The following is a 125,331-nucleotide window of genomic DNA, read 5'->3' as shown; positions in this document are numbered from 1 at the left end:
GGCCATGGAACTCTCAAAATCTTCCCTAAGGGGCAGCATTTGATAAAGGTAAGGCCAGGCAAAACTGAACGAAAGGGGAAGGAACAGAAGCTGGCAAGCTTCTATGTGGTTCTCTCTCAGCAGCAGAGGGAGGTAGAGAGTAAAAAATAACGTGTTGAGATCTACGCCAACAAATAGGCGTAAAAAGTCAAACAAACTTCAGGTGTTGATTGTATGAAATCATTTGCAACGCTTCTTGGTGACACAGGTGGTTCTACAGAATCGTTGGTATTTAGGAGGCAGGACTTCTACCTGTAGTCTAGAGGATGATGAGATAATACGAGAGATTTGTATTTTTAAAGAAGACTATGCGTGATGAAAATGACATCTTTTCTGATCCCTTTTTGGCATACACATATACACTCCTCTGTAAACATGGGGCTTGAATTCAAGGTCTAACTTTGCACCTTTGGATGAACTGCTTCGCTCCAGACCGAGAGAAAAGAGGGACAGAGTCCATGAGCTGGGATTTCAGAGAATCCAGGGAAGAAGTGGGCAGAAACTGAGCAACAGCTGGTGCCCCAGAGAACCAAACTGTGCCCACCACAAAGCCACCGTCTCCCACTGGCAGCCCTTTCACCGCGTTTGCGATGAGCCATTACTGCTGTGCTTGCAGGAGCGTCACTGCCCTGTCCACTATTAGCACGGGGTCCTGGCGCCCCCCAAACATGTAGCGGTCCCAGAATGGCTGCTAATGTCTTGAGTCTGGCACAGGCTCTATTTCCTCAATGTATTTCCCATTCCAAGGCACTAAGAGGTGGAGGATACATTCTCGATGTACTGCATTTCCAGGGAAAAGTATGACCATCTGGTTTCAGCAGTTAACTTCCTTCATTGTCTGGATCAGTATATATAAAGCTCTGTCCTCTAGCAGAGAAAAGATCTGAGTATTAGCTTTCTAATGTGTTCCTGAAACTGTGGGTGTGTGTGCGTGCATGAGATGAGGTGGATCTATGCAAAACGTCAAATTGTAATGCGGTGTAGGCTGGGAAGCCCCAGGTTCCCCCAAAGGAGGGATCTGTAATGGGGTCCAGAACTTAGGGTGTCCAGATTACAGGGTATCCGCCTCACAAGTCTGTCTGGGGGATGGGATGCAGGGCCACTGAGAGTTATTTTGTATATTAATAATAGCAGCCTAGTTTCATACCCAGATGAAAAGTGGTTATTTTGCAATATCAACAGCAGGCTACCTAGGGAGATGGGAATGACTTTGACCCACACTGCAGCTGGGAGGCAGCCCCCTGGTTACAGCACCTGCGTGTGAGCTTGGAGATGGCTCCCTCCAAGCCATGGGGCCATGCCTGCCTGGACTAACTATGGCATCCAAGAAATGCTGCAACTGGGGAGTGCTGGCAGGTGTAGTCGATTGTGGGAGGAGTCAGAAATGGGGTTACAGAGGTTACAGGCTGGGATTTAAACTAAAGGTGGGTGCCACAATGAAGGGGAGACAATGAAGGACTAGATGGGAAGGACAACTCGAAACCATGTGGGAAGGAAAGGGGTGAAAGGACTCTTGCTGGTGGGCCATAAGGAGGTGCCACGTGATGTTGAACTAAGGACTGGAGATTGCTGGGTTGACATAGCTGATGGTGCTGGGGACCTCGGGAGACCTGCCCAGCTGAGCACAGATTACTGGGAGGAACCTGGAGTCTAGCAGAGCTACGGACTCCTCTTTCTTTTCTTGAGATACAGTACCCCTGACCAGCCTAGTTTAGCAAGGGAAGGCAGGACAGTGTTTGTGTTTGTGACTGTTTTAAAGGGACTTTAAGATTTCACAGTGACATTCTGCCATTACTCTAAACCTGTATAACTTTTGAATAAATAGTTCCTTTCCTTTTTACCAACCTCTGGCATTGAGAGCCACAGTTCCTACCTGGCAGTGGGCTGGACGAACCTAGTACAGAGAAACCCAGGGGGAGGGGGCTTGTTTTGGTAACAGTATCATGGCTCTCCCCCCACAGGTTCCATTTGGTAACAAATTATTTACTTTACCCAGTAAGTCAACTTTTTATCTTGCAGTACAGTACTTTCTATTTACCTGTAGGTGAGAAGAGAGGCAGAGAGAGGAGTTGGTTTGTGATCATCAGACTCCAAAGATGAACTGATTAGGAGTTATAGCTTTCACCTGTCCTTGCCCCTCAGCCTATGCTAGGATCAGTGCAGCTCTTTTTAGGGGCTTTCTACTTTGTGACTATTGTAGCTTATTTTGAAAACTGTTACTGTTATATGAGATTCACGCGTAAACCCGAAATCTATCATTTGGTGAACAAGGTAACTAGCTAGCCACACAGGCAAGTGTGGGAGGAGGGGCATCACTGCTGGTGCACACAGGTGAAAAACAGTACAGTCAGCTTCTTCCAACATTTAATGTTTTTTATTTGCCATTTATTATAAAAATTGAATCTTTATTTTACACAAAACATACTTTAAAAACAGTAAAGTTTACCAAAACTAATGAATCTCAGGCAAAGGGATTTACCACCAAAATGCAGATTTACATGGTAAACCTGAGGGCCAAAAACATTCAACTCATCACAAAATATTACATTTTCTAATAATTTGTTACCAAAAGCAAAAGCTGATTATGTAGATTTCAAAATATGTGACATAGATAAAATAAGCTAATAAGAAAGTCTTTCTACTTAAGATTGGCCCATTATTTCACTGAGTGAAACATTTGAAGATTAAAAAATATTTAAACATAAATATTTAGTATTATACACAACACATATATGCACAGACACATCCATTCTAATTCTATGCCCCTTTGTATTTTTTAAATTGCACCATCTCTGTTAGAGATAATATATAACATGCAGGAGGCATTCATAATTGTTTTTTTCAGCAGTACTGTATTATTATACAAGTCAAATGCAAAACTTAAATATGAATTAAATTCAACTGGAAGCCATCTCAACTCAGTACTTCGGCTTATATTTTCCATGTTAATGCTTTAGTGTTGATGAAATTGTGTAAAAATATGTTTGAGAGAATGTAGTCCATTACCTAAAGTACTTAGTAGGTAGCTCCCAGAGGATATGGAAGTGATGGACCAGAAACAGAAAGAAAAAGAAAGCAGTTAAATAGGACTACAGTTTTTCCATTGCTTCAGCTTTCACATCCGGCTGAAATGGGAAATAATTATATTCAGGGTATTTTGCAACAGTTTCATGTATACAATGTTTTCATAATTCAAACCAGGATACAAAATAACTCCTGCCCTCTCCCACCAGCCTTCTTCTTGTTTCCAGGAAAAAAAAAACACAACAAAAAACCCCAACCAGGTTCTTATGCAATATGCAGTTCCTGAAAATGGACTTACAGTTATATTCTCATGCTTCTGGGGGATGTTGGATCAGCTCTAAATACTCAGGGATGGGTAAAGTAGAACTACTCAATTAGGCATAATTATAGGCTCTGGCTTTCCCCCAAGTAAACACATGCTCAAGTATCACTGCAAGTTCTCTAGCACAAGTATATTCTGTTACTGCAGGAGCGCTGATCAAATTTAAGGAGGTGGGTGAGTGGAGAGATAACAAAATGCCCTATGTGGATAGGACAATGGTAAGAAAACAAAGATGGAAAGAGTATTTTGTTAAAAATACAAGGAAATAAGCTATAAATCCACAGAATTGTTTAATAGTTTCTGAACCCATGGATATTATGCAGTGTTTTAAACATACAAAATTTGAATCATGAAACACTTGAAAAACAAATACAAATATTTTCACTGTCTAACAATGTTGTGCAGATAACTTGCTGCAGCTCCACGCAGCACATGCCTGAACCATGTGTGCCACGGAGCTGAGATTCTGAGGGTCTCTGTTCACCCTGTTTCACACAAAGGTTTGTTACGTGACTGTGAAATATGCTGAAGTCTGAAGGGAAAAAAAACAAGACAGGATGAAGAATGAAAACACAGTGTCTACGTACTACAGAGAATGTACTCTGATGTAGGTTAGGGAAAGAACACTACCTTACCAGAAATGTTCCAAACTGCTTAGGTTCTCAGACTAAGGCTGAACGTTCCGTTTTCTTTTAAATATAACCAAGGGAATAGAACATTCCATAATTACAAGTAATGAATAAAAAGGAATATCTTATCATTAACCTCTTACAACCTTGGGGAAAACACTAAACCCATCCAAAACTAATAAGCTACATTTTGCATACATAGGGGTGTGTGTGCGTGTGCACTCATGGTCGTCTGTGTGTGCATCTATGTGTGCATGTAAATGAATCAATCCCACTGCTAGCGTAAGCCATCGACTTTGTTCTGAGTAACATCCACATCTATCTAGTTTTGGAAAATGCACTGACATTGTTGGAAATCAAATACCAGCTAAATTTCACAAGTGAACAAACTTCATTTTTCTTCATTTAAAATCCTCTTAAAAGAACATGAACTTTTATAATATGATGTGATCTGCTCCTGCTCCAACAGTGCAGTAAAGGTGGCATCAAACTCATACTCAGTGTCAAGTGGTGGTCTCAGAGTTCATTGCATCAGTGCCCTGTCATTTCAAAAGCTACCTAAAGACTGGTGTGTTAGACTGATATAAAAAATAAATCTAAAAACTATGGCATCAAGAACAGAACTTCCAGTAGTTACTATATACACCCTTGTGTTTGGAGTGACACTTATAATACTCATTATTGATCCTGATTAGTAACCTGTGTCCAGAAATTCAGAGAGGTGATAAGGGAGATTTTGCCAATGACTTTTGCACATGAACAAAACCAGTGACTAGCCATGGTGAAGTTCTAGTTTGTCAGGGAAATGGTAACAATCTAAAATTTGTTTTGAAAACTCATTCAGAAAAAATGAGGTGAACTTTTTCATTTGAATTACAGCTAATTATTTGTCCAAAAACATTTAAGTTCCAAGAACACTTAAATACCCCTCCATGTATCACAGTCACATCCAAAACTTAAGATAATCCTATCTAACAATGGAATGAACACACATCTATTGTGGAACATTCAAATGACCATCAACTCACATAACAACCCCCTCCACACCCCCGCCCTCAGATACAGTTTTCTGAAGTCCTAAAAGAAAGTTTCATCAGTTATGCCTGGGTCCCTGAGAACATGAATGTTCTGACTAAAGGCAAGTTTTGGTAAAAATTACATTTTTACACCATTTCTTCTCATTTAGAATAAACAATAAGGTTTAGGCAGCCTTTGGTGTTTTATGTTTTTTTATAGCTCATATTATTCAAATTTCATCTGATGCAAACAATTCTTTTCTCTGAGATTCAGTCCTGGGATGTGTGGCAGGTGAGTAAAGGTACATTTTGTTTAAACACTCACTTTCATCTTTTTGGAATGGGCAAAACCAAGAAAAACAGCACACATCACAATTCCTTTACCCACAGTGTTTTCCAGTTTTGTCTCAGGCGCTTAACAGATTGCTTCATAGTTACACCCAGAATCAAATGGCATCATTATGCCCAGACCCATTAGAGAAAAACACATTAAAAATGTACATTTCCCCAAAATGAGTCAGTTCATTTTCATTTTACAACATGCATGATAAAAGGCCAAACACAAAAGCTCTTTTATTAGAAAAGGAGCAAAATGTATTCCAGAAAAGTTAAACAAAGACATGAGATAAATTCCAGTTAAATAGATCTATTTCATTGTGAGCTTTAAGAACTCATCTTAAACTCTGAAGAGAGGCTGTTTTTCATTATAATTGTATCTATAGATCACACAGATAGAGAAGAAAGTGAAGTTTTTGCTGTAACTCTTACTTAATTTCTACAAGGTATTTTGAAGTCAGTTTTGAAGACCGAAATCTCTACCTCTCCCCTCCATCACAGTTTCTGAAGTAGTGAAGAATTGTACCCGTACGACAGCACAGCAACAGGGAAGAGAGAGGTAGACGATGTGGCTATCCTCTTATAAGGAAACCCCTCCATATTGTAGGGCCTGAAACACAGGCTTTTCTGATCCAAAAGTAGCTAATCACAGATTGCAAAAAACATTATGAAGAATGTACACAAGTATGAGAATCATAAGCAGCCAAACCAAGAATATTCATAGTAAATTCTTAGAGAGATGCATGTGTTCTCTGTACCGTACAAAAACTATTCCTGCAGGTTTGGGATCCATGAGTGAACAATAAAGATATTTGTTTTACATTTAATATAAAAACATATCAGCAAATAAAAAAGGCTTTGATGCTCCACAAGAAGAAATTTTAGAGGACACATTGACCTTCAGGGTGTCCCAAGGGTGACAAGTCCTGTGCACCCTGCTCTTGTCCTATGCAAAACCGGAGGGAGGAAGACTCACACAAGCTGGGACAGGAAATAAGAAGCCAAGACGGAACTCAGCCAAGCACAAGGCACCCTGCCTAAAAATAACTAAGAACATAAATCGAAGACAGTGCTGAGTGTACATCAAGGAAATTTGTATGAGTTTATGGTCTAGGTGATAAATATCCAAACGAAGTCAGTTACAAGAAGTGTGCAAGTAAGTAATGGGGACTGGGGAGGGAGAAGAAAGAATATCTAATCTTCAAGGTAATAACTGCAAAGTAGAGATTCAATAACTTCACGTCCCCCATTCCACACTCAAAGCATACTTCTTACAAGTCAGCAAGTAAAAGATCCATTGTTCACAAAACTCAGTTCTGTGTTAACATTTTTTACCTGCTTAATTCAGGGCCAGACACTGAGTTGCTTTAATAACACATTTGGTTATAGTTAGTCGTAATTATTACCCATTTTTTTATCTTTATAAGTTAGGACATTTTAGGTCAGCATTTATCCAAGCACGACTGCAGCCGCTCAGCTACAGGGAGAGGAAGAGTGTTGAGCAAGTTCTCCTCGACAATCAGGCAGCTCCGCTTTAGGGACTGACATGCTTCCAGTTCAGGGGGAAGTGTTTCCAGGTAGTTACCAACGAGCTCCAGATGAGTGAGGTTCGACAGCTCGCCCACGTGAGGGGACAAACTCACCAGGCTATTTTTCCCCAAAAGTAAACACTGCAGCTTTTTGCACTGAAACAGCCCATCTGGCAGCATCTCAATCTGGAAAGGGGGGAAAAAAGAAGCCAGTAAAACTAGTTTTGATGGCCTATTATATAATACATTTACTTATTATGCATGCCTCTACCTTTCCCCCAAAACAGTTCTTGAAGTTGACATGTAACAGTGATGACAAATTTGAAGTAGATGCAAGTACAAAGGAAAAGTAAGCACATCCATGGTGAAGTCAGAATTGAAACTATCATTAACTTCTAAATCCTTGGTATATAGAGGTGGGGTACAATTTAGCTCTAAACATTCTCATAAACAATGCTCAAAGAAAATCTAATCAGTTATATACTCATTTTCCCTAAGATAAAAAACAAACCAGTAACTCAGGAGAATCATAATTATTCTTGAGCCCTGGATCAGAAATAAATTGCTCCCAAGAGTCCTCATAAAGAATTTACTGTCTTATGTAATGAACAGCATCCTGAGATCAGATATGAGGCTATTTTCTTAGGGTTTCACAGTAGAGACCAAAAATGTCATTCTGCTAAAAAAAAGTTGGCAGAAGCAGAGACAAGAAGATATGATAAACACATGTACATCTCATTGCCTTCTACATACACACTCATGAGTACTTATTTACCCTTCTTCCTCCTGCTTTCTGGATGGTTCAATTAAATCATATAACAGAGAAATAATTTTTTATTTTATTTTATTTATTTATTTTTTTAGAGAGAGAAGGGAGGGAGATAGAGAAACATCAATGTGTGGTTGCTGGGGGTCATGGCCTGCAACCCAGGCATGTATCCTGACTGGGAATCGAACCTGCGACACTTTGGTTCACAGCCCGTGCTCAATCCACTGAGCTACGCCAGCCAGGGCTGAGAAATAATTTTAAATTTGATAAATGGGTGCAATTCAGTCAACTCCTGGAGCCACTCAGCAGAACTCCTCCCCTATCTGATGGGCAGGTTGCCTGTGAATTTCTACAGGAGCCACTGAGTGTTTATGAAATAGGGTTTATTATGGAAAGATGTCCAGAGGAGAGTTGAATATGCTCAATGCCCTCAACTCACCATGCCACTGAGAGGTGAGTTTGGGCTGAGCAGAGCTGGACAGCACATACCTCACCCTATAATATTCCACGTATTTATACAGGTGGGGACAGGGCATCTTTGTTACTAGGAAACAGTGTGGCTCTTGGTTCAGAAAGTGGCTGTGGTAGAAACAGGGATGAAAGAGCACTTTAGAGGAGCTCAGTCTGGTCTTCTGATGGGCTAACGCAGCCCCTCTGCTGGAACTTCCAGGGCTGTCAGAATGGTCTCCAAAAGGATACACATTCTCTGTAAAAACTAAAGAATGGCCCTATTGCATTAAAAAAATGCTCATTACGTTGGAATGCTCCATCACCCACACGTACACTCAGTACTGGATAGCTTTTATAATAATCTAATGATCACCATTGCTAAGGTCAGCATTCAATATAGCACATCACTGCACATCAAAACACTAGGTAGAAGCAACAAGAAAACATCTACTCTTATTTCATTCCCTTCTCAAGAATGCAAATGCAACAGCATACATATGTAGGTTTCATAGCAGAGAGAGGAGATCAAAGAAATGTAACCCCTCTGGTCAGAGACACTGGCAACTGGGGAGCAGGGCCAGTGACATATACGGAGAGGAAACAGTCAGTCCTGTGCAATGTGCTCAGGGTTGATAGTGCCTGCTGGTGCCTAAGCAATGACTTAGGCAAACTGGCTGAAAAGGGAGAAGGACTGGCTTATCTGCATTTGTAAATGTGTGCTGAGAGCCTCGTTTTCTGCTTAGGCATTGGGGATAAAGTGCTGAGCAAGGCAGATGGGTCTTTAAGAATCTTAGTCTAATGCAGGGTTTCTCAGCCTAGGCTCTGGTGATATTTGGACTGATAATTCTTTGTGTGGTGGGTGCCCTATGCACCATAGGATGTTTAGCAGCATCCCTGGCCTCCACCTACTAGATGCTGGTGCCAACCAAAAACGTCTGCAGGCAATTGTCTCCTGGGGGGCAACGCTGCCCCCATTTGAGAAGCACTGGTCTAATGGGAGAGAAAAATATTAAACAATTACACAAATAATTAATCTGTAATTAGTGTTACGAAGAAGAGAGCCCTAACCAGAGGTGCATCAGGGTACCCCACATCTCCCTTCCTCCATCTGCGTCCAGACCCCAGCAAGAACCTCGCTAAATCGCACTGATTGCCTAGTGGGTGACTAACACCCTGAAACCACTGCTCTCACTCTCGTTCTGTCCAGCTACCAGCACCACCACGTTCTCACTGATCTTTCAAATCTCTGACTTCGTGATTTCAGTGACTTAGCCCCCAACACAGGAAGGTAATGGGACTGGGCCTCTGGGGCCAGGCTGTCAACATGTCTCTGCTGCTGTGGTCAGAGTGAGTGAAGGGCTGTGGTTAGCAGAACCACTGAGTGTCAGGTGACCATCTCAGGGGCTTTTTCTCAGCATCAGCACACCTGCTAAAGCACAAGACCTTAACTCACCTACTTGAATTCAGTTAACTAAGGAAGCCCGGGAAGCTGTGTTAGAGACTCAAGACCACCTTGCAACTCAGCAATTTTCTCCTGAAAAATCTACTTACACCTTTAAAAAACGGTTTGCCCCAAAGCTTACAAGAACACCAAACACTTTTTGTCTGGGCCAATAAATTTTATTTTAAAATGTTTGTATAGTATTTATTAATGCTGAACTCATTTAGCATGTTCTTTCTTAGACTTTATAATACATGAGCCAGAAAGAAAAGAACTACCTGGTGGACCACTGATTTCTTTTCAAAAACCAAAAGAAATATTTATAAACTTAAGCAGGTAGATGATAAAGTTCATAAACAGAATGGTTCTACAGATTGAACATATTATAAACTATAAAATAAACAACAAAAAAACTAATGGTTACAACACCACTCACTCCAAATTCTAGAGTTGTCTGGCAATCAAATGTATTCGACAAAATTTACTGATGCTCCCACAACATCCAAAGAAGGGTGACTCTCTTCCTATATCTGCGGCCAACACTGATAATGAAATGCTGCACTGTCTCCCAGAGGCTGGGACCTTACTTCACAGTCCTTCTCAATGTGAGATTTCCTTTGTTTTCTGGCCACTGACACATGCTGTCTCACTCAGGACATGCCAACCAAATACATAAAATCCAGTCATTTCAAGAAACAAAGCGGAATATTTCCATTTCTGAGCAGTGATGTCAGAAACAATAGCCCTGCCACAGAAATAATCTTCTGCATTATCCCACATTAATGTGTGAGGTAATGAGGAATTTCCACATTATCCACATTCTGGCTAGATTTCTTTAAGTTAATAAAAGAATGCATTCAAGTCAAAAGACCTAGCTGTAAATTGGACTGGTTTTTAAGATTTGAGCAAAGCGTTAAATCCCCTACTCTCCCCTTCCTTGTGCTTCACCACATCCACATGATCAGAACCTAATTACACTTTGGCACTGGGATAGAGATGGATGCCGCCCCTCCCTCTCCTGTCTTCCGCACACCACTCTCACGCTGTAACACCATGTGGACTGATGCATCTAACACATATTGGAAAGAGCTCTAAAGCAGGAGTTGAAACACTTGGGTTCCATCCCAGATTCATCACTAGGAATCTTCAGATCCCAGCTCAAATTACTCTACTATGAGTCTCACCTTCAGTATTAGTAAAAGGAGGGCAGCGGACTAGAACAGAGGCCGGACAGTAAATATTTTAGGTTTCATGGGCCTACTCACCAGAACTGAAAATTATGTAGGTGCTTACATAAAAAGAGAAAAAAAATTTCATACATTTTTAAGTGATGAAATTCAAAACATAACAACAATTGAACACCATTTTTTTTAATATAGGCCCACTAATGAGAACAATAGAATTTATTCACGGACAATGAAATTTGAATTTCATATTATTTTTATGTGTGACAAAATATTGAAATTATTCTTTTGACTTTTTATCCCCAACCATTTAAAAATTTAAAAGCCATTCTTTGCCCTGGCCAGTGTGGCTCAGTGGATTGAGAGCTGGCCTGTGAACCAAAGGGTCACTGGTTCGATTCCCAGTCAGGGCACATGCCTGGATTGCGGGTCAGGTCCCCAGTTGGGGGCGTGTGAGAGGCAACCACATATTGATGTTTCTCTCCCTCTCTTTCTCTAAAATTAAATAAAGAAAATATTTTTTAAAACCCCAAACATTCTTAGCTCAGGCTGTGGGGAGATTTTGCTCCCAGGCTGTATTTTGTGGACCTCTGGCCCACAGTGCTCCTTTCAGACCCGAGTCTTTGTCTCTATTTTAGATCTGTATTCCTAACTACAAATCACAACTGATTAAACCTTTTCATGGGGTTTTGTTTCTTGATGGTTCTCTCTCAACTCGTGTGTATGCACAATCAGAGCCTCATTTGAAGCTACCAGTTCAAGCTAACTAGAATTTTCAAGATCAAGTCTTACCACAGCCACTATTCAATGAATCAAACATGCACTCTCCATTCTGACCACTTGCTAAGTGCTCTCACATCTTATTGCACCTGGGCGTGCCTGTTGCAGGCCTCTGTGCATGATGTCTGTCTTTTTATATTTCCCGCATCCAGTGTTCGCAGGGTGTGTTCCATACTCCTCCCAGGAGTTACTATGAAAAACAATGTCTTGCTCACATAAGTTTGGCAAATGTTGCACACCCTCCCTCCCTATTGGAGAAGCATAATGCATACTCATATTTTAAGGCTCTGAAGTATCCTGCTACAAAAATAGAAAAAGAAGTGATAAAATGATAAAAAGAAATGCTTAATGCTTTTGTGATAACACCTATTCCTACCTTGTGGAAGAAACTCTGCAGTGTCCGTCACTGAATGTGTATAATTTGGGGAACTGCTCACAGCTTTGATATCTAGAGAATGCCCTAACTCATCCCAGTGGGACTCCTGAAAGGAAGCAGAGTCCACTTCCCACTAGAGGAACCGACACCAGATTCTTGTGTCCCCAGCTGCCTTACAGCTTGAGTGTGACCATTCATAACTCTGCCAATCCGGGGCTCAGACTTGGACTTTGAACTGGCACTAGAGTCACAAAGCAGCAGGAACCACAAAGAACCTATCCTATGGAAGGGCAAGGGCCGCAGTAGCAGCAGAATCAAGTTTTCGGGGCAGCAATGGTGCCCAGTATGGGTCAGTGGCTGGTATCTCCACCATTTGGCTTTAATGCCCTGATTCTGCCTATGTTCCTTTTTGCTATCTACCTCTGTGCTTGTTTTCCAAGCATAATTCTTCAGCCTTTTCAGCGATAATAACTACACAACCTCTTTTCAAAAAATTGTCTTTTCTGCTTAACTTCAGAGTATTTATTGCCTCCATCTAGGAATCTGATATATTGCTCAAGGCTTTAGAAGAGGCTTTAAAACATCTTTTGTCTAAAATCTTTACCAACTTCCATTCCAAATGGATCAATCAACTCACATTTTTGAGTATATGCATATCTAAGTATCTATGCATCTAATTTGATGTTTTATTTTCTAAATATTTGGTCTACCTCAAAGAATCACGAGAGTCTCAAGGTTAGAAGGAATCTTGAAATTAGCTAAGTCCCTACATGAAACGTGAAGTCTCGGATTTCCTTTAAAAACACTCCTATGAAGTGGTTGACAATCTGTATCTGCACAGTTTTATTAATAAGAAATTCGCTTTCCCTTCTCAAATGTTCACTCAATCTTTAGACCACTTTTTGGGGACGATGAGAAATTGGCTTGTCCTAGTCCCAATACTCATGGGTACTCCCAATAAGCTTTCTTTTCTATTTGTTTTCCAAATTTTTGAAGACCAGTTTGTGGACTATTCTCTGTCCTTTTTCTACCCAGTTCTTCCCATCATTAGGCTAACCTGTTCCATCAGAGAGGTACATCACTCTGGTTGCTGTCTTCAGAGTGAGTTCCAGTTTCTCTGTCTTTATTAAGTAAGTCTCTTCACAGTTCTGAGAAGAGTGTTCCTCACCCATTCATTGTCATGGTCATCATTTATGGTTCTCAGCAATAGTCTATCAGACTTTTGAGACAACCCAGGCAAACATATCATTCTACTTTGGCCATAAACTGCCTTCAGCATAACATTTTTCATGTGCTATCAAACATCCTCTCTTATCCAAGACAGGATTGTGTCTGATACCCCTAATCTCTCGTTCAGACACAGTCGAGAAGTCAGTACACTTGGTGTCAAAAGTACCAATAGTCTTAAGGTTTCATTACATTAAACTCGAAAAAATGTTAATAAGTTTGTACATTTAAATAATTCATGACCAGCTAACAATGTAATCAGCTGAGACTTTCAAAACTTCATGTCGTGATTTAACTGTATGACTTGATGAAACCAATGCCTCTCAAAATATTTATACTTTTTATTATAGATTTAACAATAAAAACATAACCAAAATACTAATATTAACAATTGCATAATTAAGGGACACTAATGACAAATCTCTAGACCCATAGTCTTCCAAGTCTGGTCACAAAACTAGCAGCATCCGCCTCATCTGGGACTATTTAAAACTGCAAACTGTTAGAATCCTACACCAGACCTACTGAATCAGAAGCCCTGGGAGTGGGGCCTATACTTGGGGTTTGAACAAGCCCTTCAGGTAATTCTGATGTGCATTGCTAACTCTAGATTAATCCTAAAAGAGTTTAAAGACCTCATAGTCCTTTATAACCTGGAGATTTCTCATTTATCTCAGAATGAGCTGCAGCCTTTTACATATGTGTAGCCTTCAAGTTCTAAAACCCAGCATGAATTTTACTCTCATTCCAATACTTTCTGGTATTTTTCTAACAATCCATTGTTTTCCAAATTAATATCTGGTAATTAATATATTTATTAGCCAATGCTACACTCATAGCTATACTTAGCATGAGGTGTGAATGATAAAAGGTCTAGGAGATAACACGTTTGTGGGTAGGGTAGAAGGAAACAGCTCTTGTTTTCAACTAGAAGAAGATCACGCTCATCTTTTGGCAGACTTGAGTTCTGACAGGTCTTTTCTCCTTTCCATACGGACATTGTCATCACTCTCTTGCCCTTTCGGCTAGCATGAATTTTTTTTCCTCTTCCTTCATTTTAAGCTAGTCGGCTAGCATGAATTTTTTTTTCCTCTTCCTTCATTTTAAGCTAGGAAACTACTCATTTATTCTTTTTTTCTTGTTTCAAAGATGTTAAGTTTTCCTTAACTTGGCTTTACTGTTGCAAATTATGGTTCATTTTTAAAGCTTGGATGCTGGAAAAAGCTTCTAAGAAGCCCTAGTGTTGCATTATAGAACCAGGCCTTTCATTTTGAATCGCCTTTTCAGATATGCATGGAGACTTCAACTCTCTCTTACCGCATCACAAAAAAGATTTATGAATAACTCATGATCGCAGTATTTTTCACAAAAATTTCTGCTCCTATGACAGATTTGGAAAGCTGAAAAGTTTTATGAAACTTTCTAAGCATAATAGTTAAAGCCTTTCCAAAATGAAAAGTAAGTTCTGTCATAACTAACTGGTTTTAAATACTTCAACTGTAATGTTTATGTAAAATATGGGGAAAGAGAATAAAGAGAACATATGTTGAGCAATTACCACGTGTCAGGAATTGGGCCAAGTGCTTACTTACGTAGTTTTTCATAAAATCTCTACAACGACTTGTAAGTTAGATAAAAAACTTATGCTCAGTGTTTTGGTAATTTGTCCATGGTTGCCTGTCTACTAAGTGGCAGTGAGGCCATTCTCAGAGGATGCTTAGCATGATTGGAAGTCCATCTTCTTTATCTACATCTTCTAGGTGTCTTCTAGTAGACACCTAGAAGAGTGGCTGGCTGAACAAAGGGAAGATGGATTTACTTACATTGTTGTTGGTCACAGCAAAGTACTGCAAATTACTCAAATATTGAATTTCTTCTGGAATGAAGGTCAGGTGGTTATAGCTTAGATCCAAATAATGTAATTTGGTGCATAGAAAAAGCTGCAGGGGCAGATTCTCAATATTATTATGGTCCAAAAACAGCTGCTCCAGATTAGATAATGCCCCAATTTGGGCAGGAATATAAGCAATGTTATTGTGCCACAGTTTTAAGCAGGAAAGATTTTGGAGATGCTGAAAGCTAATGACCTCTTCCACAGTTTTAAGGTTATTTTCTTTTAGGTCTAACTCATGCAAATTGTTCAGACTGAAAATGGAGTGTGGAATGCGTTCAAGGTCACAGCTGATCAGCTCTAAACTTTTCAGATTGACCATCTTTTTCAGGTTGTTCAACACAACCAGTTTGCTTCCCTCATTATTGAGGGAGAGCTTCTGCAGGGAAGGCAGGAGGTCTGTAATGACTTGTGGGATCCGGGACAGGCTGCTCTTCAAGTAGAGGGTCCTGAGGTTTTTTAAGTCCTGAAAGCCCTCCATCTGCATGGTGCTCAGCTGCTCAGGCAGGACACAACCCGACAGATAAAGTTCCTTGAGATTCTTCAGGTGAAATACCCAGCGTGGAATTTTCCCCATTTCAGTAAATTTCAGGCGGAGAATTTTTAAATTCTCCTCCAGGAAGGCCAGGGCAGGATGGTCCACCACCAGAGACGAATGGTACACATGAAGCTCCCTGAGGTTGACCAGCTGTGAGACTGTGGAGGGCAGCTTGACCTCAGGAATCAGCTCCAGGCTGAGCACTTCGATTTCAGTTAGCTCAAAAACATTGTCTGGAAGCCCGTTTAGCATGAAGAGATGCAGCTCTATCTTGTCCTGGGAATTTTTCACCAGCTTGCTTTTCAGTTTCTCAACTGTCCATTCATTATTGAGGTTGATCTGTTTCAGTTTGTTCTCGCTGACCTCTGACAGGAATATGGAGAAGCGTTTGGAATAAAGAGGATCGTACTGATCAGCCAGATGGAGGATGAAGGCGAAGTCGTTCTTGACATCAGGTATGTCACTGTATTTGCTTTTTTCTCTCAGTGCCTCAAAGGAGTATTGCTTCAGGGAGCTTCTCAGCATCCACCACAAGCTGTAGGAGGAGGTGAGGCCATAAAGTATAACCAAAATGACATAAAACGAAGCCAGGACCTTAAATATTTCTGCCAAGGAGTAGACACACTGGTAACGCTTATATCCTGTAAAAGCCTGCACATCAATTGAACAGTCAATTTCAAGGGTGATATAGCTTAAAAAATATGGAACATAAGTTATGATGAGGACAAACAAAATGACTTTGACTATTATCTGCTTCAGATAAATTCTGTAAATGATATCTTTCTGCTCCACGTGCATACGGAACCTTTTCACTTTTTCAAAGATAGCTTTGGCCTGTTCACCTTCCTTCTTGTCCAGGACACTGGAAGTTGGGCTTTCTATGCCAGCTGACTCCAAGCCAGGCTGCGGGTAGGACAATGACTGCTTATTGGCATCAACATCAGCAGAACACCCTGAGGATGAAAGCAAAACCTTGGACTTGGAGAGTGTCAGGGGCCTCACCGACTGCTCAGCCACGGTCTCTGACAGGGCACGGGTGGTCCATGGGGAATCGAAGCATTTGTGAAGGATGGCCACAAAATGCTCAAGCCTGGAACTGGTGCTGGGGTAGTGAAGCCAGAAGTTGCTGCAGGCTGCAAAGATTAGCGTGTGCAAGAGCACCAGGTAGGGAAAAAACTTTGCGAACCAGTGGAGCTGCTTTTCATAGCAGACAGCGTCAATGTAGGAGTACTGCTGTCGGTGGAGGTCATTCTGGATCCTGAGGGGGAGCGGAAGTGGTGTCCCAGGATCAGAGGATGTGTTCACGCTGGCTTTCAGGATGTGCCAAGGCACAGTGCAGTGATTGTCGAATTCCACCTTACATGGAAGACAGCACAGAACCCTGCTTTGTGTAAGCTGGAGCGCTCCGGCCAGCACGGCCACCAGCAGCATGACCAGGGTGATGTAATACCAGAAGACGTCCCACCACGGTTTTAGGATATGATAAGATGACTGGGCGTCTGCTAAACATTTTAGCTCTGTTAGTGTAATCATGACTTTCCCCTGTAAAGAGTACAGAAACTGGAAGAGAAAAATAAAAGAAAAATCACTGAAATAACAGTATCCAAAATAAGCATTTAACTCTAATTCTTATTCATACATAATCTACCTAAGTAGGATTTAGCTCAAGGGCAAAACCTTGAAGGCAGGACTGATCAAGGAGTACAGAAGTCTTCTGGTTTCCTGTGAAAATGTGCACTGTAAAGTAGCTTAGATTCGATATCATTTGGCAATAACCTGACTGGGGCAGGGCGTGAAGCAACTCTCTAGTTTCCTCCTGGATTTTGACTCCAGGTTAAGCTATTAAAAAGTAGAACCCAAATTTTCTTCAACTAACACTGGGAAAACTTGTTCTTAGGCTACTTGTTCCTAGCTACATTTGATAACAAGCTCTTCCCACATCCTACCCCGACATCTGCAGCATTGGTTGTAGCCTAAGACTTGTGTTGCAGTCACTACAAGGAACCTCTTCCAAGCAAGCACTGCTCTAAAAAATGACCCCTTTGGATAATCCTAGAGGGATGTGCCAATGCTAATTTCAAAACAAAATGTAATATAATGCATTATCTCCTTTCCTCCAGAGTCTTGCTCTATAACTTAAATTTATATCCAATTTAGAGGATTTAAAAGGTGATAAACAACAGTAATGGCTTAAAAAGGGATTGGGAATAAAAATTCAGAACAATATTTTACTATGGAGACTCTCATGTTTGATGTTGTCATGGCAAAATACTAATAGAAAAAATGATTAAGGGCAGAGTCTATTATTAAATTATTTTGCCTTCAGAGAAGCAAAATGAATTTTGCATATTCATATTTAAAAGTACTCAATGTTCCTTACATAAATGATTTATGTAACATTCAGAAAGAAACATTACATAAAACATTAAAAAAATAATTAAATTAAAAAAAATCAATTGTTTAAAAATTCCAGACCACCTTTAGATGGCATAGAGTAAGCAGATAAAGGGAAGCATTTCAATCTAATAACATATTTGGTAAGAAAAAATAAGAAAATGCAGACAACTGTAACTGAACAACAATAAAATTATTTTTAAAAAAAGAAGAAGAAAAAAGCCACTTGCCATGGTTACCTTTTGCAGGTGGTCCAGTTCTAACTTATGTTCAAGGGCTTCTCTTGTGCTTTCTTGACTGTGAAGTCTCAATTATCTTTCCTGGGTCTGCGTTTCTCTTTCTAGATATCCTAGTCCTAGCAGCACTCCCAAGGAAGCCTTTTTTGAGCTTATTCATCCCTCTTCTAGGGACTGGCATCCTGCCTTAGACCCCAGAATTCCATTACAGATGGCTCTTCTACCTGTTCATAAGTGTGTTCTCTTTTGCTTGTCAGCTCCAATATATTTATCATCTGACCCTGCTTGTCAGCTCCAACATATTTCTTATCATCTGACCCTGAACTTTATACCTTCATGCTCTCCCGTTTGTTAGGGCACCTCAGGATTCTTCATTTTAATTGCTGGACTGGAGCACCACTTTCTACCTGTATCCTCTGTGGACATCCTATCATATTATAGGGATTCAACTTCCTCTTAGGACCTGTTGCTTAATTATACAACTCTCCAGGCTTTCCCTCCTTTAGTGTGTCTATTTCTAACTCTCAGCTCCTCCATACTGTCTCATCCAACTGCAGTTAACCATAATTGTGTGTCAAGACAAGACAAAAACCAAAATCAAGAGGATTGTATGGGACAAAGAGAAAGTACTGGACTTAGATCCCTAAATACCATAAACATGATGGCAGGCAGGATGGTAGAAAATATTGCTGGATGAACATGTGAAAAATACCTAGAGATTTTAGTTGCCACGAATATATACTTTGAGCTAATAGTGCTAACTATAGTTATAATGTTACTATTGTGTAACCTGGGGCCACATTAATAGGTGAACCCAGATAAAGGGATAATAGCCATTCTGTCTCTGCTGGTGAGATCACACCCCACAGATTAACTATAAAGTGGGTAACAAAAAATCAGGAGCTACTTGCCTATAAACCATTGTCCACAGAGAAACACAGGTAACTGATGATATTCAGCTGAGATTAAAAATGATTAGGGAAGGTGAATCCAAGATGGTGGTGGAGTAGGTGGGAACTACACTCACCTCCTCCCAGGACCAAATGGAATTACAACTAAATTATATAGAATAATCAACCTGAATAGCCAACTGAAAACTAGCTGAACAGAAGTCTTATAACCAGGGATTTACAGAAAAAGCCACATTGAGACTGGTAGGAAGGGAGGAGACGCAGAAAGGGCTATCTTTGCATCCACATCCAGCAGTTGAGAATTGGGAGGGATATGTCAGCTGCGAAGATCCCTCCTTAGGAGCAAGGGTTCTCAACCCCATGCTGGGATCCCCAGCCTGGAAACCAGAGTCAGGCAGAGAAACACAAATAACATTTGGCTATGAAAAGCAGTGGGGATTCTGACCACCAGGGAGAGATGGGAGTCTGCTGGAAACCTAGGCATGGTTTCAAAGGGCCAGAGAAAAAAACATCTCATTTGTGCCACTCACCATGGGCTCTGGAGGAAGGTGGATCAGAGCGCACTGGAGTCATTCAGGGAGAGACTGGGTTGTGTACCTTAGGGGAGAGAGCTGAAGGGACTGCTGCCAAAGTTCCTGTACTGAGTCCCTCTCCAACATCATCTTTCCTGGGCCGAGCACTGCCCTCCATGCCACATCAGCCTGGAGGAATGCACCAGCCTCACCGCCTGACTCCCTGTGGCTCCGATCTACAGAGCTCCCAGCCTGCATCTGAGTTGGCTGGCTGTGGCCAGCCTGGGCCAGCAGTGCAGAGTTTGTTGGGTGGCTCTCAAGGTGATCCAAGCACATTCTCGGGGGGCTGGTGGTGGTGTAAGAGAGGACACGGAGGGACTCTAGGGCAAGGGCCATTTTTCCCTCATACACATGAGAGCCACCATTCTTCCTGTGCAGAGACTTCCTTCCACATACCCACATCTTGGCATGTTTTCACCTGATGAACTGCACCGCTTCACCTTGATGACTCCCTAGGACCCTGCCCCACCATATGGGTCCCCTGACCTTAGGCAGAAGGCAGGTGACAGCTGGCCTTGGTGTACACTGACACTTGCTAAGTGGACTCAGGCCCAGCACCTGGAGTTTAAATCTGTATCAACTTGGTAAGACTACCCACCCCTAGCAGCTGACTCACTAAAAACCTACCTGATACAACTCACATACAACTCACATTTTCAGTGACTGAGCCCAACAGGCAGCTGGCAGGCAGAGGTGTGTCTTGGGTGGCTTAGGCCTTTTGCTGATCTTCCCCCAGGCCTGGTGCTGGTAGAAGCTAGGCTTGCTACACAGCTTAGTCCCTCCCATGGGTACCCAGGCCAAGCAGAAGCAGCCACAAAATGTACATCACTTTACAGTTCCAATCAGGTAACCCAGGGCTGGTCACAGGCATGCCTGACATTGACCTGCACTAGAGTTTCTCCCAAGAAGCCCCAGAACTGACACACCTGGTAACAGGCTTTAGGCCACATCAGAGAAAGACCAAATTATCCCATAAGTGGCACAACCAAAGGGGAATGTCAGCAGGTACCAGCACCTGCTGATGTGAATTCCATTTTGTTGGGTTAAGCCCCAGTAGGCCAACTTATACACTATGGTCAAAGTCAATCCTCATAGTCAGCCAGTCTGAGAGTCAACACCATCAAGAGAAGCCAATAGTACTCCAGACTCAACTACAGCAGAAAGGCTCTCATAAGCCACACAAGAGACATTCCTGAAGCATGTAGGTCAGGTAATAAGGGAGACTGCTCCACAAAGCCCCACTGGATGCCTACTACATGAGATCACCATACCAAGACTGGGAGGCACAGCAGATCTACCTGGTACACAGAAACAAATACAGAGAGGCAGCCAAAATGGGGAGGCAAAGAAACATGTCCCAAATGAAATAACAGAGAAAATCCCCAGAAGAAGAACTAAATGAAATGGAGGTAAGCAATCTACCACATACATAGTTTAAAACAATGGTTATAAGGATGCTCAAGAAACTTAGGCGAAAAATAGATAAACTCAGTGAGAACCTCAACAAAGATATGGTAAACATAAAAAACATAAAAAAGAACCAATTAGGCTTATTTCACTTAGCGTAATGCTCTCCAGGTCAGAGGGAGACAAGTACCATATGATTTCACTTAGATATGGAATCTAATGAAGAACATGAACAAACAAGAAAAATACAGAGACAGGGGGAGCAGACTAACAGCTTTTGGGGAAGGTGGGATGGGAGGCTGGGTGGGGAGGTGGAGGGATTGAGTGAAAAAGAAAAAAAGAAAAATCTCATGGACACAGACGACACTGTGGTGATTGCTCTGGGGAAGGTAGAGGAGGGTACAGGGGATAAATGGTGATGGAAGGAGACTTGACTTGGGGTGGTGAACACATAATACAGTATACAGATGATGTGTGTGGAATTGTGCACCTGAAACCTGTATAATTTTGTTAACTAGTGTCAACCCAATAAATTCAATAAAAAGAAAAAAAAAGAAACAGGAGTGACATATGCTCTAATAAACAAATAAAAAAACTAGGAAATACCTAAAATTCCACACATTTCTCCAAAATATTTCAGATCCACAAAGCTCTTGGACTGGCATTTGATTTTGTATTTCATTGATATATTATTGTAAAAATGCTTTGGCTTTTTCCTCAGTAAAACCAAACAAAACTTATAAGGTATGTTCTTTCAAATAAAAGCAGTCATGGCTCCAACAAAACCGTTGTATACACAGCTGTGGCAATATTTAGATATGTAAGCATCTTAGTTGAATGAGAAATATACATGCATCCAACATGTAGTTGACTTTACAGTTAATTTTAATGAGTATGATGGACAATTTAAGAGGGTGTGACTCCCAGGTTCATATTCCAAATCTCAGTAGTAAGTTATTTCAGCAGGTGTCTAACTTATGATATGTTACCCAATTAACAGTTAAGGTCAGATTATTTTAGATGAAAAGAAATGTAAAGGCCATTTTCTGAATCTGGTATTCAAATACAAAAGTGGCTTCATTATCACTATTAAACTGGTCTCAAAGACTGCTAATTAGACCACTGTCTAATAGACAACCAATAATAGAGAACCAATAGTTTATGCTGGTTGTTTTTCTATGGCTTTGCCCCAAGTAAAGCTGATTTTTAGAGGTATGCTATGATACAATCCTAGAGGAATGATCATTTGTTTGCTGGATCTTTGGACACTGGAAAGAGGAATGCAGGGAAGTCAGCACAGAAAGAATGATAGAGAGGAAAACAAGAACGTATTGAACACCTACTGTATTCCATTCATTGTGTTCAATCAGCTTGTTTAGTTTTACAGCTGCCTTAAGAAACAGAGGTCTCCATTTTATTGGTGAGGACACCAAGGCAAATAGTGGTTACTTGCCAAAAGCATCCAGTTGATAGTCAGCTTTCTGTTGCCTGAGACCCCTAATGCCATCTGCACACTTTCTGTTGTACTATGCAGAAATAGACAAGTATAGCTGGAATAGAAGAGGAGGAGAGGAAAGGGAGGAAGGAAAAAAACTGAGAAAAAATGAGAGAGTGCGATGAAATGCTGCTGATAGTTACTCAAGGTTAATTCTGCCTCCAGTGAGGGTAATTGTAAGCAAGCCTGCAAATTGGGAATACCTCGACCTGTCTTATTCCAGTTTCTGGGTCACGTGGCTCCATCTTTGCCATTTCGGGAGGAACTTAGTTTTAGGAATCTATACGGTAAATTCTCAACTTAATGATCATCCCTTCCAGAGACATTGCTATATAACAGGAAAATTTTGCCAACAGTATAATGACAATTTTCTGCAAAATGCACTTGAGAAGAGGACATGTATTTGTTTAGTAGGAAGATCCAGCTTCCAGGTTAGCTTGTAAGCGGGTGGTCTGGGTTTTATTTTTTTTTTTTCAGAGACAACTTTCTTGGGTCTTGTTTTCAGTTGCTACAATATTACATTTTTAGATTCCTCACACTCTTTCACCTTTCACTCTGGTTTGGAAATCAGGAGGAATTCCTTCCCTGGAGGAAGCCCTTTCCTATCTCTGTAGCAATCTGACTTGAAGGCTTATAAAGATGTTTTGTTTTTATTTCAATGGAAAAAAATCAAAGAACCAGAAATGAAGAGTACGATAGGTGAAATGAAAAAATACACTAGGACAAATCAACAGCAGATCAGGTGAAGCAGAGGACAGAGATAGTGATTTGGAGGACAAGGTATCAGAAAATATCCAACTGGAGAGGCAAAAGGAAAAGAATTTTTAAAAAATGAGAATAGTTTAGACCTGGCCATGTGGCTCAGTTTCTTGGAGTGTCATCCTGTGCACCAAAAGACTGCTGGTTTCATTCCCAGTTGGGGCACAGGTCTCGGCTGTAGGTTTGATCCCTGTTTGGGAGTTGATGTTGCTCTCTCTCCCCTTGTTCCCCTTCCCCTCTCTCTTTAAAATGAATGAAAACACATCTTCAGGTGAGGATTAAAAGAAAGGATAGTTTAAAGGAAATATGGGACATGAAGAATAACCATGTTCGAATCATAGGGGTACCAGAAGGAGAAGACAGTGAGTTAGGGATGAGAACTTATTTGAGAAAATAATCACCGAAAACTTCCCTAACCTGGTGAAGGAAGAAGACATACAAGTATAGAAGATGTGGAGTGTTAAAAACAAGATTAACCCAAAGTGGCCCACAATGAGATATCATAATTAAAATGGTAAAAGTAAAAGACAAAGATAGAATGTAGAAAGTAAAGACTTAAATGTAAGACTCAAAACCATAAAACTCCTAGAAGAAAACATAGTAAAATTTCTGACATTTTGCCCTGGCAGAGTAGCTCTGTCGTTTGGAGCATCATTCTGATGCGCCAGGGTTGTATGTCCAATCCCCAGTCAGGGCACATACAAGAGTCAACCAATGAATGCATGAATGGGTGGAAAAACAAGTCAATGCTTCTCTCTCTCACTCTAAAAAGATTATAAATAAATATTTTAAAATATCTTTCACATTTCTCCATACAATATGGGGCTAGATCAAATTAAAAAGTTTTACACAGCAAAGAAAATAATCAATGAAACAAAAAGACAACATGCTGAATGGATGAAGATATGTACCACAGATACATCTGGTAAGGGGTTAATATCCAAAATTTGTATAGAATTCATACAACTCAATGCTAGAAAAACAAACAATCCAATGAAAAAAATAGGCAGAGGACCTGAATAGACACTTCTCCAAAGAGGACACACAGATGGCTAATTAACATATGAAAAGATACTCAACTGCCCATCTGTAGACGTTTAGATAAAAAACTCAGTGGTATACATATACAGTGAACTGTTAGTCATAAAAAAAGAATAAAATCTTACCATTTGCAACAGCATGAATGGATCTAGAAGGTATTATTCTAAGTGAAATAAATGAGTCAGAGAAAGACAAACACCATATGATTTCACTTAAATATGGAATCTACAGACCAAAACAAACAAATAAAACTGAAGGAGGCTTATAGATACAGAGACAGACGGATGGTTGTCAGATGGGAAGAGGTTTGAGGGAATGGATAAAAATGTCGAAGGGACTGAGAAGTACAAAGTGGTAGTTACAAAACAGTCAAGGGGATGTAAAGTTCAGCCAAGGGAATATCGTCAATAATATTGTAATAACTAAGTATGAAAGGTGGGAACTGGAAATATCAGAAGGAACACTTTGTAAAGTATGTGACTGTCTAACTACTATGCTGTACACCAAAATAATATTGCATGTAAACTGCAACTGAAAAAATAAAATAAACAACAAAAATGAGTAGGGAAACAATATGGCAAAATGCTCTAGAGGAAGCCCTAGGTGGGGGACATTTCAGAAAGTCATATTTTGATTCAATTTGCAGTCGAACATCCATAGAAATGGCAAGTCTGTGAAAGAGTTCAACCCCTTCTCCCCAACAAGGTCCAGGTGAATAATATGATCATTTGTCAGGGACATTGTAAACGAATTTCTTCTAATGGATAAAGGGCATGAACCAGAGCATCTCTAAGGGCTCTTCCAGCTCTAAAATCTTGGGTTTATTTGTTCTCTCAAGGTCCAGAGTTAAATTAATTCAAGATACGCAACTGAAGTTGCAGAAAAATATAAACTCGAACAGCGCTAACAGTGATAAAGGTATTTGACAGAGAATGAATATTTATTCAACAAAGAACACAAGTCAACATTGACCAAAATAATGTGCTTTAAATATTTATACTTACGTCAATAAAAATGATTCCAGTAATTCAACAATGCTTCAATCAGGAGGCCTACACCTTTTAAAATTTCTTAGACACACCATCTCTGTATTTGTCTTCATTCTACGAGAAAGCATAGATATCTTGAAATAGCTGCAGTTACAAAAAAAAAAAAAACTGGAGATACTGTATTCAGAGAACTTCTCCATCATAAGACATAATATGAGAAATAAATTTCATAAGTCAGTTTACTGTTCACTTTGAGGCATATCCTAGTAAAGCTATATACACAGGATCCCAATCACATATCAAATCACACTCACTCTCTGAACTCCCTTAGTTACAGAAAAATTTCTACAGAAATTTAGACATAACAGATTTTAAAATCCTATATCCACACACTTAGATGAGCACCTAGCTTTTCCCAAGCAGTCTACAAATCTTAATTTCTCTCACTCAGTCTTTATACATAGTTGGTTTTACTTATTTATCAGATGTCCTGTCAAACCCTGTAATTTCTGCACCAAATTTAAAACCACACATCTATCCAAATAAGGAGACTCAGGGCTCTTAAAACTTAACCTGCTGATTTAATTAGAAATAGTCACAAGTAAATAACTTAAGACACAGCTTAGAAATATGGCTTAAACTGTCTAAAATTATGATATTATTACATGCAGCTACCCTTTTAAATTACTTTTACCTTTGAGGTAAATAAAAGTCAATTTTAGCATCTTCAAACAATCATTTGCAATAGTTTATATTTCATATAAGAGATCTGTCCAGAAAAAGTCCAGCCATTGTTAATATAAAGAGAAAGGTTTGCGCCACATCAATGTAATCCGGCAGCCAAGGAGAGTGGACTGGAATGTGCATGTGTGAACAATGATGACTTCACTGTATTAGTGGGGGTGGTAGACACCACTGAGTGAGTATGTGTACTGTGTGATCATCGCATTCAACATGACTGAGTAAAGCAATGAATCTGCATCAAATTTTGCATTAGGTATGGACATTCTTTGGCAGAAACTATTCTGATGATTCAGAAGGCTGTAGCTATGGGTAACTGGTGATTGGCAACTTTATCACGACAACGTGCCCACTCATGCATCGTGTCTTGTGCACAGACTTTTTGCGAAACATCAAATCACCCAGGTAACTCAGTCCTGCTACAGCTCAGATTTGGTGTCCTGTGACTTCTAGCTTTTCCCAAAACTAAAATCACCTTTGAAAAGGAAGTGATTTCAGGCCATCAGTGAGATTCAGGAATACAATGGGGCAGCTGATGGCACTTGGGAGAACTATGTGAGGTTCCAATGTGCCTACTTTGAGGGGACTGAGGAGTCATTGTACTATGTACAGTTTCTTGTGTCTTCTTCAATAAATATCTGTATGTTTTTATATTACATGGGTGGATATCTCCTGGACAGGCCTCGTATATCAGTTTGAAATGCAACAACATTTTAAAACAAAAAATTGTTAAGTTTGGTGTGAAAAATTTTTGGTGCCCATATAACTGCTGAAAGTTTGCTGGGAAGGTTATTGTATATTTTACATTTGCCCTGATCCTATATATGATCCTGTGTTGGTTTATTAGGTACTTAAATCCAGTTCATAGTATTGAACCCAAATTGTATTTCAGATATCTTTAGCAATAATCTTACAATCTTGTTATTTTTCAAAGATTGAAAAATTGGACCTGTCTGAAATTTACTTTGGGTTTATCAATTTATGTGTAGAGCTTGCTTAATAATTACTTACCACTATTAAATTATTTTGTAGGCCAGAGAGCACAGTGTGCATGACAACCTAACTTTATACCAACTCATATTTAACACCACTGGAGCATGAGTTTCTTATTCACAATTTATTTTTCAAAGGCTTATAACATACAAAAACAACTGCATTTATGTGCAGCAAGCATGATAAAGACATTTGATGTATGAAACATTTTAACATACATATTCTTCCATTGCATCTCTAATGTGCCAGAAAAGAAATTACTGCATAATTCCAGAATGTGATTCAACGATGATGATACTTCTGGTATACAATATAATTTTTATACTTTGCAAATATACTTTCTATTTTAAACACAGTATTTCTATAAAAGCAGAGATACAAATCTCAAATTATATTATTTTTATTTATTTTATCCTCACCTGAGAACATGTTTTTCATTGCATTTTACAGAGAGATGAAGAGAAGGAGGGAAGGAGAGATGTGGGTGGGGGGGGGAGAGAGAGAGGGGGAGAGAGACTGGTTGCCCTCTTGTATGTGCCTCTACTGGGGATAGAACCTGCAACCTAGGTATGTATGTGCCTTGACTTGGAATTGAACCTGAGACCTGTTGGTTTATGGCACAGCGTTCCAACTGAGCCACACCAGCTAGAGCTATAGTAAGATCTTTAAGTAATCACAGTGAGAAACTACTATAACTAATCTGTTAGAGAACTATAACTTACCTCAGGTTCACCATATTTATGCTAAATGAAAATTATTTGTAAAGAACTTTTATATTTTTAAGAATTATAAACTTTTCCTCTAATCACCTAATGTAGATTTCCTTTGATGAGTTCCTTGTCAATAAAAGAAAAATCTAGTATTATTAATAATGTAATATCTAGTTTCCCAGTTTCAAGTCAGTTTCATTTATATTTATTTTATACTTACAACAAGCCACTGAGTTAAATATTATTTTTCACATTTTATAATGAAAATAAGGTAGGCCCAAAGAAGTTACCACGTCCAAGGTGACAAAACCAAGAAGAAATAGATATAAAAAAAACCTAAGTCCTCAGACTCAAATTTCAAGCCTTGTCCACCAGAGCACACTGTCTCATTCAGTCCAATTAACTATGCCAGTCTTGGGTCTCTCAGAAGCTAAAGAGAAAGCTGAGTATTTAAATCTCTTCTTCAACTGCAATGGCTTAACGTGTGTGTCCTTCTCAAAAACACATGGAAAACCTACTCCCCAATGTGATAATATTAGGAAGTAACACCTCTGGGAGGTAATGAGGTCATGAGGGGAGCCCTGATAACAGAAGTAGTGTGCCTATAAGAGGAACCCCAGAGAGCTCTCTTGCCCCCTCTGCCAAGTGAGGACACAGCAAGGTGGCTGTCAATGAACTAGGAAGTGAGCTCTCTCTCATCAGACATAATGCACTTTGAACTCAGACTTTCTATCCTCCAGAACTGTGAGAAATAAATGTTTGTTAAGTCAGCCAGTCTACAGTAGCTTGTCATAGCAGTCCCAACTGATTAAGATATCAATTTATTCCAACATCTGCATTATAACTGGGTTCTATTAAAATCTTTTGAAAAACAAAGGTGAAAACATAGTTTTCTGCAATGTCTCCAGTTACATATTATGTAATCTACTTTCTCGGCCAACATTTTGTCCTACTTTTTCACTGATCTAAGAGTAAATATATAAACATATAACATCTGAATTTAATGATATATGAAAAGTCCCAAGCATTCCTATATATTAACTGGTGTTAATTTTTCTCATTGAAGCATTTAACTGGAAAGCTACAGCACAGCGGTCTTTTGTCATTACAAAATTTAATACTGTTTGTGTGTCTGGGAAATTTTTTCCAGACCATATTATTGCAGACAAGAAGACTCGATCCAAATCAGATTTCTATTTCTAATACACAAATGCACTAAATCAGTGCAAAGAAACAATGTTAAGAGTGAAGGGTTTTATGATCTTAATCTCATTTTTAGCTTTTGAACCTCATTTAAAAATCATAAAAGCTTTTCAAAGCACATGAATTCATTTGACAATCTCACCCCCAAGTCTCTAAGACTGGAACAACAAGACTCAAGTTAGACATCTTTACTTTCCACTAATCCTTATTTTACTTTGAAAGCATTTCCAAAATAACCAGGGAAAAAATAAACAAATGATGATCCAATGGTATTTAGAGTCATTATATACCAAGAACTGGAAAGTACTTCAGAGATCCCTGTCTCTGACCTCAGGCAGGGAGATAGCCTAACAGTTCAAAATGGAGTTTGTCTACTTACTCTCACTGAAAATTGATGTGAAAGTCATTTTATATCCCCTCAAAATGTTCAGTACTACTTTGAGATGTTGGTTGGTTCTAACATATATCTAACTGAAATTTAAATTCACCTCTTTGAGTTCTCTCTCTGGGAAACAAAGCATCAATGTCCCTGATTAATTTGCTCCTTTATTTTAAACAATTTTTGAGAGAGGTGTCACTAACAAGACACTTGGTATGCCAGTTTATGTCCCTTACCAGTTGTTTCAGATCTTGTCAGTATAGTAACTTTAAATAACACCCATCCCAAATCTAGCTGTAATTTTGAGACCTAGAAGAGAACTAAGATTTATCCAGGAAAGTGTTTCTTTTACATCCATCAAAATCACTGGAGAGCTTGTTAAAACACAAAGTAAGAAGTCCTACCCTCAGAGTTTCTGATTCATCAGGTCTGAAGTAGGCACCAAGGATGCACACTGCAAACAAATTCCTAGTTAATGTGGCTGCTGCTGGTGCAGAGACCACTGAGAAGACTCACAAATTCTTCTCAATTTTGGCTTCACATTAGAACCACCTGGGGCACTATTTTAAAAAACCTAAATCCAGGTTCCACTCCCACAGCACAATTCAATTTGGCCCAGGGAAGGCCAAAATAATAATAATAATAATAATAATAATAATAATAATAATAATAATAATATTATTATATCCCAAGAAGTAATAATATTATTATTATTATTACTACTACTATTATTATTTTCTAAATCTTCCCAGGAGGCGAAAGCCCACAAGACAGATTGGTGATAAAATATCTGGGGAAAATGCCTACCTTTAACGTCTTTTGGAAGTTTCACTAGATGTTAAGGATACACACCCCTCCACAGACTGCAAATGAACAGCTACCATCTCCCACATGAATCCCTCAGAGGCTCAGCTACATGACAGAACAAAATAGTGAGTCACTGAGCAGTAGAGATTTGTGTGAATGGACTTAAGGAGAAGGGATTAGAAACAAGGAGGTAGCTGTAAGGCTATTTCAATCATGTGGCTCAGAAATAGTAAGGAAAAAATTTTAATGTATTTGAAAAGAAAGCAAAGAAACAGTCATTATAATTGAAAATTCACATCACTTGCTGGTACTGAATAGGTCCATGGAAAAGTAGGAGTCAAATTGATTCACATTTTGATCCTATGACATTGTAGTATTGTCCAGTTTCTAGCATTCAGCGCACAATAAATATTTGTACAATAAAGAACTGAAATACAGAAACTTCCAGCCAAGGCTGAGGCATAGGTAGACGCACTGCGCCTCTGTGCACAATCAAAAGGAGGACAACAACAAATTTAAAAACAAAAACAATCAGAACTGACAGAAAATCGAGCTGTATGGAAATCTGACAACCAAGGAGTTAAAGAAGAAACATTCGTTCAGGCTGGTAGGGGGGCAGAGAGGACTCACAGCAAGGCGGCAATTGGCAGACCCAGCGAGGCGGTGGCTTGTGGACTGGGCTATCCCACATTCACGTGCAGATAAACCAGGAGGAACAACTGGGGAGCCAGACAGATCGCACAACCTAGGGTTCCAGCACAGGGAAATAAAGCCTCAAAGCCTCTGATTGAAAACTCCTGTGGGGGTTGAGGCAGCAGTGGGAGAAACTCCCAGCCTCACAGGTGAGTTTGTTGGAGAGACCCACAGGGTCCTAGGACATACACAAGCCCACCCACCCGGGAATCAGCACCAGAAGGGCCCAATTTGATTGTGGGTAGCTGAGGAAGCAACTGAAAACTGGCAGAGAGCAGAGCAAGCGCCATTGTTCCCTCTCTGACCCCTCCCCCACATACAGCGTCACAACAAAGCCACGTGGGTTACCCTGCCCGAGTGACACTTAAGACCCCACCCCTTATACGTAACAGGTGTGCCGAGACAAAAAAAAAGAGGCCCAAATGAAAGATCAGATCAAAGCTCCAGAAAAAATACAACTAAGCGATGAAGAGACAGCTAACCTATCAGATGCACACAGTTCAAAACACTGGTAATCAGGATGCTTACACAATTGGTTGAATATGGTTGTGAATTAGATGAAAAAATGAAGGCTATGCTAAGTGAAATGAAGGAAAATGTACAGGGAACCAACAGTGATGGGAAGGAAACTGGACTCAAATCAACGGTGTGGACCAGAAGGAAGAAATAAGCATTCAACCAGAACAGAATGAAGAAATAAGAATTCATAAAAATGAAGAGAGGCTTAGGAACCTCCAGGACATCTTTAAATGTTCCAGCATCTGAATCTACCAGAAGGAGAAGAGGAAGAGCAAGAAATTGAAAACTTATTTGAACAAATAATGAAGGAAAACTTCCCCAATCTGGCAAAGGAAATAGACTTCCAGGAAGTCCAGCAAGCTCAGAGAATCCCAAAGAAGTTGGACCCAAGGAGGAACACACTAAAGTACATCATAATTACACTAGCCAAGATGAAAGATAAGAAGAGAATCTTAAAAGCAGCAAGAGAAAAGCAGACAGTTACCTACAAAGGAGTGCCCATCAGACTGTCAGCTGATTTCACAAAAGAAACCTTGCAGGTAAGAAGAGGCTGGAAAGAAGTATTTGAAATCATGAAAGGCAAGGACCTACATCCAAGATTGCTCTATCCAGCAAAGCTACCGTTTAGAATGGAAGGGTAGATAAGGTGCTTCCCAGATAAGGTCAAGTTAAAGGAGTTCATCATCAACAAGCCCTTATTATATGAAATGTTAAAAGGACTTATCCAAGAAAAAGAAGATAAAAAATATGTACAGTAAAATGACAACAAACTCACAGTTATTAACAACCACACCTAAAACAAAAATAAAAACAAAAGGAAATTAAGGAAACAACTAGAACAGGAACAGAATCATAGAAACAGAGATCACACGGAGGGTTATCAGCAGGGGAGTGGGTGAGGTGAGAGAGGGAAAAGGTGCAGAGAATAAGTAGCCTAAATGGAAGGTAGAAGACAGACAGGAGGAGGTTAAGAATAGTATGGGAAATGTAGAAGCCCACGAATTTATACATATGACCCATGGACATGAACTAAAGGGGGGAAAATGGGACTACTGTAATAGCATAAACAATGAAATATATTTTAAATACATAAATAAATAAATGCTAAAAAAGAACTGAAATACAAAAATGCAGAAAGCTGAAAAAAGTACATTCAGCTGTTTGGAAGGGTGTATCTAAAGCCTTTCCCAGAGGAAGTCTAGAACTCATAGTTTATGGATGGGAAGGATGTTGGCTTTTGTGCATATTCCAAACCTTAAAGGCTTTAAAATAAATGCGGTTTTATTTCTCATGATTCTGTGGGTGGTTCTTTGCTTCATGGTGTTGGCTAGCATAAAGATAGCCGGAAGATCCAAAATGTCTTCATTCATCGGGGGGAGTTGGGTCTGACCATTGACTGGTACCTCCCTCTCTGAGACTCCATATGGCTGTTGGGAGGGCCCTCACACAGCATAGTGGCTGGGTTCCAAGAGGATGCATTCCAAGTTCAAAGGTGAAAGCTGCTGATCTTATATGGCAGAGCCCTAGAAGCTACAGAGGCACATTCAACACATTCTGTTGGTCATAGGAGTTACATGGCCAGCCCAGATTTGAGGGGAGAGGAAGCAAACATGACCTTTCAGTGGGAGGAGTGTCAAGGAATGTGCAGCCAGGTTTAATCCACCACTGTCTATTCTCTGTCCACAGATTCCCATTCCCATCCATACAAAGCATACTCATCCTCTCCCAAGTCCCCGACCCCGTCCCAGCAAAGTCTTATCCCACTATGGCATCAAGTGCAGTCTTGAAGTCCAGGATCTTGTCATGTAAATCAGGTACAGGATGCTATGAGACAATACCATTAAGATTCTTCCTACAGCCTTTCTGTCTAGCTGAGATCTAAAAGGCTCTGCCTTAAATCTCTTGAAATCTTAATACAAGGTCTTAGAACTGTGCCTGGTTTTTATTTTTACCTGGAGACCAAGTTTTACTGGCAGTAGTGCTCTGGATCTGATCTTTTGACCTGAGGTCATTTCTCAGAGTATTTGCTGGGTAGGGAAGCTGGTCATGAGAAACAATTTTATTATGACTCTACGAAGAAAATACTTCCTTGAAGTCTACTTAAACCCTGAACAGTCTCTTCTTTAATTCATCTCTGCAATACTTTGATTATAGGTGGTTAAAAAAAGAAGTTAATTGGCACTTCCAATATTCTGCTGGGAAAATCTCCTACGCTAGATCCAAAAATTCATTAGGTTCATTTCCTATCTTCCAAGTCACTGTAGGGGACAGTCTTGCTGATTTTTCTGTCACCATGAAAAAGCAAGGGTACCATATTATATTCTCCAGTAGTAGTTTCCTCACTGTTTTCCCAGCAAACATTTAATAGCCGTCTTACCGCCCTTCAGGTCTTCATAGCCATCTGGTCTCAAAGCTGATGCCAGATGTTTTGTTATGGTAGCACCTCACATCTAGGTACCAGTTTTTGTTTTGGCTCTTTATTGCTATGTAACAAACCATCACAAAACTTTGCAGCCAAAATAATCATTTATCCTTTCTCATGATTCTATGGGATGAGGAAGCAGTTCTGTTTCACATGGTGTTGGCTTCCATGCTGCATGGATGGAAGATCCCCAATCAATCCCAGAGCTGGCCCTTGGAAGCAGTGGTTGCTGGCCTGGAGCTCAGCTTGGGCTGATGACTGGAGCCCAGCTGCTCCTCCACATGGCTATGCAGGCAGGCTTCCTCACGGCAAGGCGGCTCAGCTCTAGGAAGGAACCTTTCAAGCACACCAAAGCAGAAGCTAAAGATGTCTTTAAGGCCAGCCTTAGAAATTACTCCACATTATTTCTGCCACATTGGACTGGTTAAAAAAAACAGGGCCAGCCCAGCTACACAGGGAGGGGAAAATTCTTCCCTGTGGGGAAGATCCAAAAATTCATTAGGCTCATTTCCTATCTTCCCCTGTGGGGAAGAATCACAAAGTATTTGCAGCCATCTTCAATCCCCCATAGGAAGTCATGAGTATTTAAGCAGTAAACAGTACCATAGAAAGGAATTAATTCTTCGAGAGAATGAATTTAGCGAATGAATTAACAGAACTCTTCACCTCTAGATAATATATTAAATGAAGAAGGACTATCAGACACAGAATAAAGGGGGATAGTGAAGCAGGGTCAGTGAAATAAAGGAGAAGCACAGTATTTCTGGAGCACCAAAGTCAAAAGAGTTTCAAGGAAGGAATCTGACACAGTCCAATAGTACAGAGAAACCAAAGGAGAATGGAGATGTGTGGTGACCATTCTGCTGCCTCTTAACACAAAGCAGTGGAGTAGTAATGGGTCTACGAAATGACCATAAATAATATTCTAAGTTTTAGGAAAATAACCTAATCATTTAAAGCCCAAGGAGAAAGTCACCGAGTATGACAACACTATGGGAACAACCCTAGTGTTGTTGATATTCTAATAAAAGCTGAGTTGTTGTGGATTTTAAGGAACATTGCTTTACTTTTTCTTGTTTCTGATAATCATGGAATATATCATACATTTAATTTAGATGGTAATTCTCTTTTAAGGAAAAGATCTCTCAGTTCTTGGATGCTTTTAGTGAACTACCAAATTAATCCAGAACACATTTAAAATGAAAGTTGAAACCACATTATTATAATGTTAGTCTCTGAGCATAAGCTGCCAGTGACTGCCTAATTCTTAGAGAGAATGTGTAACCTCATACCCTTCTCCACCACATTGTTTATAAAAACGTTTCCCCGACCCTTACCTCCAGCCTACCATAAGCAAGCCATAAAACAGAACCAAACTCATTGCCTATGCAGTCTCTCGAGAATCACACACGCTCTCCTTTCAAATGACTGGTTGAAAGCAGAGAACATCATTCCGTTTGCTTCTCCTAATTCTTCCATAGGTGACCTGCCTTTCAGAAGAGCAGAATCAAATGGACTATTTACTCTAGGGAGAAACCACAGAGATCAGAGTACAACTCTTTATAAATAAGGAAACTAAAGGTCAGAGGTGCTCAAGTGACTTCTCTAGGGTCGTAGGGTAGAACATGGGCTTATGCCCAAGTTTCCTAATTTGAAAAGAACTAGAAGGTTGGTAGCACTGATTCTGGCCATGTAGCCTAATTAATAATAGACCTTCCTAATAACAAAACAAAAACAAAGCCAAACCCAGGGTTTTGGAACATGAAGTTACAAATATATCCAGAGTGATTCTATGTTATAATTTTTCAACCATAATTCAAAATGAGATTTTTTAAGCTCTGAAGCAGACAAATCAGTGTGCTCTTGAAATATTTAAAAATATGATTAAACAACTAGTCTTAACCCCTTATCTAAAGTAAAATTTATGTGTCCTCGATTATGGAGGCTAGAATTACAAAGGTATACCGCGGAGATATAAGGCCTTGTTTCTGCCTTCATAGGATTTATATTCCTGTTGTAGAGAGAAAACATGCACACTGAGCACACCCCATCTTACACGGTCACTTCAGTACCAAAATGAGATGAAGTCTAAACCTAAAAAGTACCACACAAGCAAAATAACCCAAGAAAATGAGGGGAACATTACTGAAAACAGCACTTGTCAGAGAGAGGTCAGAACTTTAATCTGTTCATGCAACAAATATTTAGAGTGCTTGCTGTGTGCCAGGGTGAGTTCTAAATGTTCGGGGAAGTACAGGTATGTAAGACAGACAAGACCCCTGCTCCCAGGAAGACAATAACCAAATATGCAGAGCACAATAAAATCAGAAGCACTATGCAGACTATAAAGCTACTTTAGGTAAGATGGCCAGGAAAGGCCTCTTTAGGGGGACTGCCATTAAAACATAGATCCAAATGGAGTCAGACAGGCGATGATACTATGGAAGATCATTCAGGGAGGAGGAGCAAGAAGCTTAGGATGTGTGAGGATCAGAAATGAGGCCACTTGACTGGCATGTTAGCAGCTCTGGAAAGTAGGAGAGTGACAGAAGGCTTACAGCCAAGGTAAAGAGTTTGGATAATAAACAGTCCAAGAGTGATGGAAAAGCCACTGAGGAGTCATAAGTGGAGGAACAGCTGATGATATTAGCTCTTAAAAATTTATAGTCAAGTGAATGAATCAGCAGGTTAATGTGGATATACTCAGGAAGTCAAAGGATCTATAATAAGAAAAGTGTTCAGAATACAAGGGAACAGACCCATTGCCCTCACTGCGGCTTCACCTGAACTATATGTTCAGAACTGGGTGACGTACTTTTGAGACATATGTTGTATTTCAACACTAGAGGGCCATGCTATTTAATACAGTATAATAATTAACCATTCATTATGTCAAGTCAAAAGCTCTGCCACGGAGCTAATTTAAGATCAGTCTTCCACAGCTGTAAAAGAAGAAAGATATTTGCAGGAAGCAACAGAGCACAGGACTTGCTTGTTTCTGACTTACCTACTCTAGATGGCCTACTAGTTCCACACATTAGAAAATTCTACAAAAATACTACCTTAAACAAAAATCAGAAAAATACAGACATGAAGTCATGCAGTCTAAATCTCTCACAGACATTTATTATATTCTTTAGATCTTTAATGTTAAAAAATGACAAATATCAAACACAAACACACACACTTCACTATATACAAAACTGACAAAGCATAGTAGGGTGATATTTTACCAAAGTGTATACAGGGTTTAATTTTCTGTTTGACTGGATTAAAAACATTAAAAGGACTTTACTCAAACCATCTACAAAAATAGTACTGTTTTTTACATAGTAAGTATTCAGCGTTTGTTTGCCCCAGGCTACCAATGTAACAGTAATTATCTTGACCAGATGTTCATTAACAATTCAGAATGTTAATCTTACCCTGTGAATGCTGGTCAACCGGAACCTCTGCAATTAGTTTCTGTCTGAAATATTCCTAAAGAGAAATCATAAACATATTGTTATATTTTAAGCATCACAGTACTGTAACGCAATTCATCAATTTATGTGGTTCTAAAATTTCCAATGTCTACAACAACTTTATTAAACATACAAAAGGTGACCTCAAAAAAAAAAAAGTGAGTTAAGAGTTCAGCCAAGATGGAGGCGTAGGTAGAAACCCTTTGCTTCCTTGAACAACCAAAAGGAGGATAACAACCAATCTAAAATCAATAAACAACCAGAAGTGCCAGAAAATCAAACTGCATGGAACTCTGACAACCAAGGAATTAAAGAAACAATCAAACAGAACAACCAGACCAGTAAGAACCCACAGTGAGGCCATGTGGGCGGGCCGGATGAGAAAAAAATGAGGGTGGGGGGAGATGGCAGACCAGGGGGTGGGGCTGGCTGCAGCAAGGTGGAGGACTATGGGGTGGGCAGTGGGGCTGGCTGAGGGCAAAACACACTCAGAGCAGGCTGTGGACTACAGTGGCTGCTGTGGTGGGAGAAACTCCCAATCTCACAAGAGTTCATTGGAAAGTGAGCTAGAGACGAGCAGGCGAGCTGCCTTGTTCCCTCTCCTGCCCCTTCCCCACAGGCAGAGCCGCAGGAAGGCAAGGAGGGTTTCCCTGCCTAGGTGAATACCTAAGGCCCTGTCCCCCTTCAACTTATCAGTGTGCCAAACAAAGAAATAGGGCCCAAATGAAAGAACAGAGCAAAACTTCAGACAGAGAACTAAATGCTGAGGAGACAGCCAACCTCTGTGATGGAGAATTTAAAGCCTGGTAGAACTTTGATTAAAGTTCTATAATCAAAATGCTCACAGAACAGATTGAGCTTGGTAGAAAAATGAAAAAAACAATGAAAGACACACAAAATGAAATAAAGCAAAATATTCAGGGAGCCAACAGTGACAGGAAGGAAACCAGGACTCAAAGCAACAATTTGGAACAAAAGGAAGAAATAAACATCCAACTGGAACAGGATGAAGAAACAAATTCAAAAAAGTGAAGAGAGACTTACAAACCTCTGGGACAACCTGAAATGTTCCAATATCCAAATTATAGGGGTGCCAAAAGGAGAAGGGGAAGACCAAGAAATTGAAAACTTACTTGAACAAATGTTGAAGGAAAACTTCCCCAATCTAGTGAAGGAATAGACTTCCAGGAAGTCCAGGAAGCCCAGAGAGTCCCAAAGAAGTTGGACCCAAGAAGGAACACACCAAAGCACATCATCATTAAGTTACCCAAGATTAAAGATCAGGAGAGAATCTTAAAAGCAGCAAGAGAAAAGCAGATAGTTACCTACAAAAAAGTGCCCATAAGACTATGAGCTGATTTCTCAAAAGCTTGCAGGCAAGAAGGGGCTGGAAAGAAGTATTCCAAGTCATTAAAGGCAAGGACCTACATTCAAGATTACTCTATCGGCAAAGCTATCATTTAGAATGGAAGGGCAGATAAAGTGCTTCCCAGGTAAGGCCAAGTTAAAGGAGTTCATCATCAAGCCATCATTATATGAAATGGTAAAGAGACTTACCTAAGAAAAGGATAAAAAATATGAACAATAAAATGACAACAAACTCACAATGATCAACAAACGAACCTAAAAGAAAAGAAAAACAATGAAAACAAAAACTAAGCAAACAACTACACAGGAACAGAATCAGAGAAATGGATATCAATCACATGGAGTTCAGTGGGGAGGGGGAAGGGAGGAATAGGGGGAAAAGGCTCAGGGAAGAAGCAGCATGATTAGTGGGCATAAAATAGATGGGGAGAGATGAAAATGGTAAAGGAAACGGAGGACTCAAAGAACTTACACGTACAACCCATGGACATGAACTAACGCAGGGGGAATGCTGAAAGGTTGGGGGGTCAGGGCAAAGGGGGAATAAAGGGGGAAAATTGGGAAAACTGTAATAGCATAATCAATAAAAAATACTTTAAAAAAGTGAGTTGAAGAGATCACCTTCAGACCTCTCATAAAAGGTGCTAATACCCAGGGAAATAAACAATTACTGTCACATTACAGATTTAATCTCAGTACCACATAATTTATAAAGCATAAAATATGAACATTAGTCTTGGCTGGTGTAGCTCAGTGGATTGAGTGCCTGCCTGCAAACCAAAGGGTCACTGGTTCAGATTCTCGGTCTAGGGCTCATGCCTGGGTTGTGGGCCAGGTCCCCAGTATGGGGCATGTGAGAGACAACTACACATTGATGTTTCTCTTCCTCTCTCTTGCCCTTCCCCTCTCTAAAATTAAATAAAATCTTAAAAAATAAACATATGAACACTAAATTTGTAGTGAAAAATGAGATAAGCATTGTGTCTGAGGCACCACTCATTTCATAAGTAAAAGAAAACCCCACTGAAAACATATAGCTTCTTACAGAAAATAGGGAAACATGGGGCAGGGGAAAGGTTTAACATTTGAGATTACTTTCTCCCAGTTTTTTTTGTTTTGTTTTGTCTTTTGCTGGACTGCCACTTTCACACAATTGTGCCACTGTAAAGTACAACAGCACAGGATTGAGGCCCCCTTCACCTCATCATTTATCATAGGCTTTCAATGTTGTTAGTTTCTCTAAACACGGTTCATACAGGGCTGTCATAGTTTACAAAACCACTTTGCTACAGAATGTTAGATTTTTCTTTTTATTACTAATAATGCTGTAAATACCTCTGTACTCTGTTCATATGATTTCCTTTGCACTGACTTCCAAAATTGAGAGTAATGGGTCAAAGAGCATGAACATTGTAAGGCTTTGATATATAATATCAAATTATTTCCCCAGAAGGTTATACTAATTTTCTTTCCAATATATGAGTAGAACCCTCAGTAGATATAGGAATCATCATTAAAAAAAAAACTAATTCCGTATGAAAAATTATCTTACTATTGCTTTATTTTTCATTTCTTTGATTAATTGGGTTGCATGCTTTCCAATATGTTTAATTAATAACAAGTTTCATTCCTTTTTTCTACTTAACATTTACCTAAACCAGAGGAATATTTTGCTAAGATATACAAGGAGGGACCCCCCCCCCCCAAACCTGGATTATCTTCTGGAGGGCGGGCCCCTTGTAGTACAGGCTTCCTCTACTAGGTGAGTGTTCCAGGGACTCACTGTAGTAGCATACCAGCTGGTGTTGTTGTGAGAGGCTGCATTTGGCTTCAGTGAATTGTTTTTGAACACTTCCAATGTGTTTGCCCATTTCATGATGGGTGATTTACAAGTGCACCTGCCTACATCATGCTGAGTGTTCAGCTGCTTTTGACCGAAAACAACATGACCCCCATGCCCCACCCTCCCTATTCACCTGATCTCAGCCTGAGTGACTTTTTCTGTTTCTTTGAACGAAAAAAGTCCTCAAAAGGAAAGGTTTTGTGATGTGGAAGAGGTGAAACAAAAAACAGCAGAAACACTAAAAGGCATCAAAATCAATGAGTTCAAAAACTGTTTTGAGCAGTGGAAAAAACGTCTCAATAGGTGTACTGCACGAAATGGAGAGTACTTTGAAAGTGACTGAAGTTTAAACATGTAAGAATACACAATTTTTTATAAATAAATTCCAGGTTTTTTGGGCCCCCCTTCGTAAATGTAGAACTTAATGAAAGCCCTCTCATAATGATAACTTGTTAGCTCAGAATGTGGCCATTGCTGTCAAGTCAAAAAACACACACACACACAAATGTAGTCCAGTTTCTTCACCAGGGTTAAAAAGCCAAATCACTCTAATTTTAGAAATTAAAGCAAAAGTTACTGCCTTTCTTCCTGCCTAGCAGCAAACAAAAGTACAAGTTGGAAGGATGAGAATGTGAAAATACTAAATGGCAAAGCCTCTTAGAACAGAATAACTAGTCCATGTCAGGCAGGATAAAAATAGGACTGGGACGCACAGTAGTTCTGACAGCCCCAGCTGCCCAGCCAGCCAGCACCAGCGGCTTCTCCAGTTTGCAAGGCTAATGAGTGTTAGAAAGCTGGCATCACCCACTCCCTCAGAAACATTTTCTTTCCCCATAAGCAGGACACAAGGCATGTATTTTCACTTAAAAAGTCAATTCCAGAAAGTCATCTCCAAATCTGGAAGCCAAGCAAAACACGGAGAATTCCCTTTCTCAAATGAGAGCTCCTTTCTGAAGGTTCCCCTGAACGAGATTAAGGAGGAGTAGCGGCAGTCAGCCTTCTGAGAGGAAAACGAAGGCCCCAGGCTCTCGCTGTGGAAACGGAGAAGTCGGAATGCTTTTATTCCTTGCTTGTCAGTAGAAATAATGGAGACTGACAAAACAACTCTTTTGTAGTAAAGCAAAGAACTACTGTAAACTTTTGGAATTCGAGAATGACTTTCCATTTGGGTGATAAATATAATTTTAAAAATTCTTTTTTTTTTAAAGATTTATTTATTTATTTATTTATTTATTTATTTATTTTTTTAGGGAGGGAAGGCAGGGAGAGGGAGAGAGAGAGGGAGAGAGAGAGAGAGAGAAACATCAATGTGCGGTTGCTGGGGGTTATGGCCTGCAACCCAGGAATGTACCCTGGCTGGGAATCGAACCTGGGACACTTTGGTTCCCAGCCCGCGCTCAATCCACTGAGCTACGCCAGCCAGGGCTGATAAATATAATTTTAAAATTTAAGATTCAGCAAGAAGTTCAGAGTCTCCTCGTAGTCACTGGATGTCATGTTGTTGCAGGTCAGCAGATACGGCCAGAATCACTGCAGTGTCACAATTATTCACCGCGCTTTGTGCAATTCCGTAAGTTTAAGGCTTTAGGTGATGTGAAATTAGAATATCCTATTTCACCAGTTTGAAAGGAACATTTCATTTTACCATCTGCCCCACCTGGGATCACCTCCAAGAATCGCCTCCCTGAGCCACCATGGCCTCCGCAGGCTGAATCCACTGTTCTTCCATCTCTGCTCCTAGGGCATTTGACTAATAGTTCTCTTACACTGTTTTGTAGAATATCATAGCTATTGCCTCGAGTTCCTTGAGGACTGGGACATTATCCCTACACCTACCCCAATGTCTCTTCCCAGTGCTAGACTGAGAGGCCTGAGAGGCCAGAGATTACAGTGGCTCCCAGACAGCGATTCATCAACAGGATGTTGAAAACATCTCTGGATACTGAACTAGATTAAACAAAAATAGTATCTACCAGAACTTTTCTCAGGGACAGTCCAGAATGTGGTTGGAAGGAAAGATAAGGAATCTGCTATTCTTTGTCTGGTCAAAGATCCTGGGAACTGGCGAGGAGGGAACAGAGAGCCTCTTTGGCTACTCTCTTCCCCCTCATAGAGAACTTGTCTTCCTTTCTTAAAATACATCGAACAAGTATTTAAACAGTAAGTTTGAAGTGGCATCAAATCATTAGCCTCCCAGGGTAACAAGTAATTAGCTCACCAAGAAACCTCATGTCTCAGCCCTGTCCTTGTCCCCAGTATAAAAAAGATTACGAAATAACTACTGAGTGAACGAATACCAGATCCACCTAATACCCAGTCAGGAATCAAGGATACCGAGGAGGAGGAGGCCTGTGAACACCATTGGTGCACTCACATGATGGGTGCCGCCCATCGCCTGGAAGGGCGGCAGAACACTGTGGTGGGGACAGAGCCTCACTCCTTCCCATCGCCCCATGACAGACACAGAGATTCAGAAGTAAAGGCTAAGGGCTAAGCCTTCGCCCTTCAGGAAGAAAGGAGAAAAATTCATAGTTGCCACCTTCCCCGCAAATATGACATCTAACAAATCTGAACAGAGTACTGCTGTCAAATTCAGCATGACTGGCTGGTTTATAATGACGGTGAGTCATTCCGAATCGGTGATGGATTACTGGATAGATGCCACTGCATTCCTGAATGACATTATCAAATTATAATTTGATAATTATTCCTGCATTCCTGAATGTTATCAAATTATAATATTACAATTCTTATTTTGCACAAGTTAACAGCATAGTAAAACAGGAAAAATGCTGGAACCAGTAGAATTATCAAGTTTTCACCCACACAAGGACAGTATGTATCATGCCCTTTCACCCTCCCCCACAACCAGGGGCTCTAGGACAGCAAGGACATTTCTGGTTTCCCCAGGGCCTGCCACACAGTAGGGGCTCTATATGCACTATAATTCCAAATTCCCGTGAACTATAATCAAACTGACAACACTGCATGTTCTCGGATGGTTTCAGTCGAATAAAATCAACAACTGCTGACAATGATTACTGTAAAGATTGCTATATCTGGTATAACACATTCTTAACCCAATGACAAAAAAAACTGCCACATAGTGCGTGCAAATCAGCCTAGTGTTTAGGTTGAGCTAATTTAGTACCACAAAGTACAAAGGTTTAATGTTTGCCAAGTAGTAAGTGACCATTAAGCACAAAAGGTGTTTAAAATGAACATCTTTTTCATTTTAAACTGCCTGCTGACCCCTAAAAACGTAGTTGCTCCATACCTCATGCTTCTTAAGCATTAATGAAGTGCTGATCCTTCTACTATACTTCTATTAAACTGCGTCACAGAGAGCTTGTTAGATGCCTTCCTGCCTCTTATTCTGACCTCTTAGAAGAGTTCAGTGCATAGGACAGGATCTAATACACAGAGATTCTCAATAATTATTTGTTGAATGGGAAAAGACGGCAGGAGATGGAAAGCAGAAGGCTATGATGAACTGTGCACTTGCTGAGGTATTACGACCTCAGCTCTCATGGTGAGAAAGCTGAGGCCTGGAGAAACCCAGAAACTTGCTCAAGCTCACAAAGCAAACTAAGAATTCACACCACCTCTAAGAGCCATCTGCTACACCGCCTCTCCAATGAGCTATATAAGATGGAGTTTTAAATACAATATGACATCTCCGTTTTTAAAAAATCAGCAATCTGTCTTTTAGAGAGACTACAAGGCACAATCTAAAAAAAATCAGATCTATAATAGTTTTTCTAGCTCATTACTCAGTATTCCATTTAGTGAAACAACAAGTGCTCCCTCCATCCTGCCTGCCTGTATTAAGTAATTAAGATGGATGGTCAGGTAGCCGGAGCAAGGGTACGTCCTGCATGCATCTCTTACAGAGAAACATTTACCCACTCATTTAATGACAAGAGGAATCACTGAAGTTTAATCTGTGCTTAAATCATGTTTTACATGGCTTTTCTTCCTGCCTTCCTATTAAAATGTGGTTTAAATAAATTAATACCAGATCACTGAAATATGACCTTCTTTCTAAGCAACTTAATAAATGAGTATCACGTGATCTCATTTTGTTGTTACTTCCAATATGTCACTTTGTTAGGCCTAGTTCTTATCCTCAAATTCTTATGAATATTTGAGAGACCTGAAAGGGAGTATGGCAGAATGGTTAAGATCAAGTTATGACTTTGTCATTTACCACCTGTTTGACCTTAGATAAGCTAAGTATCAATTTCCTCATCTGTAAAATAGATATTAATGAAGTTGTTTCAGGAAATAAATGAGGTAACTATAAATCAAATGCTTACTAGCATAGCTGCAGGTACTAAATGTTCAAAAATGGTAATTTATTAACAGAGTAGTAGCTATATCTAAAATTAATCCTTTAAAGGTCGGTTTTAAAGTATTATCCTGTAGAGGGAAACGACAGTGGATGTGAGGGGGTTCGGTTCTCCAACTAAATTAGTAATTTCCATGCTAGATTTTGCAATATATCACATGACTGCAGTTACTATTCCAGTGTTATGAAATATAAATGTACATTACCTCAAGTATTTAACATATGGCCCATGGGGAAGACAAAGTATTGTGAAGCCAAAATAATACACAGTGATGCAATTTAAAAAAAAATCATGAACGTGTGCAAGTAACCTCTACTTCTTCATGCAGCGCCTGTCTCCCCAGCCGAGACCCATGCTGTGGACAAGACAGGTGCAGCCGATGTCACCCAAGCAAAGGCCATGTTTTAAATGTATAAACCTGTGTTTAAATATATAAATCTATATATATATAATTGAGCTGCACAATAATGAAAATGTACATAATGCCACAGAATTGTACACTTAGAAATGATTAAAATGATAAATTTTATGTTTCATACATTTTAACAAACAAAAGTCTATAATCATGAAAAACTGTTCTGACTGGTTTTAAAGGAACATAAATGGATTACACAAATTAAGTGTACACTGAACCTTAATGTACTAAAAACAGGCCAACAACCCAAACATAATTTCCCTGTGTCAAATTTGCTTTGTCTACAATTCATAGGTTATTATAACAAATACTAAATATTTAATTATCAATTTTGCTACCTTGAATTAGAAGGATCTCGGTGGGAGAGATCCTACTAATGATCCTACTAATCTGTCCAAAACACACGTAGATTTTTTATACTACATAAATAGCCACATACGAAGTTAACACATTCAAAACTCTTCCAGTGACTGTCTAGGGAAGCACACATAAGATCCTTTTATTTCCCCAAAATAACCATGAAAGCACCCACATGTTTACAAGAATCACAAATAAATTTCGATGAATTTGAAAAGTATTTGATCCTCCTGTTAATCTTTTATTAAGAAGTCAATCTATTAAGCCAGTCAACCCACACAAAGTGTCAGGAGACCCAGTTTCTACTCCCTACTTTACATCTAACTGGGAGTATAATGTAGGGCAAATTATCTTACCTCACATGACCTGACTTTCCTCACCTGTAATATCAGAGAGCCAGATGATGGAGAGACCCCCCCACTTCCTACATTCCAATAGCCTGTGAGCTATTGGGCTCACAGGGAGCCTGTGAGCTACGGGATACCTACCCTGGAAAGACTCCTCTGGAGTGGTGAGAATTGGACAGGACTTTAAAGAAAGTGACAGCACAGGAAAAGCACTAACTCTAAGAAGAATGGTATATGTTTTCCTAGAAAGAGAGCACCGAATAGTCTTCACTGGCAACTAATAAATCAGTCTTGCTAAAAAGAAAGTAAAAGTGGGTTGTAGCAAGAAAAGAAGGTCATCAGATCAAGCACATAATTAACGAAAGCAATGGTTTTAACTGAAGGTAAGAAGGTAACTGGGAACTATTTGTATAAGTACAAACCCATCCCTGAAGGAATTGGGTTCAACAGATTAAGTCCTCAGCCAGTAGACGCTTTTGTCTCCTGGGGTGACACCCTCTGCTCTTAAAGATCATCTGTGTAGGTGATTCCCAAACTATCAGGACATGGCAAGCTCATCTCCCTAGTCCTAAACCTCTGACTCATCTCCCAACATCTTTCTGGCTATCCATTAAGATGTGTGCAAGCAGCTCAAACTTAGCATGTTTCCAATTGAATCTGCCATTTCTGCTCACATCCACACAAAACCTGTTCTTTTTAGTTCCCTGGATATTGATAGCAACATCAAGACTGATAGCTGAATGATGCTGAATGGTGTTAGCAATATCAAGAGCTCAGGCAACCAACCCAAAAGCCTTCCTGTTTTCCATTCTCTCAAATTATTCAAGTCACGGGCTAGCTAGCCCCTTCTTCTGCATTTCTGATACTCCTACTGTAGGTAGTTAGTTAGTTATTAATAAAGAAGGGAAACAAAGAAAATCAGATATTTTTTAGCATAATCAACCAGGGAGCATAAGCCTGCTTGTTTAGGCAGGGTGCTACAGCTTCACACACTCCAGAGGATCTCAGCACTGCCCCCAAAAGGTATTAACAACACTCCCTCTCCCACACAGTGAGGAAGGACAACTTTTCAATCTCTCTAGTCCACTCGCCCAGACTATGCAGGAAGGTGAGAGGAAAGCACATGTGCAGTATGGGTCAAAATAGAACAGGGAGAGGTGCTTCTAGGAGGTATGTGCAATAGGAGCCAAAAGGGTGACTACAGAGGCCTGTCATCTAATCTGGAAAAGGGATCAACCGGTCCAGAGCCCAGCCCAGCACAAGCTTGTGAAGGTTTGGGAAATTGACTGGTTATTTTGGAAAAGTGCCTGGTCCATTCCAAGCCTACAGAAGTTCCCTCCCCTCCCCACCATCTCCTTTTTCTCCAGGGAACATGCGTTCACCTCCTTTGTTCGTGTGTTCTCTCCATAGTAACCACGTGGGCCTAGCAGCCTTGCAGCCAGCAGCCGTGGACTTCAAATGCAGGCTGCAGGTGGGAGCCTGGGTAGAGCAGCACGGCGAGGAATAGTGCTAAGCTACGTGGATGGGGACTGGGACTGCTAAAGCCTTGACAATGGAACAGAAACTCTGGGCACCGGCCTCTGTTTTGGCCTTGCTAAAGACTCAGCTGGACTTTTTCCACGGCAAGGCAGATAGAGACGGGACATAGGCACAGCCTTCTATTTCCACCGGAATACATCTTGCCACGCCACAATCTCCTGTGCGAGGGTCTTTGAAATGCTTTTCTCATGATCCCATGGAAGAGCTCCACCAGCAACAAAAGTACTGCCTAGGGTGGAGCCTGCTCCATCTTTGAGGAGAATAACTGAAATATCCTCCTCTCTTGCCTTTCTTAGTCCCGCTTCCATATTGCAGCCAGACAGCTCCCTGATTTGCTCTTTGTTATTATAAAGACAAAATAATGTCTTAGGAAGGGGTGGGGGAGGCCTGGCAACAAAACTTGTTCAAAAGATATCCAGCTTCTCCTGTTGTTTTATTCAATCTTGCTATTTCCTGCTCAGGAATGCTAGAGTTTGATCCCAAAGGGCAGGGCAGACTGAACTACATATTCTGTGACCACCGTGGCCACCATTCACTCACTTGAGAGGAGCTGGAATAGGAAGAAAGGATGCTTCACCACGTGGCTCACTGGGGGCACACATCCTCCCAAGTTAGTATGGCCACCTCCAACCTCAGCTCAGGCTGCCTGCGTCATGGATTCTGATAGTTTCGACTACAGGGGAAGGGATTTTTAAAGCCTCCAGCTCTGTCTCTACATGTTACTGGTATCTGTGTTCCCAGATACTGGGCATTTTTACAGAGATTTCCTTCTACTTCCTGGTCAGCAGCAGTCATTATCGTGGCAGCCAGTTCTGGGAACACAGAGCAATTGTCCTCCTGCTGACGTGCTGCCCAGGAAATGTTCTGAGCTGCTTCAGGCCAAGTGCGCAAGTATGAACTGCCCAACTTTGTTTCTCCCAACCCTAGAGGCCTTGTTGCTGATTGCGTGAAGCCTCAGCTTCTCTGTCCACTCAAGTATGACTGAGAGGTAGGGCCTGGTTTTCCATGGCTGCAGGTGGAAAATGCGCCCTGCCAGGGGTCCCAGGCCTGCCTCCACTGCCACCTGCAAGGGCTTGGAGCACTCATGAGCCCAGGCCTTCCTGTCCTCGGCTTTAAAATATGGACCATCATACGGGCCCTAAGAGTTGATTTAGTGGTAAAATAAACATTGTGGAAATATTTTGGAATCATTAAAATGGCACATAAATGTAAAGGAGAACTCATAAAGAAAGACAATTCTTTTGCTGATTCAGTAATTTTTAAAGGGGATGGCCTTGAAACATTATCTTAAATTAAAACAAAACAACCCATGAGGTGAGCTTTATTTACCCCTACTTGGGTTTCAAGGAAACAAAACAGCAAGTGTTACAAGGTCATTGACACCTCCTAACTTTCAAGTCCTGCTGCTAAGTCAAAAGGAACTTTGCAAAATGACCGGGGGTCCAGGTAGAACTACGTGGGCCAAACACAGAACTGCACTGTGAGAGGGTAACCTGAGTGGGAAAATTTCTCCGAAACAACTTTGCAATAGTGGACTGATAACAGACCATCTATATTTGATCAATTGGGGATTTAAAACAAAAGAAACAAACAACAAAATGACCCACACCCTTTTTAGCTCACAGTTCCCATGAAGTGCAACCTATTTGCCCAAACCACAGAAGACCTTCTGAGACATTCCAGTCAGCCAACACTGCTTATCTCTTCATGCTCCTATTTCTCCCCAAAAGAACATGTGGTAAGTGAATCACTGGGCAAGAATGCTGTAAGAGAAACAGGTCAGTTTTGAAAGGATGGGCTCTATGTCACCTATTGTTTCAGGTAAAAAGTCCATTTTACCTTGGTGTTAAATCAGTGCTTCGTATTTGCAACTTGGTTAATGGCTGCTGGCCAAACTCACTGGTTTCCATTTGCTCCTCTGCTAGAGCAGAACGAAGTCTGGTTTACATTTAGGATAAACATAGAGAAATGTCTTTTTCTCTGGCATGATTTTCTCTCACATGAACTGGGTGTCTTTCAGTGCGATCCTATTCTGACATGAGTGTCAGACTCCACAGGTTCAAGGGTTCGTCCCACAACACTGTCCCCACTTCAGACGCCAGTCACAAGTCCCGGTATCCAGACTACCTTCCCTTCTGTATGACTTGATGACAAATGCAGGGGTTCCCACAACCTCTTCCAATAATTCAATAATCCAATAATCCAATAGAACATAGAGTAACTCACAAAACTCAGGACAACACTTTACTTAGCATTACTGTTTTACTGAAAAGGGTACAACTCAGGAAGGGTCAAATGGAAGAGATGCACTGGGCAGGATATTATGTGGAGGGGCAGGGGTGCAGCTTCCAGGCCCTCTCCAAGTACTCCACCCTCCTGGCACTCCAATCTGTTCTCCAACCTAGAAGCTCCTCAACCCTGTTTTTAGGGGTGTTTATGGAAGTTTCATTATACAGGCATGACTTTAAATTGCTGGCCATTGGTTATTGAAAATTTACAGCCCCTCTCCCTTTTTCAGAGGTCAGGGGTAGTCTGAAAGTTCCAATCCTCAAATCACATGACTGGCTCCTCTGGAGACCAGCTGCCATCCTGAAGTTATCTAGAGGCCAACCAAGAGTCACCTCATTAGCACAAACTCAGGTATGGTTGGAAGGGGCTCATTATGAGTACAAAAGGTGCTCCTACCAAGGAGTTTAGGAGCTCTGTGTTGGGAACCAGGGGCAAAGATCAAATACATATTTCTTATTATACCACTCATAGTATGTCACTGCATAAGAACAGTTTTCCACAACGGCTAATTCTTATGCAAAGCAGTTGCAATTTGAAACAGTGCCAAGCAGTCCACTTAGAAGGTCAGGCTCACCTTCAAGGCCAAACAGGGCAGACATTTAAGCCATTGCCATCCAGAGTCAATGACTTATAGAAAGTTGCTTCCCAAGGGATGTCTTCCCTGACCACTCCAACCAGGCCCTTCTCAACATGCTCTTTTAGTTCCCCATCCCTTGCTTTCATAGCTCTTATCACACACCTTCATGTAATAGTTTGATTAAAAGTTTATTTCTTTCCCACTAAACTATAAGCTCTGTGAGGTCTGTTCTACACGTATCATGCTCATTACTGTATGCCCAGAGCTTAGCAAGTAGAAGCTGCTATGAAATATTAAATGAACATGTGTTGGAGAGGTTGTAGAGAAAACGGAACTCTTCTTCTCTGCTGGTGGGAAGGTAAACTGGTACAGCCACTCTGAAAACCAGTATGGAAGTTCCTCAAAAAACTAAGAATCGGGCTACCATATGACCTAGCAACTCCTCTTCTGGGTATCTACCTGAAAAGGTTTAAAACATTTATGTGTAAAGAATATGTACCCCTATGGTCATTGCAGCAGTGTTCACGGTGGCCAAAATATGAAAACAACTAAAATGGCCTTTGACAGATGATTGGATAAAGAAGATGTGGCATATATACAATGGAATATTACTAAAGTGTAAGGAAAGATGCAATACTGCCACTTGTGACAACGTGGATGGACTTGAGAATATTATGCTAAGTGAAATAAGTCAGAAAAAGTTAAGAACCATATGATTTCACTCATATGTGGGATAGAAAACTGAAAGCAACAAATGAACAAACAAAAACTCATAGACACAGACAACAGTATGATGGTTACCAGATGGAAGGGGGCAGGCGGTTAGTAAAGGGTAAATCGGACCAAATACATGGTGATGGAAGGTGACTTGACTTTGGGTGGTAGGCACACAATGCAATATACAGATCATGTGTCATAGAGATCTACACTTGAAATCTATATAATCTTATTAACCAATGGCATCACAATAAATGTAATAAAATACAGTAAATGAACAGACAAAATAAAAATTAGACTCCCTTGCTTTTAGCAAACACCATAACACTTTCCTATTATAGCTGCATCCCTTTTACTTCAATTCACCAAATTCTATGTGATGTGCAAAGGCCCCTGAATCCTTAGCAAGTAAAGACTCTCTGTGAGCCCTATCAGCAGAGAAGAGGGTTTTAGCTCAGCCACAGCATTAAGAATAATTGGAGGTAGCTCAAGGCATACTGAAGGGGAAGAGTAAGGTCAGGCTTCTAAAAGAACGCACAAACAACTAATAGAAATCAAGTAGAAATCCCACATTCCAAAGAAGGTGACAGGTAGGTCTTTCTTCACATTGGGCTTCAGAGCTCAGCAGGATCCTTCAGCTTCACTTGGTAGTTAGCAAAGGAGAGAAACCATGTTCTCCCTGGGAATTTTGGAGTTTTCATGGCTTCCCAGGAGACAGAAGCCACATTCCCCATCTAGAAGCTTAACACATGACTTCTAAATCAGGGTTGCGCTTTGTCTGGCTTAGCAACAAATTCAGCTGCACAACATGCATAATCTCTAGTCAAATTTAAGTTTCCCCTTTGTGCATAGCAAATGGATCTATAGATATTTCTTAGCACTCAAACTGGAAAGGCAGAAAGATTGTGCCAAGACAGCTAATGGTGTGGTTTTTTTTTTTCTGTATCTTTTTTCCTTACCCACTGCAAGAAATAATATTTCTCTATTTATATTTGACAACACCATCTGTTTTTACTGTGGAAAAATCTTATCTATTCAAGGAAGGCAACAACTTAGCCACTGTTAGTTGAATTGAGTTAGAAATGAAGAGGACCCTAGGTACCATCAATGTTCAGACCACCATGGTCAGAGATGTGGTTCCCAAGAGAAAGTATGAGAGGAATGTCTTATCTTGCACCCACTCTGACACTAGGTGTACTCAACAATCATGGACTAGCTTCTGCTAGATGCAAAAAATTGTCCAAGGTGCTGTAGGGGATACAAAGGTGTCAAACTCAGGACCCTCAAGAGGAGCTCATGCCTTGGTGAAATAAAGCATGAATATTAGAAAGGTCAAACAAACAAATCACATAGTTGTGTCTTAAGGCAATATATGCTAAAGGAATAACAGTTATGGCATAGGAGTTACCAGTTGGGCCAAGAAAATTGCACAGAATTTATGTAGGGGGAGGCGAAAGGAAAACAGGTTAATAACAGGGCAAACAATATTTTAATGTGGAGGAATGAAGAAACAAATGAAGAAGGCAGAAGGAAGCCAAGATGAATTTAAGGAGTTAGTTATGAGACATACAGATGGAGTGGTGTTTTTGAGACAGAAATAATGAAAATAAGAAAGTAGATTAGGGTCAAATATCAAAGAAGGTCTGGAATGTTAGGCTAAGAACTTTTTAAGACATAGCTCAGACCTTAGCATATATTAGACACCTGAGAAATGATTGTCTTGGAAGAGAAATATCACTTTTAGAATTAATAGTTGAATATTCTTATGAGGGCAGAAAGGAAATTAGATTTGATCATACCAGCAGTAGGGCATCACTGACAGTATATGAGGAGGGGTATCATGAGAGAATGCACTTAAGGCATATGATTGTATATTAGGGAAATTAGTCTGAAAGCATCAGGAAAGGGGTTAGAGAATGAGACCAGGAAACCTAATTCTACATTAGGGTACATGCCACATCCCCCTGTAAAATAAAACATAAATTCAAAATTCAAGTAGAAAAACAGTTATGCTTAAAAAATTAAACTACCAGATTAGCTAGTAAAATGATGTAACTGGAAGAAGCAATTAGATTTTGAGGGAGCAGGTTTTTTCTGAAGAGTCTTAATTGATGTTTTCGAAAAAGAAATGGACTTCATTAGGTGTGTTTTCTTTTGTTTTGTTTTGTTTTATACTAGGTGGTACCTAAATACTTTGGTAAAATTAGATACTTTGTGGTAAAAATATGACTTTTGGGATTAATAGCCAAATACCCCAGGCACTGCCACATCGCACCAGAACAGTCACTTCAAACGCACACACACAAGTGTGCTAGATACGCTCAGGCCGTGTCGGATACACCATTGTTAGCCAGGTCCCCTCTCAGGGCTGTACGGGCCCTTCTTCTGGAACAATCGTTAGGCGCTGTCACTCACCGTGCAATCGAACCCCCATTTAAAATCAAGTTAAAATTACTCTAATTATGGGCCAACATTTCATCTGTGTAACCACTGGTGCCTACTCAAACAGTTCCATGGGTGACTTTACCACGAGATAATTAAATTCAGTGCCAAAGAGTTTTTTTTTTTTTCTTTAAAGAGTTTTCTCTAAGCAACTGATTTACAAGTTTAGGCATCAGAAATCTTATTTCTATAAAAGTTACTACATGAACTATATCTAAATCAAACCAAAATGCTTTTACTTATTATAAAATAATATTCTTCTCTCATAAACATTTTATTTAAATATTTCCCAGCAACAGGCTTGTATGGGCAAACCAGGAAGTGAAACCAAATATGATCCCACTGTGAAAGCCAAGTATAATGAAAGAACACATTTGGAATTAGCTGAGGCGCTATTAAAATTTCATTTAAAAACACATTCCCTTAGAAACATCAATTTCATAAAAGCAGTCATAGGAGGAATTTCAAAAGCATAGCCTTCATTTTGTTGTTTGGCAATTTCCCCAATCTTCTATGCAAATACCTTCTCACAGCCAGGCTGGCTCATGTGAAATGGAGCACTCACCCGGCTTGCTTGCTGGGCGGAAAACAGGGGTAAGCTATCATTATCATGTTAGTGAACCTGCTCTTCATCAAAACAGTCGAATCTTTAGTGATTTGCTTTAGAGAAATGTACCTTTTGCTTCGAACGTAATAAGCAAATCTCATTTTTCTAAGTTGTTTTGCTGGGGTCACTATCACTCCCTTTATTCTACTGTACATTATAACTCCCTGAAAACAGGAGCAAATTTTGCTGTTTGATTAGTTTATTATTTTAACTGAGTAGAAAGACTCAGTGGCTCGAGGATAGTAAGAGTTATAAGAAGCATCTAATGATTATTCCTTTTGTTTAAATCCTCATCCGAGGACATGCCCGTTGATTTTAGAGAGAGCAGAAGGGAGGAAGAGAGAGGGAGAGAAACACTGATGTGAGAAAAAAAACATCAACCTAACTGCCTCTTGTAGGCACCCTGACCAGTGACTGAACCTGCACCTAGGCATGTGCCCTGACTGGGAATCAAACCTGCGACCTTTAGGTTTACAGGACAATGCTTCAACCAGCTGAGCCACACTGACCAGGACCTAATGATTACTCTAATTGTCCAAGGATAGTTTATCAACCAAGACTTGTCACAATTTATATTACTCTTCTAAGATGGATACTAGGCATTAGATTGTTAGCATAGGTAGCTAGACATTAATAAAGGAAGGAAGCAAAGGGAATCAGATATTGTTGAACCTACATAAGAGGGCTGGGGAACTGCATCAAACACTGAGCTAGTTTGCTTCACTAGGAAGTTACAGCTTCACATACTCCCCAGGGCATTCTCCACCCTTGGGACCTAATCCCCTGAAGGTGGCAGGGAAGGAATAAAAACAGCAAAGAAAGTCCTCTGCTGGGCACATGCCCAGTAGAAGCCAAGATGGAGCCAGAGAAGGTGCTTCTATTACGAGGCATGTGCAGTAAGAACTAAGATGACAACCATAATGGGGAGGTACCTAGCCTGGGAACAGGTTTGGATTGGATAAGGGACACGGTAGAATCCCAGAAGATCTAGGATACAGATTGGTTAGGGGGTGGACCCATCAGAAGTCCATGAAAGATTGGAAAGCTGATTGGTTAGCCTGAAAGGGTGCCTGGTCCTTCCCAAGCCCGAGGTAATATAACCCAAGCTTAACAAAGTGCTCTTCCTCCTGTCCCCTGTCCCCCTGCCCCCCTGCCCCTTAACAAGTGCTCACCCTTTTTGTTCATGCATTCTTTCTCCATAGCAGCCCTGTAGCCCTAACAACACCTGGGGGCCAGGCCTGGTGTCTGGCAGCCTTGCACACTCCAAGCTTGGGCCTGCACACACAGCCAGCCAGAGCGCAGCTGGGAACAGACGACACTAGCCAGATGGGAACAGACATGGGCTGAATCACTGGCACAGGATTTCTGGACCTTGGCCTTTGTATGGGCCAGATGAAGACAGTGTTGGGCTTCGTTCACAGTGGGACAAATGGAGATGAGACATTGGAAAACTGGGGGCAGCCTTATATTTCCACTCAAATACATCTCACCACCAGACCTCACCCTTCCATGCGGGTCCCTGAAAATACTTTTCTTGAACAACCACAAGGACCCTGTTTCCACTGGCAACAGAATCATAAGTTCCTTCACTCCACTACCATATCCTTTATTCCTAGGGACTGCCTGTGAGGAGTCTAGAAGACACCTGTGCAAAACTAAAATAAATTCTCATTTAATGATTATTCTTTATTTTTACTCTTTATCTTTAATGGTAAGCAGTACTTAAGTCAGTTTAATATTATATACAATGCAATATTTTTACAGGCAATTTTTCAGCAATCTAGATAAATAAGGTAGTCCCTGAACTGCCTATGACTTCAGCACATGATCAGGTACCCCCATCAAACACTGCGCAAACACACTGCAAATGTGAATGTCAGTGCTACTCTGCAAATCAGACACACTGCTGCTACACATGATAATAAAATTTAAAAGGAAGAAAGAAACTAAGAATATCAGCATTGACAGATAATTCATTGACACGCATATGTGTGTATAAACATTTTGTGTGTGTGCATACATAATGGTGTGAAAATTATCTGAATAGTGAATTCAACAAACATGTGAGAACCTGCCCCTGTGTAAGAACCATGTTAATCCTAAGAAATGAGGCAATTCTACCACCACTGTCTAAAACGGCTGAAGAATGAGCCTCGGAGGTCTAAATCCTGAGCTTGTCTTTGGACATAAAAATGAAGTCGGTGTTGGGGCAGACGAGTCCCCAAGTCAGTCTACCCTTCTCTGGCCACCTCACTTTCTTCCTGTTACTGTCTCCTTGTACGCACTGGATTCTCTCGACAAAAGGGTGTCTATTGAACATTTGCTATGGTGTGGGTTGAATAGGGCAAGAATGATTAGTAATGAGTAAATAAGAATTGTTTTGGTATTTTACCTTATATCTCCCCTTAATGCACTTGTAAAAGATGGGAAATGCACAGAAAGTGAATAGGGAACAGGAAAATATATAACTAAGGATTAAACTGTACAGTTGAAACAATGAGATACAGCTGCATAATGCTTTCATGTTTATGGAGTATTTCTTCCCCCTAAGTCATTTAAACTTGACTTTATGACAAGAATACCAGCTCTGAGAGGAAAAAAAAAAAAAGCAGCCTAAGTCACATGTCTAGAGATCAAGAGCTCAGCCCCATAACTGACACTGAACATTGTGTTCTTCCCACCACCCAAAACTGCCTCTCACAAATGCCAACAGTTACAGTCAGGGAATGGGGAAAGCAGCATGGGTGATGTGCATATGGAGCTTCTTGGGCATGCGGAGGCTGGGTCAGAAAGAACTGCAACCGGAGAAGAGCAGGAGCAGAGAGGTGTTGAGTGAGTGAGAGCAATGAGGCAGCAGGTCCCCTTGAGGAGAGAATCTTTATAGCCAGAGGGAGATGACTTCACAAATAAGTGAGGCAGTGAGGACAGTTAGGGCTTAAGATTTCAGAATGAAGTGTATGACTTGACTCACAAAAGAAAACAATGATTGATTCTAAAACAGAATGCAAGCAGTGCTTTAGGAAAATGAACCTGGTAGGGCCTGTGAGACTCACTGGGGCAGTAGATGGGTAGGGCCAGAACGAAGGCAAGGGAACCAGGTAGCCCCAACTGTAGTAATTCAGTAAGACAGCAGTGAGGACCAGCAATGAGGGGGGTATCAGTAAAATTTTTCTCCTGTTAATATTTCTTTTGAGTGATTAGCCCAGCTACAAAAGCTTTGATTCTGCTCTTAGCCATCCTACTCTGACTTCTGGTTTCCTGATCTCAATTACTGTTTCAGTCTCTGTTTCAGTCTAGACTTCCTTTTAGTATTCTGATCCTGGGTTACCTGAATGTGACATCTGTTGTTTTCATTGTTTGACACCTTAATATTGTGTGTGTGTGTGTGTGTGTGTGTGTGGTTAAACCTACAGAATAATCTCAGCCTGAATTTCTAAACAGATCAGAGATTCGCAAAACTTAAAAGTACAGGACAGATATTATGGACTACTTTCCCCCTCAAGGTTCTTAATGTCCTTTGCTCTCTCCATTACAAAATGTAATAATTTTCTCACCACACTGTTGGAGGGGATAATCACAGTGACAACTTGCATTCCTTACTCAACATAAATTTTTCTCTGCTCAGCTGGACCTAGTATTAATTATTAAATAATCAAAGATAAGAAGAAACTATTATACTACAAATTCATGTTAAGAATGAAATAAAAAAAAACTTCAAAATTAGAAAAAATGTTTTCTAAATAATTTATGCTACAATTTTTCTATTTGATGTCTAGATATACATTAGCAAAAAATACTATGCTTGAGCACTCTTTATGAAATGTAGCCAGTGTAAACATAGGCTGTGGGGCGCACTTGCTCGCTCTCTTTCTCTCTCTCAGTGTCTTTAGCATTTTATTGAATTTATTGGAGTAACATCATTAGTTAATAAAATTATACAGGGTTCAGGTATACAATTCTAAAATACATCATCTGTATGTTGTGTTGTGTGTTTACCACCCAGGTCAAGTCTCCTTCCATCACCATTTATCCCCCTTTACCCTTTCCTACCTCCCCTCCACCCTCTTTCCCTCTGGCAATTACCATACTGTTATGTGTCCATGAGTCTTCGTCTTTTTTTTTTTTTTTGCTTTGTTTAATCCCTTTACCCTTCTTATCCAGCCCTCAACTTCCTCCCCTCTGACAGTTGTCAATCTGTTCTCTGTACCCATGAGTCTGTCTCCACTTTGTTAGTTCAGTTTGTTCATTAGATTCCATGTATAAGTGAAATCATATGGTACTTGTGTTTCTCTGGCTGGCTTATTTCACTTAGCATAATACTCTCCAGGTCCATGGCTATGGCTTCCTAAGTCATTGGATTGACCTAATTTAATTAATAGGCCAACAGTTCCAAGCATACCAACTGCCCCGTATCAGCGGGGCAATGTTTAGAAAGGTTCTCATCATCTGCACAAAAGACAGTTCACTTGACAGCACTTGTTTCTTGGGCAATGACTCAAATCAGTTAGACTGAAAATAAATCTGAAGGGCACACAGCTGTCATATAGCCCGAAGTAGCCCTCTGAGCAATAACTTGATTCATTTTTCCCTGTCTGTACAACTGGTTCTGCAAACAGGATTACAACCCAAGAAATGTATTTTCCCCCCACTGTGAAGAAAGAGCTTCTTAGTGTCCTAGTGAGGACTTTATTGGGTTTCTTTACCCTTATGGGTACAGTAAACTGCATATAGTAATTTCTTGCTTTTATTTAATAAGAAACAGACATTTAACTCAATGAGCTATGTGACCCAGTTACAACTAAGGGCACTAAAATTAGAAAATAACATTTATCAAAGTAATGTTAGCATCAAAGTTTGAGGAACAGACACGTACCAGACTGAATTTTTATGTCTACTGAGTATAATCAACTTATTAATTTTTTTGTAACATTCCTTATTTGTTTAACTTTACATTATGGGAAATTTACAGCACACCATTTTACAGGACTTCCACTATGCAGATACATTACACATAAGTAAGCTTAACGTAAATAAAAGCAAATTATAGTAAAATAATTAAAAAGTGATATATTTTGAGCATTAATTTTAATACTTTAATTTCGGGTATGTATAATTTAATTTTTAATGGCTGTGTTTAACAACTAGCTGGCAAAATCCCTGAAATCAGCTCTCATTACTCTAGCATACCACTGAATCACATCCAAATATTTAACAATTCCTTACTATAACCAACTATTCAAATTTCTGTCATGTCTCTTCTCTTTTTTGGCAGCAGTAGAGAAACATTTAAGCAGGAATGAAGAGGGAAGTTTGCTTTAGGAAGCCACATCAAAGTGTTAGGCTTTCTAAATGGTTCAGTGCTGCCGTGTATAACTCAGTCTGCTGTTAATGTCTGTTTCTGGGCAGGCAGTTAAATTAGATGCAGCATGCACACATACCTTTATGTTACTGGGGAATCACAGTATGTTTTTTCTTCACTTTAAATGCCCAGCCTCAAGTCCCCAAGAGAAAGAGTTGGAAAAGGGATAGGGCAGAGAATCTTCAGAAAGAAAAGTAAGTCTGTTTCAGGTAGACAACCTTGAGTTGATGGCAGGTTCCACATAGAAGATTCCTAAGGAGATGTGAGATACCCTTCTGTGCCTGATATGCCCAACCATTGAAACTTGATTTGTGCAAAACCCTCTTTAAATGTGTCTTCCAAAACTTAATACGGCACATCAGACGTGGTAGGGCCTAAGTGGACCATCAAGTGGGGTGGCTGCCATCCTTGATGAGGATGCCAGGCTGCATTGCAACTCCTCCTTGAGGCCAAGTAACACTTGAGTCCAGTCAACGAACCAGTGTCTACCACTACTCACCCAGACTCCAGAGCGTGCACTCACGAACCCCTTCCCACCACCAAGTCTGCTCCTTAACTGCCTTTCCAATGTCATTTCCCACAATGCCTTTGAATGAACCCTTTTATTCTAGACAGGCCAGACTACCCACTGTGCAAAAAAATACATACTATTTTTATACTTCAACTTTTTTATTATAAAAAAGTCCTAACACATACAAAAGTATAAATAATAGATAAGGGTGATTATGTAGAATTATTAATTCATATCATACCCATGGCCCTGAATTGTTTTGAAGCAAACCTTGGACACATCATTTCACCCACAATTATTTCAGTACCATATACTTTCTTTCCTGCATATCTCTGCTCAGACATTTCCCTTCATCTTTCCAAATTCTATCACATCCTGCAAGGCTCAGCTTGCTTGGGTCTCATTTCCTACATTATTTCCACTGAACTTGTCACTTAGTCACATATCTCCTCGGACATCTCTCTCATTGTTATCCTGTTGCTCCTTACCTCTTACACTGTATACTCACAATGTCAGTGGAAAGCAGGAAACCGCTCTCACTACACATATAGTACAATAATAAATGCTTAGCAGGGAAAGAACTAAGAATAACAACTTGGCCTTATAAAGTTTATTAAAATTTGGTAAAACAATTTTACACAGCATGTTCACCCAATTCCTCATATGGGAAATGTCTCATGACATAGAACATAGCACGCAGACACAGTATGATGAGACAGAAATAACACAGACTTCAAAGGCCTGGGTTCTTGACCTGGCCCTTCTGTTTTGTGCTATTTTGGGTATACTGACTGACTTCTTGGAGTTCACCAATAAAATAAAAATTAAGTGCATCCACCCCTTCTCTTTCCTTCACTAGATTATCAAAAGCAAATGTGATTGTATATGAAAAGATGGCTTTGTAACTGATAGAGCATGTTGTTGGTACACATCACTACCTATACATACAGAAGGAGTGGCCATATGACTTGACAACAAGGAAAACTATTGCTTTGGATCCTGAGAATATGAGAATAAGCATAAGCTCTCAACAGGGAAAATGGGAATGTAATAGATAATATGGAGATCAGGTGGGAATCAGAATCAAGAAAATTAACACCAGGAGGAATGTAACAGCTTGCCTAAATGCTTTCTGAGACCTCAAACACCAATGCCTTATAATTAAAACAAACTGAAGGACCCCTAAAAAGAGACTGCAAAGAAAGCAAGATATACTGTCAACTATTTAAGAAAAAATCCTGTTATATTAAATAATTTAATGAAAAGACAAAATTCAATATCTGATTCCATCCTTCAAATAAAACTGTAGAATTACTCAATAAAATCACTACATTCTGCCCTGGCTGGTATGGCTCAGTGGATTGAGTGCTGGCCTGCAGACCAGTCCTGCTGGTTCGATTCCCAGTCAGGGCACATGCCTGGGTTTCGGGCCAGGTCCCCGGGGTAGTGGGGTGCGTGCGAGAAGCAACCACACACTGATGTTTCACTCCTTCTCTTTCTCCTTCCCTTCCCCTCTAAAAATAAAATAAATAAGTAAATAAATAAATCCTTGAAAAAAGAAAATGGCTATAATTTTGAGTTTATGCTCTCCAGGACATTTTCAAAGCCTGTGCCTTCTCAATTTTGCATCCTGTTTTGCCAAAGAACAACTATCAATATCAAACTGAAAACATTTACCACATTATACTAAACACTACTTAAATTACAATGGAATTGAGATCTCTTCTTTCTCCAGTAGAAAAGGGAATAATAGATGGCTTTGTCAAGAAAATACTGTTTTACACACCATACCAAAGCTGCATTAGTGTCCTATGAGAAGCAGGTTCAGCCTACCTAACCCATCCAGTGGAATTAATATTATCATTATATTTTTCTTGCAAGTAAATGAAAATTACAAGCATTGGGAAAAGGCTTAAATTTTGTAAAACTCTGAATAATCCAGGCCAACATAGAAAAAAGGGTTTTTCAACTTGGGACATTAATACAAGTTAGCAAAAATGGCAAAAATAGACAGCTGCTATGCCTGGTAAATCCAAATAAGATTATTAGGTCAGAATCACAGAATTACACAGAGAACATTTCAAAATTCCCAGCACACTGACAACAAAGCACCAAAGTGGAATTTCATTAGGAAAGAAAACATTTTGTTTAGAAAGAATGTTTTTGTAAATTTCGCCATATGTGGTATCTCTGAAGACTTCATTAGAGAGGAAAAATACAAGAATCAAAAGGGTAAACTTCAGAACAATAGTTTCCTTCCTGTATTTCCCTTCCCCTCTCATTAACCCCCACTCTACACACCAGGCAACTCGATGTATCCCTACATCTTGTTCTTCACACACACACGTGTGTACAGAGATTTTTTTTTAAAAATCACGGTTTTTAAAAAATGATATATTAGAATATACTTTCTTTTGTATAGATCACTTCAAGATTAGGAAAGTACCCGTCACTGATTCTGTTACTTTCATGACAAGAAAAGAAACAAAGAAATTTCAAGACTTCTAACAAAAATGAGGATTTTATACCATTTAGACATATTACTTTGAGTATTGTTACCAATGACGATCAATTATTATGAAAGACTTTTCAAGGGCAAAGTCTACATATCTATTGCAAATAAGCATTAAAAATGTGAGGGACCATTAATGGAGCTCTTCCCAATTGTTTCTTCTCAGCAGATATGACAAGAAGTCCAGTGTGAGGACACAAAGATAGATCCTAGTAAGTGGCTGATATGAGGCTGGAGTAGTTGAATAGGCTCAGTGTATTTCAATAGTCACAGAGGTGGATGCTCATTATGAGATAACCATGTTAAATATTCTAACCCCTTAATGTCAGTTAACTTATTTAATGTTCCACAACTCTGTGAAGTTATTGCCACTTTATAAATGAGGAGACTGAGAGAGTTATGTGATTTACCTAGGCCTGTACAATTTGTAAGAGTAAAGCTAGCACGAATGTGAATAATCATCAAAATAATTTTTGAGGAGAATAAAAAGTAGCTTAGCTCGATGGAAAGAGCACATTAAACATACATTCATTCATTCACTCATTCTTCAGTAATGAGTGGAGTGGAAGGCAGCAAAATGACGAAGTGGGGAGAACTCCCATCCTGCCTACTATCTGCCTGAACTTTAGCCAAGCTCCAGCCTCTCACAATGCCAGCTTAATTGTAAAAAAAGGAATCATTCTACCTGGCCTACTTTCTACCTTCACATTGATGATAACATCAAATGCAATGGAAACTCCCTCCACCCTGGATGTATCCCAGAACAATCACCCACGAAGGAATGAACTCATCACAAATACAAGCTCTGTTCTCCCCACAAAACCTGCCCAACATGCCCACAGTTTTCAAGCCTTCTGGAAGACAAGGAGCTGCCCTGCACTGTTTCAGCAGACCTCTCCTGTACAAAGCAAGTTATTCTTCTTCCCATAAACAAACATGACTACCCCCGCATCTTTTCTCATTTCCAGTCAGAAGACGTTCATGTTTAGATGCTGTCTTAATGCATTCCGGCTACTACAACAACAAAGGACCATAGTCAGGGGGAGTTAACAAACATTTCTCATAGTTCTAGAGGCTGAGAAGTTCAGTATCAAAGTGGCAGAAGATTCTGTGTCTGGTGAGAACTTGTTTCCTGATTCATAGAGCTGTTTTCCCTATTTCCTCACATGGTTGGAGGGGTGAGAAAGCTCTCTGGATTCTATTTTACAAGGGTGCTAATCCCACCGATGAGGGCTTTATCCTCATGACCTCCTAAAAACCCAACCTCATAACCTTATAGCCTTGGGGACTAGGTTTCAACATATGAATCTGGGGGGCAGGGGAGACACAAGCATTCAGTCTACAGCAGAAGCTATAGTTTTAAAAATTGTGCTAAATATAATTTATATTCACTGGTCATCTAAAATTTGAGGATTTGAGGGACCCAATAATAACAGGAGGAATTTAATCCATTCCCTCTATAAAAAGCAACTGAAGTTATAAAGTAAGCATAGTTTGACTTAAGTAATTACCATGGGATCCTTGTGATGAAAGTTAATGGGAATATTTAATTTTATGACCTCTTTTTCAAATTTCTTTCATATTAGTCTTCTCTGCCCTACTTGGTCTTTCAATACAATCTCTTCCATCTCAAGCACATCCTCCAAACAGATGCCAGCATTACTTCTCAAAACAAATCTCATGTCACAGTTCTGCTTCAAAACCTTCCTCCTGATGAAGCCATGTGCTATTTATAGGGTTAAAAATGCATCTCCCAGCCCACCCCAGGCAGCAGCTGAGCCAGAGTCAGCACTGGGCCGTCCAACTCCCACTTCAGTGCTCTTTCATTCATGCCACGAAGGGAAGGGCTGACCTTGGTTAGGAGGGTTACACTGGGTTGGTATTTTAAAAACTCAAAGTATGAGTTTGATTCCAAGCACATGTTTACATCAGTGTAAAAGCCTGTATAGCAGAAAGCAAAGCTGGCAGAATATGGGTCACCAGGCAAAAAGAAAGGAGCTACAGGGCCAATGAAGAATGTAGAGCCAGAAGGAACTTCAGGCCCTCATGCTACGATGCAATGGGCAGAAGGAACATTCGGCTTCTTTAGCTCCAAAAATGTTATTCATGTCCCATGACTTTATTTTTTTGTTATGTGAACAATAAAATGGCAATAAATACATACTTATCAACAACTGAATCTAAAAAACAAACTAGGCAAACAAGAACAGAGACAGAATCATGGATATGGAGAGCATTTTGATAGCTGCCAGATGGAAGTGTGTGTCAGGGAATGGCTGAAGAGGTGAGGGGATTAAGAAGTGCAAATAGATAGTTACAGAACAGCCATGGGGATGCAAAGTACAGTATGGGAAATGGAGTGGCCAAAGTACTTATATGCATGACCCAGTGACATGTGGGGATAGCCTAAGGGAGTGGGGGGGTGTTGGGCAGAGGACGGCAAAGGGGGAAAAATTGGGACAACTGTAATAGCAATAAAATATAATTCTAGAAAAATGTCTCATGACTTTATATCCTAAAACATTGTGCTAAATTATTTTACTCTGTATCTGTCCCTTAATCATAAAAATATAAGCAACACAACTTAAAATATAATAAATTTTAAAATAATTGTCCAAGAGATGGAACTGATTAACTGGAATATTTTATTTAATCTTTGGGTATTTCATTAGGGGTGTCTAAGAAAGAAGATGTAAACTAGGAAGGAATGAACATGCACACAAGGTTAAAAACTACTGGCGGCACCTTCTCCCAGATCTTATGGAAAACACAAATTTCCACCAATATCTAGAAAATATTTCATTGTAATTCTAAAACAACTACAAAATAAGCATGCAGTAATAGTTTAATCAGTTACTTAAAACAATTCACAGGAGCAAATGCTGTAAGCTATTAGCAATCAATATAGATTTAATTTTAATTTAATACAGGCTAAGTACCATTGAAGGAAGAAAAATCTAAGTTGGCAAATCTCCTCTATTGAAAGCTTAAGGTAAACAACATGAAATCAAGCAATGGGATTCATGATGGATAAACCTAAAACCCAGTCCAAGATTCCCTCCCATCAATATGCTTCAGTACATTTGTCTTCTGTCATCGGTTGACTCCCTCCGTGACACTAATATTTGTACTCCAGGCTCTCATTGCTCTTCCTCCAGCTTCATGACTCTAGGTAGAGGAGGTCTGGTGAGGTGCAGAAAAATGGGAATAGTAGGGCCTGAATCAGCCTGTAACCCCAGTGCCCCCTCCCAGCTGGGCTAGTCCAATTCTGACACCAATAAGGAACAAGCCATGCCTGGAAAACCTAGATCCCTTTTTAGCCTTGTAAACCACGTAGGAGATGCTTATTACATCCTCTTTGTTCTCCATTTCTCTGGTGCCCATCACCATAGTAACAACGCACACAGATGGAAAAGTAGGCTAGAAATACCCCAAAGTGGGGGTGGAGATGGGAAACATGGAGGAAAGGGCCTTTCACTGATTGAGAGAGAAAAGCCTACAATTTCTTCTACTGGAGATATCACAGTATTAAAGGGGCATTCTAATAGAAAAAGTAGGTTTTCTTTGTCTTTAAGAGCAACAATAAAAAGCAGCTTAAAAATTCAATAAATATTAATGATTATAGGAGGCTGATTTGCTGGGCTCTGGAAGTTTTAAAGCCAGATGTGTTTTATTAGAAAATCTTGGTTGCAAATAGAAAAACGTTTACATAGCATTCAATTTTGAAAATCAAGTACTCATTCCACAGTGTGAATTATTACCACTTAAAATTTTAGTTAGTTAAAAAGTCCAGCATCAGGAAATATGTCAGTAGTATTGCAATAACTGTGTGTGGTCCATGTGGATACTGGAAATATTGGGGGAACACTTGGTAAAGTACATGATTATTTAACTGCTGTGCTGTACACCTGAAAACTAATATAAAATAATGTAATATAAACTATAATTGAAAAAATAAAGTTTTGGTTAAAAAGCAGTATTAAATTTTACCACATGATTTTTGGCCACTGTAAAAATGGCATTTAAATTATTTACTTCAATAACTTATATGCATTGATTTTCAAAAAATTTGGGGGCGGTTATTTTGTAGTACTAAAATTCAAGACCTCTGTTAAAGAAATGTGGCTAGAAACATAAGTTGATACAATGACTATTTTCCTGAAAGTCACAAGTTTATCTTCCAAGGTTTGCATAAAATATACTAGGAGGACATCGCTGTGTGGGGTCATGGGGGTGAGTGCTGTTTCACCCGAGGGAGTCACAGCGGCTGTGGAAACTAGACCAAGGCCTTCTGCGGCTCCAGGCCCCTACTGCCTGCACATGTACAGACCTGTGGAGGCCCTCTCAGTCCCTATTGCTTTCAAAGCCTTGACCTGCTAAAGTTTCACTGTAAGAAAAGATAAATCGTCCCACTCCAAGATCTCCATTTTTTGTTGAATTTTGTCTTTCCCTGCCACCATCCTGGGTCCTCCTTGCTCAGAATTTTCTAGGACATTTGGAATATTTGGGGTATTAGTTATGTTGTGACTGGTCAGGAAATAGGAAAAGGAACCCTACTAGCCACAGTAGCTACTGGGGGAAGTTCTACTCTATGCAAATAAAAATGTTGGATATACAAAAAAAGCAGGAGATGCTTTATGGACACTTGTTTTAGAAAATCTAACACTCTAGTCATATAGATTTTAGCGTAAAAAGCAATAAACAACTTTGTGGGATCTTTAGGTCCTTGACTGAGCCACAAACTCGCTACTGAACTGTGGACATTCTTCACTTTGCCTTTCTCAACCTTAATACCCTATCAGTAAAAACAATGGACTAGAATAGAACAGGGTATGAACTTGAAGTGACCCAAGGATTATTTCAAGGAATGTTTAAATGTTACACATATAAATCTGTGTGTATTATTCTGGGAAAGACCCTCAAGGATATTCATAATGTAAAGAAGTTAAAAATCAATAGATACTCTCTAAGGTCTTTTCCAAGTAATTCTAGAATACCATGACTTGAATCAACTTACCCAAATCAACTCAAAGTTTGGAATTCAGACTCTGGTGACCATAATATTCAGATCTTTTCAAAAGTCCCCACCCAACGAATATTGTCCCTGATCCCCTCATCTAATCCCCGCCACCAACCACTCTCTAGCCCTTTACCCACTTTATTTTCTTCCCTAGCACTGTGACATCATATCTGGTATTTGCTTATTGTTTAACTTCCCTCTTCTAGAATGTATGTACCATGCAAAAAGTGTTTTTTTTTTTTTCAGTGTTGGATTTATTCCCAGTGCCTGGCATGATGCCTGACAAATATGAAGTTCTCAGAAAAGTCACAATGTATTAATTTTTTTAAATCCACAGAATAAAGCACGACAGTAAAAAAACTCAAATACATAATTTTTCTTTTTAAAAAACCTGTCTAAGAGCCATGTACTATACTAAACATTTTATAAGCATGTCTATCTTACTTAATCTTCATATGATCACTTTAAGTCAAGTTTTCCAATTCTTAGGGCCTTCTAAAAAGTAACACATCTGGGAAAAAGAGCCACGCAGTATCTTGTAGAAAAAGTTGCTTCACCAAGTGCCAATCTTGTGGGGTTTGCTTAGACAAAGCCACGTATCCCGTTACAAACTCAGTTTCTACATTTGCATTGTGAGGATAATACATGCCCCATCTACTGTTGGTCATCAAGAGAATAAAAGTGAATATAAATGCTTTAGTAAGTGAGAAGTGATGTGCAAACGTATAATAGTAAGTGGTGTGGGGGTCCCTGTGAAGTATTTTGGGACAGATTTGCTGTAAGCTGTTGGGAGACGGCAAGAAAACAGGGGGCATCTGTAAAGTGTCCTTTCACACATGGGCAGAGCTTCCAGGGACCAGGAGGAGCCCAGTAAAGGCTCCCTACTCAGTAGGACGCTGGCTAGGCTTACTTCCTCTCCCTTCAGATTGCATTACTCCATAAAGAAAGATGTCCCCAAGGTAGTCGGGGACCAAACTTTTTGCTTGCTGTAATTCACAATCTTATCCTGGGAAGAAATTAGCATTTTTAAAAATATAAAATGCAAAAGAAATTTTTTTTTCAATGTGATTGAGACTTCTTAGAAACCACTCACTCACCCAGCTGTCAGTCAAGCATCTGGTGATCTTTACCAATGCTTCTTTTTTTTTTTGGTATCCAGTATAACAATGGGGGTAAAAAAAATATGTACAATTTCTAACTGTTCTAGAAGAGTTTGTTGATGTGTTCTTAAAATGGATGGTGGTAATTAAATCACTTTGGTATCAAGTTAGCTTCTTCTGGATATATATATATATATATATGAATGATATGCACTAACCATGCTCTTTCCCTTTTGAGGAAATCTTTAAATTGGTCTACTAGGGGCCTTTTCTCTTAGAGTTTATAACTAATTGGACTGAAAAGTTTTCTTTAGCAATTAACCAGTTTATCTGTAAACAGGGCTATGGAGTTTGGGATTTTGTTTGCTTGTTTGTTTTAGGAAGAGATACTCTGGAAGAATTCATTTCTAGATCATTGGCTCAAAGAATTTGCTTCGGAACACGGAGGTTCCTGTTGGTTCTTCCCAGTCATCTCCTTCCTCCCTTCTCACATTCATCCTTGCCCCACATTCTAAAAGCAAGGCAAACACCTCACTTGTCAGGAGTCTGCCCGTACTGCACTGTCTTGGGGAGTAAAAACTTTTAGGGCCTGATGAACAGGGCCATTCTGAAATACTTACAGGGTTATAGAGGTTAAGAAAGTGAATGACTTTCATGACTGAGAAACAAATCCTTTGGGGAGTCAGGAAAGTTTCCATTTCTTTGCTTGGAGCAACATGGAGGAAGATCTAATTAAGTTGTTAGTAGAAAACTGAAATTCACTTTTATGATCAGTCACTAGATCAATTTTGGCATACAACTCAGGAGTTTAAGAAATAAGGTGGAATTATACTGCCTTCATTTCCATATACTGATTTATGCAGAAAGATTTCTTAAGCAACTTACATTTAAAAAGCAGAAAGTAATTCACTGTATTTTTCGGACTATAAGATGCACCCCCCCACCAAATTTAGGAGGAATAATGGTTGTTAATGCTGCTGTTGCATTCTGTTTACATTTACATTGGTGAAATATTATGTTATTTATGTTATTAAATATTTTACCACATTTTTTGCTTCAAAAATTTTTTTCCTATTTCCCTTCTCTAAAAACTAGGTGCATCTTATGGTTCAAAAAATATGGGTAATATGGGGCCTAGCTTACTCTAGCAATAAGTAATATTTAGTTATAAATAAATAAACTGTTCTTAAGTCCCACGCACCTCACTGAGAGACAATTTCCCAATAAAATTTTACCTATGCTTAATAATGATTCATCAGAATTGTAATATACTTGTTCTAGTAAATTGTATACTAAAAAATTTATAATTCAATCTAAAAGAAATTTTATTTAACAGGACCATATTGTCACAAGAACTTTAAAAAATTAAAAGTATAGGTACTCTTGTGTGTCACAAGAGTATGACAATGTAATCAATGAAAGATTTTCAAACATAATAATTACTTTGGGATTAAGTTTTATAGGAGAAGAGGACAGAGGTGAGTCCCCTGAGGGAAACAACTATGCAAAATTCTAGGAGAATTTTTCCCCCCACTTTTCTAGGAGAGCTTGTTCATATGTTTTTTTTAAATGGATGGTATGACAGATGGAATCATTTTGGTATTAATTTAACTTCTATTGGGTATAAGAGTTTTTTATAAAAATCAATATTTATAATATCAGAAATGCCATCTTTTACAACTATTTAAAATCATGATAAAAATTAGATATTAACTTTTTAAATGTATAAGTAGAGAACATAGTTTTTTAAAAATACTTTTAGGGGATACTGGAAGAAAAACATTCAGAGACACTGTTCTATACTGTCTGAAAGCCAAGAGCTTGTGCTGACCACCTAACATTGGACCCCCAATGCAAAGGCAAAGCCAGGATTATTTCAGAAAAGGTCAGAAGCATCCCCCATAAATTGCCAAATCCAGAATTATGAACACAGTATATGTTCAATAAACACTAGCTCACTGACAAAATATTTTGGCTGTCCTTGATATCTATCAATAGCATAAATACAGCATGTCTTTCTACTTCTAACTTTCAAAGAGAGCTTTCAAATTTTAGTCAAATACCAGTCCAAAGTATGTTACTGAAACAAAGCCCTGGACTAGGTAATAAGTATAAAGAATTTCATACCCCAATTCTTCCCCAGATTTCCATTTGCATGCCAAGTATGAGGCCTGGCCCAGAAAACTCCAGAGATGAACAAAATAATCTTTATCATGAAGGAGGATCAAGGCGGAGGCAGAGCTGTTCCCTGGCAGAGATAGTATAATAGGAATACAGCCTCAGAGGCAGCACAGGGGAGGGGATGAGGAGCTCTTGGGGTTGGTAGGCAGAAGGGTATTGCCTACCACTCAAGAAGTTGGTCTTGAATGGCATTTCAGGGAAGGTAGGTGTGACTGAACTGATTTTTGAAAGATGGGCAGGTGTATGAAGAGGGGATACGAGCCCCCCAGAGAGCGGGAAGGAAAAAAACCGTGGAATGCAGCCATCTCCCTCCCTGTACTGAAAACAGTGTAGGAGGCTGGTGTGTGAGGATGTCATTACGCAGGCTGCATCCACAGTACATGCACTGATGATAAAGAAATGACGGGGGGCAAGGGGTGAAGCTGGAAAGCTATAGAAGCCAACAGAGGAAGACTTTATTATATGGCTCACCAAAGAGTTCGGACTTGGTCCTGTGGCAAAGAAAGTCATTAAAAGGTTATTAATCTGGGCAGTGATGGTATGAGATTTGCCTTTCAGGATGATTACTTTCCTGTGGAGTAGACCACAAATGGGGGGGTGGGGTGGAACATAGGAAAGACTACAAACTCAACTATTGGTTGGAAGACAATTAGCAGTAGTGATCTGGAAAAGACTCAAGACAGCAAAGGGGCTGTGTAGGGAAGGTGCTGATGGGAGAAACCTTAAGAATAGGGTCTCTGGACAAGTAGTTTACCAGCTGTATAAGGAGCAGTATGGGGTGGGGGGGTGGCGAATGGGGCAAAGACAAGCCTAGAATGAATCCTAGGTTTTTCTGGATCATGTAATTAGATAAATAGTATTGTTATTGCAAAATATGGAATCTATAGATGAATAGCCAGTTTGGGGGGAAAAAAAGAATCTTCAGTCTAATAATCCCAGGCCCTCACCTGTTCTATGAAGTGGGTACTGTAGGTACATATTATTAGCCCTGTTTTATTCTCAAGGGGGTAAAATTATTTGTCAATACCACAAGTAGCAGATTGGGAAGCTTACTATAAACCAGGCTTAAGAGCAGGGAGACAGGCCTGTGCTTTCACAGGACTTATATTCTAATTAACAGGGGGTAAAGGGAATAGAAAACAAGCAAGCACACAATAAAGCAATGTCTGAAAGACTATGATGGGGGCAGGTGTGGAGGGTATGGGGACTTCACCTGGGGTGGTCAGGGAAGGTATCTCTGAGGGTGACATCTGAGTTGACTCTTCATTGAGGAGAAGGAGGTCATCATACAAATTCCTAAGGAAAGACCATTCCAGGCAGAGAACAGCATTTGAGAAGTCCCTGAGGCAAGAACAAGCCTGGTGTGCCACTGAGGGAGGAATTCCAAATACGTGGCAAGTGGGGAGCAAGGACAGTCCCTGTGGCAAGGGCATTCGTGGGAGGGTGGAGGTGAGAGGTTTGTGGCACCTTAGGGTGGTGCTGGCGCAGCACAAACTCTCTTGGTGAAGCTGGGAACCTGAGCAGCAGGCACAGCACCGTGTGTCTGAGAAACTGCATCATGACTCACAGACACCTTTGGAAGACAAGTCACTGCTCAGCTGAGGATCGCCTATTTTGGCATTGAAATAGGTCCAGGAACAAACTCATTTTGTTTCGCTTAGAGAGATGCACTTTAAAACCCTTAGATGAACAGAATTCATCTTAAATTTATCTACTCAAAGCAAGAAACAACTTGCAGTCCAATGGCAGAGAGCTGTCCCCAAGGTTCAGTCATGCCCTCTCTCACTACGTAAAAGCAAAGCTTCCCAGCCGTCCTCCAAGGTTCGCAAAGGCAACATTCCCCCCCGGACACCCAATGAGCTGGGCTGGACAGGGCAAAGAGAAACAGCACCCCACTGTCAATGTGTGGAGCTGGGCTCCTGCCTCCGCAAAGCTGTAGGCCTTGAAGGGACTGGATGTCAGAGCTGCCCACTGGCCCTGAGACAGGCCATCGCAGGCACAGCTCTGGGACACACTGCCCACACTTCCTATCCTGTGGTCATTTTTCGCTACTGCTTTCTATAAGGGGCTACCAATCCTCCTGCCAACAGCCTTTCATAGGGCCCCCATTCAGCCAAATGGCTTCACACTCCATTTCCTAAGAGTGACGCACACCAAGCCTCTGACCCTCTATGAAAAGACCCTATTTCACTGCCAACTTTATCAGATGCATCTGCTTGGTGTATCAAAGAGCATTTATTTATATTCAAGTTTCCCAATATAACATGAATACATTAAATTATTCCTGAATTATGTAGCCCCTTTCAGATATCACATTGAGAAGATATATATTATATACACTCATTTTAAAGACAGCTCCACACATTACGAAATGCCTTTTCTACAAGGCTGTTGGAAACCTGTGGCATATTCTGGTCCCTGCCTCAGAGCAGGCACAGGGTCATGTCTAAGCTCATTTCAAACCACACTCCTGCACCCTCTCTTTACTTCTCAGCTCACTGGCCAATATTTTGTTCCTGAAGACTCCATTCAACCTCCAAGCCTAAGACATTTATTTGCACATGCTTTCATCGCACCTGGATGTCTACTTCCTAACAACAGTCACAGTGGCATTTTTTATTCACTTGCTGAATCCCCCAGTTATCTGCAACCTTCCTGATGGCAGGGAATGAAATTTCGTTACCACTGTATTCCCAGAACCTTGCACAGTGTCTGGCATATGTTAGGTGTTTAACAAATAGCTGATGAAAAGAATACTATGAAATATATTCAATTATGAAAATGTTTCAGCTTCAGAGAGTGTAATAGCCCTAAATCATTCCAATCAAGGCTGAGGAAGCATAAGGCTGAGCTATTCTCTTTTTGATTACAAAAATGCAAGAAAGATTTTGCTGTTATTTGGGTTTAAACTGATTATGGAGAAAATTATCAAAGAAGTTTGACTAACAATTTAATAACACTCATCTGCATATGTATGGAAATGACACTATTAAAACATTTTTTTTAATGGAATAAGTTCATTTTCAAAAAGCTTCACCCAGATTAGGCCAAATTAAAGAAGAAAAGCTACAACTTACTTTATCAGGCACAGTATTAAGTGCTCTATACATATTTTTAAATTTAATTTTCCTATCTTGTCATTACTCTCAGTTCACAGATGGGGAAAATTGAGGGTACAAGAGTCTAAGTTTTCACATTAAGTGGCAAAGCCAGAACTCATATCTGGGTCTATTCTATTCCAAGAGCCATATATATATATATATATATATATATATATATATATTATTTGTTTGTTTGAATCTAAGCCGTGTTTTAAACTAAGACATAAATGCTGACATTCAATAATAATGTGTTGCTCCCTCCCATGAAAGCATACAATCTGATACCACTGATTGGGCAAATGCCCAAGTATTTAACAAAGTGTATGGATGCCAATGGTGTTGCAAGAGAGAAATCAGGCAATTCATGAAAGAGGAATAAGGAGGAATATGAACTAACATTTATAGAAACTTTGTGTTATGCCAGATATTGTATTAGATGCTTTCATGTATAGTATTTCTTTTAATTCTAAGAATCCTGTGAGTTGGGTAGTATTAGTCAAGAAAAAGAGTTGTAGAGTAACCATGGTGTTTGGCTACCCAATGTTCATTCTCCCCTTCCTTCCTGAGGATATGAACTCCCCACATTTTAGCTGGGCATAAGGCTGTCTGCAGTGAGGGCAATATTACCATCTCTAGTTCAGCTAGGTGAGATCACATGACTAAGTTCTGGCCAATGAGATGTAACAAGAAGTGCTGGAGAGCATCAGGAAATTTCCTTGACAAAGGCTTTTGCCTTTCCTGTCTACTTCCCTTACTTCTTTCCTCCTTTCTACTACTTGGAACCTGGATGTGGTGGCTGCAGCTCCACCTAGGACCATGAGGATGAGGGCCTCACTTCATGTATAGTAGATGTAAGAGGTGAAACCAGCCTAGGTCTCAGAAGACTGTAATATCATCAGACCAGCCCTGGATTGTCTCTCTATTAACTTTTTTTTTTCAAGTATGTGAAAGAGAAACAAACATCACTTTGGTTAAGTCATTGTTCTTTGTGGTCTCTGTAACTGGCAGCTAATCTTAAGTAATCCAGCAACTCATCTGAACCCAGACATATCAGTGTGCAAAGTCCATGCTCTTAGGCAGAAGCCTGAAGAACTCCAGCTTACAATTTGCAATACATTGGGGGCAGGGTAGTATGAAAATGCTGCAAAGAAGTTTCACAGAGGAAGGTTTGAATATGCTCTCAAACTGGCATACCTGAGAAACAATCAGAAGGAATACCCTACTTGACAGTGAAGAATTTAGCCTTCATCAGAAGTGGGCAGAGGAAAATCACAAACACCTGCATGGTGCTGGAACCAGAAGAGAAATAGAAGTTGTGTAACTAGTAGCGTCTGTGAAAGCTGCTGCTGGCTGGGGAGGAGGCACTGTAGAATGGAGCCCTGGAAATGAACACAGGATGAGACAGACAAGTAGGGTTACAAGAAACACTGAAATTGAAGAAGTAGGAGATGAAGTTCAAAGATACAGTCTGAAAAAGGACAGGCAGAATCATGTGATCCATATCAAAGACAGCATAAAGGTCAAAAGGCAAAAGGAAAGACCAAGGTTGAAGCTCTGACAGCTTTTTATTCATTTCTTCTACCTAGTTCACAACAACACTGAAGTCAATTTAAATTATGTTGGAATGGAGTAGAATCCTAAATGAAAGCCAGGAAGTTTATTACTATCCTTTGCTGAATTTCTAAATGAACAGCAATGATACGAACTTAGAAGAGAAATTCAGTGACTGGAGTTAGGACTAATTTTATTTAAGATCTTAAATACCCAGAAAAGAAAGAAAAAAGAAAAGGCAGCAATATGAAAACAGACATGACATAAATAAGAATGCATTTGTAAGTAGTTAAAAAAATTCGGTGCTATAACTGGGCCTCCAAAATTCCTTTCTGAGTCTAAATTGCTCCAGGATTCTGTACTCTGGAGTCAGGACAGCAGGGAGAGACATGCTTCCCATATGAAAAGCAACGTACATCATTCCACCAAGTCTGGAATAACACAACAAATTCAGCATACAGTTGTTGCTGAAAATATCAGTGTAGAAGGATGCTGGAAAGGAGAACAAAAATAAAATCCAGAACTTCATCTTGAGAGACAGTAAATAAAAATCAGGGAATAGATTAAATAGGATATTTTAACATAGGTAACAAAAAATCAAAAAGGAACATAAAAATACTCATATGCCATCAAAAAAATTTAAATTAAAAAATAAAACTTTCTTTACAAATAAAAACTTTGGTTAAAGCAAGAATTTTCTAAATATTATAATATTTGCCCCCTTCAACTTCAGATAACAAAACAAAAAATCACCAATTTCAGGCTACTGCAGGAAAATAGCCACAGAGACTAAGAAAACTTGGAGGGATAATGGAATATTATTCAGGACTCAAAAGAAATGAGCTATCACTCCATGAAAAGGCATGGAGGAAACTTAAATGAGTATTATTAAGTGCAAAAAGGCTACAGAGTCTAATGACTTCAGGTATGTGACATTTTTGGAAAAGGCAAAACTATGGATATGGTCAACACATCAGTGGTTGCCAGAGGATGGGGGAGAGAGGGATGAATAGGTGGAAAACAGGATTTTTTTAGGGCCGTGATACTATATAGTATCATAATCTGATGATACTGCAATAGTGAATACATGTTATTATACATTTGTCCAAACCCACAGAATGTACGCCACCAAGAGTGAACCCTAACATATATACTATGGACTGTGGGTGATGATGACGTGTCGATACAGGTTCATCCATTGTAACAAAAGAACCACTCTGGTGGGGCATGTTGATAATGGGGTAGGCGATGCATGAGTGGAGGCAGAGGATGTATGGAAAGTCTCTGTACTTTACTCTCAATTTTGCTGTGAATCTAAAACTGCTCTAAAAAATAAAACCTATTAAATAAAAAAAAACTTGGAAGACCAGGTATCCTTTTCAAGTTATATTGATTAGAGGACCGTTTTCATTTTAATTATTGTTGCTTTCATTATGAGGATTCTGAAGAATTAAACCGCAGTGGTCTTTAAAAAGCAAATCTTAACAACTAGTCAAATGAAATCACTCCAGATGAAAAAATATTCATGTTAGGTTGGATATGTTGGAACACCTTTCCAACTGAAGAAAAACAGTAAGTTTCAAAGAATAGTAATTTTAATTCTAACACTGAGAATTGTCATTTTTTCTATAATAAACCATTTTGTGGGGATAGTAGGTATGAGAAAAGTGCCATGATTCAACTGTAGACTCAGTGACAACTCTGCCCCTTTCATTACCTGAACTAAGAGAATATCAGACCTATAAAGGCTTCTATTCTTAAATCACACTTGCCCAGTTACGGAAGAAATTAGCTGTCATGTTACATTCTCTTCAAGAATGAAGCTTTGAATAGGTATGCCACGGGCAAAGGAAAGTCACCTTGGCACCCTCAACTCAAAGAGCATTGGGGGTTCTCGGGGGTTCTCAGTGTACTGGAGTTGTTACACAATTATACTGTACTGCAGTTTGGCTTCTTTTGTGCGCTTCAAACCCCACATTTAGGTTTAGGAGACAAGTCAGTGTGACAAAGGCACATGCCATTTAATTTCTTCTTAGAGAGAGGTGAACAAATTTCCTATTTTAAGTTGGCTGCCCATTTGCAACTTAAAATTTTCAAACTGATATCTTTTTACAGAGTTTTAAAAAAAGTTTTTAGGCAAGGCAAACTTACTCAAGGAAGTTCACGCATAGGTTGTTTTTAAATGTAGGTTTGCTCTTTTCATGGGGTAGGTGGAAGGGGGTGCTAAGAAGGCGTCTTTCTGATCACAAATGTAATCTAAGGACAATCTATGGACTTTGGGGAGTCAGTTGAGGACACAGAGTAATGAGCCAACGACGTACCTTCTCCCTTCTGACCTCTCACCATCTGCTCAACTGCACCCCAGGAGGAGCAAACTCAGCTTTTCTCTCTACCAGGGTATTTGGTTGCCCCCTTCTCTAACAATCGAGAGCCAACACCATCAAATTGTTGGCAAACAACGAGTAACCAATGAGCATAAAATGTTTGTCAACAGCGCAATGGCAGAGGGCAAAAGAGAGCGACCAAACGCGTGCACCCTCCGGAGAGGTCTAATTACCTAGAGGGGAGACTTTAGCTTGGAAAACCAGAACCCTGCTCCCGCACCGCCGCAGGACTCACACTCAGGTGCAGCGCCCAGACCGCTGGGTAGAGAGGGGACCGCCTCGTTGCGGCGGTGGACAAGGGAGCAGAGGGCCGTGACTCATCTTTCTGGCCAAGCCTGCTGCCCTCAATCCTGGTTCGCAAGTGAGACGCGGACAGGTAACCGCACCTGTTCGGCGAACCCCACCTGCTGCGTCCCCTCCCGGCGTCCTCCTCCACCACCACCTGGTCGGCTCAGCTCCTCCACCGAGAGCCAGGGACGTCCCACTCCGACCTACCTGCGCGAATCCAGACCCGGGCGCCCGCGCTCCCTGCGGCGTCCACCCAGCGCCGCTCCCCGGGCGCGCAGGCGGCGCCCGGGCGCCCGCTCGCAGTCGGCTGCTGGCGGCTGCGGGCTCAGCGGGAAGCCCCAGCGCCGGCAGGCTCGCCGCCTCCGACCGGCTCCATTGTGACGCGACTCCTTTCGCTGGCCAATCGCGGCGCCGCGGCGCGAACCGCTGACTAAGTTCGCGGGTGGTGGAGGAGGGAACTGGGCGGAGGCTGGAGGCAGAGGCGGTCGCCGCGGGGTGGCGGTGGCAGTGGCAGTGGCCGAGGAGGAAGAGGAGGAAGAGGATGCGGCTGCTTCGGTAGCTGCTCCTGTTGTTAAATTTACAGCCGCCTTAGCCCAAGTGTTTGCCCAGCTTTGGGAGTGCGGGGGGCCAGTGACTCATCCCTCCCTGATGGAAACAAAGCGCAGCTGCCATAACCGGGGAGCGCGCCATGTGGCCGTCCCGGCCCGCTTTCTACAGCCTCTAGTCCGCCAGCAGCAGCGCGCAGCTACACGTCTCCCCAGGGAGGTGCGGGGGATGGGGGTGCTAGGAGCGGGGACTTTTCCAGAGACCGGAGGAAGAGGCGCGCGGTGCAGGGGACTTTGGAAGTACCGGATTTCCGTCGCCCCCCCCTCCCCCGGCCTTCTCACGAGTGCCTCCCCACCCTGCCCCGAGTAACTTGTGATTTACATAACGAGCGAGGGCCCTAAGGGAAAGCTCCGGTGGAGCACGCGGGAACCTAACCTCTTAGACACAGTTTCCTTATCTTTCTCTACGCTCGGTGCTTGGAAAGGCTGCAGGGCCCCAGCTTGTTGGGGAGAGTTTACAGCTGTAGCAAACTAGGCGACTTAAGTTAAAATTTTGGGCCTGCAGTCCCATCCATCTCTCAAATGTCTTTATCCTCGGGATGGGGGGAGAACAAAACAGTAGAGGGGCCATCCTATACTCATAACCAGCATTTAACTACCAATGTACTGCAGGGCTACCCCATCTACTGTCCCACCGTTTCCTTCTGCAGTTAAGTGGCCCTGCGTTTAAATAATGCAAAGCCACGAATTTGGGAAACTTAATATGTATTTTTATCATACACATTCTTCCCTACTCATTCCTATCTCAGATTTAATTCAGTGTTTTTGTACGAACTATATCACCTTCAATAATGATTCCACTAGACAACATTTGTATTTCTAAGTTGCTATGGCGTCCACGGTCCCCTTTTTTTTTTTTTTTTTTTTTTTTAATGTTTGTGCAGGGACCTCCCACAAGTAAATGAAGACTAACAAACGCTCAGCATTTGGGGCATATCTGATCAGTTTGTGTAAATGGGAGTAGAGAAAATGGCACAACTGAGTTATGTGAGACTGAGTTGTGTCCCACAAAGAGTGTTCAGATTAGACTATAATTGGAATTACCGGGAAAGGGATTAAGAAGGCTGTCTTCATGACACTGCTCTGTCATTTTCTTGCCCCTGCCATTCTGGGCTGGCAGCTGTCTTCTTAATGAGTCTTAGAGGAAAGGCTGAAAGAACCTTCATTTGGTCATTGACAGAGTTTATCGAGCTGACATGTGAGAGACCCTGTGTATTTACAGATCTGTTAGCTGATTTAGATTTGGGTTTGGTCCTTGGACAGGAAGATTAAAAAACACACAAATATGAAACAAGGAAAAAAGTGAGTGCTAGAAGAGCTACTAATTGTAAAGTCTTAACATTAAAAATTGAGAATGTCTAATTTTCTTTCTCTATATATCTTTGAATATTTGGAAAACAATGTTCTTTCCCCCCAAATCCATAAATAATGTATTCCTCTGTTACAGCAGTATCACTACCTGTGTGACTTGGGGTAGTTATTTAACCTTCTTGGGTGCCGGTCTCTTCATCTAAAGTAAAATCTTATAAACTAGACGATATGTTAAGATTCCAATTCCAATGATGGTTTGAATGAAAAAGTGACTTCCATGCTTGATAACCTAAGTCACCATTAGCGGGAAGTTAAAGTGATAAAATTCATTAAAACTGTATTAGGTATGTTGTTTACAACTGAATTTATTTTATTATAATTCTCATTTTAAAAATCACCCTTCATGGTAACAACATATTAATGATACCGAGAAAGTGGTGATATTGCTTCTGGGAATACTTCTCTGAAACTGTAACATCAAATAGATGTTTCTCTTCTTTCTTCTGTGAGGTTTCATATCAGCTCCTGCTTGCATTACAGTGAAGAGAAAGATAAATAACTTTAGATGCTGTTATGAGGCCATAAAGGAGAAGTGAATTTTAGTAACTACAAATTATTTGCATCTCAGGATAGGCCTTAGAGTGAGAAATGTAAAGTATTTGGCTTTTCACACCTGTGCTTAGTCAATCTCTTTGAAAATAGTACCTGTGGAGGACAACAGTAATAGCATAATCAATAAAATATATATATATAAAAGAAAATAGTACCTGTGGAATCTTGGAAAATATGCAGTCCATATATGAGTATCTGAAATTCTGTAAGGGATTCTCTGATCAATTTATTTTGGTAAAAATTCTAAAAGACTCCATCACTAGTTCCACAGAAAAATTCATTGAAGTCTGTAATAGTGATTCAAATTCCCACCATAGATATTAAACAAATACTATGTGTCCATCAATCTGCTTGACATCAGGAATGATATCAAAGAAGCATCAAACTTAGTCCTGGCCCTTAAGCTCAGCGGCTTACATGAACACACAGAAAACAATCACGCGCTGCTTACTCTTACAAATAAAGAGATTGGACAATGCAGCTGGTAATAGAAAAAGCCTTATGAAGAAAGGCAAACTTAAACTAAGTATTGAAAGAGAAGCAAGATTTGGGAAGACTAAATTCTATACCTTTGCTTTATCTGACCCCAGTATTGTCTAAAAATGATTGACCCATCCTTGGGACTCAATCTCTTTTTTGGTAAACTGAGAATCACTAGAAGAAGCAGTAAAACGATTTTATTTTCTACACATCCCATTGAGTAGAAAAAGAGCTACTGGGAGGGTCTTCACGTTCATGTGACAAAGGGATGACTGAACAGCATATGTGGCCTGTTTCGTCACCCAGTGACACAAGCAAAGTCACAAATAATAGAAATGAAAGGATCAGCACAATTTGGTCATCTGGTGGCTTAATTTCATGACTTTGGAATTACTTCATGACTTAATCCACATGAAGTAAACAACTAATACTCGGGTTTGGTACATCCCTTCCAAGGTGATTCTCTTGGTGAGGGCTAGGAACTTCTGAGTGACATGATTGAGCTATGCTTCAGGTGCCTGCTTCAATAAGAATTTAGTTTTCTCTGAGTCTTAAGAAGATTTTTATGATTAATGGAAGAGAGAATATTATCTAATGTTAACAGTTCTTTTCCAATTATTTTAAAAATTATTTATGATAATGAAAAATTCTCTACTTCTTTAAATTAAACATTTAAAGTCTACAGTGTATAAAAGAAAGCACTGGGGATCTGACAGAGGGGAGGAGTATGCCAAAATAAATATAGCAATTCATTTACTTAAAGATATAGTATGCTCTCGTCGGAAGGCATATCCAGAAAGCATGCAGCACCTTAAAGGGAAGATGAGGTGAGTGGGCCATGTAGAACTGGAAAAGAATCATACTGAACATGGGTCTGAGGATGTTTGGCTACCTTTAAGTTTCTAAATTAAAATATTACTTTTAAATAGTGTCTCAGCAACATGGTTCAAGTTTGTTAGTTCTACTTCGATGTCAGTTCAGAAGAAAATAACAGAAGTCATTCACAGTTTTGCATTCTCAGAAAGTTTGCCAGAATCCCCCTGATTCAGCTGTGTAAGATCGAGCACATCATCACTGATAAGGAATTTTATTTATTTTTGGCCCCTTGACCATGTTTTTTTACCCTTTTCAATCTCTGGGTTGCAGACATTTCATATGAGCTTTCCTAGGGCCTGGGGGAAAGCTCTGAGAATGATCCCTGAGCGCAGTGGTGAGAATTCTCAGAACAGGATGAGTAAGATACTGCACATGTGTTTGGAATAACGTAGTTTGGCTTAGAAAGCCAAACTGTAATTGTGTAAGCAGACCAGCTGTGCATTTCTGTGTGGGTTGATCTGTTATCATGGTCGCAGTCTGAAACTTTCATGACTAGTTGCCCCATGTTCTCATCACCCACCACGCTGATGGCCCCTCTGCTTTAAGTATACACTGCCCCTTCCCCATGAGACAGGTGCTAGGCAGATGACCTTCAGCCTCTTCTCCGAAGGAGAAGCACCAATTTCTGCGGCAGGGTGCCTGACCTCCCCAGCTGATCTGGGAAGTTGTCCAAATATTTCTTTGAAAGTTCCCAATGCCTCGCATTAAGAGAATATATACTGTCATCTGGGTCACATATTGGAATCCACCACACGGTAGCCAGCTGGTTATTGACTCATGTCCATGAAAAAGAGGTGACTTCTAAGAAAATATCCACATGTGAAGCCAGACTGAAAGCATAGAATTAAAGCAGAGCTGGTGTTCCTCAGCTTCTGCAAAGTGGTCTGATGAGTTCTGCTAGTGACTAAGGCAATGCTTGCTGGGGTCCCTGTGAGGATGCAATCTGTGTTCCCTGAATGATGTTGCAATCTGGGCAAGAGGTTTCCCAGTGCTGGTTTCTGAGGCTCCTCATACTTAACCCTTTCATTTCTTTGGTTCTGAGTAACCCAGGTCCAGCAACAGCCAGACCTTGATTTTCCCCTCAGCAACTATTGTGTGTGCATGTGTGTCTCTGTGTGTGTTTCTTGGCCTGTTATAAAACTAACTATTAATTATAATTACACACCGAATGCTAAACTTTAATACTCATCAAACCTGATTTGCTAAGAGCAGGAGCTAATACACCTATGGTTTATCAAGAATTTTAAAAATCAAAATGTTTTTTTAAGAAGATCTTTCCTTCTCTTTTTAAAGATTTTATTTATTTTTAGAGAGGGAAGGGAGGGAGAAAGAGAGAGAGAGAAATATTAATGTGTGGTTGCTGGGGGCTGTGGCCTGCAACCCAGATATGTGGCCTGACTGGGAATTGAACCTGCGACACTTTGGTTCGCAGCCTGAGTTCAATCCACTGAGCTACACCAGCCAGGGCTAAAAATCAAAATGTTTTAAAAGAACACGATCCAGATTATTTTAGAGTTGGAGAAGAAATAGATATGTGCCAGGAAGAGCACTGGACTTGGAGTCGTGAGTTCTAATGGTACAGGCATGAGCTTCGATTTTCCAATGTGTTTATCTATCCTGGACTACATAGGAGAAGAAGACAGATGTAGTTCATGTTTCAGAAGTCTCCGACTTTATTTTATTTTACCCATTTATTTATCGTACAAAAAAATATTTATTCTATGCATTCTATGTGCAAAACACTGTACTGGGTTGGGGAAATACACTGGCCCATGTGGTGAATGTGGCCTTTGCCCTTCTGTGGTCCACAGTCTGTCAGCATTCCTTCAGAGAGTGTCAGGCTCGACTTGATAAGTCAATGAGGACTAACTAACCAAATGTCAGCCTGTCGCCACAACACCATCCTCTTTGGCTTTGCCTTCTGATTCCTAATGCAGATGTTGCAGAAACCCCCCTGTGGGTCTATCACTCTATGCTTCTTTTGCCCGCCACTGATAAAATGGTGGCTCTCGGTGCTGGAGGTTTGGTAAAAAGGAAAGGAACTATTTATTCAAAAGTTATACAAGCTCAGAATAATGGTGGAATGTTGCCATTAAATTGCAAACTCCTATAAAAAACCCACAAACAGACACACACACAGTCCTGCCTCCCTTGCCAAACCAGGCTAGTCAGGGGTACCTTATCTCAGGAAAAGAAAATAGAAGTCTGTAGCTTGGCTCGGCTCCCGTTCTTAATCCCAAACTGCATCCTCATGGTGGGCGGGTGGGAGTCCTCCTGCATCCTTTCAAACCACGTGGCCAAGACCAAGTACTGCTGCTATAGGGCCAAGAGGCTTCTCCTTCCCTAGCCATATGGTCAAGAGCCTTGCATGGTTGCTGCATCCTGTTTTTCTGCTTCTTTCTAAGCTGTGTGGTCAGGACAGCCCCGTCTCCACTCCCAAACTGCATGCTTAAGCCCCAGCATAGCTGCCACGCCTGCATTTAAATCCTGGCTTGGTGCTTCTCCGTAATCCCATTTCCAACTCCTCCCATACTGGGTTACATCTGCTGGTAGTCTGGTTTCTTCTGCTTTCTCAGTTTCGATTGTTAGTGCTGGCAATGGTGGCCCTATGATGTAGGAGCTGCCTCCAAGACATGCTGGTAGGTGCAGGAAACCCCTCTAGCTACATCGCATCACAGGTTACAGTCACACCCATCTCCCTGGCTCTGAGCAGGCACAGCTTTCTAACAGTACTAAAACACTGGCCAAGTTCTTCAGATATGCAAAGTAGCGCTCACTGGCCTGCTCCACTTCCCTCATCCCCCAAGTGATTGCTATGGGGGTTTTCTCCCTTTGGGGGACCTCCAGCTCAGCACCCTGTTATGCAGACACACCTTTCAATTACCTGCTTATTCTACTAACTTATCTCTGAAAACTTAATTACGTTCCAATTCACGACCTTTACCAAATTGTGTTGTATGGATCATATAAAAGCAATAAAACACTTGCCCTCAAGAAGCTTAAAGTCTTTAAAACTTAAATAAAAAAGGAGGTAAATATGTAGCCACATATGTGAGCAAATATGGGGGCCCAGTAGAATTCCCTAATACAGAATATTGACGTGGTTCAAAGCCCATGACTCAAATATGCTTTACAATAGCTTAATACAACCTGATTACTTTAACAAAAAGGGCAATAAAATAATAAACTAAATGTTCTTTATCTCATTACAAAGTTGAGGGCAAAGGTAGATGGGTCTTACACTGATAGACATGAAAGTGGGTTCAGGTGGCTAAGACTCCTCAGAGAACTTGAGACCCGATGAGTGAATTAAAGAATTTAGGGCTTCACAGAAAGCCCCTTGTTATGATGAGTTGAATAGCTTTTGGTGGCTGACGACAACCTCTGTATAGGTAGGAGAGCTACAGGCAGCTTGATTACAAATAAAGATAAGGGGGAAGCATCCTGGAGGATGAAAATAGATATATAGGTGAGTGGAAATTTTACAACTTTATCTTCATCCTTGAATGAACTCAATTGTCAAATAAAATTCCTGGACACATTTAATTTACTTAAGAATTCAATGAACAGATATAATGTTTTGCTATTTAGGGTCCTCAAGGACAAAAAGATGTATGCATTCTGATGAAATACATTAATAGGCCACTCAAATAACATATTACAGTCATTTCTAAACAATATTCACTTTCATCTATAGTCTGTATACGCAAGAGTGATGCCATCTATTAGCAGTCCCTAGTCTTATGGAGTTACTTTGTTAAACTTCCTGAAGCTCAGCCATCGCTCAGAGGCAAGTAGGTGGAAAAGGGCAGTTGGCTGACTGCAGATCCCTAACATGCTGTGGAGGAGGCTGTGAGAGTGTGGACCTTAGGAGGGCAAAGGATACTCCCATCTCATGGACTAGTGCATCACCAAAACCAGTACAGTGTTGTGCACATAGTAGCACAGAATAAATTTTGCAAAATGATGAAAAATGAAATAAAATGAAATCTCTGAGACTTTAGAAACACACAGCTTCTCCACATTGTTTATACCAATGTCAACTCAAGATTAAAACCCCAGGTTTGTTTACTTTATGTTTCACAGTTTAACACGACCTTGAAACTGAAAAAGTCAGCATTTGTGCTCTCTGGCACTACCAGAACCAATAAGTAGAGACAAGGATTGAATCTTTATGGGAATTTTATTCAGTTGCTAGTGGTCTGAGAAGATGGGGGTTATGTGCCTTCGAAAACCATCTTAACCCAAACATTTTATAAGGAGAAGAAAGAGTAGGTAAGGAGTTTGGAAAAGGTTAATTGGATAAGAGTTGCAATCAAGAGGTGATTTTCCTAGTACTTCTTTATTTGTTGATCAAAAATTCTTTATCTGCATCACTGACCTTCCCTCCCTGGAACACAATGGCTCAGACACCAAGTCCAACTCTTGCAGAGCCCCTGGGGCACAAAGGGTGAGTTGCTTGTTGACCTCCTGTAGTCCTGTAGGTTATGCATTCCAGTTACTGGAGTAACAGCTTTCCACGTGCATTAATCACTTAAGCCTATCAGCTGAGGCTAAAATCCTTAACTCTTGAGTTCCTCTACCATTCTTACTTGATGAAAGAATCAACAAATTTAAAAGACTGGGATTTGGAGGTGGGGAGAAGTACATGGTGGTGAGTAAAGAAGACAAGGGAATTACACTAAAGTGGTAACATTTCTCAGTGTTAGCTTAAAATTAATTATTATAAAAATTATTATAAGATTACTTACTGTATTTCTTATGGCTGTGGGTATATTAATCTCCACTTTCTGGTAACATACATCCACATTGTAATTGGGCCTTTTTTTTCCCAACTCGAAAAACTTATGACTTTGAAGTGTTCCAGTATCTTGAGATTTCTTTGATACTTCTTTATTCTAAGTTGTTTTTTTAAATAATCGATGTCAATGTCTGTCTAGTTTTTAAACATTTTTTAAAGATTTTATTTATTTATTTTTAGAGAGGGAAGGGAGGGAGAGAGAGAGAGAGAGAGAGAGAGAGAGAGAGAGAGAGAGAGAGAGAGAGAAACATCAATGTGCGGTTGCTGGGGGCCATGGCCTGCAACCTAGGCATGTACCCTGACCAGGAATGGAACCTGCGATGCCTGGTTCGCAGCCCATGCTCAATCCACTGAGCTACGCCAGCCAGGGCACTTCTTTATTCTAAGTTTTAATTGCAGTTTACATTTAATATTATTTTGCATTAGTTTCAGATATACAGCATAGTCATTAGACAATCATATACTTTAAAAAGTGTCCCTCCTTTAATATTTCAAGTACCCACCTGGCACCATACTTAGTTATTACAATATTGTGTTTTTTTAAGATTTTATTTACTTATTTTTAGATAGAGGGGAAGGAAAGGAGAGAGGGAGAGAAACATCAATGTGTGGTTGCTTTCATGTGCCCCCAGTTGGGGACCCAGCCCACAACCCAGGCATGTGCCCCGACTGGGAATTGAATCGGTGACCCTTTGTTTTGCAGGCCCCAGCTCAATCCACTGAGTCACATCAGCCAGAACTACAATATTGTTGACTATATTCCCTATACCATACTTGACATCCCCATGACACTTTTGTAACTACCAATATATACTTATTAATCCCCACAACTTTTTTAATCCAATCCCCTAATTCCTCCCCCTTTTGTCTACCATTAGCCTATTTTCTGCATTTATGAATCTGTTTCAATTTTGTTTGTTTGTTTGTTTTGTTCTTTATATTACATATGTGGCTGAAATCATATGGCATTTGTGTTTCTCTGACTTACTTATTTCACTTAGCATAACATCTTCTAGGTCCACCCATGCTATCACAAATGGTCAGATTTCATTCTTATTTAAGGCTGAGCGATATTCCATTGTACATGTGTAACACCTCTTCTTTATCTGTTATTTATTGATGAGCACTTGGTTGCCTCCATATCTTGGCTATTGTAAATAACGCTACAGTGAATATAGTGGTGCATATATTCTTTTGAATAAGTATTTTGGATTTCTTTGAATATGTACCCAGAAGTGAATACTAGGTCATAAGGGAGTCCTGTTTTTAATTTTTTGAGGAACTTCCATACTGTTTTCTATCTTTTTAAAAATATTGTTTTACTTAATTTTTTTTAGAGAAAGGAGAAGGGAGGGAGAAAGAGAGGGAGAGAAACATTGATGTGAGAGAGAAACTTCAATTAGTTGCCTTTTGTACATGTTGCATGTATGTATCCCTACCAGGGACCAAACCCACAACCTAGGCATTTGCCCTGATTGGGAATCAAACTGGTGACCTTTCATTTTGTGGAAGGATACCCAACCCACTGAGCCACACCAGTCAGGGCCCTCCATACTGTTTTCCATAGTGGCTGCACTAATCTGTATTCCCACCAACAGTGCACGAGAGTTCCTTTTACTTCGCATCCTCACCACACTTTTTGGTTGATTTATTGATGATAGCCATTCTGAGAGGTGTGAGGTAGTGATATCTCATTGTGGTTTTAACTTGAATTTCTCTGAAGATTAGTGATATTGAGCATCTCTTCATATGTCTATTGGCTATCTCTATGTCCTCTTTGGAGAAGTATCTATTCAAGTCTTCTGCCTACTTGTTAATTGGATCTTTTCTTTTTCTTTTTTGATGGTGAGTTGTACATGTTCTTTGTACATTTTGGATATTAACCCCTTATCAGATGTGTCACTAGTGAATATGTTCTCCCATTCAATGAGTTGCCTTTTCAGTTTTTTTATGGTTTCTTTTGCTGTGCAAAACATTTTTAGTTTAATGTAGTCCCATTGATTTATTTTTTTCTACCATTTCTCTTGCATGATGAGATATATCAGAAAGAAATATTGCTAAGAGAAATGTCAGAGATTTTACTGTATATATGTTTTCTAGGAGTTTTATGATTTTGCATCTTATGTTTGTCTTTAATCTATCTGGAATTTATTCTGTATGTTGTTAGAAGGTGGTATAGTTTAATTTTTTGCATATATCTCCAATTATTTATCCCCAACACAATTTATTTAATAGTCTGTCTTTACCCCATTGTATGTTCTTGACTCCTCTTTCAAATATTAATTGACTGTGTAAGCATGAGTTTATTTCTGGGCTCTCTGCTCTGTTCCATTGACCTATGTGTCTGTTTTTTCTTCCAATACCATGCTTTCTTCACTTCTATAGCCTTATAGTGTAGTTTGATATCATATAGTGTGATGCCTCCAACTTTGTTGTTCTTTCTCAAGATTGCAGTGGCTACTCAGGGTTTTTTGTGGTTGTATATAAATTTTTGGAATATTTATTCTAGTTTTGTGAAATGTCCCATTGGTATCTCAACAGGAATTGCATTGAATCTATAGATTGCATTGGGTAGTATGGAAATTTTAAGGATGTTAATTCTTCATATCCATGAGCACCATATATGCTTCCACTTATTTGTATCTTCTTCAGTTTCTTTCTTGATGTAGATTCAAACCTGGCACTAGTGCTACATCTGAGGCCACTCAGCAACATTCTCAGAGTACACCAAAGTGATCTGCCACCCTCCAGGTGCCCTGGGACCTTTGTGATGAGGTGGAGTCTCGGAGAGTCATCAGGGTGAGACCATCAGAATTTATCAGGTCGAAACAGAACAAGATTTGGCTGTGTTTAGGGAGGACTCTGCACAGGAATGGGTGTTGCCAGTTGAGCAAGTGAGGGAAATATGGCCCCCACCCACGAACCACACTGCTTAGTTTTTCCCAGAGTCTGCCCGAGTTTCCTGGAGAGTCTTCTGCACCAATTACCAGGCTTGCCACAGCCCGCTGACAATGTTGCTCAAGCTTGGCTGGAAGGGCCACTGGGAGTGGGGAGGGTGGAGCTAGTGGTTCTCTTGTGGTGGCACAAGTGGATCTTCTGTGGGGGATGGGGTGCTACTGCTCTGGCACTGGGGGACTGGGTGCTGCTGGTCTGGCACTGGGGGGCTATGCCCTGCTGCTCTTGCACATGGCTCGGGTGGGAGGAGCAAACTGCCACTGCCCCAGAGTCGTACAAACTCAATCTCTGACCCTCTATAACTTAGCCATTAAGATCCCTTCAACAAAGTCTACACCACAGGTTCAGGCAGCAGACTCTTTTGCAGGGCATGAGTTCAGCAGGGTGGGTGACAGGGAGTTGGGAGGGTGTGCAGGGGGTGAGAAATGACCCTCGCCCTAGAGCCATACAAGACAGTCTTTATCTTTGTATCTCTGACACTCCCTGAGTCTGACTGGGTTGCCTCAAGAGCCTTCCAAGAAAGTCTGCACTGCATGCCCAGGATGGCCATAGCCTGCAGACCCCTCTGTAGTGTGATCTTGGAAGGACAAGGCCACAGGGAGTCAGGAGTGTGGGGCTACTGCATTCCCACCTGGATGGAAGTGCTGGACCCAGGAAAGATGTTGTCTGTGGGTGGTGTCTTGGAGAAAGGCTCAGCAAAGGGACATTGATGGCTGTCCCTCTAGCTCTCTCCCAGAAGCCATGCAAACCAGTCTTTCCCTGTTTGACATCAGTCTGCCCTGAGGCTTCTTAATTCTGCCGAGGCTCAGGGTGATTGGCTGCAAATGTGATGCTGTGCACTGTTTTTTTAAGAGGGCATCTGGGTTTCTAGTAATCTCCTGTCTCACCCTGGTGGGTGGAATCCCCACTGATTTTCACAACCTGATGGTATGTAGGCTCCTTTTCCTGCCACTGGTGCTTTGGAGGCTGAGCCTGGTGTGGGATTGAGACCCCCCCGCCCTCCCTGCTCCTCAGGGGGGTACCTTTGCAGCTGAGATATTCCTCTGGATTCTTAACCACTGCATGAGGATGTAGGGCCAGAACTTTTTGCATCTCCAGTCTGGATGTGGCTTCTTCTGTAAATCCTTGGTTATAAGACTTCTGTTCAGCCCATCTTCAGTTTGTTATTCAGGCTGATTGTCTTATAATTTATTTGCAATTTTTTCTTTGATAATTCTTAAGGAGAGAATTGGCTTTGGAGATGCTGGAAACCATGATAACTAGCATAAAATAACAAGCAAGTATAAAGACATGAGTCAGAAAATTATGACTACTTTGAAAAATAGCTACCTAAATATAGCAAAATGCCTAAAAATATGGATTCTGGAACAAGACTATGTGGGTTCAAATCTTGGCTTTGTCCTTATGAGCTATTTTATTTTGTTATTAGTTAATGTTTCTGTGTATTAGTTTTCTATTTGAAAAAATGAGTGTAGTAAGGATTAAATGAATAATACAGTTAGAACAGATCCTGATACATAGTGAGTCATGTGTTAATCTTAGTTCTTATTATGATCTGGAGTAAATCACTTATCCACTCTGCGTTTAGTGTTTCTATGTATAAAATGAGAGGCTATATTATTTCTAAGCACCTCCTGAACTTACTATTTTCAACTAAGAATACACACACACACACACACACATATGTTTATGTGGTTAGAGATAGAGAAGTGGACGATTAGTTATTAAATGCTCCCCTCGATTGATGGAAAAAGAGGCTATTGGGAGATGGAGGTACACCTCTTCATTAAACTCTAAATTCCTTGAGGGTAGGAAGTATATCTTTTCTTCTTTGGCATACCGAGAACTAACATGGTACCTGGGGATAGAGCATGCTCAATAAACTATTAATGAATGTGGAATAAATGCCCTTATGTCTTATGTTCCAAGGTGTGTGGGAATAGGATAGGATGATACATGCTCCTTAAACCTTTTCTAGCTTTAAAGCTACTTAAACAAAATATTAAAAAAACATTACTGCTCTCTACTGGAGATACTCATAGTTGATTGGGTTCTTGATGGCCGATTCTGATTTGAGTTCAGAGGGACTTTAGAGATAAGATGTGGCAGATAGTTTTTTGTGTTGCAACTACAGTTATGGCATTGAGGATGATGTAATTCAAACTCATAGGCCAAGTCTCATTTCTTTGACTTCTATTTCTGCCCTTTTGTGAAGCACTTGTGCCTGTACAAATTTTGTATTCTTTTTCTTTCATTGTAAATAAAAAGAGAGGGACAACATTTATTAAGATATCAATGTTAAATATGTGAAAAAACAAGCCACAGAATTATAGAAAATACTTGCAAATTATATACCTCATAAAGGATTTGCATCCAGAATATATAAAAATATAACTCAATAATAATAACAAAATAATCCAAATATAAAATAGGCAGAATATTTGAATTGACAGTTCCCCCCCCAAAAAAAAAAAATTTATACAAATGGACAATAAGCACATGAAAAGATGCTCAAAATCATTAGTCATTAAATAAATGTATATAAAGTCCAGGCTGGTGTGGCTCAGTGGATTGAGTGCCTACCTGTGAACTGAAAGGTTGCTGTTTCAAGTCCCAGTCAGGGCACGTGCCTGGGTTGCAGGCCAGGTCCCCAGTTGGGTGAATGCAATAGACAACTGATCAATGTATCTCTCGTGCATTGATATTTCTCTCCATCTCTTTCTCCCTCCCTTCCCCTTTCTCTAAAAATAATTAATAAAATCTTTGGGGAAAAAAAAGAAGTGCAGATCAAAACTACAGGAGATGCTACTTCAAATTTATTAGAATGATTAAAATAAAAAGGCAATGATAAGTCTCAGTGAGAATGTGGAGATTTTGAAACTTTTATGACATTGTTGATGGGGTTGTAAAATGCTATATTCACTTTGAAAAACAGCTTGGTAGTTTCTGAAAGTGTTGAACATAGAATTGACCCAGCGTATGGGCACAAAAAACCCTGTACACAAATGTTATTATTCATAATAACCAAAAGCTAGAAACAGGCTGAATGACCATTAACTGATGAGTGGATAAACAAATTGTGATCTATACAGTGGGAGTTTTTTTTTCAGCCATAAAAAGTAATGAAGTATTGAACCCTGGCTGGTGTGGCTCAGTGGATTGAGTGGTGGTCTGCAAACCAAAGAGTTGCTGGTTTGATTCCCAGTTAAGGCACATGCAGGGGTTGTGGGCCAGGTCCCCAGCTGGGGGCATGAAAGAGGCAACCACACATTGATGTTTCTCTCCCTCTTTTTCTCTCTCCCTTCCACTCTCTCTAAAAGTCAATAAATAAAGTCTTTAAAAAAAAGTAATGAAGTGTTGATCAATGCTACAACATAAACCTTGGAAATATGCTAAGTAAGAGAAACCAGTCATAAACGGTCACATATTGTATGATTCTATTTCTAGGAAATGCCTAGAATAGAATGTAAATTTTGTGTGCAAATTTACACACAAAAACATAAACTAGTGGTTTCCAGTGTTAGGGATGAAGGAAGGGGCAGAGAGCAAGTGCTAGTGGATACAGAATTCTTTTTAGGGAGATAAAAATATTCTGATAATAGATAGTAATGATGGTTGCACAACTCTGAATATACAACTCCCCCCATTGAATTGCACACTTTAAAAAGGTGAACTTTATTCATTACATTTCAATGTAGCTGCTATTAAAAAAATGAATGCCCTCTAAATATGAGGTCTGTCCAGAAAAAGTCCAGCCTTTGTTAGTATAATGAGAACAGTTTGAGTGACATTGCTATAACCTGGCAGCAAAGGAGAGTGGACTGGAATGCACATGTGTGAACAATGATGACTTCATTGTACTAGTCAGTGGGGGTGGTAGACGTCATTGAATGAGCATGTGTACTGTGTGGCCATGACATTCAAAATGACTGAGCGAGTAGAACAACGAATCTGTATCAAATTTTGTGTTAAGCTTGAAGGTTCCTCCATGGAAACTATTAGGATGATTCAGAAGGTTGTAGCTATGGGCAATTGGTGATTGGCAGATTCATTAAGACAATGTGCCTACTTGTGTATCACATCTTGTGCAGAAGTGAAACATCAAATAACCCAGGCCACACAGCCCCCCTACAGCCCAGATTTGGTGCCCTGCAACTTCTGTCTTTTCCCAAAACTAAAATCACCTTTGAAAGGGAAGAGATTTCAGACTGTTGATGAGATTCAGAAGAATACGATGGAGCAGCTAATGGTGATTGGGGGAACTTTGTGAGGTCCCAAGGTGCCTACTTTGAAGAGGACTGAGGTGTCATTGTCTTATGTACAATGTTTATTGTATCTTTTTCAATAAATTTCTCTATTTTTTATAGCACATTCATTGCTGGATATTTTCTGGACAGACCTCCTATACCTCATTCAACCCTGGCTGGTATGGCTCAGTGGACTGAGTGCTGGCCTGTGAACTGAAAGGTTGCTGGTTCAATTCCCAGTTAGGGCACATGCGTGGGTGCAGGTCAGGTTCCCAGCTGGGGGCCTGTGAGAGACAACCAATCAACGTATATCAATGTTTCTCTCCATCTCTTTCTCCCTCCTTTCTCCTCTAAAAATAAATAAATAAAACCTTTAAAATAAATAAATAAATACACCTGATTCCAATAAACATAAGATAAAATTTCAGGGTTTGGTGGATCTTTTGAACCTGAACTTTGACATATAAATATCTTCTGGAGAGCCAAGCCTGTTAAGTGATTTCTGTTTTTTTTTTTTTCTTTTTGTTTTCAGCTAAAGAAATAATCTGAACTTGTGTTTGTATAACATCAAAAGTAATCTAGCCAGTTAGTTTGATTTATTGATTTTATATATTTTGGTCTTTAATTAGGTAGACTATTAGATATATTAATTAATAAAAATAAAAAGTATTTCACATTTAGGTACTTACAATAAATGCTCTCCAAGGCTTAATGATGGTATGGAAGGGGATACTTTAAATACATATTTCTCCCTTAATTTTGTCAGTTTTTTTTTCATATCTTTGGTGCTCTAGTGATAGGTGCACATATGTTTGTTAAATCTTCCTGATGGATCAATAGTTTTATCATTGTAAAATGTCCTTCTGATGCAGGAGTTCTGGAAGTCTGGAAAACCAAGGGTCCATTGCTCACTGTGGGTTCTTGGCTCCTAGCAGAAAGGAGTTCAAATGCCAGCCAGCGGGGAGTTCAAAGTGAAAGAGACTTTATTAGTGAAGCAGGGGGACAGAAAAAAGGCCATTCCACAGGCAGAACAACCCCTCCCTAGTGGGATTTACTTCTTTTATCAAGGCTCTTCTAATTAAGGAATGGGGCATTCAATAAAAGGGAGAAATATTCAGGATCTTTCTGGGGACAGAGGGGAAAGGAGTGGAGACTTCTGGGGAGAGCTCCATTGGCCATTTTGTGTCCTTATATGGGCTGTTTTCAATCATGGTAGCTCAGTGTGTGTTGTTTAGTATGCCAATGCAGGGGTCCCTAAATCCCAGGGTGCAGACCGGAACCAGTAGAGGTCCATGGCCTGGTACCAGGCCACACACCACACAGCAGGAGGTGCAACAGCCGGCAATGGAGGAGTCTTTGTTTGCATTACTGCCTGAGCTCCACCTCTTGTCTCTCCCAAACCCTCCCTTCCATGGAAACATTTTTTCACGAAGCTGTTTCCTGTTTCCAAAAAGTTTGGGGCTACTGTGCTAACATATTATAATGAGCATCTGAGGCTAGGGGTTACCATAAGGTTAAATTAGTTGCCATGTTGGATTGAGCTGGTCTCGGCTGATTCACAGCCATAAATCTAGTCTTATTGTCTCTTTGACTGTCTCTGTAGCCCTTATCAGTTATAGCCACATAACCTATCTCACCTCAGCTTAATTGCTGTTGTTTTTTTTTGCATAATGTATTTTCCCCCATCTTTCTACTTTTAACTTACTTATAATTCAGACAATAAATTATGTCTCCTGTAGACAGTGTATAATTGTGTGAATGGTGAAACAGTACCATGTGTTAACCAGCAAAGTGAGACTGGGTCACAATCCAGCAACCTCAGTACTTGACTTCAGCTGGGAAAGAATTCAGAGCCAAGAACTAAATCACAAGCAAAAGTGTTTTTAAAAAATCCTTTCCAGAAGAAATGTTTGTTGGCTTTTTAGAGGGACAGCAAGGAGGAGACAGAGAGAGAAAATCATTTATCAGTTGCCTACCATATGTGCCCCAACTGGGGATCAAACCTACAACCTTGGTACCTTCCCTAACTGGGGATTGAACCCATAACATTTCGGTGTATGGAATGACATTCCAACAAACTGAGTCACCTGGCCAGGGCCAAGTGAAAGGTTTTTTAGAAGGTCACAAGAGTAGAAGAAGTGAGCCATGGAAGAAGTAAGCCTTGGATGCCTGCACTCAGGAAACAAGTTACAGAAGTGAAGGAAGGGTCCTTGGAGCTTAGGAGAAAGACAGGTGATGAAAGCAAGCCTAGGGAAGGAGAGGGGGGAAAGGTGTGGATGTGCTTTGGAGAGAGAGCACACTGAGTCCTTTGTCTTCAGGGTTTTAAAAAAATTATACTTTATTGATTATGCTATTAACAGTTGTCCTGATTTTACCCCTTTGCCCCCCTCCACCCAGCACCCACCACTCCCTCAGGTAAACTCCCACATTATTCACGTCCATGGGTCATACATATAAGTTCTTTGGCTACTCCATTTCCTATACTGTACTTTAAATGTCATGGTTATTCTGTGACTACCCATTTGTACTTCTTAATCCCTCACCTCTTCACCCATTTCCCCATACACCCCTCCCAATATGGCAACCATCAAAATGCTATCAGTTTCCATATTCTGTCTCTGTTCTTCTTGTGTGTTTAGTTTGTTTTTTAGATTCAGTTGTTGATAGATATGCAGTTTTGCCATTTTATTGTTTATAGTTTTGATCTTTTTTTTTTCTTGAATAAGTCCCTTTAACTTTTCACATAATAATGGTTTGGTAATAATGAATTTTATTTTCATGTCTGGGAAGCTCTTCATCTGTCCTTCAATTCTAAATAATAGCTTTGCTGGGTAGAGCAATCTTGGCTGTAGGTTCCTGCTTTTCATGACTTTGAATATTTCTTGTTAGTCCCTTCCAGCCTGCAAAGTTTCTTTTGAGAAATCATCTGACAGTCTCATGGGAACTCCTTTGTAGGTAACTAATTGCTTTTCTTTTGCTGCTTTTAAGATTTTTATCCTTAACCTTCAGCATTTTAATTATGATGTGCCTTAGAGTGGGCCTCTTTGCATCCATCATAACTAGGACTCTCTGTGCTTTCTGGACTTGCATGTCTATTTCCTTCACCAGATTAGACAAGTTTTCTTTCATTATTTTTTCAAATAGATTTCCAATTTCTTGCTCGTTCTTTTTTCCTTCCACTTGTATGATGTGAATGTTGGACCTCTTGAAGTTGTCCAAGAGGCTGCTTATACTATCCTCATTTTTTGAATTATTTTTTCTTCTTGTTGTTCTGATTGGTTGTTTTTCGCTTCCTTATGTTCCAAATCATTGATTCATTTCTCGGCTTCATCCAGTCTACTGTTGTTTCCCTGTAAATTTTTTTTTATCCCAATTAGTGTATCCTTCATTTCTGACTGGATCTTTTGTATGCTGCTGAGGTCCTCACTAAGTTACTTCAGCATCCTTATAACCAGTGTTTTGAATTCTGAATCTGATAGGTTGCTTATCTCCATTTTGTTTGCTTTTCTTCTGGAGTTTTGATCCGTTCTTTCATTTGGGCCATGTTTCTTTTTCTCCTCATTTTGGCAGCCTGCCTGTGTTTGTTTCTATGTATTATGTAGAGCTGCTTTGACTTCATGTCTTGGTAGTGTGGCCTACTGTAGTAGGTGCCCTGTAAGATCCAGTAGCACAGCCTCCCCTATCACCCAAGCTGGGTACTCAAGGTGCAACCTTCTTGTGGGCTGAGTACACCCTGCTCTTGTAGTTGAGACTTGGTTGCTGCTGGCAGATCAATGGGAGGGATTTACTTAGGCCAGTCAGTTGCAAAGACTTGCTGTGACTACTGACCACCAACTTTAGCCCTCTGTGGAGGATCAGCTGTGCAGGGGCAGGATGGTGGTGCTCTAACTTGGTCTGTAGCTGTCCATTGGGTGCACTGGCCCATGAGTTTCCTGGGTGACACAGGCCAAGGTCAGCCTGCACTTGTGTTTTGCCTGGGGCCATACTGATTAAGCTATAAAACAATCTGAGATGGCTGTTACTTGTGCTGGGCTTGGAGATTCCCAGGGAAAGCCAACCTGTGAATCTAGGTTGGCTGCTGCTAGTGCTGGGCCCAGGGCTCACTGAGGCCAGCTGTTGCTTGTTTGAGAGCATTTAGGAAGTTTTGTAGCATGAGCCAAGACCAGCCACTCATATGGAAAAACAGCTTAGGTGGGCCTATAAGTTGGGTGGGGCAGAGTCTTTAGGGATCTGCAAGGCAGGTAAAACAGTGTTAGCCAGGTTGATGGAGTCTCAGATATGCTACCAGCTTGCCAGCTCTATGGCTTAGTGTGAATGGATGTGGTTTCTTTAATCCCATAGTTGTCAGACTTCTATTCAACTTGATTCCTGCTGGTTCTGAGTGATGGTTGTTGTGTATTTTTGTTGTAATTTGATGTGGTTGTGCTAAGAGATAAGCCATGTCTGCCTACACTGCCTTCTTGACGCTGACTTCAGGGTTGTTATCTGGAGGTCTCAGGGGAGGATCAATAGAATATTCATCAGCTTTCCAAGTGTGTCTTCTCAGAGTCATTGTCTTCACTGGTTGTTTGGTGCCAGGGTAGAGGGTCATTAATCATTTCCGCTTGTCCCACTGTCAGCTGAGGAGTTACCCTGCCTGGCTTTGCTGCTTTTCTGGGCCTGGAGCTGAACACAACTGAGGCCTAACTGTCATCTCTAGGGCTTAATGGTTAAGGGAACAGTCATGCAAGTGCTTGTATGGGTGTCATACAAGACTGTTATCCAGCCCCTTTGTTCCTCCTCTAAGGGGATCTACCACATGACTAGCAACATACTGTGGTGGGTATGTGTGGGGGAGCTCTGCCTGCAGGGCCCTCCTGGCTACCACAGATGAGAATAAGTCTACAAGACATAATTTGCTTGGGGAGGAAATGTGGGTGATCTCTCAAAGGAGAAGGGCCTTGCGCCTGTTCCTTACTTGGGCTTTTATTGGGTTTAATTTGCATAGGAATACAGGTAAAGCTCATCAGTCATTGTCAGGCAGTAATGATCAAACAATAAATAACATTCAAAGAACTATGAGGGCTTATTCTGAGTCACGGTCAGATAGCTAAAGGGCCATAAAACTTTGGGGAAACAAACTCATTCTATGTTTGGACCCTTATAATTTAAATTGAGGGTATTAGCAAAGCATGTTTCAGAGGATTTTACACATTCTTTCTTAGGCCTGATCACCCCAGGGAACCCGCCTTTTCTAGCACAGGGCCACACCCACCTCCGGCATTATTTCAGGCTTAAGTCAGGCAGGGGAAGTAAGACAGCCAAGAGATTAGGAGATTTCTTGCAAACAGAATAAGGACTCAGGCTATGTCAAAGCCAAGAGGCAAGGGTCCATCATCCCCTTTTTCTATAGCCCCCAAATCCTTCCCTGAGGGGGTCCTTTATGACCATGCCTGTCTTAGGTCATCCCTCCCTTGAGGAACCTTACTCATCTTTAGCTAACCAGTCATCCACCTGGGGACAAGCAGGGTGAAGTAAAAGGGGGCAGAGGCGGTGCCCCAACCAGGAAGATAAGCTTTGTCTCCTTAGTGGCTTATGGTCCCAAGGTCTCTTTCTCAGCCTTAGCCACAGGGTATTACAGCTTCTGAAACCAGGTAGGGTGGTTCCCAACAACATACCCGAGGGGAAAAGGTCAGGGGTGGATTTGAACTACTTGATCAAACATATGAAATGTCAGGTATTCTAAACTGAATGACCAGCACTATGCTAGGGTAGGAAAGATCACCCTGAGGAGAAGGTCCCATGTTACAACTGTCCATTGTTAGGCACCTGAGGCTTTCCACCCTGGTGACCTTCTGTACTTGGCCTATCTTTCCTACTCTGTTCATGTGTGTCTAGCTGTCTACTATATTGTTTCTCCCTCAAGGACTCTTTAAGAGAAAGAGGTGTAGGGTCTCTTCCGTAGCTGCTTCCTGCTGAAGAAGGGTAAAGTTTTCCTTGCTCTCTGTCAGAGGGATGATGAGACCTGGGCACAGAAGGAGGTTACAATGGTGTCTAGAGTCAGTAAAAGGCAGTATTCTTGGAGTGCAAGTAGGGCTTATAACCTGGTGGAGAAAAACTGTGTTACAGATCTTAAGATTATTGGGGCAAAAGGTAGAATGACAAGAATTTTGATGAATGGTCCAATGAAAAGAGAGTATCCAGTTAGGGATTTTGGGGGGCCCTAAACTGGCTGTCCCAGGTTTTACATGTTGTTTGCTTGACTAAAAAGTAATATCCCTGATGAGGTCATAGGTACTTAGGTAAATTCTACATTTTTTACAGTGCATCAGTCACTAGGATTGTTTAAGTATGCCTTTGGCTATAATTTGCAATTGCCAAACTCAGAAAATAGTTTTAGTTTTCAATAATTTCAAGTCAAAAGATGGGGAAAAATAAAACATAGTTTGGAGCATTGTAGCCAAACATGTCAGTTTAATTTATAGGTGAAAAATAAAACTTCGAAGAAAATTAACTGAATTAGGATCTAATATCCACAACTGTGTATTATAGATTCTAATGAAACACAATTTCTCCCCTTAAAATCACCTTCATTTTTATCAAAGAGCCAAGTTAAAAACCAATTTATTTACTGCGTTTAAGTCCAGTTTCAATTTGGTCTGATTATTCGTATAAATGTGACAAGAATAGCAATTGATCATATGTGTTTCTTTAAATCTGTTTTGCTGGAATCTTGTAAGGAAACTCCAAACTGAACTTTAATCAGCTCTCTCAGGGCAAAGAAGCTGAGCCACATTGTTGCTATTAGGCCTTATCTTTGATACCTATAGGTTTGAATAAATTCTTCAGGTTCTCAAGGTTTCCAGAAATGCCTTGTGGTTCTTTTCTTGCCATCTCCCAGGAAAGCAACCTTCATTACTTACTTGGGAAGACTGCCATGAACCATGAAAATAATCAAGGTACTAGGTCACTTCTCCAAGGGGCTTATAGCAGCCTCTGGAGTCAATTGTAATCCTTTAAAGCTTTCTGGTAACATTCAAAGTCTAGGCATGTCTCTCTCAATCATGAAATCCCAGTCAAGATTTTGGCTAATAAAACCATAATTGGAAACTGGTTCTATGTGTCCTATTATAAGGAGAACAGGTTCTTACTGGATTTATGCAAACAAAATATATTGCCATGAATATAATAATACTCATTAAGAGTTGCTAAATCCTGGAGGGATCAAGCAAAGGGAAAAATAAAAATGCTTTAAATATTGTTTATAATGGTATAATTTATCAAATTGCTTTCAGAAAAAATAAGTTTACAAGAAAATTCTTGTCTTTCTAACAAGTGAAAAAGAACGAAATTCCAACTCTGTATTAGCTTACTTTAGATATTTATGGTAATTTACTTAACTGAATTCATTCTTCAGCTTACCTATATAATTTTTTCTCAGGATTTCTCTTCACAAACCTGCAACTTTGTCATTCCTTTTAGTCTGCCACTTCTTAATGCATTCATAAATAACCAATTTTAGAGCAATTTATTTTTTTCCTTCAAAAATGTATCTCTGTGCTTTATATTTTCTATTATGAAAATCATAGTTTTTTTCTAACTTGATTAAAATCCTTAACTCTTAGAAACCTCAGTTTTTTAAAGATTTTATTTATTTGTTTTTAGAGAGAGAGGAAGAGAAGGAGAAAGATAGGGGAATATCAATATATGGTTGCTTCTTGTGCGCTCCCTACTGGGCACCTGGCCCCAAACCCAGGCATCTGTCCTGACTGGGAAATGAACCCGTGGCCCTTTGGTTTTCAGGCCAGCACTCAATCTATGGCGTCATGCCAGCCAGGACAGAAACCTCAATTTTTAGTGACAACTAAAATGTAAGCAATTATCAATTTTTAGATTGATAACTTTTATGAGCACATTTCATAACTTTTAGAAACATAGGCTCTTCCATTGACAAACATACTCACTTTTAAGAGACATACTTCTAATAAAAGACATGTTAACAGCTCCAAATCCATTTCCTAGTTTCTCTGTAATAAATATTCAAAAGTAGGTGAACTTAAGACTCCTCTAGCAATATTTTAGCATTTTACGTTATTTCAAAATGTCTAGCTATTCAATAAGTTTTTATCAAAATTCACTAATTTAGAAAGAAACAGCTGAAATAAGTTAAATTGATCTGCTCAGAAGGGTAAGGTTTTTCCATTTTGATGAGAATTATCTCCCAGAGAATTACATTTTTAAAAATGGCCCAGTTAAGAGTTCTTGAAGAAGACCAGGTATTTATATCTCAAAGGTACAAGGAAAGAAATGAAAGTTCCTCCTGGAAGAACTTTGGTCTCACAAAGCCAATTATCTACAAGACTTTTGAGATAAGTGGGGAAGGTTTTGGGAAGGCAAAAGGATTTGGTGGGAATTGTTTCTGGAGTCACACATCCGAGCCCTGTAAGGGCTTAATTTGTAAATAAGAGCAGTTGTTTTTAATATCTTCAGGAATTGGTTTGTGACCCAAATGTTGGCAAAGGGCTGTCAAATCCATTTACCTGTGTTTGGATTTCTTTTTTTCATCTGGTACGTTTTTCTAATTTTCAGGTAGTACTGTTACCAAACAGCAGGTAGGGTCCTGTTGCCCACCACCACCTGCCACCCTCTAGGCAAGATTCCAGAGGCAAAGGTTTGGTGATAAAGGAAAGGAGTCTTTATTCAAAAGCAGTTACTTAAGCCTATCAGGTCACAGCTTTAATCACTTAAACCTATCAATTAGTGCTAAACTGTAACACCTGGGTTCTCCTAGCATTTTCCCTTACTAGGTTTTAGTTATTGTAGGGATAAGTGGAGACAGTTGGGCCTCCTCACCCAGGTGTCTGAGTAATTAAGGGAAGCTGTCTTCTGATAACCTTGAAGGGGCCTGATAAGTAGTGTTCTCATGGCCTTGAAACTGGGTTCAAGAAACTGTTTCCATAACTTGAAGTGGGCTCACATGCACAGAATTTTGCTATGTTATATAGTTTTCTGGCTGTTTGCCTCCAGTACTTGAGGCAGTAGGGGCTCCTTGCTGCGTGCCATGCTGGGGAGCAAGGGCCACGACGTGTGCCATGCAGAGACATGCAGGGAGACGTGCAGCTTGCAGCACGTGTGGTGTGTGGCTCTCCCAGCTGTGAATAAAGGCATGTCAGACATCCCCACGGCTCTGTGAATATTTTCCCTTCTGCCTGAATACTGTGAACCTGTCAGGCCTCAAATAGTTGCAACACAGTTATCTTATTTCTATAGAGTTGGTTTACAAACTAAAACAACATAAGATACAAAAGCTAACACCATTTTAGAATAATGGCAGGCTTCTGCCTCAGACATCGTCCCCTCTAGAACACTCAAAGAAATATAGCCCCGCCACCCTCTGCCAGGCCAGCCCAATCCCAGGCTGTGCCTAGAGTTCCTTCCCATCCAAAATGCCATCCATTGGGAAATGAAGGCAGCTGTAGCATGATCATCCATCCAGGTATGCTCGAGGAAGAGAGGCCAAGAGCCAGAGCCAGCCAGTCCAGGAACAAGAGAGCCCAAGCCAGCCACTTGAGAGCCTTTCTTTATTTCAAATCTTCTTGCCCATAATTCCATGTGCTCTGGAGGCATTCAGTTTCTCAGCCAGTCCCATCCTAGGCTGTTTACCATTGCCTTGGCAAACTCCTCCTATGGCCCCTCCCTACTTCTCCCCAGTGATCTGATCAGATCTCTCTGTATTAGTACATAGCTTAGGATCATCCTTGAGAGCCATAAAAGCTTGGATATATGAAACTTCCACCCATTTTCTCCTGTGATAGCAAAATAGATCTAGCTGCAAGACAGTATTAAAATTAATGATTCTATTAACTGGCCAAACCTCTCCATGACCCAATTTATACTGGGGCCAGGCTGTGTTGTGAAAGATTAGCCTTTTTCATAAGGGACTTAGGATCAATATTCTTCCAGTTGGTGAGTATGCACCCCAAAATGGCTCTCTCAAGGCACTGTGAACTGCTTCCCTATCTACAGAGATACAGATATGTAATAGGACAAGAGATAGAGGCATCTCTCCAAATCTCTTGAGTGTAGACTTACCAACTGTCACGGTGGTGATTAGGCATGGTGACAATGAACTTACTGTGCTCAGACAGGTGAATGTGACTGCACATGAACCTCCTTTCCTCAAGTGAGGCATCCCTACTTGATAGCCTCTTACCTTAGCTGACCTTACTGGAGGTCTCCCATCATGCCTAGCACCTCTGCTGTTGCAGGTGGAAAACTCTGACCTTGAGTCATTAAGCTAGTGGCCTGTTTCCCTGGCTTTCATGTTCCCAGCAGCCCTGGTCTTTTAAGAGGCCCAGTGGGGAGAGGGCAGCTGCCCTTAGGAGGAAAGTGAGGGTCCCTGCTAAGCTGTTCCTGAGGCTCTCAGAGAAGTTAATAATGAACAAAATATGGTTAGCAAACATTCAATTAGTCTAAAGATTAGTTTTCTTTTGTGGAGGTTCCTTTAAAATCATTATTTTTACAGTTTGTTCAGTGTCTGACTCATTTAGTTCTAAATGTATTTCACCCTCATGGAAAAAAGATATGTGGGCATCACTGATTTCAAGAAAATCTTACCCTATCAGGTGATTTGAGATATATATGTACATGTGTGTGTGTGTGTGTGTGTGTGTGTGTGTGTGTGTGTATCCCTCCATAACATTCCCTAGTTGGAAGGGAACAGGTTCTGATTTAAAAGCAGACATTGGTTGCTTGCTTCTATTTCCTTTCTCTTTCTAAATCCCATTTTGGTTTTCTATAACCCTTCTTAACATGACCTGGCTTTCTACAATAAAAATAGACTCCTACAGAAGTGTCCCAGCAAACCCTATTTAGTAATTCTGTTGTTTTGCTCCCAGAAACCAGTAGGTACATTAACTGGAATAGGTCAGAATAGACAGGATCACCTATTCTAACAGTTAAATTCCTTTGTAAACACATCAGGTTCTGGAGAAAGTTGGGGAAATCTCTATGACCACTGGCTTCCCTCTGCCTGAGATCAGCTTTTCTCTAAATGAAGCTACCGTAACTTTTTTTCTCTAGTCTATTTTGGTCTGGTTTTCCACTGTGACTATTCCCTAGGTCAGTAGGGAGCTGCAGTGGAGGATTTGAGAGGAGAAAGAGAAGAGGAAGGAGGAAAGAAGAGTGAGTCTGGACAACAAAGTAAAGGGTACAGCAGGGCAGTTGGAGAAGAGGGAAAAGTGGGGTGAGGTGTTGGCACTGAGCAGCTTCAGAACCTTCTGTAGTACAGAGACAGGCTCTAAAAGTTCTACTAACTTCTTGCAGAAAAGAGAATTTATCTGTGCTCCTCCTAGAAGCATCCAACTTCCAATAAAGTTAAGCTTCCTATTTCTGTAAGTACTTGTAAGTAAGGGCTTCCTCTTTATTGAGTATCTGCAGGAGTATTAATGGGGGCTAGGGTCTGGGAGTTTTAGCCTTGGAGGTGTGATTTCCCGCACTAATTTTAGTTTTATTTGAGATCTGTAGAGTCTAAACAAAATTTCTAGGGATACTGTGTAGTGGGTTGAAGTGTGCTGCTTTTGGGTTGAGCTCCAAGGGGCTGTCATCTCCCAAGCCACCTCAGCCCTCTTATGTGTCTTGGTTTCTCTCCATGGCTGCTGAATACAGCTGTGAGGACTGGGAGCGCTAAGTAACCAACCTTTATGTGCACATCCCTGGATGAGTCAATTACTTAAATATAGTTAAGTTGAAATCCCCCATGGGCCTTCTGCACATCATGAAAGATACCCACTGACACTTCCACAAAGACTCTTAGTCACCTGAGAATACCCGAGTTTTGAGCTGGAGGGAGGAATGTCCCTTATCTTTGGAACCCAGCAAGTTCAGGCTCTCATTTATTCAGCAGAAGGTTTTGTTCACACTCTCAGAAAGCAATTCCAATCAAAAAGCCAAAGTTAAAAAACAACCACCCATTTTTTTTCCCCTGTCCTAAGTTATCTCAATCCTTAACCTTTAGCTTCACTTTAGGGATTAAAAAAAAACCCCAGCTTAAACAAAATTGGAATCTCCTACCATGAGACAAGGAGGTCTGGAATTTCAAGAAAATTCACCCAAGTTAACCTGATGCAAAGCAAGGAGCTGGTCAGGCACAATGGGATCCTCCTGGTAACAAGCATGGGTCCAGGTCTGCAAGGTCATCCTGGTGGGCTTCTTTGGAATGCTGCTGCACTATGTCGTGCTAAGACCATCCAAGTCATGGCACCAATTGGATCCTGTTTTGTTTTTTTTTTTAAGATTTTATTTATTTATTTTTAGGGAGGGAAGGGAGGCGGAGAGAGAGAGAGAGAGAGAGAGAAACATCAATACATCAATGTGCGGTTGCTGGGGGTTATGGCCTGCAACCCAGGAATGTACCCTGGCTGGGAATCGAACCTGGGACACTTTGGTTCCCAGCCCGCACTCAATCCACTGAGCTACACCAGCCAGGGCTCTGTTTTTCTTTTTTTGTTTGTTTGTTTGTTTGTTTTAAATTGGTCTGACAATCTGGCCTTTTGATTGGATTGTTTAGTCCAGTCACATTTGTTATTAATACATTAGAATTTGAATTTATACTTGTCATTGTAGTTATTGTTTTCTATATGCCTCAAATTTTTTTATCTATTTCTTCTTTATTGCTGTTTTGTATTAATGAAATATTTTCTAATATTGTATTTTAACTTTTAAAATGATTTCATCACTATATTTTTTAGTTATTTCCTTAGTGGTTGTTTTAGTACTTACCATATTCAACTTAATTATCAAAAATTGTTTCAGAATTGCATTAATAATTCTAGCATGATAATAGAAACCATTTCTAATATAGGTCTATTCTCTTCTTATTGTGGCTTTATTGTTATATGTATTATCTCTGTACATGTTATAAACTCAATAATAGATTGTTATAATAATTATTACTTTGCACTTTTTTTTGTCTTTTCAGGAAGCTGAGAGAAGAGAGAAGACTGAGCCTATTTATAGCTTTTGTTACATTAGCTACCTTGTTTATCATTTCAGGTTCTCTGAATTTGTTTCTATATATTTAAGTTAATATTTAGAGTTGAGTCTTAGCCCAGTACAGTTTTGTTCTCTCTTACCTTCTTTTTCTGTTATTGGCAAATATATTCTAGTGAAGTCTTCTCCCCACACCCCCTCTGTTTTGCAACTGATCAAGGCTGGGCAGAGCCACTCTTGCCTCCGGTAGAGGGAAGAAAATTCACGGAACCATGGGGGTGCTTGGCATGTCTTTATTTACGGGTGGGCATGCCACATGCTGCATGCCTTGGTCTCAGCTTGCAAAGCTGAAAGAAACACCCAGCCCACGGCGCCCCCTCCACCACATGGATACTGGGCCACTCCAGGTTCTCCCCGACCTCCTGTAAGGCTTTCTCCACGGTGTTGCGGGTGCCCCTGACATCGGGCCACTTCCTTGGAGGGGTCTGGGAGGCCAGGAGGCTTGCAACTGAGTGCCACGGCCCCCCGGGTCTGTCAAGATGTTGAGACTCCCCTCGGAAGAACCTGGGGTTTCTCCCAGCTTCTCACCCATTTCCCTACCGTGGGGATCCTGCCGACTGTGCCAATTGTGTTGCCACCCTTCAAGGCCAGGCAGGTTCATGGTATTTGTGCAGACAGAAAAATATTCACAGAGCCGTTGGGATGTCTGGCATGCCTTTATTCATGGGTGGGCAAGCCACGTATGCTGCAAGCTGTGTGTCTGTCTACATGTCTCATGTTGTGGCCCCTGCTCCCAGTGTGGCGCCCATCATGGCACCTGTTCCCTTGCATGTCTCTCATCATCTTTGCCCCCAGCAGGGAGTCCCTACCTGTTTAAGTACTAGAGGGGAACAAAGCCAGCAAGATGCCAGAACATTACATAACATAACATAATTCTGCACATGCGAGCCCACTTCATGTTATGGGAACAGTTTATTGGACCCGGTCTCAAGGCTATGGGAACACTGCTTCCCTTAGTTACCCAGAAACCTGGGTGAGGAAACCAGACTGCCTCCCCTTACCCTCCACCTTCTATCCTCTCAAACACACACCCAGTGAAGAAGCCTGTCGCTCTGGGAGAACAGTGACTTTTGTCAGGCTCTCTGTCTTTCTGGTGACCTGACCACACCCACCTGTGAAGTTCCACTAATTGCTGGGTGATTGCTGTCTGTAAAAACACTCTGGGGAATAACACGCTTCACACACTAATCTAATCAAATTCAGGCTCCTTTACAGGGACAGCTCCTGAAGTCACTGTTTGAGGTTTATTCAGACTCTTGGAAGGCTCTTCTGATTGTTTCTTTTCTCATTTTTCCACAGCAGCTAGTTGGCTTAATGTCTGGCCTAGATCTCCAGAGACTCTGTGAGTCTCCCCCCAATTGCCTTTTACGCAAAGTTCTGTTGTTTCTGGAAGCACTCTTTGGCTTAAACGTTATACTCTGTTGCAAGTGAAGTTGGTTCTTTCCGGGAGAGATTTTGAACTGTTTTATGGCCTGCTTCTACTCCCAGGCAAAATCTCTGAGCCACAGCTCTGGTCCTGGGTGAAGGTACACTAGGTCACTTCTCTCTAAGTGACATCCCAGCTTAAAGAACTGAACCCTCAATGGATGTGGGGTAATGGCTCTGGGTGTCCTTGGCTCATCTCCCTGCCCTTTGAGCTGAGGCAAGTGTGATTGGGACCTCATTATTCTGTACCCAAAGTAGAGCCTTTGTCCTATGGTGGGGGGGCTCGGTGGAAGAATGAAGTCCCCAACTCTTAGTTGCACTTGCCCAGAACTTCATCTCAGCAACAAGTATCTGGGGGAAGAATGAAAATTCTGAAGTCCTGTCTCTCTCAGGAAGACAGCCCTCCACCTGAGAGCTGAGGGGGAGTCAGAACCTTGTGTTTTCGTCTGTGCCAGTCTGGTGGAGTTCCCATCTTGTGGAGCTTGGAGTGGGGAGAGAGGATTTTGGTTCAAATACCACAGACTCTTGCAGTCTTAATGGAGTTTTAGAAAATATTTTTGAGTAAATGTTTCCTCATATGCTGTAGGACCATACATCGTACCATTTTTAAATGATTGTTTAGTAAATAATTTTACCAATTTTGCTGAGAAGTGAGTGGGTTGCACTATTATTCCAGCAGTGAACCAGGAAGAAGAAACTTTGATTCAGTAGAGGTTAGCATTGTCTTTAGCTGAGTGCTTGAAGTACCTTTGGTTGCTAGTAGAAGGCCTAAAATGTGTTTGTAACAACAACAATAATAGTTTCCTTAGATGAGCATCCCAGAAGTGAATTCTAAGATGGAAATTCCTGTAGGTGATTGTTGAGGGAGTCCTCTTAGAAGAAAGCTTTAGAGAAGTGGTGACTTGGGAGGACTTCAAACGCAAGGCTTCTCCTGGGGGAGGTGGTATGAGCCTGGAGCCCCCAACACCCATAGCATTTGGGGAGGGATACTCTGTCCTAGCAAAGAGATTCAGAGTGAAGTTCAGCAGCAGCTGCTACATGAATCTAAGTCAATCTCATAGAAGCAATCATCATAATGTTAATAAAAATAATGGAACAGCTACTTTTATGGGCCAATTTCTACTTTTTTAGAACTTTACACTATTATCTCTAACTCTCCTAACAATACAGTAAATTAGATATCACTCCATTTCTGTAGGTGAAAAGATTAGACCTGATCTGGTCTAGCTCACTCAGCTTGCTTGTAGAGCTTGATCTCGTACATAGCCTGTCTGACTCCAAGGCTGGTCTTCTGTTTATTACCCACAGAAACCATTCGAGAGGAATTAAAAGAGAGTGAGAAATAAAAGGAGAAAAAAGGAAAAAAAAGAATAAAATAGTAAGCAAAAAGCAGGGTCATGCTTCAAAGTGCCCAGACAAAGGCAATTTTCCCACTGGCCGCTCAGTGGTATAAATGCCCTTGACTTTGGCCTAAGCTTTCTCAGACCAGCCTTGTCAGAGCTCAGCAATTGTGAAATATCTTGATTAATATCAACCAAGGAGTGAGAATATTGCAAACATTGCACATGGGCCCATTTCCCACTCAATATACTTAAATTACTTGGTTTAGTAAGAAGTAGAACTATTTCTCTAAGCAAGATCCCTGTATGACAAATATTTTCCTTCAAGTTAATTGGCCATGGAGAGGCTTTGAGTGGTGCTACATAACCCCTAAGCCTTGTTGTGGTTCAAGTGTTAAATATTAAAGTGTTACATGAACATCAATTTAAACAGCACCCTGACACAATTTCTTCAGGAGCTATGTTTTTGTAAATAGAGTACTCATGCACCTGGTCTCTCTTTAATAAGTGACAATGTGATATTTCTTAATAAGAACAAAGTGAAAGAAGACTTATAGACTGATCTATACTCCTTGTTACATGTTATAAATGCTTTCTTCTATCACTGAAGATCTTTCATGAAGTAGATCATAGAAACCATTTCAAAACCTTTGCTTTTAAAAATTAGATTAAAGAGAAACTTCCATTCATTAAGAATAAGATCCCAGCCCTGGCAGGTGTAGCTCAGTGGACTGAGCTCTGGCCTAAGAACTGAAAGGTTGCTGGTTCTATTCCTGGTCAGGGCACATGCCTGAGTTGTAGGCCAGGTCCCTGGTTGGGGGCGTCTGAAAGGCAACCAACCTATGTATTTCTCACACATCAATGTTTCTCTCCCTCACTTTTTCTTTCCCTTCTCCTTCTCAAAAAAATAAATAAAATATTAACAAGAGAGTAAGATTCCACTTAAATTATGTTAGGTGCCTAACTAAACAGATCTATGCCAGTGAACCCGTAGTCGGAGTTAAATACTACGTTATCACTTTGTCATGGTAATTTAAAATAAATTAGCAGATAAACAACTCTCTCAACCAGCACCTGTGACTCTAAATGGTACACTATTAGAATACCATAGAAATATTTGAAAGTGGTAATTTTAATCACAAAACAGTAACTCTCGTATTCTTCTAAAGCAGAAGTTATGATTTTAGACCCAGAAAAAAGCAACGCAATCTGACAAGTTAGTAACTCCAAAAATAAAAATCACAAAGATCTCATTGGCATATGACTTGTGAGAGTTATAACAAAGATACGTGAGAAAAATTTAGAGCTGTTATATGCAAATGTAATACTTTCTACAATTTCCTCTAACATCTGTGTTTTCAATACCGGACAAGATTGGTGGTATGATTGCACCACATTTTTAATCTCTTGGGCTTCATATTGTTTAAATTTGCCATGCCAGAATATTTTTTAACAGATGGCATTTCAATATATTTTTAAGGCTCTTTACACAGTTTTTAGGAGAACTTAAAACTGAATTCTCAAAGAATCAACCAATGAGAGTCCCAGGCAAGATGGAGGTGTAGGTAGAGACCCTCTGCTTCCTCATACAACCAAAAGGACTATAACAACCAATCTGAAATCAATAAACAACCAAAACTGTCAGAAAATCAAACTGCATGGAACTCCAACAACTAAGGAATTAAAGAAAAAGTCAACCAGAACAACCAGACTGGTAAGAGGGCAGACCGCTCTGGCTGACTCAGAAAACCTAGGCAATGCAGTAGACCTTGGGGGCAGGGCTGGCTGCTGAGCTTGGTGGGCTGTGCAGGAGGGGCTGACTTAAGGGGACTCAGAGGTGGCTACAGGCTATAGTGGTTGCAGTGGTAGGAGAAGCTTCCAGTCTCAGATGAAAGTCCATTGAAAAATGCACTAGAGACTAGCAGATGAGCTGCATTGTTCCCTCTGTGCTGCGACCCCCACCCCCAGGCAGGACAGCAAGGAGGGTTGCCCTGCCCTGGTGAATACCTAAGGTCCCTCCCCCTTACAACCTATCAGCTGCACCAAGACAAGGAACTATGGCCCAAATGAAAGAACAGAGCAAAGCCTCAGAAAGAGAGCTAAGTGGGGGGGAAATTGCCAACCTATCTGATGGAGAATTTAAGGCCCTGGCAATCAAAATGCTCAAAGATCTGATTGAACTTGGTCAAAAAATGAAAAAAACAAATGAAAGATACCCAAAGTGAAATAAAGCAGAATGTTCAGGGAATCAACAGTGACAAGAAGAAAACCAGGACTCAAAGCAATGATTTTTAACAAAAGGAAAAAGTAAACATCCATCCAGAACGAAATGAAGAAACAAGAATTCAAAAATATGAAGAGAATCTTAAAAACCTCTGGGACAACCTGAAATGTTCCAATATCTGAATTAGAGGGGTGCCAGAAGGAGAACAACAGCAAGAAATTGAAAACTCATTTGAACAAATAATGAAGGAAAATTTCCCCAATCTGTCAAAAGAAATGCACTTACAGGAAGTCCAAGAAGCTCAGAGTCCCAAAGAAGTTGGATTCAAAGAGGAACACACCAAGGCACATCATTATTAAGTTACCCAAGATTAAATATAAAGAGAGGATCCTAAAAGAAGCAAGAGGAAAGAAGACAGTTACCTACAAAGGAGTTCCCATAAGGCTGTCAGCTGATTTCTCAAAAGAAACCTTGTAGGCAAGAAGGGGCTGGAAAGTATTCCAAGTCATGAAAGGCAAGGACCTACATCTAAGATAACTCTATCCAGCAAAGCTTTCATTTAGAATGGAAGGGCAGATAAAGTGCTTCCTAGACAAGGTCAAATTAAAGGAGTCCATCACCAAGCCATTATTATATGAAATGGTAAAGGGATTTATCTAAGAAAAAGAAGATAAAAAATATGAACACTAAAATGACAACAAACTCACAACTATCAACAAAGAAACCTAAAAGAAAAGAAAAACAATGAAAACAAAAACTAAGCAAACAACCAAAATAGGAGCAGAATCAGAGAAATGGACATCACAAGGAGGAATTTCAGTGGGGAGGAGGAAGGGAGGAATAGGGGGGAAAAGGTACATGGAAGAAGAAGCATGGTGAGTAGGCATAAAGTAGATGGGGACAGATAAAAAATGGTATGGGAAACAGAGGACTCAAAGAACTTATATGTACAACCCACGGACATTAACTAAGTAGGGGGGAATGCTGGAGGGTTGAGGGGAAGGGCAGAGGCAGGGTAGAGGGGAAAAACTGAGAAAACTGTAATAGCATAATCAATAAAAATATAAACATAAAAACACAAAAGTAAATTCTCCTGAGGAAATAATTTCTTATCTGTACCTATAAAAAGAGATTCAGAAATCACAGCTGGATTAAGTGCAACATGTGAAGCAATGGTACTGATTAATGACTGGTATCTATTGATAGATGAGTACTTTTGATGTTTAATTCCTTACAAAATTAGACTGATCTGTAATTCACCATTATTGCATTAACATTTTGATTTTATGGTGCAACTAGAATAGTAGACAGTACTTTACGACAATAACAATATAATAGAATAATAACTCCTACTTTGCACATACCAATTTTCAATATTTCTGTGTGTTTCTCTCAGATATATTCCATTTGCAGTGAATTTTTATCCTCAGTAGCCCTATCTTCCACTTCCATGCCCCACAACTCTGGACACAGTCAACTCTTAGGGGAGGGGCTCAGACTCCCTGCATGCTTCCAATCTCATGTCTCCTCTTGTTAGCCCTTGGGACTCTGCCGTAGTTACATCCATTCAAGGAGTGTCTGTCAGTGGCTGGTAATACTTCATATTTGCAAAAACCAACAAACTGCCACAAAAAGTCATTAAACATCTGCTATGTACTAGATGTAGTATATGCTTATGTTCTGTGTTATAACACACACATGCACACATGCACCAATCTTACCACAGAAGACTGAAGTGTAACAATGGTCCCAAGATTTTGAATAAATCAAATATTAGGATTTTCCTGACAATTACATGTTTTCAGATGTGAAATATAAACATAATACAAACTCTTTTTCAAAGTCTACTTATGAGTAAGTATGTAATTATTACCTCACAAGGAACTAAGAAGATACATATCCAATTTTAGGCAAAGTTTTCATATAGCATTCAAAGAATTCATATTATAAGACAAATTAATTAGGGGTGGTTACTTATTTTAAGCAAGGGCACTTCACTGAATTTTTAAAAGTGAACTCTGATTTCACCACCATTATTACTAATTAGATATGAAAAATTCAATTTGTGCACTAGCTGTCTGTGTGTACCTGTTACTATGATAGCTGCACAGATTTACCTATCTGAGCTACTTTCTGAAAAATACATCCATTTGGACAGACTTTTAAATTTGGGTCAAATTATTTTTCCAAGATTTAAAAACCTTATATTCAATCCTCTTGTAACATTGAGGGTAGAGAAGAAGGAAGCAGAGGTAACTAATATTTATTTAGTATTTAATTTCTCCAGGCTCTTCTTCCTCTGTGCCCCATTTAGCATCAGAACAATGTCTGAGGTGCTCATTCCTGTCCTCACTTTGTAGATCAGGAAGAGAGGCTATCGTCATGCAGCCAGTAAGCGCTGGAAAGAAGTTTAGAATCCAGGTCTTTACATCACAAGCCTTAAAAAGAAAAAAAAAAAACTTATCAGCCATAAAAAGGCAAATAAAAAACCACTTACTTTAGAAAGGAAATAACAAATAAATTTTTTTGGATACAAAGGGCCAGATTGTTATACTTAGCTACGTGTAAAATAGCTTTTATTTTCTAGTTAGCTAGCTTTAAGATGAAACAATTTAGGTCCTTGTAAATTGTGGGTTTAGCCTCTTGAAAAACACTGAAAATTTACCATGCATGAAGAAAACAATTCATTGGACCAATTATAGATAACTGGCATATTAAATGCTCAGTTTTTATGAGTAAGCTATGCCAAATATAGTCATTTGGCAGTTGAAGTCTGCCTTTATGTAAATAGATGTTTGCTTTCATTGGTACCATCCCTAGAAATACAGATGAGCTATTTGTTGTGTGGTGCCAGCCTGTAGAAAGATCTCAGAGTACCACAGATTGGTCAGCTGTTTGAGTTGGATCTGGACCAACTACCATATGGCTCCAGTCATCCATTTTGATAGTTAGTACTCTTCATTAGTGTTCATTTTTGCTCTGGGGATTCAGTCCCACACAAAGGGTGGGCCCCAGAAAGCACTGGGCTCTCCCCTTTCATGTCTCTGGTCTTGGATATTTTATTAATTGCAGTACAAATTGGCATCATTTACTAGTTCCAAATGCTGTTCAAATGCTATTAGTATAAATACATCTTTGTTCCTGCTTTATGAAAAAATCATGAGGTTAAAAATCTCTGGGCTATTATGATGCTGTATTTTATTTCATTCTCAATATGGAGTAAATATAGCCAATTTCTCAGAATGTGATAAAGATTTTTGGTGCTTCACTAGGCATTTTCCTTGTACGATTTCATTCTATACTGACTTCCCTTTAATCCACCCTGCCTACTCCTGGAACTCCTCCTGTTGCTTCTCTTCAACCTCCAGTTCTTTTTCAATGTAATAGATGTTACATCTATACCACTTTGGAACTTTTGTGTGTCTATATTCAAACAATGTCATGTACTCCCCTTTTACTACTAAGTGAATATGGACCAAGAAGTTACTCAGGCAACTGAGGGATCTAAGCTATGAAATGACTCTTGACCCACTCAATCTCCAGGGTAAAACCTGGAAAAACACTGTTTAGACACAGGAAAATTCTGAAATGGCAGATGTGACATCTATTACTTTGAATGAATCCTATATGCTAGGGAAAAGCATTAGAACATCCTACAACATCCTAGAATGACAGCAGTCCTAGACCCTGCCTCAGAGCCTGTACAACATAGAAGCCCCATGAGGCATAGAGAAGGACACATTAGGGTGACATATCAGATGTCAGAATAGATGCTGCTTCTCTATGTCAGCAACCACATTCTGGGGCTTGAGATGACATCGCTGGGATTCATTCATTCCTTGTTTTATTCTTCCATTCACACAATAAATATTTATTGATTGCCTGCTATGTGCTAGGAGCTAAGAATACAGCTCACAATACTTTCATTGGCATCTGGTGGTCTTTCCCTTTCTCTCCCCAGGAATCATAATGATACCAAAAAGTATTTGCCAAGCATTTGTACCATGCTACACACTGTGGTGGTTATTTACATAAGAAAACCTCATCAACATGATAACCTCGCATGGTAGATACTAATATTCCCATTTTATAACTGAGGAAACTGAGACTCAGAAAAACTAGTTGCTTATTTCAAAGTAAGAGGTGGGGCCTTGATGCTGTGGACCTGAGTTCTGTTGCACTCCAAGCTCAGCTGTATTACTTTTTTCCCTTATGAGTGGTAGAAAACCCTTTTGGACAGAGAGTTAAAGTGCTTGATGTGCCAGACCGAACAGCCTCCCGCAGCACTTTGGAGCTGTTCCAGCTCTTATATAAACAGGACCAAGTTCAATCTTCCTTCCTTTTCCAGGGCTTTGGCTATGGAAGGTTGTTCTCTAGAAAACAGTCTTCTTCTCTTGTGTCTTTTGCCAAATGTTGTCCAGTTAGTAGATTCAACTATTTTCCTCTTTATTGCTCTTCTTACCTGTGTGTCAACAAATTCAATGCCATTAGTTCTCACTTGTTTTTCCTTATCCTAAAATACACTTAACCCTCTTCTTCTATACATGGCTTAAGTTTTCATGCACCCTTTCTTGGTGAATGTGTCTGCATTACATTATCAATTGTCCTACAAACTTCTACAAGGCTGGGTCAAGTCTCTTCTCTTCTGCCTAAAAGCAATTAATATTGGGCCAGTTATCTAACCAGTGTATGCCTCAATTTTTTCATTTCCACAGATAATTAGTACCTACTTCATAAGGTTGTTATAAGAACTGAATACAAAATATAATACTTCACATAGTGACTAGAACTTAATATATTAATAAGTGTTAACTCATTAATATTGGGGTTAGACTAGGACTTCTAGTACAATGTTAAATAAGAGTGTGAAAGGGGATGCCTCTGTCTTTTTCCTCCTCTTAAAGGAAATCCTTTTAGATTTTGCCCATGAGTATGATTTTGGCACTAGGTTTTTCATATATGGCCTTTATTATGTTGAGGTATGCTTCCTCTATCCCAGCTTTGGTGAATGGTTTTATCATAAATCAGTGCTGGATTTTATCAAATGTCTTTTCTGCATCTATTGATATGAGCATGTGGTTTTTGTCTCTCATTTTGTTTATGTGACAAAAATATAGACAGTGAAATTTCAGATATCTTGTGCAGCAATATTTTTGCTGATATATCTCCTAAGGCAAGGAAAATAAAGAAAAAATAAACAAATGGGACTACATCAAGTTAAAAAGCTTCTGCACAGCTAAAGAAACCATTATGAAACTGAAAAGGGGACAGACTGTGTGGGAGAATGTACTTGCCAACAATATATCAGACAAGGGTTTAATCTCCAAAATATATAAAGAACTTATATAACTCAATACTGGGAAGACAAATAATCCAATTGAAAAGTGGATGGAGGACCTGACTTCCCAAGGAGGGAAGACACTTCTCCAAGGAGGACATACAGAGGGCGTAGAGACATATGAAAAAATGCTCAACATCTCTAGCCATCAGAGAGCTGCAAATTAAAACCACAATGAGATATCACTTCACACCTGCCAAAATAGCTGTCATTAATAAATCAACAAACAAGAAGTGCTGGTGAGGATATGGAGAAAAGGGAACTCTAGTGCACTGTTGGTGGGAATGCAGACTGGTGCAGCCACTGTGGAAAACAGTATGGAATTTCCTCAGAAAACTAAAAATGGAACTGCCTTTTGACCCAGTGATTCCATTGTTGGGAAGATACTAGAAGAATCCCAAAACACCTATACAAAAGAATTTATACACCCACATGTTCATAGCAGCACCATGTATAATAGCCAAGATTTGGAAACATCCTAGGTGCCCATCAGTAGATGAGTGTATAAAAAAAACTGTGGTACATTTATACAATTGAATACTACGCAACAGAAAGAATTCTTGCCTTTTGTGACAGCATGGATGGAACTGGAGAGTATTATGCTAAGGAAATAACCAGTGAAAGACAAATACCATATGATCTCACTTATAAGAGGAGTCTAATGAACAAAATAAACTAATGAGCAGAATGGAACCAAAGGTATAGAATCATGGAATAGGCTGACAGCTGTACATGGGGAGGGGGGAGGTGGAGACTGTTTGAAAGAAGGTGAAAGGATAGTCAAAAAACATACATGAAGGACCCATGGACATAGACAATGGTGAGGGGACTGATTATGGAAGTGGGCAGTGCACTGGATGGAGGAGGGCAAAGGGAGAAAAAGTGGGACAAGTATAATAGCATAATCAATAAAATATATTTAAAAGTTAACATTGGGATTTGTTAGGGCATATCAGTCACTTCCATCAGAACAGGCTCTTAGAAGGCATAAGACCTGATCATAAACCCACCCACAGGGGAGCTGGATCCTGATGCAGGTACATTTTTCAAAACTTACAGTCAGGTTCAACCAGGCAAATAGTTGCCAAGAGGAATGACAATGCGATAATAGGGAGTTCTCACATTTGAGCAAGACACAACAAAGAAGACTTGAGGAAGACTTGTCAAGGGATATGAAGGCTCAGTTGTCTAGCCTGATTTCTCAAATAGGCCTTCAATCATTCAGAATTAAGCTTGGAAGAAGTCCTGGGAAGGAACAAGAATATAGGCAAGTGACCAAAAACTTGAGGATGGGCAGAAGCCAACTGTAAGCCACAGAGGTTGACACCAAAACTTGGAAGTTCAGTGAAGGCCCAGATAGCAGAAGTGGAGATAGTCAGACTCAGAATAAGGGGAGCAACATAGAACCCTAGGCTGTGAGGCTGAAACAGTCCCAGTCCAGGCTAGGGACCCTGCCAGCTGGTGAGGACCTGGAACCAGATCCAGTGATTGTGAGTGGGGAGAAATATATATAGAGGTGAGGAACTGGGCTGAACTATACTTACACAGGCCTTATGTTGTGGTACTTAATTAATGTCTTTTGCTACTACTGCAAACCATTGTAAAGATAATGAAAAATAGATGTGAAGGTGATTTAAGTTTTTTAAAAAATCTTTTAAATGTAAGATGTTGTGGTTGTTCCTTATTATCATACTTTTTGATGATAGCAATGCTATTTTCCATTTAAATTCTTGTGTTTCTCAATAATTTAGCCTGAATAATATTTCCACTAAAATAAATACAACTGGTATATTGAATACGCATGGTTTGAGAGATGCAATAAGAAAAGCAATTTTAGTTTTTGCCTCCCACTGTCAGTTTAAAGTGTATTCAGTAAGATGAACGTTTTTCTTGCTGATTGAAAAGCTCAAGAAGATTTGACAGAAAGTCCTATGGTGGTTTTAACTTGCAAAACAGAGCTTGATTCAGAAATTAGCGTGTCTAGTCTAAAGGAAGACTAGACACACTTTTAATTTTTATTTAAAGGTAAGCTCTCCCTCTCTCTTCCCCTTTTCTATCTCTAGCTGCTTACTAGCAGCCTTGGCAGCATGGGATTGTGGTTTGCTCCTCCCACCTAAGCAACCTTAGGTCTCTCCTGAATATTATACTGTTAGTGTATAGCTCAGGGAGGGTCAAGGGGAAAAGACCAGAAAGTTTTTACTTGATCCATATTTTTGTTATGTATTTTTGCTCTCTGGGATGGCTGATGTTTAAAGCTGCCTTTTTTTTTTTTCCTCTGGGACCATCTTGAATCTTTGACAGTTCACCTGTTGGGACCCTCCGACCTAAACTTCCCCAAGGTGAGCAGCGCACCCCATCTTGCTGCTACCAGTATTCCTTTGCTTCTAATTTTCCACTGGTTCAGTCCAAGCCCAGATCATGCTGGGAACTCTTACCTTCTGGCCAAGGCCCTGGTTGAGCAGGTGGGATCTCTTTTAAAATGAGTTCAGGACAAGGTTCTGCTTACCAGCTCTCATGCTCTGTTGATGAGCCAACAGCAGCAAATCTTTCAGATGTCCCTCTGTCCTTACCCTCAGACCCATAGCCACAGCATCCTGCTGTTGTCCTCAGCTTGTGTCACACCTCAGCCCAGTGTGGGTTTGAAGGGTGGCCTTGACTGATAGCTGTGGTTGTTGGCAGGAAGCTTCAGTTACTGACCATGTGGAATACTCTAGGGATTGCTCTCAATGTTCCTCCCTCCAGAGTGAGCGGTCTAAGAGAGAAAGAGAGTGGGGAGGGGAGGGAGGGAGAGAGTGAGAGATCCCCATAAAGAAGCTTCAACTTTTTATAATCTAATTTTGGAAGAAATACACCATGACTTCTGTCCTAAGTTCTTGGTCACAAACCTACCCTGGTAAATAATGGGAAGAGACTACAAAAGACCACTGGGAGATAAAGATCATCACTGGGGATTCTAGGAAACTGTACCACTTCCTCTCCTACTCTTACCTCTTCATACAGCCCCATTCCAGTATTAGACCAAAGTCCAGAATCTCATTGTCTAAGTCAGGTTCAGGCTCCCTGGGCGTATTTCTTTAGGTACAATAGCTCAGTGACAGTGTCTCTTGATTTGTACACTTGTGAACAAAAGAGACAACTGTCAGTCCCTCTTAAAAAACCCAATAAACAAGAGTGGGAAGGGCGCAGCATAAGTGGGGCAGATATTCCTGTACAAAGCGGGAAATGGGAGTCACTACTCAGAGCAATTATGAAACATGGTCAAACATGCTTTGGAAAATCCTGGATTAGGTGTCTGGTCCTGGGACTAATTCCTTATGGTTCTCAGGGCCGTTTTCTGGGCTCTCAGCATTGTCCTCTGAGTCATCCTTCCTTTTAATGAAAGATAGCATGTGTTACAGCTGAGGAGTTTTATCAGCCTGCTTCCTTCCTGTGGAATTCACTAGTCCAAAGGCCACTTTTCATTAAGCATAGTCTTGCATTCGCAGCAAGAATGGACAGCTCCTACTCTTACTGAGGGTTTTATCTTGTGGTTTCTTTCTCTCAGATTTGTGGTAAATGATATGTGAGCAATGGGTTCACATCATCTGCCTTTTATTATAATTACTTCTTCTTTGTTGACTTCTAGTTAAATTTGAACAATCTATTTCAACCCAAATAATTCTCTTATAAAGTTTATTAGTTTGAAAAAAACATAAAAATGATATAAAAGTCACAATTAAGTATTATTACAGACATGGCATAGACTTGGTATAGTTGTGCCTTTCAGAGAGACACAGAATTGTTTTAGAATCTTGCCAACTATGTAATTTTTATTCACATTTTTAATTTTTTTACATAGATGCAGAGCAAGGTAGTATGAGTTCAATAAATATAAGTAACATTCAATGATCATAACAGGTAGGAATAATTCTAGAACAGTTATGTTGTCATATGCTGTTTTGGCAGGAACTGGAGTTCACTAGGAAAACTGAGGATAGAAGAAAGAAGCTTACTCCATTCTTCTCTAATATATCCACATGGGCTGTTTGAACTGAGTATTCAACATCAGGTCCTAGAGAAAAAGAAAAGAAGCCTATTTCCTAAGGAGAGTTGACAAACAGAAAAAGTACTGCAATTGATTGACTTTTTAAAAATTAATTTACCCATCTTGGCCCTGGCCGAGTATTGTTTAGGATTTGGAATGAATGAAGCACTGGACTGCAGTGGATCTCATAGCCTGGAATCAGCTATTCTGCACCTCTCTCATCGCCCTCTTGTGTCCAGAGTTCAGTCTTCTTGCAGAATTGCTCATGGCTTTCTCACAGTTCCCTCTTGCACAGTTACATCAAAAAATAAAGAATTCTGTTCTCTCTCTCTTTCATCAGTAAGTAAAAATTTAAAAATAAAGAATTATTGCTTACTCTTACAACCAACTCGCTTGAAGTGGGGACCTAATTTTTATGAATTCACCTGCTTTATTTGTTCAACAGTTGTTTTCCTCATGCATGATAATTATAAGCAGAAATTTAAGATCCCAATATAGGTAGATTGACAAAATCATAAGCTTGTCGAAGATTATAAAATTAATAAAATCTCTAATTTTCCCAAGTCAATTATGATAACATTGCAGTATATGAAACAAACTATAGCCATTGCAAATAAATAATATCATTTGATAGACAAAGATACCTGATGGTGATTTGTAACGGTAAAGAAAGAAGAACTTCCTAAGCTTGGTTTAGTGCTCTGCTGTTGCTGTCTTGACATTCTTAATAATTTTATCCTGAAACTCGTGTTTTGTAATTGAAGTCAGAGGGGATAACGAGCATATGCATAAGCAGAGGAGAAAGGCACAATGTGCATATTTAATTTTAACTTTGTACTATTGATTTCTAGTTCAATTCCATTGTGGTGAGATAATATGCTCTGTGTGATTGTAATGTTTGTAATTTGTGCCTTGTTTTATGGCCGAGCAAGTTAGAAAAATAAAAGGCTAACTTGAAGTTGTTTGATGCAGTGTTTCATACATCAAGTAAGTCATTACTGTGTTGTTCAAAACTTCTCTAGACTTAATAATATTTTTGACTGATTGTTCTAGTTAATGAGAGAGGCATGCTAAACATTCCCACTAAGCTTATGGACTTATGTATTTTTTCCTTGAAGATTGATCAGTTTTTGCTCCCTATCTTTTGTGGCTATATTATTGTTAGATGCATACAGATTTATAATTACTGTAATTTTGTGGTGAATTGAAATTTTTATCACTGTATGGTACTCCTTATCTATAGAAATGCTTTTGTTGGGGTCTGCCCTGCCTGGTCTCAGGAAGCTGTAACCCCCTATGGCTAAGGCTGAGTGAGAGACCTCTGGACCAGGAGCCACTAAGGAGATAAAATGTATTTCCCTGTCTGGCATGAACGCTGCCTGTTCTGTGCCTGGCCTCTAATGCTTGATCAGTTAGCCCATGATGGGTAAGATTTCCCACAGGGGGAATTGCCTAAGACAGGCATGATCATGTGGAGGCCTCAGGGAAGAGATTCAGAGCTGTGGAAATGAAGGGGTGGTCGACACTGACCCTGCCCCCTCGGCTTTGTCAAAGCCTGAGTTCTTGTTCTTAGTTGGGAGAAATCCAAGTCTCCCGGCTGCCTTAGTCTCCTCTGCCCGACTCAGACCTGCAGAAATAACAGGGGAGGTGCAATCCAGACCAGAGTTGGCAGACCCCTGGGGTAATCCGGCCTGCGACATAGTATATGCAAGATCCTGTGAAATCTGCTTGCTGGAGGATGCTCTTGAATTGGAATATGGAGGCACAGGCAGGAAACAAAACTAGCCTTTTAGGTCCTGTAGTCTTTTAAAGTGATAAAACCCCAAACTCTGCCCAGAATCCCAGCAGGAGTTCTGTCAGTCCCTTTGAAAACTACCTATTCCTTTTGATCTTCTCTTCCAGACTGTAATCCACAAACTATATCTGTATTCTTAATAAAAGCCTACTCAGGCGGGGACTCAGGGCATTCTCCACTAGAGAGGGTGGCGGTTTTGTCCCTATTTCCCCACAGGACTCGGTTGTCCCTGTGTATGTTTCTCTTGTGTTTCGACGAGCATCTGCAGCAGGGATGGATACTGCTGGCTAGTATCCTCCACATGCTTTTTCTCTTAAAACCTACTTTTTAATATTAGTAGAGCTATATCATTTTTGGTTTTATTGGAGTATGAGTATTTATGGTGTATCATTTTTCCATCATTTTAATTTAAAAATTTTTAATTTTTTACATTTTAGAATGTATCTTTTGTGAACAAAATAATGTGGACTCTTTAAAAATTTTATTATCCAGTCTCATAATCTTTTTCTTTTATTAGAAGCACTTAATCCATTTACATTTGATCTCATTATAATTACTGACATACTTAGATTAAAGTATTTGATTGTATTATATACTTTTCATTTTTCCATCTATACTACATTTTTTCCTCCTATCTTACCACTTTTAGGGATCGATTTTTTAAAGTATTCATCTTGTTCTATAGATCAGGAATTAATAATTATTTTACTGTTCTTCTAATATTAGTCTAGAGATTATAATATGCATTTTTGCTTTTTAAAATGTAACATTTTTTCTTATTAGTGGGCAATTCAAAGAGCAGAATGTTTGAATTTCATTTACCTTCCCTCCCAATTTAAATGTTTCTGTTATGATTTTAATTTTCTATGTGATTTAAACTTAGAGATACTATTTTAAATTTTTACATTTTAATTGTGGTAAAACACACATAATATTTACCATTTTACTCATCTTTAAGTGCACTTGTATCAAGTGAAAATTTTTCATCCATTATCTCTTCAAATATCCTTTCTGCTTCATTCTCTCATTCTTCTGAAACTCCAATTAAGTGTGTGTTAAACACCACTGTACCCCCATACCTCATGTAATTTACTATATTTTTCATCCTTTTGCTTCTCTATGATTTATTCTGGCTTTTTTCCTTAAGATCTATTGTCCTCCTTACAAATTTTCTCTTCAGCAGTAATATAAGGTATTCTAACCTGCCTCTAACTTATTATCAGTGGAGTTCTAAATTCTAGTGACTTTATCGTATTTTTGAATCATAGAATTTCCATGTGATTCTTTTTCTTTTAACCATTTTTAGTGTGTGCAGTTCAGTACATTTACAGTGTTCTGCAGACATCTCTGACACCCATTGACAGAAATTTTTCACAGTCCCAAACTGAAACGTTACACCCATTAAATAACGACCCCTTATTCTCCCTTTTCCCCATGCTCTGGCAACCACTATTTCACTTCCTGTCTATGCTTTTGACTACGTAGGTACCTCATAAAAGTGTAATCATACAACATTGTCATTTTGTGACTGGCTTATTTCACTTAGGACAATGTCTTTAGGATTCATCCATGACATATCACTTGTCAGAATTTCCTTCTTTTTTAGAGTTCCTGTAAAAAAAAAAAAGATTCCAGTTCTCTGCAAACATTCTCAATCTTTAAAAAAAGTTCATTAACCATATGAATCATAACTTTAAAAAGGTACATATTTGACCATTGTTATCTCTATCTCCTCTGGGTCTACTTTTTTTTTAATTTGGTGCTTCTTTGTCTGCCTCATCATATGGTTTGTTACTTTTGATTGAGTATTGGACACTGGAAATTGTATCAGAAAATTATAGAGATTATTAGAGGTTTAGGATGACATCATATTCTTCTAGAGAGGGTTGGTGTTTGCAAACCGAGATATCTAATCAGAAATTGATGTATTCAAAGCTGAACATCAGTCTCTGCAAGGCCTGTCCCTTTCTGATGTTACCTTATTCCTATTGTAGGGTCCTTTGGGATTCCAGCAAAAAGCCAGTGGACTATCAGGATCCTCAGTCTTCAGCAGTTCCCAAAATGCAGTTTTGTCCCATTAACTATTTGAATTTGTTTGCATCCTGGCTCAGCTTTTCAGTCCC

General features: G+C 40.1%; 1 protein-coding gene and 1 long non-coding RNA gene across 2 annotated transcripts; one reads left to right on the top strand and one right to left on the bottom strand.

Annotated features, from left to right (window-relative positions):
• Positions 1-3,668: 3,668 nt before the first annotated feature.
• Positions 3,669-78,532, bottom strand: LRRC8B (leucine rich repeat containing 8 VRAC subunit B). Its single transcript, XM_028511594.2, has 5 exons — positions 78,354-78,532; positions 37,248-37,302; positions 25,371-25,469; positions 14,946-17,111; positions 3,669-7,081 (listed from the first exon to the last, which is right to left on the bottom strand). The coding sequence occupies exons 4-5, from the start codon at positions 17,082-17,084 to the stop codon at positions 6,809-6,811; spliced, it is 2,412 nt and encodes an 803-aa protein (XP_028367395.1). The 5' UTR covers positions 17,085-17,111; positions 25,371-25,469; positions 37,248-37,302; positions 78,354-78,532; the 3' UTR covers positions 3,669-6,808.
• On the top strand, positions 74,799-94,171 carry LOC118500679. Its single transcript, XR_004903256.1, has 3 exons — positions 74,799-74,809; positions 89,723-89,725; positions 93,910-94,171. It is a non-coding gene; the product is annotated as an uncharacterized LOC118500679 (long non-coding RNA).
• Positions 94,172-125,331: the final 31,160 nt, after the last annotated feature.

The sequence above is a fragment of the Phyllostomus discolor genome, chromosome 5, assembly GCF_004126475.2.
Source record: "Phyllostomus discolor isolate MPI-MPIP mPhyDis1 chromosome 5, mPhyDis1.pri.v3, whole genome shotgun sequence".
Taxonomy (NCBI): domain Eukaryota; kingdom Metazoa; phylum Chordata; class Mammalia; order Chiroptera; family Phyllostomidae; genus Phyllostomus; species Phyllostomus discolor.
Note: the sequence above shows the minus strand (reverse complement) of the source record. Positions and strands in the feature narration are given on the sequence as shown.

What these genes read in the sequence shown, in the direction of transcription:
- LRRC8B (XM_028511594.2), bottom strand. Translation starts at nt 17,084, where the DNA reads ATGATTACACTAACAGAGCTAAAATGTTTAGCAGACGCCCAGTCATCT. An exon ending in TTGCTGTGACCAACAACAAT is followed by an intron (nt 7,082 to 14,945) that starts GTAAGTAAATCC and finishes CCCCCTTTCCAG; the next exon opens with ATTGAGATGCTGCCAGATGG.